At 55.1% G+C, this 130,936-nt stretch overlaps 5 protein-coding genes across 16 annotated transcripts; 1 reads left to right on the forward strand and 4 right to left on the reverse strand.

Moving 5' to 3' along the window:
* Positions 1 to 2,784: 2,784 nt before the first annotated feature.
* Positions 2,785 to 19,791, reverse strand: RRP8 (ribosomal RNA processing 8). 10 transcript variants are annotated; one of them, XM_075140570.1, is made up of 18 exons: positions 19,586 to 19,789; positions 19,311 to 19,497; positions 18,701 to 19,169; positions 18,464 to 18,593; positions 17,978 to 18,084; positions 17,713 to 17,809; positions 13,544 to 13,669; positions 9,986 to 10,288; positions 8,632 to 8,714; positions 8,069 to 8,207; positions 7,439 to 7,573; positions 7,216 to 7,339; positions 6,911 to 7,047; positions 5,251 to 5,364; positions 4,559 to 4,740; positions 4,049 to 4,274; positions 3,468 to 3,678; positions 2,785 to 3,288 (listed from the first exon to the last, which is right to left on the reverse strand). In XM_075140570.1, exons 1-18 carry the CDS (start codon positions 19,682 to 19,684, stop codon positions 3,020 to 3,022), a joined length of 3,138 nt encoding a protein of 1,045 aa, XP_074996671.1. In that variant the 5' UTR covers positions 19,685 to 19,789; the 3' UTR covers positions 2,785 to 3,019. The 10 variants fall into 10 exon arrangements, with proteins under 10 accessions (XP_074996671.1, XP_074996670.1, XP_074996672.1 ...); XM_075140569.1 differs by having other exon boundaries at positions 13,499 to 13,669; positions 19,586 to 19,788; XM_075140572.1 differs by lacking the exon at positions 2,785 to 3,288 and having other exon boundaries at positions 3,468 to 3,909; positions 13,499 to 13,669; positions 19,586 to 19,791.
* A 238-nt stretch (positions 19,792 to 20,029) lies between these two features.
* ILK (integrin linked kinase) lies at positions 20,030 to 27,882 on the forward strand. Of its 3 annotated transcripts, none has more exons than XM_075140580.1 (13): positions 20,044 to 20,278; positions 22,607 to 22,706; positions 23,982 to 24,147; positions 24,488 to 24,583; positions 24,746 to 24,842; positions 24,954 to 25,037; positions 25,296 to 25,381; positions 25,712 to 25,821; positions 26,067 to 26,194; positions 26,467 to 26,588; positions 26,675 to 26,774; positions 26,864 to 26,994; positions 27,197 to 27,882. In XM_075140580.1, the coding sequence occupies exons 2-13, from the start codon at positions 22,618 to 22,620 to the stop codon at positions 27,344 to 27,346; spliced, it is 1,359 nt and encodes a 452-aa protein (XP_074996681.1). In that variant the 5' UTR covers positions 20,044 to 20,278; positions 22,607 to 22,617; the 3' UTR covers positions 27,347 to 27,882. The 3 variants fall into 3 exon arrangements, with proteins under 3 accessions (XP_074996683.1, XP_074996681.1, XP_074996682.1); XM_075140581.1 differs by lacking the exon at positions 20,044 to 20,278 and adding an exon at positions 20,440 to 20,458; XM_075140582.1 differs by lacking the exon at positions 22,607 to 22,706 and having other exon boundaries at positions 20,030 to 20,278.
* Positions 27,883 to 28,396: 514 nt separating this feature from the next.
* On the reverse strand, positions 28,397 to 30,417 carry TAF10 (TATA-box binding protein associated factor 10). Its single transcript, XM_075140584.1, has 5 exons — positions 30,204 to 30,417; positions 29,656 to 29,813; positions 29,504 to 29,568; positions 29,244 to 29,358; positions 28,397 to 28,570 (listed from the first exon to the last, which is right to left on the reverse strand). Exons 1-5 carry the CDS (start codon positions 30,400 to 30,402, stop codon positions 28,481 to 28,483), a joined length of 627 nt encoding a protein of 208 aa, XP_074996685.1. The 5' UTR covers positions 30,403 to 30,417; the 3' UTR covers positions 28,397 to 28,480.
* A 132-nt stretch (positions 30,418 to 30,549) lies between these two features.
* TPP1 (tripeptidyl peptidase 1) lies at positions 30,550 to 37,225 on the reverse strand. Its single transcript, XM_075140579.1, has 13 exons — positions 37,170 to 37,225; positions 36,838 to 36,927; positions 36,629 to 36,768; positions 36,397 to 36,547; positions 35,678 to 35,799; positions 34,438 to 34,637; positions 33,993 to 34,191; positions 32,626 to 32,814; positions 32,321 to 32,393; positions 31,888 to 32,008; positions 31,556 to 31,714; positions 31,345 to 31,482; positions 30,550 to 30,773 (listed from the first exon to the last, which is right to left on the reverse strand). Exons 1-13 carry the CDS (start codon positions 37,178 to 37,180, stop codon positions 30,633 to 30,635), a joined length of 1,734 nt encoding a protein of 577 aa, XP_074996680.1. The 5' UTR covers positions 37,181 to 37,225; the 3' UTR covers positions 30,550 to 30,632.
* Positions 37,226 to 64,584: 27,359 nt separating this feature from the next.
* DCHS1 (dachsous cadherin-related 1) lies at positions 64,585 to 115,048 on the reverse strand. Its single transcript, XM_075140694.1, has 20 exons — positions 113,321 to 115,048; positions 93,855 to 94,043; positions 93,527 to 93,758; positions 92,264 to 92,500; positions 90,895 to 91,914; positions 90,500 to 90,687; positions 85,502 to 85,598; positions 85,164 to 85,321; positions 82,260 to 83,094; positions 81,705 to 81,944; positions 81,107 to 81,232; positions 80,600 to 80,809; positions 79,122 to 79,985; positions 78,514 to 78,627; positions 73,506 to 73,717; positions 73,176 to 73,330; positions 71,715 to 71,845; positions 70,921 to 71,207; positions 69,910 to 70,048; positions 64,585 to 69,646 (listed from the first exon to the last, which is right to left on the reverse strand). The coding sequence occupies exons 1-20, from the start codon at positions 115,046 to 115,048 to the stop codon at positions 67,032 to 67,034; spliced, it is 9,777 nt and encodes a 3,258-aa protein (XP_074996795.1). The 3' UTR covers positions 64,585 to 67,031.
* Positions 115,049 to 130,936: the final 15,888 nt, after the last annotated feature.

A 130,936-nucleotide genomic window follows, 5' to 3' on the forward strand; every position in this document is an offset into this window, starting at 1 on the left:
TGAGTCGGCTTGCTGGTTTGTGATAGCTGAGAGCCCCTGGGCCTTTCTGCATTCCACAGGCACTAGGACAGTGTTTGTGTGTTTGAGAGGCTTTTGGGGGCGTGCTGGCAAGTTAAAACTTCTCACCTATCTCTGTCTTTATTGGCCCTATAGAATCAGGGATTGTTGGCTGGAGGGAACTGAGCAGAAGGGGCAAACTCTGGGTGGTGCACAGTATGTATATGAAATGGTCTGATGGGTAAATTTTCTGGATAGTAATGCTCTGCGTAAAGGTAGAGATGACTGCTGTACAGACACATCTGAAACAACAGCAGGCCCAGGAAGGCTTCCTCTCCATGCCAGGCGGCCATATGTGGCTCGGTTCATACCTCCCCAGCAGCTGCTATTGTAGTGGCTTGGAGAAATGGTGGGTGAAGCAAGCCTACTGTCATGGCTTCCATGGAGGTTGACCCAGCATGTGCACCCATAGGCTACCGCTCAAACTGCTCAGGGGATGGTCTCAGGGGACGGTCTCAGGGGACGGTCTCAGGGGACGGTGCAGGGGACACCAGGACTGCTGGGGCCTGAGGGGTTCACCTTTCTCAATGGGGGAAAAGTATTTTTGCTCACGACTTGGAAGAGCTTCAAACGAGGTTCAAAGCGGGGAAAGGGATAAAATGAGGCTTACTGGTAATAAGCTATGGGGTGGCATGGCAATGTTTGAAGGATGGTGTGCTAGCGAGGGCTTTCACTCTGCTCCATGATGTGCTGAGTACATTACTGTGTTGCTGCAGCTGGGTGGGGGACCATCATGGGCTTCTGGTGGTACAGTCACCTGGGGCCATGGCACAACCCATCCCTGCACACCTTCCCTGCCTGGGGGAGAGGCAGGACCAACAGCCTGCACCCTGCAGCACCCATGCGCCATCACCATCTTCTGCGAGGCACCCTGGACGTGACGGCGCTCCTGTTGCACACGCACAGCCAGCCGCTGAGCCAGCACACGCGCCAGGGCACAGCGGGGCGCTCCTGGTGCTGGGCACCGTGCTGTCACACACTGCTAACGGTGAGCCCCGAGCACTGACAGCGGCACTGCTCCCCTGGCCTGAGCCCCACACTGCTGCAGGCTGCCCCCATGCAGTCTCACGGCTGCTCTCCCAGCTTCACCACCATGCAGCAGCACACAGCATGAACTGTGCCTTCAGGGGCTGGGAAGAGCGGGCCCAAGATGCTACAAACCAGTTGGGCTGATGACAGTCCCTTCTTCATTCAGGGTCAATTCTTTATGGAGGCTGTATTCTGGACGGAGACGCAGCAGCAGCGCAGAGCCTGGCTCAGCAGTGCCTGGACACTGCAGCCCAGCTCCTCTTTGAATCCTGGAGCCTCCTGATCCCTCTCCGGGGCTGCCTCAACACGGGTAAGAACGAGCACTTACCTAGGGAAGCCAGGCAGCACGTGTATTTGGCGAAAGGGAAGGCTGGGAAAACATACGCTCCCCTAGCACCAACGGCCCTTCACGGCAGCAACAGTGAGCCGTCCTCTGCAGCCCAGCAGAGACACCCTCCTCCAGAGCGGTCCAGGGCTTGCAGGAAGAGCTGCTGGCAGCCCAGAGCTGCGCCATGCTCTCCCATCTCCTCCATTCCCAGCACGCCTGGCAGCCCCCCCCGTCCCTGGTCAGCCAGCAAGCAGCCCCAAGGCTTCTAGCAGAACGGGGCCTTGCGCTGCTATCGGGGCTGCAGCAGGACCTACAGACACAAGGACAGGAGGCAGAAGCCATCTCCCACGTGGACAATCTTGGCCCAAGCCCTGACCCTTGCATCAGCTCCTGCTGGAGGAGCATGGAAGTTTCCTGGCTCCGCTGCACCAAGCGGAAAAGGCCCTCGAGTGACTGCAGGATGGCCTGAGGGAGGGGGGCCTGCCAATCACCCTGCTGCTCTGCTGTCGTGCGAGCACTACAGCAAGGAGCAAGGACGCCTGCCACGGCTGTGGCTGCACTGTACCCCGTAGGGCCATGGGTCCCACGGAAGCAGCTGGAAACGCTGCAGCCGCTGCCAGCTGGTATACACCTTCCTGGGTGCAATGGCAGGGCAGCCTGTGCTGCCTTCCCACCTCTCTGCCTTCCAGCACCCACACCATCTCCCGCTGGCACTGCTTCGGGGGGGGATCACAAGAGCTGGGCCAGTACCAGCTGAGCCAGCAGGCAGTGCTACCCTCCCCAGCACGGACATACCTCCCGCTGCAGCAGAGCTCAGGCCCTGTCTCATCTCCCTGCGGTCCACTTCCAGGTGCTGCCCAGCTGGTTTCTGCCTGCTGCACCATGTCTCACTCTGCCCAGCCCTGTCTGCTTCCCTCTGGCTGGATCAGAGCAGTGCAGAAGAAAAAAACATGTCTGCTCACAGCACTGCTCCCTCACAGGCACGGTATTGGGGCTACATCTTTGTGAGCCTACATGCCTGGCTAGACATCAGGCTGTGCTACCTGTGGTACTGCCCTGCAAGATCTCCCCAACGCTGTGTGCTCAGTGCCTCATGCACATTGCAAGCCTGCTACCATGCCCAAAACAAAGAAGCTGAAGTCCACAGACTATGGGACTCCAGGCAGAAGCACTCCACCAGACGAGGGCATGTGTGTGCAGGAAAAGAGCTGGTCTCCGAGGTCAGTGACTCTAAGCAAAGCCTGTACCCTCCCTACTTCTGCCTGGAATCAAACAGGATGGGCTGCAGCCACCAACTGCTCCCCCAGAAGAGACAAGCTCCAGGAAGGAAGGGCTCAGGGAACAGCAGGGGTGGAGAAGCAGGCCCCAGGTACAGAAATAAATCGATATATTAGTGTACAAAACATGCTGCTTCCTCTGTACAGTGCCCCAGCCGGGTGCAGGCTCCTCACAGGGAGTTCACACATATATAAATAAGGCCCAGACAGCTGCAAACAGTATTTACAGCCCGCGGGGGGCTAGCGCTTGCTCTGGGGCCAGCCCCACCAAGACCAGCTGCTACGCCCAGCCCGCAGGATCCTCCATCCCAGCCTGGACTGGCCAGGTTCATTTCAGGTCCACATCAAAGTCCAGCACCAGGAGCTTGGTCTCCTCTGTGCCATTGCGGCTGCCCACCGCACACACAAGTTTGGTGTTGGAGGCACGGATGCGCCACACTACGCCGCCACTGCCCCCACTCTCCAGTGCAACCAGGTTGCGCACAAACTCGCCCGTCTTGAGGTCCCAGAGCTTGACGGTACCATCATCTGAGCTGGTCACCACAAACTTGGAGCTGAACTGTAGGCAGGTCACGGCACTCTGGTGCTTGCTGGGCCCTGGAAGCAGAGGGTACCCGTTAGTCCTCCTGCACTCCCACCTCCAACCCCAGGCTCTTCAGGAGCACCCACTGCTGGGCAACATCTGCCCTGCCCCTGCCATGTCTGGCAGCTAGGAGCAACATGACTCCTCTCCAACACTCCTAGTGAGGGGAGCTGTTCCATCCTCCTGCACTCACCCTGCAGTGTTTGCAGGCACTGGCCCGTCTTGATGTCCCAGATCTTGACTGTGGAGTCAGCATTGCCAGATACAAGGATGTTGTCACGTAACTCCATGCCACTTGTGAGCGACTGGTGCCCCATGAGGGTGTGTAGGCAGTTTCCACTCTCAACGTCCCACACTCGAATCGACGTGTCCAGAGAGCCACTCACGATGTGTGTCCCATCAAACTGCCCAGAAAGAGACAGATCAGCACGGCCTGCCCAGAGAGGGAAGGAGTGTTCTTTGCAGTCTGGTGTCAGAGACTTGGGGCACAGCAGATTAAGTGATGTGCTCACAAACTCTTTGGCTAATCAGGGTGCACATATGTTTGGCAGCATCTTCCCTCCAGGAAACAGACACTGTGTTCCTGCAGTGCATGCGTGTGTGGGGGTCAGGGTGGAGGGGAGAGAATGTCTCACCTGCAGGGAACAGACATGGCCTGTGTGTCCCTGCAGCATGTGCATGGGGTTTGGGAGACAGCTTCTTACTTGCCGAAACAGGCACGGCTTGTGTCCCCGCAGCACATGAGCAGAAGGGAAGGGGGAGCTGGGGTATTACCTGCAAGGAGTAGACACGGTTCGTGTGTCCCTGCAGCGTGTGAGTGCAGCTCTCGCTTTCAGGGTCCCACACTTTCACTGTGTAGTCGTATGCACCGCTCACCACCTTGTGCCCATCGTACTGCACACAGCGCACGGCAGCCACGTGCCCCATCAGCACGTGCAGACATTGCCCAGTCTCGATGTCCCAGAGGCGCAGAGTGGCATCCCGTGAGCCACTCACAACCCTGTGGGCAAGGGTGCGCTTGGAGCCTGATTGTGTCAACTTTGGACCTCACTCAACTGAGATAACCCCGGACACATGAGCTTCCCCAAGGAGTAGCCCCAGCCTATCCTCCCCAGGGATACCTCTTCCCACACAGCATCTTTCAGCCCAAGCCCTGACCACCTCTGCACTTTCGCCTGCCCTATATCCCACACCACAGACTGGCCCAGGCCCCTAATGCTTCTACACCTCTACCTGCCCCATTCCAGAGACCAGACCAGGCCCCGAACACCATCATGCCCATACCTGTTCCCATGCAAGTGCATGCAGCGCACTGTGGATGTGTGCCCATACAGCGTGTGCACGCATTCGCCTGTGTCTGCGTTCCACACTTTGAGTGTCCGGTCCGTGGAGCCGCTGATGACAATGCTGTCCCTCATCTGGGAAGACCACACACCCCCTGTGTGGCCAACCAGTGTCTGCACACACTGCAAAGAACAAGATGCGAGACACTGGTTTAGGAAAGGCTGAACAACACAGCAAAAAGGAAAAGCAAAGCGTAGGACTTCCTCCAGGCAAGGGATTGGTAAGGCGCTTCAGGTCAGCAATCCACCTCCCTGCAGACAGACTCAGGCCCCCACCACAGAGTCTTCTCCGTGATAATGATCACTTACTGTTCTAAACCCAGGCAAGTTTCTTGCCCTTCCTGAATCTGCAGGAGGGTGGTCCACACTTGCTGACTGCCAGTGATAACACATGTGGCCAAGTCTTGCTCATTTGTTACTGCACCAACAGACTTGTAGCTTAAGACAGCTCTTCCCACTGCTCCTACAGCCACAGGATCTATCAAATCCTCTCCCCAGCTACACTTTGCGGGAGACAAGACAAACCCACCTAAAAGACCACTATGCCTCTCACACCTCCACCCATTCCTGCAGCAATGACTCTCGGCGTACCAGCAGAGCACCCCTATGACATGACTATGGACAACAGCTCACCTCCCCAGTGACAGCTGACCACACTTTGAGCGTATTGTCATCTGAGCCACTGACTATCCGGTTGCCACAAAACTGCAGGCAGGTAATGACATGGTCATCGTGTCCCTTCAGCACCTGCACGGAGAACATGAGTAAGGAGGGAGGTGAGGGCAGCTCAGAGCCCCAGAGCCTGCGGAACCTTGGGCCTCGAAAGCAGCCTCTGAGAAGGGTGGGGAAGCAGTAAGTGCTGAGGGGAGGAAGAACAGAGGAGTCCCTGTAAAGCCTGCCACCTCCCTGCCACTTCTCTGCGGAGCAGCAGCTACAGTAGGAGCCAGGGGGGGCATTTGGCGGCTACGGCTGGGAGACAGTGGGCTACCCGGGGACTCCAAAACATGGATGGACCCTCTTGGCTATTAAGGCCACACAAGCTATTGAGCTCAGAGCTGACGTTCTGTCCTAGATCAAAAACTGGTGGCCATCAGCCAGAGCACATTTAGGACCACCAGCTCCATTTTCCGCACGGTGGAAGGCAAGCAGCGCACAAACAGCTGTGCACCAGCCGCCACCTCCCCAACACAGTGATGCGGAAAGAGGGCAGCAAAGGCAGGCAAAGACCGAGCAACATCCACAGGCAGGCAGAGATCAGGCAGGTTAGACAGGACCCCAGGGAAAGAGGAGGCACATCAGACAGACCTGGCCAAGCCACGGGCAGGGGCAGCATGAGAGCTGTGAAAACAAGCCCAGAGCTGCCCTTTGCAGGGAATGTATTAAACTTCCCCTCAGGCAGGAGAAGGTACAGGGTGGACATCCCTGCGGGCAGTGCCCTGGAGAGCTCTGCTCACGGCAGGCACAGAGACCAGCGTGTTGGGGTCTCAGGAAAGGGCTGTCTGGTGCTGATTTGCTGCAGGGGGGTGCAGTCCCTGCAGCGACAGCACCGTGCAGAGCACTGCTGCTTACCTGGGGTGCCACTGAGGCAGGGGCTTGGAGCAGGGAACACCGGGGGCTCGGAAAAAGTCTCTGGAGGTGGAGAGCAGCAGGACTGAGACTGTTGCTTGAGAGACTGAGGGAAGGGGTGGCTGGGGCTCTGCTCTCCCTGCCTCCTGGACGGGGACGAGGGGCAGGCAGGGATCTTGGCTGGAGGCAACACCCAAGTGTTCCGGAACCTTGTACCAGGGACAAGGCTTGGCTGAGCCTCAGAAGGATGCCTGATTGCCAAGATTGGCTACAGCCCTGCCACAAGTGCTCAGAGAAGGGGTGAAGGGATGGAAACCCTGTTCTCTGGGGTCCAGGGTGACCCTTTTTCTGCTGGCAGAATTGTACCATCCACTGTGGTGATCCCCGAGATCAGCTGTACTGCAGCCAGAGCACACGGGAAAGCTCCAAGCAAGCTGTGCTGTGGATCTGCTCTCTACAGGCAGGGACAGGAGTTGCAGGAAGCTGGCAAGACCTACAGCTTCAAGGACCTTTAAATTCAAGTATTTCCGGGTGAATGCCTCTGGCCTGTGCCTCCTGAAGACAGGCCAGACTTGTGAATCTTTTCCTGAGGCACTTTGAAAATTCTTAGTGTTGTTCTCATCCTGTTGGTCATGGATATTTTTCTGCTACTTCCTTCCTGTACCAGCTTCCTACACTTCAAAGCTCTAGAGTCTGGTCCTCAGCAAGGACTCCCAGAAGCACCCACCTTGGGGGCTTTAAGCTCCCCGCTGCGCCAATTCATGTCAATTTTGTGCTGCCGCATGAAGGCAAATTTCCAGGGACTGTACATGAATCCAGGACTCAGCAGGCGCCGCTTCCGCAGGTTCAAGGGTTCCTCAATGCCTGCAGGAGGAAAACACAGCGGGATGCCTCCTAGTACACAGGTGGTCCATGCCTTCATCCCCTTAGCCTGGGGAGCTAAGATGATACGTATCTGTGGGAGCTGTGGGCTACCCTGCTGCAGATCCCAGCCACAATGTGCCACATGCCATATGGAGGAGGGGTCTTTACCTTCTTCGCGGCATTTCTCTCTCCAAAGCAGGTTATCTTCAGCCAAGACCCTCCAGTAGCGACAGGTCTGGGCAGCACGGAGCAAGTCCCGAGGCTCCAGGAATGAGAGGACATAGAGTGCCAGCTGCAGGAGTGGAAGTCGAGTCACAAGGGCACAGTGGGCTCCCGTGGCTGGTAACTGGTGTCCAGCACCAGGGCCAGCCTGTCCCTTGCCTCAACTCACCTCCTTGGGCAGCAGGGAAATGAAGTCTCTTTGGAACTGGGGTTCAATGACCTGCATCATGTACTTGATTTGGGAGGGCTCGCAGCGATCAATGAGCTCATCCAGAGCGAGCAGCTTCTCTGGGCCACTCCACCGCTGAGGACAGGGACATCAGTCATGATGCCTGCACACTCGGCAGGCCCTCACAGGCTCCCCTGTGGCTCTGTGCAGTGCCTATGCCCCCACCCTAACCCTAGAAGAGAGACCAACCAGCATGGGCAAGCCAGGCTAACTGGGCCTCTGGAGCTGGCCAGGGCTCTGCTACCTAAATCCCAAGATAGAGAGGAGCCACAGGGACAGGGCTGGGAGCTCCACGAGTCACATAAAATGGAACACAGGCGCCTGTGTTCCAGATGGACAAAGCAACACTGCTCCAGGACAAAGGGGAGCAAGAGGGGGGCTAACACCACTTCTGTGCTCCTTTACCTGAGGCAAAAACTCACTAAAAATCCACTGTGGGACCCAAACACCTGCCTGTGGTGGCTTTCATGCAGACAGGGCTTGGCTTGGCTCCCCTCCTCCCTGCCCGTCAAACTCAAAGCCTCTTGGTGCCCTCCAAGGTGAGCCCTTTGGCAAGGCTCCCGAGCTTACCTGGAAGGTGCGGAGCCAGTCCTGCAGCTCGGGAGGAGGGGCAACTGAGGGGATGCGGCGGCGCCGTGCCTGGCCTGCTTTGGCGTTGCGCAGGTCCCCAAAGGTGGTGGTGGGACTGGGCATGCAGGGACCCAGTGTCCTGGACCACAGCCGGCGAGAGACCAAAGCAAAGGTGAGACATGCCAATGCTACTCTAGACCACACTGCACAAAGGGTTCTCAGAACAGAGGTCCCCATAAACCACCAGCTATGAGCCTTCCGCCAAGCTAACCCCCTTCCCATCACTTCCGCTAGGACCACAGCTACGCATACAGTTCCCTTAGCCCAGCCTGCTCTACAGAATGACAGAATCACAGACTGGTTGAGGCCAGAGGCACCTCCGGAGGTCATCTGGTCCAACCCTCTGCTCAAGCAGGACCTCCCAGATGGCTTTTGTATCTCTCCAAGGATGGAGACTCCACAACCTCAGCAGGACACCCAGATGACCGAGGGATGGGACTGGTAGAAGGAGGTCCTCCCACCCCCCAGGTCAACTCGCTCAGCACGCAGAGTGCTCATCTTACCTGCTGTACTCAGAGCCCTTGCACAGCTTTTTACCAGGGGAAAGGGCCCTGCCATCCAGGCCATTCTCTGACTTCCGTTTCATCTGCAAGGAGAAGGCAAGTTAAAGCAGGCTGGAGCAGAGCTTTCTGCGCACATTTTGGGTCAGATTTTCTGCCAAAAGTGACAGAGTAGGAGACCCAGCCTAGCAAGTCTTCTGAGTCCACGCTCATGTTGGGGATCTGCAGAGGGAAGCTGAGGACCACCTGAGCTCCAGATCTGGCAGAGGAGTTAACTTCTGTGGGAGAAATGGAACTTGGGTCCTTCCAAGGGGAATATCAGACCTGATGGGGAAAAGTCAGCAAAACAGCTGCACAGGGACAAAAACAGTGGCTGAGAAAACCTATTGATACATCTGCTTGACCGTTCTCTAGGCACAGCTCAACACAGAGCAGGCAGACCTGCAGCCTGAGCAAGGAACTTGGCATGCTGAAGTCTCCTGGCAGACCAGCCTTACAGCCAGGCCCTAGAGCTGTGCAGCATACCTCACTACAATGACAGCTACAGGGACGTGTGGCAGACCATACCCTGACATGGTTGCATCAAAGGCAATCTACATCCTTCTAACTCCGTACAAGAGGCGCAGGGTTAACAGGAAACGTGAGAGAGTGGGATGGCTACCAGGCAGTGCTGGCAGCCACCAGAAGGTGAGCATGGGGCTCCCCCAACACAGGTAGGAAGCTGGGAGCTTTTTCCCACCAGTAACTGACCCGGGCACCAGCTGCAGCCCTGCACACAGGGCTGGCCAGGGCTTCTCACCACAACGCCCACATCCCACAGAAACGTCCCTGAGGCCTTTGCCTGACCCCCCCAGCAGACCCCTGGAGCCGCAATTCAGGCTCTGCACTACGAGACAGGGACCCCAGCGCAGAGCAGGGTGGCTCCCCTAGGAGGATGGGCATGGCTGGGGACTGCCAGCAGCACTCGGACAGACGGGGACAGTGCGTCCTTCCCCCGGCCCCAACAGCCAGGCAGGCCGACGACTGCTGAGCGCTATCTGCACCGCGGAGCTCCCAGCCCAGCCAGCACCCAGCTGACAGCCCCGAGCTCCCCAGCTGTGTCCTGGGGGTCTGCAGCGGCAATGACAACCAGACACATAGCCCATGCAGCAGGAGCTTGAAGTGCTATGGCAGCCCACAGCCCACTCTGGCACCACTGCCATGGCAAGCAGTGGGTGCCTGTAGGCCATCAGCTACCAGGACGGGACCACAGACAACATGCCAGTGTCAGCTCCTGCCGGGGAGCCACCAACCGCACGGGCAGCCCTGCTCTTTGGGGCAAAGCCCTTGCCTGGGGCTGCCCTCCCAGGAGGGTTACCTTGGGCCGCACGTGACGGAGGAGCCCACCATCCTCTGTCCGCTGCAGGTAGTCTATCCAGCGCTCTCCAATGGTGTAATAGAAGTAGACGTTGCTGCCATCCTCCCCTTCCTCGCTGTAGCAGCTCCCCTCTTCCTCTTCTTCCTCCTCCTCCTCCTCCTGCTCCCCGCAGACTGTGGAGCTGACTGGCTCCTGCACCCCTCGCCCACTGGAGCCGTCAGCCTCTGGTCCTGACCCCGGGCTCCCTTTCCCAGAGCGCTCCGGCTCCCAGGGGCCCGAAACATCCTCCTCCTCAGCCACCACCTACAATACAGGGAGAGGCAGGGTCAGGTCTGTCTGCTCCAGCTCTGCGCCCCAGCTCTCAGGGTGCCCTGGGGCCCGGGCTGGGGGAGGGTCAGGTCTGTCTGCTGCAGCTCTGCACCCCAGCTCTCAGGGTGCCCTGGGGCCCGGGCTGGGGGACACGCTGGGGAGCTGGGGGGGCTGCCAGTCAGAGCAATGGCCCAAGGAATACAAGGGCTTCCCTCTGCAGTACGAAAGAGGGGCTGATGAGCTAAGCAGAGCCAAAGACGGGAAGAGGGGAGCAGACTACTGAGCTAAGGTGCTCTCTGGAGTCACGGGGCAGGTTCGGCCAAGTACGATCTGGAGACAGGTCACTTCCCAGCCCCACAGGGAAGCACAGATGCAACGTGACCAAATAACATGGCAGCCGGCAACTCTGCGACTGAGCAGAAAACACAAACACTGCAGGAGCATCAGGAACAATACCAAACCCGCCAGCACCAGCTCCACCTCTGCACAGTGAGCCATCTCCCCTGCAGCTGGGAACAGCCCTCTGCCCTTCATTTGTCAAAGCAGGGAGCAGAGCCGCTGCACGTGTCGGCTGCCGTGCCTGGGCAGGACCCTGGCATCAGAAAGGAGGAGCATGCTGCATTGCAGCCTTCTGCATGGTGCGGCGGTCCCTTCACCCTCCAGCCAATCTGACCAGGAGCAACGATTACTCGAGAGGTGGCGAGTAGTGTGTGCCTGTCTAACGCCACCTGTACCTTTCCTCCCCACAGAAAGCAGCACTGTGAGTAACACCGCGCAAAAAAAAAAAAAAAAAAAAAAAAAAAAAAAAAAGCAGAAGCATTCACTTGGAGGAAACAGAACAACGTCCCTGTATCACATGGGAATGACGAACTGTTTTTCAATACACCAATAAAACACCTCAATCAGCTGCCCAGGATAACTTGCACCTAAGAGTCCTAGAGAGCAGTACAGGAGATCACTGGCCCACAGCAGTTATTTTTGGTAAATCTTGGAATTTAGGAGAAATTGCAAAGACCAGGAGAGTGTGAAAGTTGTGCCAAAACTGAGAAAGGCAGGAGAAAAACGAGTCTTTACATAGCCTGACATTTGGCAATAGAGAGGCCAGTGCAGGATTCAAGTAAAAGATAAATGACAGGGACATGCTTTGTACCAGCTGATGAGACTTTATGAAAATAGGTCTTTTCAAATAAAGTCGAGTTTATTCCTTGAAGTGTTACATTTGGTTAAAAAAAGCAATTACATAAACCACATTGATGAGACGTACTCATACACTTCCAAGCGTTTGACCAGGGCACAGCCTTCTGATGAAAACACTGGCATGCCACAGCCTCTAAAGGGTTGTTGGATGAGATGGCTTAGATCAAGAAAGAGCAGTGAATGGATCTCAAAATGTACCTGTTAGTGGGAAACTGCAGATTTTCTGCTGACAGGCCTAGTGCAGACGCGTAAGGAGGTGTGTGGAAAACCACAGTAGTCAGTATTTGTTTTATTCATAATATGGAAGTAGATAAAATCTTTGCTGATTACATTTTAAGACTGACACTTGGGTAGGTAGCAAGGACAGGACAGTCACACAGTGTGATCTGCATCACTTGGTAAACTTGGGCTCACCCAAATTAAATGCATTTCAATACACCCAGAGGCAATGTTCTCCATCTATAGACAAGGAGAGCAGGGCCAGCTGGGCACTGGGGACTGCACATCCTGTAAAGCAGTAACTGAAAAGGATCGAGGGGTAGCACTCAGCACAAGCTTCAGGTTCAAAAATCTGATGCAGGAAAGCAGTACTACCCCCTATGCTGCCCTACACATTTGAGTTCTGCAATGCCCAATCCACATTTTTAAATGGAATGCTTAAAACTTGAAGATATTGCTCAATCTCCTCCCCCAAATGATTCAAAATCTAGAGAAAATATTTTGTAGAAGAAAAGAAATGGAGAGATGATTTGGTCACAACACAAAAATACACCTGGGGAAGGAAAACTCCTGCTGCTTTATAGGGCTCCTACCAAGCACTGCAATATTTATTGCAGTTAGGGCTAGGTTTATTTACATTTAGAAATTAGGTCTCAGTGCACATGTGCTTAAGTGCCTAGCCCTGGACAGATTCCCCAGATTAGAGGCAGGTCACTTCTTCACACCACCCAGTTAGACTGGACCCAGTTTGGCAGGTGGGCTTGGAACGGGGTTGGACTCTCAGGCGGAGAGGCAGTGGCCAGATGAGAAGGCACGACACAAGAGCCCATCTGGACACACCTCTTCAGGAGGGAGCACTGAACCCAGGGTTCTCAAGCACTTCCTCTGGCATCTAGAATTGGGGGTCACATCTAGGTCTTGGATGATAACAAACCTCGGGACGATGCTCCTGGGGCAGCACGGGGGCAGAACAATGGCTGACATTTCCCAGGCAGTAAAACACCTTCCAACAACCATCCTCCCCTGCCCGCACCGCACACTCGAGAGCTTGGCGAGTGAATTTCCTCAGCCCCACAGACAGCACTGCAGGCAGACGCACTCCTGAAGAAGTCCCCAGAGCCGAGCTGGGTGCGTGCCAGCCCAAGCAGGCAGCGCACTGGCCACCGTTCTCTGCAGCCAAGGCAGACAACAGGGTAGAGAGCTTGGCAAGAGACATGGACTCCGGCCTCCTCAGCTGTCGGTCCAGGGAAAGAATCTCTCTCCACACCCAGTTCTGGTCTCCAGCGACGAACAATTAGTGGAACTTAACAACTGTCTGCAGGAGACCTACAGATGGCTAGCTGCTCTGGGGCAGGGGAAGCAGCAGGAAGCCACGAGTGTCCTCTGGGGTCAGAGCATTGTTTCCATGCTGGGGCAGGCACCACAGGGGCCAGCGCAGCTCCCGGCAAGGCTCAGGTGGCCACTGCAGCCTCTGGCAGGACACCACAAAGCCAGCTGGGCCCAGAGTATCTCAGCCTCCCCATCAGGATGCTCCCTGAAGCAAACTGCCACCTTACAGGGAGACTGCGGACAGACCACTTGGCTGTTTGAAAGGGCGCAGCATTCCTTGGGCATCCCTGTTCCAGTGCCCAAAGCAGATATGTTTCCTCTCCTGTAAACCTCCTCTGTCCCTCTACCAGCTACCACCTTTCCCAGCGCGAGACCCCCCCCTCCCTAATTCCTGCACTGTTGGAGGGAGGATCACCTCCATACCAGGTAGGCAGGGGAACCCCACCTTTCTTTTCCTACCTGAGGCACAGGACCTTTACTGTCCCCCTGCAGACCAGGGCTCACCCTCGCGGCTTCCTCACTGCTTGGCCTCCTCCTGCAAGTCATCCGCTGACTGTTCAGCTCCAAGATGCGGGTGGTGATGCCTTTGACATGGAGAAGATCATCGAGTGAATTGAAGCCCTTCAGTTCCTGTGAGAAGAGAAGTAAGATTCGATATGGAGCTGAGAAACCCAGGGACCAGCCCCAAAGCAGGACCAGGCTTACTCACACCCTCCTCAGACAGGCTCTCCTTCCTGGCCGGTCCAGACCTACCAGCTTGCATCTCACTTACAACCACCAGCTCCCTTTAGGCCTTCAGGGGAAAGAGGGTCGGGGTGACACTTTTGTACTTCAAATCCTCGCTACAGCTCCCATCCAAGGTAAGGGACGTCTTCTGCCCAAAACAACCACTCCCATGTAATCCCTCCTGTTTCCACAAACTTTCCCTGCCCTGAGCAACAACTGCAATGCCTGCAAGGAACAGGCAACAGCACCAGAGCTGCTACTAACAATGGGAGTAGCGGCCCAAAAGCAAAGGCTAAAAGCTGAGAAAGGGGAATCGTGCCTTCCAGCTGACTAGTACCAAGACTGGGACCATTTCCTGGCCCACACAGTCAATCTCCCTTGTCTGCAGCTCCAGGGAATGGAAACAGCCCCTGCCTCGTGCCCGGCACCCACAGACACACACAAGTGTGTGTGCAAGGCACCCACCATCCTGCAAAACACCAGGTCAAGGACTGCCCAGCCCTGCACTCAGAACCACGGGTTACCACCGATCATACCCACACGCCATACGGACTCTGAGCAGCTTCTGCCACAAACCTAAAGGGCCTAAACCCAAGAGGGAGGGCCTGGCTGTTACCAAGGCGGCAGGATCCCAGGGTGGAAAACATCCACCCTTTCCGGCTAAGACAGACGTCAGGGCCAAGACAAGGTTCCAATCATCCTTTCAAATTCATCATGCATCATTTTAAAGCACTTCTGCTGCTTCTCCCCTGTAAACGGTTTTACCCAAAAGCACAACTCTAGTGATAAACCCCATTTCTGTAAATCCATCCTCACCTGTTCTCATACCAGCAGTCCTTTTGTTTAAACAGCTCTTGCTCTTCCGCCTCCATGGTGTTTACATTCCTGCTGTATTTATAGCTGGTGACCCTGCCCCTCTCAGCCTCCTTTCCAGGCCAAAAAAAGTCAAGCTCTTCTAGTCTTGCCTTGTCAAGCCAGCCTCCCCTTTCCCCGATTTCTCCTGCCTCACTCCTCTGCCTGCTTCAACACAGATGCCGTATTCCAGCCACAATCTCGCCACTTCTTCATGGCATTAATGGCAAAAAGGTGGCATTAATCTTCCTGCCTCTGCTAAAAGCACCACGGCAGATACAGCCTAAGATCACGCTTACCTTTCTCATGGCTGTGTCACACTGGTAGCTCAGTCATCCTGAGAGTGACTACCACACGCAGGCTTTTCTCCTACTCTGTCATTTCTAAATGACAGAGGTAAAGAGTCAACCAAGGGGGAGCGGCAGGATTTCCAGCCCATCGTGACCACGCCAGGCAGGCTTCTACCCCTTCCTGTTCCTGCCCGTTCCACCCAGGAACTCATTTTTTTCTGCTCTCAGCATGCGACGTCATCTGCCACCAGCTCCTGGGGCTCTGCCCCGAATCCCAGAAACAAGGAAACTGCAGAACTGGGCTGCTCTGCCTGCAGAAGCGCAGAGCTCTCCCCAAGGAGAACGCTGACCCAGCCTGCGCCGGGAGGCACCGTGCCGGGGAGGCACCGTGCCCGCGCTCCGTGGCAGCCTGCAGACCTTGGCACAACCAGCTCTGTACGTGGCATATGCACAACAGGCTCCCTCAGCCCCCTCCCCAGCGGCAGCCCCAGCGAAGCCCCCGCCGGGCCCAGGCGCCCCGGCAACGGCCCCGCCTGCCCGCCCCAGGCACGGCTGCGGACACCGAGGGAAAACTGCGCTGCCGCTCGCCCCGCTGCCGGTCACACCCGCCCCGCCCCGGCCGCACGACCCCGCCCAGGGCCGGCAGGTCAGGGGAGACAGTCGGTTGCCCCAGGACCGGGCCGTGCTCGAGCAGGGCGGCTTCGCCTGGCGCCCTGTACCGGCACCTCCTACCCCGGCTCCGCTCCCCCGCGGCAGCACGGCCGAGGCGCTCCGCTCCCCGCAGCCTCCCCCGCGGCCGCTTTCCGGGACAGCTCCCCGCAGACCACCGCGCCCCGCGGTCCCCGCCGCCCCCGCCCAGGCCCGACCGCTGCGGGGCCCGGCCGCTTGGCAGCAGCGGCCGCCCCCGCCCGCACCTCTCTCTTCCGCACGATGCCGCGGGCGCGGCGGCGGCCAATGCCGCTGAGCGCGCCCTCGAGCTCGGCCACGCCAGCGCGGTTGATGTCCAGCTTCCCCCCGCCGGGGCCCGGGCCGCCCGGCCCCGACATCCCCCGGCAGGAAACGCCACCGCCGCCGCTGCGCAGGCCCCGCGCACACTGCGCAGGCGCAGCGACGCCCCGCCCACTCACTCCGCCCAGAACGCCAAGGCCGTGCGGAAACAGCAGCTTTATTGGGAACTGCGCCTGCGCAGGGCGGGGGCGGGCCGCGCAGCCCCGCCTCGCCGGCCCCGCCCTCAGCGGCGCTTGTAAAGGCAGGGCCGCAGGCGCAGGCCGGGCGCAGGGCGGCGGCGAGGGGGGCCGGTCTTGGCGAACTCCAGCAGGTGGAAGAAGGCGCTGGAGAGGTCCTGGGGCAGCGCCCAGCGCCTCAGCGCCCGGGCCCCGCACCGCGCCCGGGCCCCGCACCGCGGGACACCAACCCCCCTCACCACCTCCCCATGGGCTCTGGGACCCCCAGCCCCATGTTGCGTCCCCATGGGCCTCCAACCCCATGCCGTGACCCCGCGAACCCTGGGACCCCCAGCCCCGCACTGCATCCCCGGGACCCCCAGTTCCACGGGGGCCTACAAGCCCATGCCACGTCCCTGCGGGCCCTGGGACACCCAACTCCGCGCCGCCTCCCCGCAGGCCCTGGGGCCCCCAACCCCGCACCACATCCCCAGGATCCCCAGCCCCATGCCACGTCCCTGCGGGCCTCCAATCCAATGCAGCATCACCCCGGGCCTCAGGACTCCCAGCGCCACGCCACGTCCCCAGGACCCCCAGCCCCACACCATGTCCCCGTGGTCCCTGGAACCCCCAGCCCCACGCCGCATCCCCAGGACCCCCAATCGCACACCAGGTCCCTGTGGGCCCCAGGACCCCCAGCCCAGGCCGCGTCCCCAGGACCCCCAACCCAGGCTGCACCCCGCAGGACCCCAACCCCCCTCACCACCTCCCTGCAGCCCCAGGCCCCCCCCCCCACCCAGACCCCACACCGCGTCCCCGCAGGCCCCGGGACCCCCAGCCCCGCACTGAATCCCCGGGACCCCCAGCTCCACGAGGGCCTCCAACCCCATGCCACGTCCCTGTGGGCCTTGGGACCACCAGCCTGCTCCCGGATTCCAACACCACCTTCTACAGGCCCCACACCACTTCCCCAGAGTGCCCTGGATTCCCCCTTCCCCATCCCAGACCCCAGGACCACAACCCCTGCGTGCCCTCTTACCCCCAGACCCTGGTCCAGATCCCAGCACCACATCCCCTGTGTGCTCAGTCCCCCATATCCCCCAGACCCCAGCACCATGACCCTGGTCCCCCTAACCCCCATACCCCCATCCTAGACCCCCACACTACAACCTCTGTGGGTCCCAGGTGCCCCAGACCCCAGCACCACAGCCCCCACAGGCCCCAGGTCCCTCAAACCTCCTCCCAGACCTCAGCACCACAGCCCCTGCGTGCTTTGGGTCCGCCCCTACTCCCACATGCTGTCACTAACCCTGGGCCTGCTCCCCGCCAGCACCAGGCTGGGCCCCAGGTCCCCCCTACCACCATACTCCATCCCAGACCACAGCCCCTACAGGCTCCGAGTCCCCCAGACCTCCTCTCAGACCCCAGCACCGCAGGCCCTGGATCCCCCAAACCCCCCATACGTTCTCACCACCCCCAGGCCCGCTCCCCACCAGCACCAGGCTGAGCCGCGCTGCCCTGCTGCCGCAGCAGGAAGGCTGGTCTCTGGCTGCCAGGGACTGTGGGCTCCTTCTCGGGGCTTCCTGGTCCCCAAATGCCCAGTGCACCCAACACCCAGTACAGGGCACACCTGAAGACACACCTTGGAGACACTTTTGAAGCCGAGCTGAGCCATGGCGTTCACGAAGGCTCGGATGTCCTCAAACCGGCTGGCCACCTCAGCCACCATCAGGGTACCCCTGTGGAACCCCCCAGCCCCGAGTAGTGGCGGCACAGGCACCTCCTGGGGCACAGCCCAGCACCTCGGCTCCTCACTGCCCGCCCGAAGGCCAGTCCGTGCCTCCCAGGCTCACCCTGGTGCCTCCTGCCCCTCACCAGCCCGGCACAGCACGCACGTCTCTGCCTACCCCTGCTTCAGCACACGGTTGGCCTCTTCCAGGATCTCCTGCAGGTTGGTGCCCATCAGCGCCAGGCAGAACACCGCAATGTCCACTGACTCGGCCGCCAAAGGCACCTGGCAGACACCAACCGGGACGCCCGCCCCAGGAGGAGGATGGTGATGGGGCAGCCCTTCCGCGCTTTGCCGCTCCCCGGGCTCTTGGATTCAACCGAGCCTCTTCTCTGGGGAGCCCGCAGACAGAGGTGCCCCGGTTTTCCAGACAGAGGTGTGCTCCCTCTTGCACACGGGACCCTCAGGATCCCTGACCACCCTCTCCTGTGCCCCACGATTGCCAGCCCAGCCCATGCCCCTGCAACCTGCCAGGCAGCGTCAAGCCCACCCCGCCAGCCCCCACCAACACCCTGGTGGGTGCTGTGCAAGCGTTGCTGATGCGTCGCCGTCCTCCCTTGCCCCGTCTCCTCCTCGCACCACGTGTGCCGCCCGTCCCCCCTACCTTGGCCATGTCGCAGACGGTGACCAGTGGGCTGAGAGGTACCAGGTCGAAGGAGTGAACCTTGTTCTTGATGCTGCTCGCAATCTTGCAGTCACCGCACCCAAAATCCGCCACCACCAGCGAGGCTGGCCTGGGGGGGGTGGAGCAGGGGCTGAGAATGCCCCTTGCCCCACCATCTCAGCCTCGGAGGCAGCCCTGGGCCCGGCTCTCCAGCGCTCCCTAGTTCGGCCCACTCACCGCCGCCGCAGGTAGCGGACGATGCGATGCACAGGGTTCTCCGGCCAGCGCCCCACTTGCTGAGCAAAGCCGCGGTGGTAGATTTCGAATGCTTCGGGGTCGTTCTGGAAGAGCTGTGCCGCTTCCCGGCTGGTGGACGTGTAGAGCTGCTGGTTGATGTACCGGAACCGGGCGGCCAGGAGCCGCTCCTCCATCCGCGCACGCAGGGCCGCCGACCGTCCCGAGGGAGCCGTTTCCAAGCTGGGCAGCTCCGGGGCGCCCGGTCCCGCGCCTGCCTGCCCATGCGCGCCCTGCTGCCCTCCAGGTCCCGCCCGGAGTTCCCTCTTCTGCCGCCGCTGATTCTTCTGCTCGTTCCCCCGCTGCCTCCGGCTCAGCCTCTGCACCGGCTCCCCGGCCGCACGTCCCGGCCCCAGCGCACCGGGTTCCGCGCTCGGCCGGGACCGCTCCTCCAGCAGCTCAGCCGACACGTCTGGGGGGACCGAGAAGGCAGTCAGGGCGACAGTGGGCGGCTCCCGGCCCCCTGCCAGGGCCCCCCGGCAGGCCCGGCCTGCCTCCGGCGCCTCGGGAGCTGCCGCCGCCGAGCGGGGCGGAGCGGGGCGGGGGGTGGTACCTCTCTCCGGGCACTGCTCGCTCTGCTGCGGCTCCCGCTCCGCCTGGGGCTCCCCGGAGCCGGCCGGGCGCCACTCCGCCGCCGCCCGGCGCCTGGCGGCCCGCCTCCGCTCCCCGGGCCGCTTCAGCGCGGGCTCGCCGTCCCCCGGCAACCGCCGGCGCCGCTTCCCCGCCGCTGCCGCGGGGGCCTGCGGAGGGCAGGAGGCCGGTCACCTCCCCCTCGCCCGGGGACCAGGCCGGCCCAGCCCGCCGCGGCCCCGTGCGCGCACCCCTTACCGGCCGGCCCGGGCCCTCGGGGGCGTCGCGGGGCCCCGGCCGAGCCCCGGCCCGGGCGGGGCCCTCCGCCCCGTCGTTCCACTCCTCCTCCGCGAACATGGCCCGGTGGCCGCGGGGCCTGCCTGGACCAGGAACAGGAACGGCGGCCCTCGGCCCGGCCCCGCCACCGTTACCCACGTGTGCCCCGCCGGGCCAGCCGCGCGGAGGGCCCAGAGCGGTCACGGCAGCACCCGCGAAAACACCGCCCCCCTGCGGCCCGGAGGTCGAGCAGCCCGGCTGCGCGGGGCGGTACCGCGGACGCCCCGCCCCCAGCCCCTTTCGCTCCGCCCCCCTGCCCGTCTCGCCCCGCGCCCCTGCCCGATTCGCCCCGCCCCAGCCCGGTTCGCCCCGCCCCCAGCGCCGTGCGCCCCGCCCCAGCTCGGTGCGACCCGGCCGGTGCCGCCCGCCCCCCTGCCCAGGGTGCGTGCCCGACCTCGCCGCGCATGGCACCGCCCACGCTGCGGCCTGCCGCTGCCCGGTGCCCGGTGCCCACGCGCCGCTACGCCCCGTGCCCGTGACGCGGAGCCCGGAGCCCGGAGCCGGTGCGGCGCGGCGGGCGGCCGGCAGAGGGCGCTGGAGGTGGCCGGTCCGGGGTGGAGCCCACGCGCTGCCCCGCGTCTGCCGAGCCGCCGCCCTGCGCCGCCGCCGGAGCCGGTAAGGGCGGCCGGGCCGCGCCGGGCTGGGCCGCGCCGACTGCGGCTGGAGGCCGGGGCGGGCCGTGTCGGGTCCGGCCCGGGAGGAAGCAGGGCCGGGGCTGCGGGTTGGCTCGGACAGGGCCGGGCCGGGGTCAGGCTGAGCCGGGACTGGCTCGGCGTCGGGCTGGGGCAGGTGGGGGTCGGGCCAGCAGGCGATGGGGGTAGGACAGCTCCAGTCCGGGCTGGGGCTGGTCCAGGCTGGGGCGGATCGGGGTGGGTGTGGGCTGCAATTGGGGATGGGGTCGGCCCGGGTCCGGACAGGCTGGGAACAGGGTCAGGGTTGGGGTAGGCAGGGCTGGGGCTGGGGTTCGTGCAGGCTGGGCCGGGCCTGGGTGTGGCTGGGTTGGGACGGGGCTGGAGCTGGGCAGGGGCTGGCCCTGGCCTTGGGCTGGGCGGTGGGCAGGGGATGGGGCTGGGGCCTGGCAGGGCATGAAACAAAAAAGGGGGATTGGGGGGGGCTGGGCCATGCTGGGTGAGGGGCAGGGGCTGACTGAGGACAGGCAGGGACCCGCAGGGCTGCCCCGGGGCTCCTGTGCCGCTGGCTGGTGTGGGGTCAGTGCCGCTGGGATGGGACAGGGCAGGCTGGGGCCCACGGCTGGGTCGAGCCCTGGGGTCCGCGGGGCAGGATGGGGCTGGGGCTGTGCTCGAAGGGGTTGGGGGGGCTGTGGGGAAGAGTGGGGCCCTTGCAGCTGGTCTTGGGTTGGGGCTGATGAGGAATGAGGGGGGTGGCACGGGGTGGCTTGGATCTCCACATCACGGCCCCATGACCTGAGTGGTGGGGAAAGGGGCCACAGGGGCTCAGCAGGGCCGAGGTGGCCACTTGGCAATGGGGGAGTAGAGAGCCCCTCATTTCAGGCAGGGCAAGGGCTGGGGGAAGCCTGGCAGCCCAGCTGGGACCAAGGCAGGGGCTGGTGCGGTGACAGACAGGAGCACGGCAGCCCTGGGCCGAGCAGGGGTAACGGCTGGTGGAGGAGAGGTGGCGGTGACAGCGGGATGCAAGTCCCACAGGGCTGAGATGGGCATGGGGTGTCACTGGGGTGCCCATTCCCTGATCGTATCCCAGATGGGTGGGTGAAAAATCCAGTCTGGGGGGAGTGCCATCAGCCCTGGGGCTCTGGGGCTGGCAGGACCTGCAGGACGTCGGGTCGGGGCACAGCACTGGCTACTTGCAGCTCGCGGGCAGGCAGGGCTGCTCTGTCCTCTGCTACTGGTGAGCTGGGAGCGGGGCTGCCCTGGAAGTTCCAGAGCCCGTTCTGGTGCCTGTGAGGCCCCTTCGAAGGTCCAGGCTGTGAGGCCGGTCTCCTGCGTCACTCGCCCCACGTAGCTGCCTGGAGCATGCGACACAGGCAGAGCGGCTGTCCTGGGGGGCCAGCTGCCGGGTGCAGGGTGCATGTCGGGGCCTGACCTGCCTGCACAGAGCGGGTGGGGGTCCCACTGCAGCTGGGTGAGTGCCAGGCCCTGCGGAGGCCCTGTGGGGCTCCAGGTTTAAGCCCTCACGGGTGTATGTCAGGGGCATTGTGCTTTGTCTCTCCCTGCACCTGCATCATGGGACTCGCTGAGGGCAGCCGCACATCCCTGCTTGATGCCGCAGACCCCCAGGCAGGAAAGTATCTGCCAGGCACGTCCCCGCGCTGCTGGGGAGCTTGAGGCAGTGTAGCCCTGGGTCTCAGTGAGGCTGCTGTTGTCAAGGGGTTAAAAATGGAACCAGGATGCGTGCTCTTTGCCTGGCTTTGGGCTGGGGTGTCTGTTGATTAGAGTGGAGAGAGGGGGAGCTTGTGGACCTTTGGGGTCCCAGTTTCTTGAGCGTGATGCTGCGGCAAGTTCAGCCGAGCCTGGATCCGAGCTGGGGATCGGGAGGGTCTGTGGAGCTATGGGATCCCTGCAGGGTGGTGCTGGACCTCCTCCAGCTCCCGACCCCCTCCTGGGAGATGTGGGTACCTGGGTCTGTCTGGGCCCTCTAGATAAGCCTGTGGATGCCAAATCTGCTTCCTGCGAGCTGCTGCAGGCACCCGTGATGCTGGAGTCAGTCGTGAACTTCCCCTTCAGCTGCGAGTCCAGCTCTGTCCCCAGCCTTCAGCAGTCCCCGCGGTTTTCCGCAGGGCTGACGAGGAGGGGGCGCGAGGCTCCTGTCCTTACTCCCCCAGGGAGACGCCCCAGCTGAGGGGCTGCCAAGAGCAGAGGAGCTGTGGGAGGCGATGTCCAGGTCCCAGGGCTGCGTGTGGGAAAGGGGGGCAGGGAGTCCAGCTCCATAGCGGAGCCCCGTGTCCTTACACACCCCTCCTCACAGCAAGAGCCAGGATGGACGACATCTTCACGCAGTGCCGAGAGGGCAACGCGGTGGCCGTGCGCCTCTGGCTGGACAACACCGAGAACGACCTCAACCAGGGGTGAGCAGGAGGGACCTGGCCCGAGCTGGACCCCCCCCAGGGTGCTGTCCCTGGCTCAGCTGCACGACAAGCCGAGGGCGCTGGACTGGGGCCGAGGGCGCTGGACCAGGGCCGGGGCTCGTTTCCGCTCTGCTCCGTGTCCTGGAGAGGGGGTGGGATTCAGCTCCTCCCCGCCGGGAGGAAGTTACCGCATCGCTGAGGCATGAAGGCTGCACATCCTCCAGCCGCTTCCTCGGCTGCCTCTGCTCCCGACCACGGGATGGGACGTGTCTCGGCCAGGGATTGGGCTGGAGGTGCTGGAGAGAATCTCCCAGTCCCCAGGGTGGCTGGTGTGTCTGGGTGGCCGCTTCCCCTGTCCCCCTGTCCTGGGAGCACTGCAGCCGACGAGGGGAACCGCCCTGGGGCCAGAACCTGCATGGGGCTGACCTGCACCCTGCCCCAGATCTCTCCTCCTCGCAGCACGTTCCCTGCTCCAGGAACTTCCGCGGGATCGCGCGGTGCAACATGCTGCCCGCCTGCCTTTCAGGAGCAGCGCTTAGGCCAGGCGCAAGGTTTAGAGCAGACGTCTCCGTTGCCTGTGGGCAGGCACAGCCTTCTGCCCGCACAGCAAATATCCCTTGTCAGGCGACTGCAGCGTCTTTGCTGAACTCATTCTGGGCAAAGGGGCTTCCTTTGGCCATGTCTTTCAGTCCCTCCCGGGAGTCCCAGTCACACAGAGCTGTCCCAGTCCCACGGGTCGTCCTGAGGGACTAGGGGCCCGCTGGCACTCCTAGGGGGCATTTTGGTCCCGGGTGCCTGTGCCAGAGTACTCCCCGCCTGCAGGGGCGGTGCAGAAGGGTGGGGGGCAGACGGGGTCTGCGGTGCCGGGGAGGTGGAGGGGAGCTGGGGATGCAGTGGCCCCCGCCTGCCAGGCCCTAATCTCCTTTTAAGGCCCGGCTGGTCTCCTCCTCCCTTACTTGGCCAGGCACCGCCAGAGCCAAGGGGGGATGGGGGAGGGGATCTAGCTCTTGCCAGTGTCTCGGTGATTCAGCCCTGGAGAAGATGGGATTTGGCCAGGGCCTCCGGGGCCCTCGTGGGGATAGGAGAGAGCGGGAGAGCTGCTCAGCCTGTCCCCTTCACCTCCATGGCCTGTGTGCAGGCTTGCAGAGCGATACCTGCCTGGCTGCGGTGCTGTTGGCAGCGCCCCGGCCGTGCTTGGCCCTTCTCGCCCCGGGCCAGGAGAGGACGCAGCGGGCAGGCTGCAGCCGCTCAGCATTGTCCCTGCTGCCTCTGCAGGGATGACCACGGCTTCAGCCCCTTGCACTGGGCCTGCCGCGAGGGCCGCTCCAACGTGGTCGACATGCTAATCATGCGGGGAGCACGCATCAACGTCATGAACCGCGGTGACGACACCCCGCTGCACCTGGCTGCTAGCCACGGCCACCGAGACATCGTGCAGAAGGTACCTGCCTCCCACAGCCAGCACCCTGCCCCTTCCCCACTGCCCTCCAGGCACCCAGCTCTGGTACAGCCCTGTGGTGAACTGAGCAGTGCTCTGTGCAGCCCTCTGCCCTGTCCACCCAGGACTTGCTCCCCAGCCATCTGCCAGCTTCCTTGCCATGACCTTACTGCATCCCCACCTTGGCGCCTCTGAGCACCTCCACCCTCCCCACAAAAGCCCTGCATCCAGCCTCAGCCCCCTCCCAACAACAGACCTTGCCAGCACTAAGGCAGCAAATGTGCTGCTGCTGGGGGGAAGGGGACCTGCTCTAGATTTACGGGGATTGTCCTCCTGCTGCCAGCTGATCCAGTTCAAAGCAGACATAAATGCTGTGAACGAGCATGGGAACACGCCTCTGCACTATGCCTGCTTCTGGGGACACGACCAGGTGGCGGAGGTGAGTGGAAGCACTTGCACACAGGCAGGAACCCAGGGTGAGGGAGGTGACTGAGGGGGACATGGGGAGGGAGAGGAGGGACGAGGCAGGAGGCTGGGTGTGTATGAAGAGGCTGAGGAGAGGACAGCAGACTGTGCAGATGCTTGCTTTCTCCTCCCTCAGGACCTGGTGGGCAATGGGGCTTTGGTCAGCATTGCCAACAAATATGGTGAGACGCCCATTGACAAAGCCAAGACACCACTACGAGAGGTCTTGAAAGGTAGGAGGTTCTTGTCCTGGCCCCACAAACTGCCTCTGGCTCCTGCTGCAGCCCCTGTGCTCAGCATCAGCGAGCTCTCTGCTTGTGCTGCCAAACTCCTTGTCCTTCCAGAGCGTGCTGAGAAGCTGGGCCAGAGCCTCACCAAGATCCCCTACAAGGACACCTTCTGGAAGGGCACGACCCGCACGCGTCCCAGTAAGGACAGAGCCTTCCCTAATGGGGATGCCGTTGCAGGGGAGAGCACAGCTCTCCTGCACGGTAGGGCAGGCTTCTGCGGAGGGAGCGGCAGTTTGCACTGCAAACGGCTTGTTTTGGAGTTGGAAATCCCCCCACTGAAGGTGTCTCCTCACGGGACCGAGCATCCCACTGGTACTGCCTCTCTCTGCAGTCCCAGGTGGATGTCAGGAGGAAGGTCCATGCAGCCACGGGCTGCATCTCTTTCTTTTCTTACAGGAAATGGGACTCTCAACAAACTTGCTGGAATAGACTTCAAACAGCTGAGCTTGAGCCAAAAACTCAATGAGAACCAGTCAGGAGAGGTACGTAGGCCTGTTGCCCCTTGGGACGGGGTAACTGCACCCATGAGGACCACTGCTCTCTCCCCAGCCCCTGGCTGGCTGCGGAGTGCAGAACTGGGGCACAACTGCTTGGTGGGTTTCCACGTCCAGGCGTGGGGCCAGCCCACACAGAGAGAAGGCACCTGCCCGGGACTGAAAGGCCAGGGTTCGCTCTCACGCTTTGTCGTAGTCACTCCACGTTGCTGTGGCCCTGTGGGCTCCGTGGGCCCCACAGCCCCGCGCAAGGGGCTGGGAGGTGCTCGGGAACCGTGTGTCCTCTCACAGTGACTGTCTCCACCTGTCTCCCTGCAGTTGTGGAAAGGGCGCTGGCAAGGCAATGACATCATCATCAAAATGCTGAAAATCCGGGACTGGACAACTCGGAAGAGCCGAGACTTCAATGAGGAATACCCAAAGCTGCGGTGAGTGCTGACATCCTTCCCCAAGGCAGCCATGGCTCTCAAGGGCAGGCATTATCTCCAGAGGAGTACGAGATGGGCAGGAGCCAGCCAGGTCTGCAGGGTCAGGTGGTAGTGCTCCAGAGCAGTGCCCAGAGACGCGAGGAGGCCGTGGAGGATGGCATGCCGGCAGCGGTGCAAAGGGCAGGGAAGTGATGAGGGGGTGTGGGCAGCACCCACTGTTCTCAGGCCTGTCACTTCTCTTGCAGGATTTTTTCTCACCCCAACGTGCTACCGGTGCTGGGCGCCTGCCAGTCCCCCCCAGCGCCCCACCCCATTGTCATCAGCCACTGGATGCCCTACGGCTCCCTCTACAATGTGTTACATGAGGGGACAAGTGAGTGCTGGTGGGGGTGACAGAGCTGGGGGCAGAGGCTAGTCTCCCCATCCTCAAGAAGTTGCTTCTCCATGTGTTCAGGGGGTGGCAGGGGGCCCCTGCAACACCGGGGTGGGCCCGGGGTGAGCCCGGGGTGAGCTCAGGCTTGAGTCTGCACACCTTCCTCACACCTTGCGTGTGGTGCGTCTGCCAACACCACCTCGTCCCACGTGCACTGCAAGTGACACGGCACCCTCCCCACACTTACCCTCATGCTGCCTCCCTCCCTGCAGACTTTGTGGTGGACCAGATGCAGGCAGTGAAATTCGCCTTTGACATTGCGCGGGGCATGGCCTTCCTGCACACATTAGAGCCCCTCATTCCACGCCACCACCTCAACAGCCGCAGCATCATGGTGAGTGTCAGTGTCACATGGCCCAGCCCTTCCTTCTGCAGACTGGGGCAGGGCAGGTTCCCTTCTGACCACCTCTCTCTCCCCAGATCGACGAGGACATGACAGCACGGATCAGCATGGCTGACGTGAAGTTCTCCTTCCAGTGCCCAGGGAGGATGTATGCGCCAGCCTGGGTGGCACCAGAAGGTGAGCACTCGGTAGCCGGGCCCCTCCTGCTGCTTGGCCCCTTCCTCGCCCTCAGCCCCATTCAGCCCGCCGTGCTGGATTCCCTACAGCCTTGCAGAAGAAGCCAGAGGAAATTAACAGGCGCTCGGCTGACATGTGGAGCTTTGCGGTGCTGCTGTGGGAGCTGGTGACCCGCGAGGTGCCGTTTGCAGACTTGTCCAACATGGAGATAGGCATGAAGGTGAGGAGAGGACTGGGCAAAATGCATCAGTCCAGACCAGATCAGCCAGGGCATAATGGGGCCTGAGCAGCCAGCAGGGAGGGGAGGCAAGGCCCACTGAAGGAGAGCCCACTGTCACTCCTCCCAGAGGTATGGGCTGTGCCTGTCGAAGGCAGGGCTGGGTCCAGATTTCTGATCCTGTCCTGCTCTCCCGTGCTCCCAGGTGGCACTAGAAGGGCTACGTCCAACCATCCCCCCTGGCATATCCCCACACATCTGCAAGCTGATGAAGATCTGCATGAACGAGGACCCAGCCAAGCGCCCCAAGTTTGACATGATCGTGCCCATCCTGGAGAAGATGCAGGAGAAGTAGCGAGGGGGGTGCCTCCCAGCCAGCTGACGCTGCCATGCTTCCCTCCCCGCCAACCCCAAGTGCCTTCTTTAACCCCAGAGCCAAGGGGGAGCAGGGAATGCCCCCTCACCCTGAGCCAGCCACGGACACACGGTACAGACAATGCTGCCTTCTCTGGAGCTGCTCTGCAGGCTTCAGACACTGTAGCACCAGATCTCTGGCAGCACCTCCATCCTCCCTGGCAGCTACGGGCAGAGACTGAGTGGGAGGCCTGGCCCACCATACTGAGCATGGCTGGGCTCCGCTACCTGGGAGGCTGGGATGGGGCTGTGGAGCCACCCTGTCGTCCTTGTCCCCAGGCCCAGAGCCGCTCACCCACTTAACAGTCTCACATTAGGCAATGCCCAGTCCTGGTGCTCTTCCCTACTAAGGACAGCGGGGTGAAGCTTGCCTGTTGTGCCCAGCACCACCCCAGCTTCGCGCTTCACTCTTTATCATTTCCATCCAGGCCATGTGGAAAAGCCGCCAGCATCCGAAATAAACATTTGTTATGAAAACTGGCTGCTGGTGGAAGGCTGCATACGTGCACAGGGCGTTGCCCACAGAAAGGGGATGGACACGGGGGGCTGCCCAACAGTCCGCAGAGTCCTAAGCTCTGGATCTGCACCTGTACCAACCCTCCTCCAGTGCCTGGAGCAAGGAAGGCAGGTGGGCTAATGGCACCCACCTCTTTTGAGACAAGGGCCCAGGCTGTCTGCAGCGCTGTCTGTGCAGGCCCCCGCGCATTCCTCTTGAGAGCCAACAGGTACACTTGGGAGGAAAAAATGGAAGAGGGTTGGGCCGTCCTATTCCCACTACACCCACCTTCCTTCAGCTTCTTGAGGCAGGGCTAAGTCCTCCTGGGAACGGCAGAAGGCGCAACTATAATCCACCAGTTGCAAGCCCTGCAACCGACCCCTCTCCGCAATGGCCTTTCAAAGGCACAGGACCAACTTCTGTTCGTGTAGGGAAAGGGCTTGTGTGCTGTTTTACTTGTAGGCAGGGCATTAGCACATGGGCAGGAGACAGGAATGCCTTTCCACAAAAAAAACTAGCCAGCTGTTTAATGGCACAGAAGCGACCCTAAAAAAGTTCCCAGTGACAATCCCTCAGTCTTTATGTGAAATAATGTGGCTTTTTCACATTGATGCCATATTCTGCAAGTGCTGGTGTCAGGTCTTCCATGGTCAGCGTGTACTTCTTATCCTGAAGGGACAAGGAGTAGTGTCAGTCACAGCAAGGACTATCTAAGCTGCCAGCCTTTCCTCAAAACCTTGTGGGTTTAGGATTTTTCCCCTACAAGCTGTGGTGACCTGCATGTGCACAATTCCCAGAAGCAGCTGCAGACCAGCACTTGGGGCATTAATCAGCTCTTAAGTACTGCACGTTTTGTTTGCTCTGTGCCCTCAGCTGCTCAACGGACAGAAAGACGCTGAGCATTAGTCAATGCTATAAAGATAAATTACATCGCCCTCATAAGGCCCCCGAACCACAAACAGATGATGACTGGGAGAATTCCCAGAAACTATGGCTACATGCTTGCTCCCCGTTTATGTCTTTCCCCAAGCATGTGAGTTTTGGTCGCTGTCAGAGGGAAGACACAGGGCGAGATGGCCTTCGGTCTGATGAGGTGCAGCTACTCACACGTTCCTGTGAAGCCATCAAAGCATATTCCACTGCCCACCTCATTTTCCCGCCAGCATCCCTTTTCCACCAGCACAGTCCCAGCTTATTAGTAAGCGTGTTGACCCTTCAGGAGCGCAACAGGTTTATGACTTTCTACAACCCACATCCCCGCATTCAATGGCAGCAAGTTTAGCTTGCTACAGCCCTAGGAGAGGACGCTTCCCCTCAACCAGCCATTCTGTCCTTCTCTCACCTTGCTCTTATTGCGGGAGCTGCCTGAGGCTGTTCCCTTCATCTTGCAGTGCTGCAGCGCATCATTGGCAATGTCAGAAATAAACTTCTGTGCGGCCAAAGAGATCAAACGAATGCTACCCAGCAGACAAAGAGAAGGGATAATTTCAGACAGACAGCACAGAGCACCACTGGGACCAAGGAATTTCTGTCAGGACCCTGGCTATCAGACCCCGTATGGGGTCCTTGAGACCACACTCTACCACACCTGCTGCCACTTACATGCGTGGATCAGAGGCCTCGAATCCTGCTCTGTTGAGGTAATACCCCGTGACAGCATCTGGGATCTGTACAAGAGAGAAGTTGGAGGAACTCTGCTTCCCGGTGACAGCCTGTCACCTGCGTGCAGCCTGCCCCCAGCGCGTCCCGTGTACCGTAGGCGTGTAATCCTCCAGCTGCATGAGGAAGTCCACCAGCGGTGTTGTGGAGACCACCGGCTTCACGTCCCCGTTGGCCGCACTGGGTGGCACGTAGACCCCATTGGACATAGCCCCTTCGGGGGGAGCTGCAGCCACCGCTGCGGAGATGGGCACTGCGGGCACAGGGCACTCAATGGGCGGTTCTCCCCCAGAGCAGCACCAGCCCCGCACCCGCCGGGACCCCAGCTCCTCACGGGCTGGCACCCAGAACCCCCGCGCCCCCGGGCACCCACGGACCATGCTGACGGACAGGCTCGCTGCCCGAGCTCGGGGCGTGCTCACAGGCCGCGCCCCCGCGGGAACCCCCTGTGCGTGGGTCCTGTCCCCCGCGGCCCCCCACTCGCGGACCCCGCACCTCGCCACCCTCGCGTTCCCGGACCCCCAGGTGCCCGCGGCCCCGCTCCGCCGCCCCCGGCCGGGCCCCGCCCAGCCCCCGGCGCTCCCCCGGCTCCGAGCGCCCCGTACCCCGGCCCTTCCGGCCCGCCCCCCGGCCCCGCGCTCACCGGGCCCCCTCCCGCCAGCCGCGCCGCCCTCGGCTCCGCGCGCCGCACCGCCCACCGCGCCCGGGGGCGCCCCGGGAACGCCGCTGCCACCGGCGGCCGGGCTGGGCTTGTTGTCGGCGGCGGGGGCGGGCGCGGGGGCGGGCGGCGCCGGAGCGGCCGGGGCCGCAGGCGCGGGGTCGGCTTCGGCGCTGCCGCTCATCGCCCGCCGCCGCGCGACACCGGGCGCCGCCTCCCCCGCGCCTGCGCACGGCGCGCCGCCCCATTGGCCCACTCGCGCCGCCCCACCCCCGCGCAGCCCCCAGCGCGCCCCCCGGCGGCGCCGCGCGGCACAAACACAGACGGGAGGGGCGGGGCCCCACAGCTTTATTGGCACCGGCGCCTCCCGGAACGGCGCCGGCACGCGGCGGCCCCGCCCCCGCCCCCCGCGGGTCAGGACCCGAGCAGCGCCCGCAGGAGGCGGGGGAAGTTGGGGGTGCCCCAGCCGGTGACGGGGTCCCAGGCGGGGCCGGCGCAGAAGCCCTGTCCCTGCACGGTCCCGTCCAGGCAGGAGAGGTGGCAGCCCTGCGTGACCTGCGGGGACAGGCCTCAACACGGTCGGGCCGGCCTCACCGCGGGGACCGGCGCCCGGCCCGCGGGGAACAGGCTCCCGCTGCCCACAGCCCCTGGGAGGACCCGAGGACGCCCCCAACGGCCGGGGGGGGAACACGACCCACCCGCAGCCCACGGTGGGAGAGGAACCCCCAGGAACACGCCCCGCTGGGGGATGTGGGAACCCCCGGGACACCCCCCGGGGCAAGGGCCGCTCCCTCCCCAGGCAGCAACGGATCCACCTCAGGGCACGCGCCCCTGTGCAGCACAGGGAGCCCCCCGAACACCTCCAGCAGCGCAAGGGGACCCCGCCCCACGTAGCCCTCGGGAAGGCCGTGGAGACCCCCCCAGGGCACACCTCCGGCGGGAAGGCAGCATCCCCGACCCGCCCCCCTGCAGGACGCTGTCGGCCCTGCCCTGCTCCCAGCACGGCCTCGGGAGCAGGAGACCCAGGCTTCCCCACCAGCACCCACTGCCACCAGCCCAGCCGCTCCGGGGCACCCAGGACAGGCGCCCTGGCCCCATGGCAGCCCCGGCCCCCTGCCCGGCTCACGTCGTAGAGTGCAGCATCGTGCCCCTGCTCCTGCAGCTGGTAGAGCGCAGGGTTGAGGAAGCCCAGGGGTGCGAGCCCTCGCCGCAGGCGCCGGTCGTTGATGAGTGCCACCATGCCCCCCACCACGGGCGTGGACGCCTGCCGGAGACACGAGCGCCTCAGCACCGGGCAGCTCAGCCACTGCAGACCGGTGCAAGGCTGTCCTCCTTACCGACGTCCCCGACACCCAGGGCAGCGGGATGCGGTTTGTCACCACCCAGTAGTTGTCAGAGAGGGCAGACAGGTCAGGGTAGGCACGGCCACTGCTGTTGTAGTAGGAACTCGGAGGCAGCTTCGAGGCCGAGTGCAAGAAACGCCCGACTGCAGCAGCCTGGGGAGAGCACAAGGTAAGGAGCAGGGGAAGTGGGACCCTGCCCCTGCTCACCTCCACCCCTCCTTCCCCTGGCCTGCAGCCCAGCCCCTGGGTCACCCTCGCCAAGCGCCACAAAGCCCTGCGGCCCCAGCCGCAGTCCCCGGGTCTGGCAGAGCAGGCACCTTCCTCACCTGGTAATCGGGCATGGGGAAGACGTTGCTGAAGCCGCCCCCACTAATGTAGTCCGTCACCTCTGCAGTCACCAGGAAGGGGTTCTTGAAGGACGTTCCGCCCACAGTGGTGACGTAGGGACTGGGGGGACAGGTGGGCACTGCAGGTGGGCAGGCGACTTGCTGGGGGCCTCAGCGGCATCCCACATACCAACCCCCTCCCGAGGAGCTGCACAGGTCCCCCCAGCTCCGAGGTCTGCCAGCGACCCCAAGCACGCTGGTGGGGCTGACCCTCAGGAGTCCCCAAAAGGGGCTCAAAACCAGCTCAAGGCAGCAGCTGGCCACGGGCTGGGGCTTGAAGTGCCAGCAGCAGCTTTCAGCTGGCCTCAGCTGTGGGCGAGCTGCAGCAGCCAGCTCTGTGCAGAGCCTCACGTCTCCACAGGACCCCATCTACCTTGAGGCTGGAAAGCTGGGCCGGAAAGTGTGGTTCCCACCAGGCAGCCTTCTGCACCCAGCACCATCGTCACCTGCCAACAGAGACGGACGGGGTAATCCGGCAGCATCCGAGCTGCCCTCATCCACCAAATGCTCCCAGGAGCAACCTGGGGGAAGGGCTGTTTCCACCTCCCAGGCTGGGATTCCCAGACAGGGGATCCTGGCTGCCCAGAGGCAGAGTCCCCGTTCAGTGTTCGGCACGGAGGTTCCCCGCTGTGCTGGGACCCTCAGACGCACCCACACCATACCAGCAACAGCACCCACCTGAGGCAAACAGGATGGTCAAGCCCCGGGCAGCTGCCTTCATGAACTCCGTGTTTACACGCTCCATGTAGGCTAGTGACAGGCTGTCCTCATCATCCCCATAGCTCACAGAGTGCACCCAAGGCAGCGATGACATGTTGCTGAGCAGCAGCAGCCAGGCCAGGAAGGGCTCCTGGCTCTCGTGCCTCCCTGCAGGGACAAAGGCAGAGCAGATTCAGCTCCTCCTAGGACACCAGGCTCAAGGAAAGTGGGGGATAGCATAGGGGGGGACCATGCCTCAGCACCACTAGCAGCAGGAGTTGAAGGTCTTCCAGCTCCTGCCCTGCCTACAGAGAGCAGATCCACAGCACAACTGCTTTGGAGCTTTCAGGGATTGCCACGGTGGATGGCACCAGGCTCCAGCTCTGCCAGCATCTGTCACAGGGCTGTACCCACCCTTGACATCCAGGCAGTCATACAGCCCTTCCGAGACTCAGCCAAGCCTTGGCCCCTTTACCCTTAACGGTGGGTCCCAGAGCAGTTTGATGCACGTTCCACCTCTATCCGCCAAGGTCCCTTCCCGCCCTTCATCCCTCTCCATGAGGTGGGGAGAGCAGAGCCCCAGCCACCCCTTCTCACTCTCAGTTGTTTATGTAACTGCCTGTCTCTGCACCCTTTCCATGGAGGTGGAAGTTAATGCAGAGCTGTGCCTGCCTTCACCATCAGGAAGACAGAGCTGGTAGTCCTAAGGGCACTCCGTCTCCTGTTCAGCCAGTTTCTGATCTGGGACAGATCACGCTTTGTACTACAGCACCGTAGCCATGTTTGTGCAGGCTGTTTTGCAATTTTTCTCAAATTGCCTTACTCTCCTTTATTCGCTTTACTGCTATATTCATGGGTGAGAGATCAGCTTCAACCCCAAAGAAGCAGGAAAAAAATAAAAAGACACAGTTGCTGCACTCTCCCTCCGTGGAAAGGCAGCAGAGCAGGGTGACTGCTTTACATTGTGTAGTCGAGGCGTGGAAGTCCCTGTTACAGGATACTCTGGAAGCCAAAAGTTCACATTGGTTCAAAAGCAACTACACAAATCAATGGAAGATGATTTCCCTACGAGCTATTAAAACCCAGCATCAGCTCCAACTTTGGAAGCCCACAAGGTACATGCCCACAGTAGCTGGGAAAGCATTCTGGGGATGTACCACAGCCAGCGTGCCAATCGTGTATGCCTCTCCAGGCGTTCCCCTTTGACAGATACCAGATAGACTCAGTACAGCCGTTTTCTATGCAGAGAGCAAATGTTTCCCTTAACAGCAGGCAGGTGTGTTGGTGCTACGGCAAGTGGGATGCATGGAAGCAGTCACAGGGCAATGCTGGAGGGGGATCAGTACCTGCATTGCTGAAGACCCACGTGGAGATGTTGGCACCTGTGCTCATGATGTATTCCACGTCCAGACTGGCCTCCAGCCCAGCCTTGCCCTTGCCCTGGTGCCCAACCACTTGGTCAACCTGAGAGCGGTGGCCAAAGCTACTGCCAAAGAGCTGCATAAACTCAGCCACGTCAGCCTGGTGGAAATACTGTTCCAAGAACTGGGGGAACAAGGAGCGGACAAGTTTTTTTCTCGTTTTCTCTTGAAAAAACAAGGTAAGTTTTTTCTCTTGATTTAGAAAGTCGGCCCAGCATGGATCTGTGAAATGCTAACCCACCGGGTGCTCCCACCAGCTGCTGAGGAATCCCCACAGCTGTCCTGGGACCACCAGAGCAGCAAAATGCTGGAGCAGCACCAACGTGTGGAATTCCCATTCCCTCCGACCTGGACCAGCTCCACCAGTTACCTGGGCACAGGCCTGGCTGTTGTTCGGCACTAGCCCGATGTCTCCTCCTGTCATGTTGTATCTCTTACGAATGATGGAAGGCATCACGCCCAGGTGGAAAGCCGCTCTCCCTCCATAGTGCTGCCTTGACTCCGTTTCCTTCTTGGCCCAGGCTCTGCTGATCACCTTTCTCTCCGCAGGGAACCGGTGCAGACCACCCACTGGTGTGCAAGCAAGCAGGAAAAGCAGCAGCTGTTAGGGCTCAGAACTCCGGGAGGACAGTATTATCATAGAATCATAGAATCATTAAGGTTGGAAAAGACCTTTAAGATCATCAAGACCAACCGTCAACCCAACACTACCATGCCCACTAAACCATGTCCCTAAGCGCCTCATTTACACGTCTTTTAAATACTTCCAGGGATGGTGACTCAACCACTTCCAAGTTCCAAGGCCTGACCACTCAGCAAAGAAATTTCTCCTAATGTCCAATCTAAACCTCCCTTGGTGCAACCTGGGCTCCTTGGCCCCTTGGCTCCCCTTCACCATCCTCACTCAGGCTTCATGTCCGAGAAGGCTGGCCTGCAGCAGGGCTCAGGGGAGCCGATCCCCTGCAGCACCTGCCCTGAGTGCTGCATAGGAGGTGGGGAAGTGCTCCCTCAACTTCCTCGCCAGTCCCCACAGGTTCTCCCAGGCTGCACAGCTCAGGCTCCCCACTGCCAGGCCACTACCGCAGCTTGGCACCCCTCTGCTCTTCTTGTGGAACGGCTGCGGGAGCCCACACAAAAGGGACTCACAGGAGGGAGTTTTCCTACCTCAGAAGCAGCCGCACGTCCACAGAGACAGGCTGCACCTGAACTCTCCGCACTGAGCATCCAGGCCCGAGAGCACCAGTAAGAAACACTTTGGGTGCTGCCTGTCCACATCACAGAATCACAGACTGCTTTAGGTTAGAAGGGACCTTTAAAGGTCCTCTAGTCCAACCCCTCTGCCATGGGCAGGGACATCTTCAACCAGACCAGGTTGCTCAGAGCTCTGTCCAACCTGACCTTGAATGTGTCCAGGGATGGAGCATCTACATCCTATGGACAAAGCTCCTCATGGGGGCCTAGGGGCAGCTGGGACCACGGCTGGAGGGCCTGCCACACTGTCCTCTGGGACACCGAGATGGCCAGTCCTGGCTGCTCAATGTTTAATGTCCCACCCGCACCCCAGGCAGTGAGAGCTCCGGGCAGCCTCAGCTCCTCCGCGTAGGACGTACCAAAGTCAACGTGCTCAGCCAGCTCCTCGGGGACAGCATAGGGGAGTGGGGAGCGCACAACGCTGCGCTGGCCCTTCACGTAGCGGTGGAACTCAGTCCCTGGCAGGAGGCACTCTGCCGTGCTGCAATACAGAGACAGCCACTGTGCGAGGATTCGCGCTGCCAGGACAGCCGTTGGTGCGCCTGTCCAGCAGCGTGCCCGTTCTCTGCCCTGCCTCCCGCACCCTTTCCACCCTGCTTGCTGCTAGGACGAGTCAGGGATGAGCTCCCACCAGCACAGCTGACCTTGTAAAGCAAAGAGCACCTTCCATACCTTAGCAATTCCCATCACCAAACCGAACCAGAGCTCTGACGCTGTAGGGTCCCCTGCAACTCTATCCCCAGTCCTCCACTGGGGACTCTGTGGCCCCACAGAAGGCAAGAGGAGGTGTGGGGCTGGCCCAAGCACCTAACGGATATGCATGCCTTGTTTCCAGTACTCCAGATCACCAGCTATGACTCCCCCCAGCACCAGGATTGGGCACACAGGCAGCCAGCTCTTGGCTGCGGAGCCCTCACAGCCCAGGCAGAAATGCGGCTCAGCCCCCTGTCACCCATCCCGCACTGCAAAGCCCTGGGGAAGGGGAAGTCGCAGCAGGCAGGGACAGGGTCTGGCTTCTCCTGTCTTTGTGGGAATGGCACGGCCACCACAGCGGGGCCTAACCCCACCCAGGGCTCACCTCGCTGGCATGTGGCACTCCAGGAAATCAAGGGTGGTAACACTCCTGCAGTTCTCAATGCCATGGCCTTGCAGCCACTTCAGCACTGCCATGAGTGTGGCTGGAGACGGCTGGACAAGGTCCCGCACCTGCTCCAGGGACAGGTACCGGCCTGTGGGGCACAGAGAGGGTCAGAGCACCCTGCCTGCAGGGCCTGATGGGGCCCAGCAGGGCTCAGGCACACAGTCATTACCGTATCGCGGCGAATGGGGGTCTGAGACGGCAGCGACGAGCTGGGCAAGGCGCCCCATGCCTCGCTGCCGGAGGGCAAAGGTCAGCTGCAATTCGTGGCCGGGGTTCACACGGCCGGCATGGGTCCAGCCAGGGGGCACGCTGCGGGCAGGCTGTGAGCAGCAGGCAGGCACCCGCGCCCCGTCCTGTCCCACCGACCCCGGCACCTACCGGAATGGCTGGTCCCACTCCAGGGCCAGGCCCGCGGCACAGCTCCAGGCGGCTGCACACAGCGCCAGCACGGCGGGGACCCCCCAACACCTGCAACAGGCAGTCAGGGGAGAGCAGGCACCGGTGCGGCCCCGGGGCCACGGGCCGCACCAGCGGAAACCCGGGGACTGCCAGGTGCCTGCCTGTCCTCCCGAGCCCCCATCACCCCCGGCCGGGGAGCCCCGCCTGACCACCCCGAGCCCCCGTCACCCCCGGCCGGGGAGCCCGGCCTGACCCCCCCCGAGCCCCCGGACCCCCCCCGAGCCCCCGGCCCCCCGCCCCGTCCCCGTTACCCCCGCGCCATCCCGCTGCCTCCCGCCGCAGCGCCCCGATCACGTGTGGGGGCGCATGAGTCCCAGTCACGTGAAGAGGCCGAAGCCGCGGTCACGTGGTGGGCAGGGCCCTGTACCCGCCAGTCGCGGCGGACCGGGCGCCGCAGTCTCTCGGGGCCGCAGGCCGTGGCCGGGAGCACCGGACCGGGACCGGGACCGGGACCGGGACCGGGACCGGGACCGGGACCGGGACCATTACCATTACCATTACCGTGGCCGAGAGCTCCGGGACCGGTGGCAGCCCATCCTCCCGGCGACTCGCCAGCGGGGCCGTGCCGCCAGGTCCGGGGCGGGCTCCGGTCACGGGCCCGGCGGGCAGGGCTGCTTGCCGGAGGCCCGGAGAGGCTGCCCGGGCACAACACCAGCCACCTCCCGGCGCGGTCCCGTCCGTGCTGCTCCGCCTCGATCTTCCCCCTCCTTCAACTCTACAGGCTTGGGGAAGAGTGGCTGGAAAGCTGCCCAGAGGAAAAGGACCTGGGGGTGCTGGTTGACAGCCGACTAAACATGAGCCGGCAGCGTGCCCAGGTGGCCAAGAAGTCTGATGGGGAGCGGCTGAGGGAACTGGGACTGTTTAGTCTGGAGAAGAGGAGGCTGAGGGGAGACCTCATCGCGCTCTACAACTACCTGAAAGGAGGTTGTAGTGAGGTGGGGGTTGGTCTCTTCTCCCAAGTAACTAGCAATAGGACGAGAGGAAATGGCCTCAAATTGCACCAAGGAAGGTTTAGATAGGACATTAGGAAAAATTTCTGTACTGTAAGAGTGGTCAGGCCTTGGAACAGGCTGCCCAGGGAAGTGGTTGAGTCACCATCCCTCGAGCATTTAAAAGATGTGTAGATGAGGCACTTAGGGACGTGGTTTAGTAGGCATGGTGGTGTTGGGTTGATGGTTGGACTTTGATGATCTTGGAGGTCTTTTCTAACCTTAATGATTCTATGATTCTCTCCCGGCCACCGCCCAGAGCATGGCGGAACCGTTACCGCAGCAGCCCGGTGGGATGACCCGGACAGGAGATGAGCCGTGGCTGCTGCCCTGTGTCGAGGGGCCATGCAGGGGTCCTGGGCTGGGGGGCAGGGGTCCATGCAGGGCTGGTGGTCCCGTGCGGGTCCTGAGCTGGGGGGGCAGGGGTCCCATGCGGGACTGGGCTGAGGAGTCCAGGCTGGGGAAGGGCAGGGGTCCTGCCCAGTACCCCCAACAGGGATGGGATGTTTGTTGGGGGCAAGCAGGCCCTGGCAAGGGAGGGATGCTTGGGAGCAGCAGGGCCTGCAGAGAGAGGGTAGGGCTGGAGTTCCCCATTCAATGAGGCTGGCACCTCGCTCCGCGGGGTGGCTGCAGGGAAGTGACTGGAAGGTCTGAGCTTCCCTTGGGGCCTGCTCCTCTGTGCCTACCCCGGTCTTGGGGCAGAAAGCGGTACGAGCAGGCTGCAGCCCAGGGCGTGAGTGCCCAGGCTCTGTGCGCCGAGGCTGGGCATCACCAGTGAGCCTAGCAAGAGCCAGGAGGCGTGGGGTTGGTGGCAGAGCACGCCTGCATACCCTGCATGTCCAGGGCTGCCATTGCCTGGCCCTGCTGGCGTTCACACCTGGGGCGGCATGCAAGGACGTGGGGAAGCTGTGGGCACTGGGTGTCTTGGTCAGTCAGGAGCACGGGGGGACAGGGGTGTGGGGGAGGCTCAGGAGACTATGAGCACGTCTTCTTGCTTGGTCGTGGGAGTGGGCTGTGAGGTGGTGATGTTGTCCCTCAAACAGTGTTCGTTACCCAGTGTGCAATGAGCCAATCTCACACACAGAGCCAAGATATTTGTTTATTCCATGTCTGTGCAGAGGTGGGTGCTAGATGGTAACTCCACAAAGCTAGCACACCAAAATACAAAACAAGTCCTTATTTATATCTTAAAATCAGCTAACCGCCACCCATTCTACAAACAGATTGGTTGTTATAATTTTCTCATTACCATTTTGCTTTGTCATTCTCACCATTAACTTAGTGAGTGAGGGGATTAATGTGGTAGGGGGAGATTTCAGCAGTGGATGTGTGGTTTTCGTATTATAACTAGGATAGGCTAACTTAAGACGTGATCTTTGAGGAACTTGGCTCAATTTTTACAGTTTGAAAGGAACTTCATTTATCTCAAGTTCATGCCTACTGGTTCATGACCATCCGTTCCTTTCTTGTTCTAAAAATCAATTTATCAATATGTTATATTGTCCTGGTTCCGGCTGGGACAGGGTTAACTTTCTTCCCAGTAGCTTGGGGGGTGTGCTGTGTTTTGGGTTTGGTGTGAAAGGAGCGTTGATGGCCCATTGATGCTTTGGCTGTTGCTGGGTGATGCTTGCTCCGGGAGGGGGGAGCACAGCCGGGGTGGTGGACCCAGCTGGCCAATGGGGTATTCTATACCATGTGACATCATGCTCAGTATAAAAACCAGGTGTGTGGGGGGGGCTCGCCCCCCGTTCGTGACACGCGGTCGGCGAGCAGCTCCGTTGTGCATTGCCTGCTTTGTGTATTCTGTTATCGTTGTTGTTCTCATTGTTATTATTACTGTTCTACTTAGTTTTATTTCAATTATTAAACTGTTTTTATCTCAACCCGGGAGCTTTCCTACTTGTGCCCTCCCGATTCTCTCCCCCATCCCACCAGAGGGGGGGGTGATCGAGTGGCTGCGTGGGGTTTATTTTTGCTGGCTGGGATTAAACCACAACATATATTATAACAATTCCCATGTTATTTTAATTAATTATTTACAAGATTCAGCAGCTTTCCGATGTAACCATACTACATTCCCCCCTTTGGCACTATAAAAGAGGAACTTCACAACAGTCAGTTACTCTTGTATCAGTCTCATTCTTTCATAACTTGATCTTCCAATAGTGGAATAGCATTTTCAAAAACGCTGTGTGATTACATAAATGCATACAAAAATTATCACAACATTCAACAAGACAATTAACAGCTGCTTTACCCACAAACTAAGATCAGAATCCAAGAGGTTAACCATTTGAATGCTTCTTCATACCTGTAAGAAGTATCTTTTTGTATTTCATGTAGCACTGTCCTGGTTTCGGCTGGGATAGCGTTAAATTTCTTCCTAGTGCTGTGTTTTGGATTTAGTATGAGGAGAATGTTGATAACACACTGATGTTTGCAGTTGTTGCTAAGGGCCCTCCTAGTCCAAGGACAGCTCCCGTGCCTACTGACTGAGCTAGGTGCACAAGATGGGAGGGAACGTAATCAGGACAGCCAGCCCAGCTGGCTAATGGGGTATTCCATACCATGTGACGTCATGCTCAGTATATGAAAGGTAGGCGTAAGCTAGGAAGTATCCACGCCTTATTCTATAGCATTTATGTCATGCTTAGGTCTTACATTTTTTTTAATACATTTCAATTAACTACCACTATCTTTCTTTTTATATATACACATATATATATATATGCACGCACAGATATCATTCCCTTAGTGTATGGACTATCCCTCTAAAATGTCCATTGAGTTCATTTAGTCCATGACTTTGAGCTCCATGTGTCATAAGTCTTTCAGGGCAGGAGAGATGGTGTGTGGTGTTGGGCTGTTGCATCCTGAAGCCAGTTCTCATTTCAGTATTGCTGCGCTCGTCCAGTTCTATCATCGTTGCACTTTGCTTGGTTTCATCGGAGTTAGTTCATTCTTCATTAATCTGGGTGATTTTCACTGCTATACCATTGATAGCAACCATAGAAATAATGATATACAATATCATATAACAATCAACATCATAAAATTCAGTTCATTGGCTATTTTCACCCAAAATCAAATCCCCTTGAGGTACACACCAGACTTCCCCATCCTTTCGCATTACCCACCAAGTGCACCCAGGTCCTTGAGCAAAAGCAATCCCACGAATGGGTTTTCCCTTGCCAGAGGCAGGAGTAACCCAGACCGTCTTCCCCAGCATACTTCTTATGTGCACAACAGGGACTTTATCTCCATCTACAGTACGTAAAAGTTTTGATTGGGCAGGGCCAGCTCGATTGGCAGATCCCCTGGTATTGACTAACCAGGTGGTCTTTGCTAAATGTGTGTCCCAATGCTTGAATGTCCCACCACCCATTGCCCTCAGCATAGTCTTTAGCAGCCCGTTGTATCGTTCAATTTTCCCGGAGGCTGGTGCATGGTAGGGGATGTGATAGACCCACTCAATGCCATGCTCTTTGGCCCAGATGTCTATGAGAGTGTTTCGGAAGTGAGTCCCGTTGTCTGACTCAGTTCTTTCTGGAGTGCCATGTTGCCATAGGACTTGTTTTTCAAGGCCCATGATGGTGTTCCGGGCAGTGGCATGGGGCACAGGATATGTTTCCAGCCATCTGGTGGTTGCTTCCACCATGGTGAGCACATAGCGCTTACCGTGTCGGGTTTGTGGGAGTGTGATATAATCAATCTGCCAAGCCTCCCCATATTTATATTTCAATGATAGCCCTCCATACCAAAGAGGCTTTACTCGCTTGGCTTGCTTGATTGCAGCGCATGTTTCACATTCATGGATAACCTGTGCAATAGCATCCATGGTCAAGTCCACCCCTCGATCACGAGCCCATCTGTATGTTGCATCTCTTCCTTGATGACCTGAGGCATCATGGGCCCACCGAGCTATAAATAATTCACCCTTATGTTGCCAGTCCAGATCTACCTGAGCCACTTCAATCTTAGCAGCCTGATCTACCTGCTGGTTATTTTGATGTTCTTCAGTGGCCCAACTCTTGGGTACGTGAGCATCTATGTGACGTACTTTTACAACCAGGTTCTCTACTCGGGCAGCAATATCTTGCCACAATGCGGCAGCCCAGATGGGTTTACCTCTGCGCTGCCAGTTGTTCTGCTTCCACTGCTGCAAACATCCCCACAGGGCATTTGCCACCATCCATGAGTCAGTATAAAGATAAAGTACTGGCCATTTTTCTCGTTCAGCAATGTCCAAGGCCAGCTGGATGGCTTTCACCTCTGCAAACTGGCTCAATTCACCTTCTCCTTCAGCAGTCTCTGCGACCTGGCGTATAGGATTCCATACAGCAGCTTTCCATCTCCGATGTTTTCCCACAAGGCGACAGGACCCATCAGTGAACAGGGCATATTGCTACTCATTTTCTGGTAGTTTGTTATACAGTGGGGCCTCTTCAGCAAGCGTCACCTCCTCCTCTGTGGATATGCCAAAATCTTTGCCTTCTGGCCAGTTCGTGATCACCTCCAAGATTCCTGGGCGACTGGGGTTTCCTATTGGGGCCCGTTGTGTGATCAGTGCGACCCACTTACTCCATGTAGCATCGGTTGCATGATGTGTAGAGGGGACCCTCCCTTTGAACATCCAGCCCAGCACCAGCAGTCGGGGTGCCAGGAGGAGCTGTGCTTCAGTACCAACCACTTCTGAAGCAGCTTGAATCCCTTCATATGCTGCCAATATCTCCTTCTCAGTTGGAGTGTAGCGGGCCTCGGATCCTCTGTATCCCCGACTCCAGAACCCTAATGGTCGACCTCGAGTCTCCCCTGGTGCTTTCTGCCAGAGGCTCCAGGTAGGGCCATTCTCCCCGGCTGCGGTGTAGAGCACATTCTTTACATCTTGTCCTGCCCGGACTGGCCCAAGGGCTACTGCCTGAACTATCTCCCGTTTAATTTGTTCAAAGGCTTGTTGTTGCTCAGGGCCCCATTTGAAGTCGTTCTTCTTCCTGGTCACGTGATAGAGAGGGCTTACGATCTGACTGTAATTTGGAATATGCATTCTCCAAAAGCCCACAACGCCTAAGAAAGCTTGTGTTTCCTCTTTGCTAGTTGGTGGGGACATGGCTGTTATTTTGTTGATCACATCCATTGGGATCTGACGATGTCCATCTTGCCATTTTATTCCTAAAAACTGAATCTCCTGTGCAGGTCCCTTGACCTTACTTTGGTTTATGGCAAAACCGGCCTTCAGAAGGATTTGGACTATTCTCTCCCCTTTCTCAAAAACTTGTTTCGCTGTGTTGCCCCATACAATGATGTCATCAATATATTGCAGGTGTTCCAGATCCTCACCCTGTTCTAGTGTGGTGTGGATCAGTCCATGGCAAATGGTAGGGCTGTGTTTCCACCCCTGGGGCAGTCGGTTCCAGGTGTACTGGACCCCCCTCCAAGTGAAAGCAAACTGTGGCCTGCACTCTGCCGCCAAAGGGATTGAGTAGAATGCACTAGCGATGTCAGTTGTGGCGTACCACTTGGCTGCCTTTGACTCCAGTTCGTATTGGAGTTCTAGCATGTCCGGCATGGCAGCACTCAGTGGCGGCGTGACTTCGTTCAGGCCACGATAGTCTACTGTTAGTCTCCACTCTCCATTGGACTTTCGCACTGGCCATATGGGACTGTTAAAGGGTGAGTGAGTCTTGCTGATCACTCCTTGGCTCTCCAGTTGACCAATCAGCTCATGGATGGGAACCAGGGAGGCTCGGTTGTGTCGTGGTTTAACCTGGCAGGCAGCCAAATACCATGCAGCCGCTCACTCACTCCCCCCCACCCCCAGCGGGACGGGGAGAGAATCGGAAGGGTAAGAGTGAGAAAAACTCGTGGGTTGAGATAAAGACAGTTTAATAGAACAGAAAAGGGAAAATAATAATGATAATGATAGAATATACAAAATGAGTGATGCACAATGCAATTGCTCACCACCCGTGCTGACCGATAACCAAGTAGCAATCGGTACTTCCTGGATCACGCCTACCCTTCATATACTGAGCATGACGTCACATGGTATGGAATACCCCATTAGCCAGCTGGGCTGGCTGTCCTGATTATGTTCCCTCCGATCTTGTGTACCTAGCTCAGTCAGTAGGCACGGGAGCTGTTCTTGGACTAGGAGGGCACTTAGCAACAACTGCAAACATCAGTGTGTTATCAACATTCTCCTCGTACTAAATCCAAAACACAGCACTAGGAAGAGATTTAACCCTATCCCAGCCGAAACCAGGACAGTATCCACCCCTTATTCCATACCATTTACGTCGTGCTTAGGTCTCACATCTTTTTTTAATACATTTCAACTAACCACCACTATCTTTCTTTATATATACACACATATATATATATGCACGCACAGATATCATTCCCTTGGTCTATGGACTATCCCTCTAAAATGTCCACTGTGTTCATTTAGTCCATGACTTTGGGCTCCATCTGTTATAACAGTCTTTCAGGGCTGAAGAGATGGTGTGTGGTGTTGGGCTGTTGCATCCTGAAGACAGTTCTCATTTTGGTACTGCTGCGCTCGTCCAGTTCTATCATCGTTGCACTTCGCTCGGTTTCATCGGAGTTAGTTCATTCTTCACTAATCTGGGTGATTTTCACTGCTATACCACTGCTATATCATAGAAATAATGATATACAATATCATGTAACAGTTGACATCAAAATTCAGTTCATTGGCTATTTTCACCCAAAATCAAATCCCCTTGAGGTACACACCAGACTTCCCCATCCTTTCGCATTACCCACCAAGTGCACCCAGGTCCTTGAGCAAAAGCAATCCCACGAATGGGTTTTCCCTTGCCAAAGGCAGGAGTAACCCAGACTGTTTTCTCCAGCATATTTCTCATATGCACGACAGGGACTTTATCCCCCTCTACAGTACGTAAGAGTCTTGACTGGGCAGGGCCAGCTCGATTGGCAGATGCCCTGGTATTAACTAACCAGGTGGTCTTTGCTAATTGTGTGTCCCAATGCTTGAATGTCCCACCACCCATTGCTCTCAGCGTAGTCTTTAGCAGTCCATTGTATCGTTCGATTTTCCCGGAGGCTGGTGCATGGTAGGGGATGTGATATACCCACTCAATGCCATGCTCTTTGGCCCAGGTGTCTATGAGAGTGTTTCGGAAGTGAGTCCTGTTGTCTGACTCAATTCTTTCTGGGGTGCCATGTCGCCACAGGACTTGTTTTTCAAGGCCCATGATGGTGTTCCGGGCAGTGGCATGGGGCACAGGGTATGTTTCCAGCCTTCCGGTGGTTGCTTCCACCATGGTGAGCACATAGCGCTTACCGTGTCGGGTTTGTGGGAGTGTGATATAATCAATCTGCCAGGCCTCCCCATATTTATATTTCAACCATCATCCTCCATACCAAAGAGGCTTTACTCGCTTGGCTTGTTTGATTGCAGCGCATGTTTCACATTCATGGATAACCTGTGCAATAGCATCCATGGTTAAGTCCACCCCTCGATCACGAGCCCATCTATATGTTGCATCTCTTCTTTGATGGCCTGACGCGTCATGGGCCCACCGAGCGATAAATAATTCACCCTTATGTTGCCAGTCCAAATCCACCTGGGCCACTTCAATCTTAGCAGCCTGGTCCACCTGCTGGTTATTTTGATGTTCCTCAGTGGCCCAACTCTTGGGTACGTGAGCATCTACGTGATGTACTTTTACAGTCAGGTTCTCTACCCGGGCAGCAATATCTTGCCACAGTGCGGCAGCCCAGATGGGTTTACCTCTGCGCTGCCAGTTGTTCTGCTTCCACTGCTGCAAACATCCCCACAGGGCATTTGCCACCATCCATGAGTCAGTATAAAGATAAAGTACTGGCCATTTTTCTCGTTCAGCAATGTCCAAGGCCAGCTGGATGGCTTTCACCTCTGCAAACTGGCTCGATTCACCTTCTCCTTCAGCAGTCTCTGCGACCTGGCGTATAGGATTCCATACAGCAGCTTTCCATCTCCGATGTTTTCCCACAAGGCGACAGGACCCATCAGTGAACAGGGCATATTGCTTCTCATTTTCTGGTAGTTTATTATACAGTGGGGCTTCTTCAGCACGTGTCACCTCCTCCTCTGGGGATATGCCAAAATCTTTGCCTTCTGGCCAGTTCGTGATCACCTCCAAGATTCCTGGGTGCCTGGGGTTTCCTATTGGGGCCCGTTGTGTGATCAGTGTGACCCACTTACTCCACGTAGCATCAGTTGCATGATGTGTAGAGGGGACGCTCCCTTTGAACATCCAGCCCAGCACCAGCAGTCGGGGTGCCAGGAGGAGCTGTGCTTCAGTACCAACCACTTCCGAAGCAGCTCGAACCCCTTCATATGCTGCCAATATCTCCTTCTCAGTTGGAGTGTAGTGGGCCTCGGATCCTCTGTATCCCCGACTCCAGAACCCTAAGGGTCGACCTCGAGTCTCCCCTGGTGCTTTCTGCCAGAGGCTCCAAGTAGGACCATTCTCCCCGGCTGCGGTGTAGAGCACATTCTTTACATCTTGTCCTGCCCGGACTGGCCCAAGGGCTACTGCCTGAACTATCTCCCGTTTAATTTGTTCAAAGGCTTGTTGTTGCTCAGGGCCCCATTTGAAGTCGTTCTTCTTCCTGGTCACGTGATAGAGAGGGCTTACGATCTGACTGTAATTTGGAATATGCATTCTCCAAAAACCCACCACGCCTAAGAAAGCTTGTGTTTCCTTTTTGCTAGTTGGTGGGGACATGGCTGTTATTTTGTTGATCACATCCATTGGGATCTGACGATGTCCATCTTGCCATTCTATTCCTAAAAACTGGATCTCCTGTGCAGGTCCCTTGACCTTACTCTGTTTTATGGCAAAACCGGCTTTCAGAAGGATTTGAATTATTTTCTTCCCTTTCTCAAAAACGTCTTCTGCTGTGTTGCCCCATACGATGATGTCATCAATGTATTGCAGGTGTTCCAGATCCTCACCCTGTTCCAGTGCGGTGTGGATCAGTCCATGGCAAATGGTAGGGCTGTGTTTCCACCCCTGGGGCAGTCGGTTCCAGGTGTACTGGACCCCCCTCCAAGTGAAAGCAAACTGTGGCCTGCACTCTGCAGCCAAAGGGATTGAGAAGAATGCATTAGCGATATCAATGGTGGCGTACCACTTGGCTGCCTTTGACTCCAGTTCGTATTGGAGTTCTAGCATGTCCGGCATGGCAGCACTCAGTGGCGGCGTGACTTCGTTCAGGCCACGATAGTCTACTGTTAGTCTCCACTCTCCATTGGACTTTCGCACTGGCCATATGGGACTGTTAAAGGGTGAGTGAGTCTTGCTGATCACTCCTTGGCTCTCCAGTTGACCAATCAGCTCATGGATGAGAACCAGGGAGTCTCAGTTGGTGCGATATTGCCGCCGGTGCGCTGTTGTGGTAGCGATTGGTACCTGCTGTTCTTCAACCCTCAGCAACCCCACAGCAGAAGGGTCCTCTGAGGGCAAGGTAGACAGCTGTTTAATTTCCTCTGTCTCCAGGGCAGCTATGTCAAAAGCCCACTGGTACCCTTTGGGGTCCTTGAAATACCCTCTCCTGAGGTAGTCTATGCCAAGGATGCACGGAGCCTCTGGGCCAGTCACAATGGGATGCTTCTGCCACTCATCCTCGGTTAGGCTCACTTCGGCCTCCAATACAGCTAACTCTTGGGATCCCCCTGTCACTCCAGAAATACAAATGGGTTCTGCCCCTTTATAGCTTGATGGCATCAGGGTACCCTGTGCACCGGTGTCTACGAGAGCCTTATACTCCTGTGGGTCTGATGTGCCAGGCCATCGAATCCACACAGTCCAGTAAACCCGGTTGTCCCTTTCCTCCACCTGGCTGGAGGCAGGGCCCCTCTAGTTCTGGTCATAGTATTAGTTTCTCACTTCTTGCAAACGCGAGTCCAGAATTTCTTCATTACAATCCAAAGTAAGATCAGCCCTTCTACTCTGTCTGGGGAACTGTTCACTGGAAACTGGACCGTCGTGAGACAGGTTTTTCCTGAAACTGGAGCAGTATTTTTCCTGAGAGAACCCCCTTGCGTGATTGTTTTTCCTTGCAACTCTCATACCCGTGCCTCTAGGATGAAGGTAGGTTTTCCATCCCACTGCCTCATGTCCTCTCCGTGGTCACGCAGGTAAAACCACAGGGTGCCCTGTGGTGTGTACCTTCTGTATCCTCTCTCTTGAGCAGAAGAACACTGACTCCTAATGGCTGAGATAGTGGTCCGTACAGGTGGAGAATAGGACATACCATCTTCGAGTTGCTGGACCTTCCGGGACAGCTTCTCCACAACCGAGACAAGGGAGGAGGAGACAGTTTCTTCGAAATCCTGGAGTCTGCTAACCACGTCATCCACCGTTGGTGCTTCTTCCTCTGTCCAGCACAGTACTGCCAATGAACTGGCATGCAACGCTGGTGTGCTCCATGCCAACTTCTGCCACGTGGGTCGCGTGCACTGGACGTCATCTGGATCTTTGGGTGTTTGGTCGTTGTCCAGGTCACTATAAACCACCTCCAGTACGGCTAATTCTCTTAGGTACTGGATACCTCTCTCCATAGTGGTCCATTTGCCTAGGCGATATATAACATCTTCCTTGAAGGGATACCTTTCCTTCACGCTTGACAGCAGTCGCCTCCAGAGGCTGAGGGCCTGTGTCCCTTTTCCAATTGCTTTGTCAACGCCCCCTTCCCTAGCGAGGGATCCTAGCTGTTTGGCTTCCTTCCCCTCTAATTCCAGGCTACTGGCCCCATTATCCCAGCATTGGAGCAGCCAGGTAACAATGTGCTCACCTGGACGACGGCTGAAATCTCTCTGCATATCTCACAACTCACCCAGGGATAGGGATCGGGTGGTTTCCGTCTCGTTTATGAGTTCTTCCTCTTCCTCCTGCCCTCCTCATGATGGCCCTGCTTTTCCATCATCCCTTTCTAAACAACCTGACTTCTGCTTACAAGATTTCTTCTTCTGTACAGGGGCGACAGATACCAGCAAGGGTTGGTCCTCTGGTTCAGCCGCAGTGCCCGTCGCAGGGGTTGGAGTAGTTGCAGTGCTCGTTGCGGGGGTTGGAGTAGCCGCAGTGCCTGTCATCAGTGTTTTGTCATCAGATCCGGAGACCTTCTCTCCCCCTTGAGGGTTCTGAATAGTGTTGAACAGGGCTCAGTAGGCATGGGCCGGGCCCCAGCACATTGCAGTGATCTGTGTTTCTCTGGAATTGCCAGGATGACAGCATGCTTTCTCCAAATATTTTACTAGTTTCTCAGGATTCTGCACTTGTTCAGGGGTGAAATTCCAAAACACTGGAGGTGACCCTGTCCTAGGCACTTACCCATGCTATCCCAGACACCCTGCCACTCATAACTATCCAGCCTCGGGGCAGATCTCTGGGTGGTATTCTTAAATAGTTGTTTAACCTTAAACAAGGCCTGAAATACATTCAGGAGACATAGCAATAGAAACATGCTGGTTTGAACATCCCAAGGATATTCAAATCCTCAAGAGCTGTTGTAATCAGCCTGGAGGAGAAGGGGAAGGTAAAGGAAGCTGTCTCCCCCGTAAATTGGCTCTCTGAGGAGAAGGGGTAAAAAGTGTAATTATTAATAGTTTCCAAAAGATAGCTCCCGAAGAACAAGAATGATGGCAGTGCCGAGTACAGTCTCCTGATCAATAATTTTATCATAACATAAACCAGTGTCACACAGTATAGCAAAGCGATGACCTTAATCCATTTCCCAGAGATGACAAACCCCACATAAATACCGACAAACAGCAGTATATACAGCCAGTAGGGTGCTACATACCAAAACTCCAAGAACAGATCCAACAACTCTGAGAGCAAATAAACCAACATTGTGACAAGCGACTACTAAACCAATATAATGAATACTTATAACAAATTTGTTTTAACACGTTCGGGTCAGATGTGTTGTTATCTCAAGCCTTCGTGCCCCACGTTGGGCACCAAAAAGGACTGTCGTGGTTTAACCTGACAGGCAGCCAAATACCACGCAGCTGCTCACTCACTCCCCCCCAGTGGGATGGGGAGAGAATTGGAAGGGTAAAAGTGAGAAAAACTTGTGGGTTGAGGTAAAGACAGTTTAATAGAACAGAAAAGGGATAATAATAATAATAATAATAATGATAGAATATACAAAATGAGTGATGCACAATGCAATTGCTCACCACCCGCGCTGACCGATAACCAAGTAGCAATCAGTACTTCCTGGATCACGCCTACCGTTCATATACTGAGCATGACATCACATGGTATGGAATACCCCATTAGCCAGCTGGGCTGGCTGTCCTGATTATGTTCCCTCCGATCTTGTATACCTAGCTCAGTCAGTAGGCACGGGAGCTGTCCTTGGACTAGGAGGGCACTTAGCAACAACTGCAAACATCAGTGTGTTATCAACATTCTCCTCATACTAAATCCAAAACACAGCACTAGGAAGAAATTTAACCCTATCCCAGCTGAAACCAGGACAAGCACTTTTGGTTGTTTCCAGATCTCTTCCAAATCAGTGGAAATCCTACCACTTTGATCTACATCTACACAACAACTGGTGTTCAGGACTGTACACACTCCTCCCTGGGATGTTAATACCATATTTAGGGCCATTCTATCTTGTAGAGTTATTTCTCCTAGTTCTGATACTTCTTCGTGTAGAGCCTTTATGGCATCATAAGTCTCATTTCCAATCTTTTCTATTATAGCAGAGATGTTTACGATTGCTTTTTCTAATTCACTAACTTCCAACCACGGAACAAACCATCATGCGAAAGAATGAAATCCCGTTGGCCTAGTTACTAAAGGATTGTTTACATTTCTTTTATTTCTTTGCAAATAAGTACGTAGCCACATTTTGGTTTCCAATTTTTCAATTATTGTAATATTTGGGACTACTGCTCCTAATGTACAAATCCCTGACCAATTAGGTGGTAAGGCCTTACGAGCTTTATCCCCACAAATCCAATACCATCCCTTTCCTTTGGGCACAGGCCACTCGTATGGGGTTGAACCCAAGTTCATCAGATTCAGAATATTATTACCACTGGAATAGTTTCCTACAAGAACAGTTGTTCCCAAACAAACATTTTTTCTATTCCTCTGGGGGGAATGTATCTTTGTACACAAGTACCATAGTTCTGCCCCAAGGTTGGAACTTCGACTGTTGATTCTTGGTCCTGCAGATCTTGTGATCACACGCTGCCAAATGCAGTGTTCACCCAGAATGTGTTCCAGGATACATTTGAGGGTAAGGGTATTCCTATCAATGGTTCCCCTTTCTTAGCATGTTCAGGGAAATGTGTACAGATCCAACAATATGATTTGTTAGCGATTTGGATGGTTTTCTATAACAGATGGAAGTGCAAACTCTTTTCCCATGGATTTCCTGATCTTTTACAAATAATCTCCACTAGGAACCAACAGAGGGATATCGTCCCCTTTGGTTCTCACATTTTTAGTTTTAACAAGATCAGTAGGACAAATAATATACAATACCACAAAGTTAATCCTTCAGCACAATGTAGATCAAGATATCTCTACGTGCAATTCATACATGCGATAATTTTAGCTTTAGTTCTTCAGTTCTTTCAGAAATCCACAGTTGTGGTGATGCTTTTTTACACAGGTATAATGTATCCACAAGTTTATACCCTTTACCTTTACTGCAGTGTAAGTGGTAAGTAGAACTAAATATGGTCCTTTCCACTTTTCCTTTAAAGATTCATCCTTCCAAGTGCGGATATAGACTTTCTCTCCAGGTTGGAATTCATGTACCAGTGAATCTAGAGGCAAGGAAGCTCGTTGATTAAGATACTTTTGTAAGGAAGATAGAGTCTGTGACAAGGACAATAAATAATTTGTTATCACCTCTCCTCCTTTTACATGCATTTGGTCTCCTTTTCCTACAACCAAAGTAGTAGGGTATGGTTTCCAATATAATATTTCCAAGGGACTCACTTCTCTGACTCTAGGAATAATTTGAATCCTCATTAATGCTATGGGTAATACAGCTACCCACTTCATTGGTGTTTCTTGACATGATTTTGAAATTTGTCTTTTTAGAGTCTGATTCATTCTTTCCACTTTTCCACTTGACTGGGGTCTCCAAGGCGTATGTAAATCCCATTGTATCTGCAGAAATTCAGTTACTCCTTGAGCTATTTCTGCTATAAAGTGAGGCCTATTATCTGAGGATATCCCTTCTGGTATACCAAACCTTGGAATCACTTCCTTGAGCAGAACTCTACTTCTCTAGCCTTGTTGGTACGACACGGGAAAGCTTCAGGCCACCCAGAGAAAGTATCTACCAAAACTAAGAGATACTTAAACTGGTTACCTTTTGGCAACTCAGAAAAGTCTATTTGCCAGTACTCCCCGGGGGAGTGACCTTCTTTCACCTTTCAGACTGGAGGTTTCTTTTGAAATTCTGAATTGTTTGCACAACACTGTTGACATTGTTGTACGATTCTGTCAGCTAATTCTTGCATTCTAGGTCCTGTGGCATATCTTTTGACACTCATGACCAAAACATCTGCTCCCATATGGGACTCATTGTGGGTTTTCTTCAACATTTCTCTTACTATTGCAGTGGTAATTAAAATTTGTCCACTTCCAGTTACCCACCAACCTTCTTTTGACTTTGTACACTTTAAATATTTAGCAAGTTTATTTTCTTTTTCTGAATATGTAGGAGGTTCCCACCGAATCTTTCTTGGAGGGATTAACACTCCCATCAGTTGTCCTGCCATTGCAACTGTTTTTGCTATTTCATCTACTTTTCGATTTCTTTTAACTACTTCTCTTTGTCCTTTCTGGTGGGCTTTGCAATGTATAATTGTAACTTCTTTTGGACAGCTTGTAACAATTTCAAAATTTCTGATCCATATTTTATAAGAATTCCTTGTGAAGACAATAGTCCACGTTCTTTCCAAATGGCTTCATGCGCATGGACTACTCCAAATGCATATTTAGAATCTGTATAAATATTTATTTTCTTGTTTACCACAGCATACCCAGCTTTTCGCTCTCCGTTGACCATAAAGCTACTCTAATCTGTAAAAAGTTCAATTTCTGGATCCATTAGTGATGCATCCTTTAAGTCAAGTCGGCTAGAGTATACTTGTTCCATCACATGCAAACAATCATGTTTCAGTTCTCCTCTTTCATCTATCAATATTAAAGTGGCGGGATTCAAAGTTGAAGACACTTTCAAAGTTACATCATCCTGTTCAATCAGTACCACTTGATATTGAGCCAATCGACTAGGAGAAATCCAGTGATGCGCCTTTTGTTCGAGGACGGCAACCATTGCATGTGGTACAAAAACTGTAGCAGGTTGTCCTAAAGTTAATTTCCGAGCTTCTTTAACTAATAGCACCACCGCAGCTACTGCTCTCAGGCATGCTGGCCATCCTTTACTTACTTCATCCAGCTGTTTGGAAAAATAGGCTACTGGCCTTTTCCAGTCTCCCAAAGTCTGGGTCAGGACTCCCAACGCCACATGTTGCCTTTCATGTACGTAGAGTATAAAAGGCTTAGTCAAGTCCGGTAGACCCAGAGCAGGGGCTCTCATCAACTCAGTTTTAATGGAATCAAATCCTTTTCGGCACTCTGGTGTCCATTCCAGAGTCCTTTAATAGCAGCATATAATGGTTTGGCAATTAGACTGAAATCTGGTAGCCACAGCCTGCACCGTCCGGCCATTCCTAAAAACCCTCGCAATTCCTTTTTGATCGGGGGGGAGCTATTCGACAAATAGCTTATTTTCCTTCTGCTCCCAATTCTCTTTTTCCTGAAAAATTATAATTCCTAAGTACGTTCAACAAAGTGATGGAAGGATTGTTACCTGGCCAGTCTTCCAGTTCTCTAGCAAGTACATTACCAAACCGTGTCGGGCTGTTCTTGAATCCTTGTAGTAACACAGTCCAGCAAAACTGTATTTTCCTCCTGGTGGTAGGGCTCTCCCATTCGAAGGCAAATATCTTCTGACTTTCCTCCTCCAAGGAGATGCAAAAGAATGCAGCCTTCAAGTCCAGCACTGTAAAATACACTCTATTTTCTGGAATCGCCAACAGCAAGGTATAAGGATTTGCCACTACTGGATGTACATCAACAGTGATTTTATTAATTTCCCTTAAACTTTGTACTAACCGTTACTTTTGAGTTTGGGGTTTCTTAACTGGTAAGATGGGAGTATTACATTCTGATTGGCACTCCTGCAGCAGACCAAATTGCATAAAAGTGTGGATTAACGATTCTAAGCCCACTCTGGCTTCTAATTTCATAGCATACTGTCTTTTCCTTACCAGCTGAGCTCCCAGTTTCAACTCTGTTTTTACTGAAGTGGCATTCTTGGCTCATCCTGATTTCTTAGAAGCCCATACTAGGGGTATCACCGTGTCCAGGATTTCTTCTGGGATCTGAATCCTCTCCTCTCCTTTCTCAGTCAGCAGACACAATTGGGCCTTCCATGCAGTCTCCTTAGGCACATGTAGCTAAATAGACTTATCAGAGAATGTTAGTTGAGCCTTTAATTTACACGACAAGTCACGTCCCAATGAGGGTAGAGGGCATTCTGGCATGTATAGAAATTCATGAGTCAATGTGGTGTTTCCAATTGTACATTCCATAGGTTTTAAAAATCGCCTAAGGGCTCGTTTTCCTGTGACCCCAACAACTGGCATGGAAGTTTTACTTAGGGGTCCTTTACAACTAGTTACTACAGAGTGTGTTGCTCCACTATCTACTAAGAAATCTATAACTTCATTCCCCAGCTTTACTGGAACCAGGGAATCAGCTGGAGAGATCTTAATACTTTCCCCAGGTCCTCTTCATTCAGAGTCAGAGGTTTCCAACATAATCAGATTAACATCTAGCTCTTGCCAGATCTCTTCATAGATTCAACAAACAATTTTTCCTTCTGTGGACATTCGTTTTTCCAATGTCCCTCTTTCTTACAGAAGACACACTGGTTAGGGCCCAAAGGGGCACGGCTTGGGGAATTCTGTCCTCGCCCTACCCTGTTCCGTTCATTTCCTCCTCTTCCTCTGCCTCGACCTCTACTTCTCCCTCTGCCTGAATTTCCAGCGATTGCAGCTGCTAGCAATGAGTCTTGTTACTTTATTCCTTTTTGTTTTTCCTTAAGTCTTTCTCTCTTTTCTCTTTCTCATCTCTATTATTGTATATCTTGTATGCTATTTCAATTAATTGTGATGCAGATATTTCCCCAGCTCCATCTACTCGCTGCAGTTTCTTTCTAAAATCAGAGGCCGACTGTCCTATAAATAACATATTAAACATTTTTCTGTTAACTTCATCCTCCGGATCTAAATCCGTCCATCTACAAGCAGTTTCACATAATCTTTCATAAAAGGCCGAGGGATCCTCCTCCAATCCCTGCCTTATTTCATATAACTTTGAAACATTTTTAGGCTTTGGTACTCCATGCTGGACCCCATACAGAATCAATTGCTGGTATTGTTTTAATATTGCTTTCCCAGCTCTATCATTCAATCCGAGGCAGGTTCTGGTTTTGGTACATAATTATCTACATTTTCACCTTCATTTCTCCTCCTTTTTACTGGACCCCCCTTGGGGACCAACATTTGCACGTCTTCAGCCTCCCACAATCCTTAACACATTTCTTTCCTTTTTCATATCTCTCACAACAATTCTTTTTCTTTCCTTTTCCATTAACATTTTCTGTTAACACATATATCCCATTAGCATCATTCATCAACAATTTAAATTTCTTGTGAGTTACATGATCATTTCTCAAAGTGAAAAACAAATCAACATATACAACTTCATCCCATTTCCCATCTGACAGCAAAATAACATCAGTTATAATTTAGTATTATAACTTACGGATCCATTTTCTGGCCAGACCTCACCATGGTCCCATTTATGATACGGTCACCATTGGTTACAATAAATTATCAATCTATTTTTCCTTAGGGGATCCCCTCCAAACTTATTCCAATTTTACAGGATGCATCCTAAAGGAGAGCATAGGGGTACCTCACTGGAAGCAGCCATACCCATATTACGCCTAATATTTTTTCCAAGAATTCCTTGGCTTCATACACTTGGCACTGACCCACTGTCGGTAAAGGTGAAATCTTACCATGCACCCAGCACCAACCCACTGTTGGCAAAGGCAAGATTTTATTGCACACCCAGCTCCGACCCACTGTTGGTAAAGGTAAGACTTTACCACACGTCTACATGAGAAGCCGTTACTTAAGCTCCAGTGCGGGCCTTTTTTTCTAGGCGTGTCTTATGCAGAGCAACCCCAAAAAGTGGCTACTTACCCCTGCAGTCCCTTGCCTCCTTGCAAATATCTCATATTGTGACGTTGCACCGTTGCGTTGCCTGTCGCCCATCAGTGGAGAGGAACCGGCGGAGTCCCCGATCAAGAGGTCGGTGCACGCTGGAGTCCTACCCGGTCCCATCTCCCGTCCGGAACGGCAGGACAATACGGGCAAGGCTAGAACGGCAGTCCCACCTGGATCGCCAAAACCGTTGTCCCTCGAGGGGTTCATTACCTGCTGTGCAATGAGCCAATCCCACACACAGAGCCGAGATACTTGTTTATTCCATGTCTGCGGAGAGATGGGTGCTGGGTGGTAACTCTACAAAGCTAGCACACCAAAATACAAAACAAGTCCTTATTTATATCTTAAAATGAGCTAACTGCCACCCATTCTACAAACAGATTGGTTGTTATAATTTTCTCATTACCATTTTGCTTTGTCATTCTCACCATTAACTTAGTGAGTGAGGGGATTAATGTGGTAGGGGGAGATTTCAGCAGTGGAGGTGTGGTTTTCGTATTATAACTAGGATAGGTTAACTTAGGACATGATCTTTGAGGAACTTGGCACAATTTTTACAGTTTGAAAGGCACTTCATTTATCTCAAGTTCATGCCTACTGGTTCATACCATCCGTTCCTTTCTTGTTCTAAAAATCAATTTATCAATATGTTATATTATAACAATTCCCATGTTATTTTAATTAACTATTTACAAGATTCAGCAGCTTTCCCATGTTACCATGCTACAGTGATGGGCCATGCAGCAGGAGTCATGTCCACACCGCGCTGTCCAGCGACTCATGCAGGCTGCTGTCCAGCTGGCACTGTCACTGGCAGCCACTTGGCTCCCACAGCTGCTGAGCTGCAGCTCTCTGCTTCCTGTGCTTGTTTTCTTGGATATTTGTTCCCACACTAGGAGCTCTCGTAATTAGGATCACAAAAGTGGTATTATGATACTTGCAGATCTCAGGGTTGTGGAAGGTTCAAGCAATTTTTGCAAAGGAGCTCTGGAAATGGTGCCTCAGATGCCACAGAGCTTGTCCCCCTGCCTGCGAGCCCAAGGGCAGTACTGGAGGGGGTGTTTCGGAGGTGTGGTGAGGCAGAGGGTGCTGTGACCCCATCTGCCCCAGGCCAGTTTGGCTCAGCTAGCCTAGTCCTTGTCCCAGCCCTGGTCACGAGCGCAGGTCATACTGTGGCTCCAGCAGTTCCCAGTTGCTTTCCTGCATCTGCAGAGCAGAGTCCAAGCCAGGAAGAGTCGGACAATGGGAAAACCACCTGCCTGGCCCAGGCTGCCATGTCTCCCATGCCAGAGCCGCACCGTGGCCCTCCAGAGCAGCAGCTGCCGGGGGGAGAGAGGCCCAGAGGATCTCTCTTCCCTCAGCAGCAGCACAAGGCATCACTAAAGAAGTCGGCTAATGCTTAGATTGTTGCAGGATCCTCTCCTAGGAAAGGCCAGGGCTGTAGCAGTCCTGCTGTTCTCCTTCCTGCTTTTAGCCCTGCTGTGCAGGCAGTGCTTTTCCAGCTGCGCCATGTGTGCAGCTGAGAGGTGGAGATGCCACGTGCCCAGGCAGGCAGTGTCTGCTGCAGACCTTTGGCCCTGCTCCCTTTGGGTGAAGGGAGGCAGCCAGGAGACCCAGTGGGCCTTAACCAGCTTCTTTCCTGTTCACAGACCACCACTCAGCATCTCATTGATGCTGGGACCTCAGCCCGCTTTCCTCAGGCTCACCCAAGCCCCTGTCTGGTCTCCGAGGTACTTCCCCTGTCACCTTAAGGCTAGTTCTTGTGTCTTCTAGGGGCCCACTGCTCCATCCCCATTCCTTGCAGGACGCCAGCACTCCTCTGTGGGTGCTACCCATAGCGTGAGTGTCTGTGCGAAGCCCTAGGGCACTTCTGGTCCCTGCAATTGGAAGCACATGTAGAGTTTCCATGCATGCAGCGCTGTGTGGTTTGCAATAGCTGGAGCTGGTTGCCTGCCCGAAGCTGTGCAGTTGCACCCTGCAGGTCCGGGGGGTGGGCAAGCAGGGGAGCTGCGTGGGGGAGACTGTGACCAGGGAACACAGGGGAAAGGGCTGGGCATGGTGGGTGCAGGGCAGCCATTAGAGGTTGGGGACATGGGGCCCAGTGCAGCAGAGAAGGTTTAGAGGGGACAGCCCAGCATCCCCTCACACCCAGCCAAGCCCTGTCATAGAATCATAGAATCATTAAGGTTGGAAAAGACCTCTAGGATCATTGTGTCCAACCGTCAACCCAACACACCATGCCCACTACACCATGTCCCTAAGCACCTCATCTACACGTCTTTTAAATACTTCCAGGGTCGGTGACTCAACCACTTCCCTGGGCAGCCTGTTCCAAGGCCTGACCACTCTTTCAGTAAAGAAATTTCTCCTAATGTCCAGTCTAAACCTCCCTTGGCGCAACTTGAGGCCATTTCCTCTCGTCCTATCGCTAGTTACTTGGCAGAAGAGACCAACACCCACCTCGCTACAGCCTCCTTTCAGGGAGTTGTAGAGCGCAATGAGGTCTCCCCTCAGCCTCCTCTTCTCCAGACTGAACACCCCCAGTTCCCTCAGCCGCTCCCCATCAGACTTGTGCTCCAGGCCCTTCACCAGCTTCGTTGCCCTCCTCTGGACACGCTCCAGCACCTCCATGTCCTTCTTGTAGTGAGGGGCCCAAAACTGAACACAGGATTCGAGGTGCGGCCTCACCAGTGCCAAGTACAGGGGCACGATCACCTCCCTGCTCCTGCTGGCCACACTATTTCTGATACAGGCCAGGATGCCGTTGGCCTTCTTGGCCACCTGGGCACACTGCCGGCTCATGTTCAGCCGGCTGTCAACCAGCACCCCCAGGTCCTTTTCCTCTGGGCAGCTTTCCAGCCACTCTTGCCCAAGCCTGTAGCGTTGCCTGGGGTTGTTGTGGCCAAAGTGCAGGAGCCGGCACTTGGCCTTGTTGAACCTCATACATGGCCTCGGCCCATCAATCCAGCCTGTCCAGGTCCCTCTGCAGAGCCTTCCTACCCTCCAGCAGATCAACACTCCCACCCAGCCTGGTGTCGTCTGCAAACTTACTGAGGGAGCACTCGATCCCCTCGTCCAGATCATTGCTAAAGATATTGAACAGGACCGGCCCCAAAACTGAGACCTGGGGAACACCGCTCGTGACCGGCTGCCAACTGGATTTAACTCCGTTCACTACAACTCTCTGGGCTCGGCCGTCCAGCCAGTTTTTTATCCAGCGAAGAGTGCACCTGTCTAGGCCGTGAGCCGCCAGCTTCTCTAGGAGAATGCCGTGGGAGACAGTGTCAAAGGCTTTACTGAAGTCCAGGTAGACCACATCCACAGCCTTTCCCTCATCCACTAGGCGGGTCACCTGGTCATAGAAGGAGATCAGGTTGGTCAAGCACGACCTGCCTTCCATGAACCCGTGCTGGCTGGGCCTGATCCCCTGGTTGTCCCGGACATGGCTCGTGAGCACCCTCAAAACGAACTGCTCCATGATCTTCCCCGGCACCAAGGTCAGGCTGACCACCCTCTAGTTCCCCGGATCCTCCTTCTGGCCCTTCTTATAGATGGGCGTCACATTGGCAAGCCTCCAGTCATCCGGGACCTCCCCAGTTAACCAGGACTGCTGGTAAATGATGGAGAGCGGCTCGGCAAGCTCCTCCACCAGCTCCCTCAGCACCCTTAGGTGGATCCCATCCGGACCCATAGACTTGTGAGTGTCCAGGTGGCGTAGCAGGTCGTTAATTGCTTCCTCTTGGATTACGGGGGGTTTATCCTGCCCGCCGTCCCTGTCTTCCAGCTCAGGGGGCTGAGTACCCTGAGGATAACTGCTCTGACTATTAAAGACTGAGGCAAAGAAGGTGTTAAGTACCTCAGCCTTATCCTCATCCTTGGTGGCAACGTTTCCCCCCGCATCCTGTTTTCATTAATATGCTTGTAAAAGCATTTTTTGTTGTCTCTCATGACAGTGGCCAGGCTGAGTTCTAGCTGGGCTTTTGCCTTTCTAATTTCCTCTCTGCACGACCTAACGAGATCCCTGTACTCTTCTTGAGTTGCCTGCCCCTTCTTCCAAAGGTGATAAACTCTCCTTTTTTTCCTGAGTCCCAGCCAGAGCTCCCCATTCAGCCAGGCCGGTCGTCTTCCCCACTTGTTCTTCTTACGGCACATGGGGACAGCCCGCTCCTGCGCCTTTAAGGCTTCCTTCTTGAAGAATGTCCAGCCTTCCTGGACCCCTTTGCCCTTCAGGACTGTCTCCCAAGGGACCCTCTCGACCAGTGTCCTGAGCAGGCCAAAGTCTGCCCTCCGGCAGTCCATGGTAGCGGTTTTGCTGGCCCCCTTCCTTACTTCACCAAGTATTGAGAATTCTATCATTTCATGGTCGCTAAGCCCAAGCTGGCCTCCGACCACCACATCTCCCACCAGTCCTTCTCTGTTTGTGAACAGCAGGTCAAGCGAGGCACCTCCCCTAGTGGCCTCACTTACCATCTGTGTCAGGAAGTTATCTTCCACACACTCCAGGAACCTCCTTGACTGTTTCCTCTCTGCCCTGTGGTATTTCCAGCAGACGTCCAGAAAGTTGAAGTCTCCCACAAGAACAAGGGCTAGCGATTGTGAGACTTCTGCCAGCCTCTGGTAGAATATTTCGTCTGCCTCCTCGTCCTGGCTAGGTGGTCTATAACAGACTCGCAGCAGTATATCTGCCTTGTTGGCCTTCCCCCTCATCCTTACCCACAAGCACTCGACCTCGTCATCACTATCATTGAGCTCTAGACAGTCGAAGCACTCCCTAACACACAGGGCTACCCCACCACCTCTCCTTCCTCACCTGTCCCTTCTGAAGAGCTTATAGCCATCCATTGCAGCACTCCAGTTGTGAGACTCATCCCACCATGTTTCCGTGATGGCGACTAAGTCATAGCTACCCCGCTGCACAATGGCTTCCAGCTCCTCCTGTTTGCCGCCCATGCTGCGTGGATTGGTGTAGATGCACTTGAGCTGGGCTGCCGATTTCTCCCCTGACATTGGCGTGCTGTCCCTAGGCTCTTCTCTAGTGAGCCTGGTTTTATCCCCTTCCCCCTTCGAATCTAGTTTAAAGCCCTCTCGATGAGCCCCGCCAACTCATACGCGAGAATCCTTTTCCCCCTGCGAGACAGCTGAACTCTGTCCGTCGCCAGCAGGCCCGGTGCCGTGTAAACCTCCCTGTGGTCAAAGAAGCCAAAATTCTGCCGATGGCACCAGCCCCTAAGCCATGTGTTTATTCGATGAGTTTTCCTGTTCCCTTCAGTATTCCTTCCCGCCACTAAAGGGATCGAGGAAAACACTACCTGTGCTCCTGATCCTCCCACCAGTCACCCCAGTGCCCTGAAGTCCCTTTTGATCCCTTCAGGACTTCTCTCTGCAACCTCCTCACTGCCAGCCTGTCCCCCCAGCCTTGTTGGTGGGAAGAGCTTTCTGTTGTGCCACAGGAAGGCTCCTGAACCACGTGGAGGTAGTTGCCTGTCAGGGCTGGGCGTCACCTGTCCTATGTGTTGAAGCATGGGTCTGCCCAGCTGGAAGTGGCCTTGGGTGCTGCCCCTTCCCGGGACCCTGTGAGGAAACAAAGACTCGGGATGTGCAGGGAGGTATGTGGGGCCCTGACGGTACCAGAATGAGCACCTGCAGGGCAAAGCGCAGTCCCTGCACCCAGGCCACATCTGGCTGTTCCTAGTCTGCTGCACTGTGCTCCAGCTGTGCAGCCCTTGCTGCTTCCTTGTCCCACACCCGGGCACGCAGCCCTTCCCGTGTCCCAGCCCTCACCCTGTCCCACCACGTATGGGGTGGCCCACCTTCCCACTCCTGATTCCCTGCTGCCCTAGACCCAGCCAGCCACCCTAGATGTGCGGCACTGACCCAGCAGCTACAGCTGCAGCCTGGAGGGACTCGCCGCTGCTCAGCCTTGATGTACATTGGCTGGGGGCCCGGAGTGCTGGGCAGCGTGCGCTGCCAGAGAGCTGCAGCCCACCCAGCTGTCCAGCTGGTTACAGCTTTGGGCAGGACTTTAAGTGGGATGAGATTTGCAGGAGATTATTTGCTGGATCTGTCTGGCCAGCAAAGATTAGGTTGCCCTGACAGAGCTAATTACTGTCACAAGCATCTGCTGCTAGTCTGACTAGCTGGTCTGCAGCAGGTGGGGGACAAGAGATTCTGAGCATCCAGTGAAGCTGCCAAGGTGTCCTGGGTGGAGCTCTGCTTGCTCCAAGTATGCTTGAGTGCTGTTCCTGCAGATGGAGGCAAGTGTGCCCCCTCCTCTGGACAGTTGGGATTACCCGAGGTCAGGCAATGCCAGGGGAGAACACTAACATCAAGGTCCTTCCTGCTGGCCAAAGACCCCTTTAGTCTCAGTGACAGAGCAGCGAGCATGCCCGGCATGCACTGGCATTGCTGTTGCTACCGGTCAGGGAGCTGGAAGGTGTTAGGTTATGTGATAAAGTAGCACAGAGAAACAGTAGCAGGCAGAGGAACCCCAATAGCCCAGTCAGAGAAGAGGACACCCTTCCCCAGCTCTGCCCAGGCTGTCACTGGCTCATGATCAACCCCATGGTCTGAGAGTGGCACCCATCAGAATGAGTGAATGGGAGCTGCTCTCCCAGTCATGCCACAGACTGAAGGGCACTGCCTAGGAGTATGTGACACGTTATGAGAGGCAAAATGCAGAGCATTTTAGGATTGCGCAAGACTTATTATGGGATGTTTAGCAGAGGAACTAAAAGGTGAGGAAAGACAGGGATCAAGGTGGTTTGGAGCAGAACAAAAAATGGGAAAACAGGGAAAAAGGGATAAAAGTGGCTGGTCACATGTAAATGGATTGACGGTCAGTACATTTGTCCGGCCATGTCCTGCATCTGATGACTGCACAGCCTGTCCTGTCTTCAACTCAATTTCTAACTATTTTCCTGGGTCAGGGGGCTCTATTCTGTGTGCATGTGTGTGCGTCAGATGTGTGTGGAGTCCGATCACAGGTTGCAGGGCCAGTGTGCCGATGGTGCCAGCAACCGGAGAGAGTGAGTGTAAGTGCGTGAGTGAGCGTGCCATTGCTAGCAAATAGCAATCCGGACTAGGCAGGGAGCATGTGAAGTGGCCTGGGAGGGAGGGGAGTGAGTGTGTGTTTGTGTGTGTGGCAGGACCACAGGGGAGAAGGCTGCCAGAGGGATCGGCGGAGTCCTAGCCAACTGCCAGAGAGACCAAGTGTGGAGATCAACTGAGAACCTCTTGTGTGTTTCTGTGTCTTAGGCAACAGGAGGTGAGGAGATCCAAAGGCAAGCTATTGGGTAGACTGATTTTCTAAGCCCACTTGCCCACAGGGATCCACAGCATGTGTGTCTCTGTGTGTATTGATGTCTGTAATGGGGGGGTCTGTGGCAGCTGGAGTGGGGCTGTGGCCTCAGGGACTCGTACATCTAGGTGTCAGCAGCTGGGGAGACTGGGAATCTGGGGGCACCTACTAGGTAGACTGTGTGTCTAAGCCCAGATACTGGAGAGCTCCACATTGTACACGTATATTCCCACTAACAGTCCTTCATCAGCCAGTGAGGGGAGCAGGATGAGGCTGTTGGTTCTGTTTGTGTCTGTCCATGTTGCTCTGTATGGCCAGCTTTGTGCACACATGCAGACGTGTCTTGTATGCCTGTGTTTGTGTGTGTGCCTGTCAGGAAGACGCGCTCAAGCTCACTACTGGTTAGACCTGGGGCCATGGCACTGTGGCATCCTCACTTGCTGGATTTGGCAGCCTCTCATAGAAGGGACTTGTATGATGTAGTCATGCATGTGGGTGCCAGTAGCCTGGCCAGGGCAACAGTCAAGCCAGGGCTGCGAGTGCAGCGATGCCAGGATGTATGCAGCCACGCCATGCACCACTGAAGGAGTCAGGGGCATCCAGGCCAGGCCCACAGTGCTGTGCTCAGGCTGAAATACCTGTGCCTCATGTGCTGGTCTGACCTGTTGCTAAGGCCAGGAGGCAGGCAGCTGTGACCAGGCAGCAGGGCTGCCTGGAGCTGGCAGTGTCTGGCCCAGGGGCCAGAAGCGGCCACAGCACAGCCCACATGCCCCAGCTAGTCCCAGCTCTCCTACCCAAGGAGCTGCCCAGAGTGAAGTACAGGGTAACAGGTCCTACCCGGGTGCCTGTAGCCCATGGCACATTGCCGGCAGCCAAGCCACGTGCTGAGCCCCACCGTGCCTCAGGTCTGTCTCCCACCTGCCAGCCCTGCTCGTGCTTCTCCCCAGCACCTGGCGGGGCCATGGTGCCAGCACAACGTGAGCCGAGAGCAGCAGTGATGATGTCCATCTCTGTACAAACAAGTGTGGTTTATTAAGGCATTTCTTTGAGAAGTTGGCACTTGGGTCCAGGCTGTGCTGGAACGGCCCAGTGTGCAGGCCGATGAGCAGCGCCCAATACATGCAGCTCAGCGAGACACAATACAAAAGGTACAAACAGAGTAGAAAACAGGAATCATAGTACAATGTGTAAAAATAAATAACTGGAGGCTCGGCTCCTGGCTGGGCTCAGCAGCCCATGGCTGTGCTCCCCTCGCCCCCAGGGGCTGCCGTGTGTCTGACCCTTCTGTGTGGCATGCAGGGGGGTGACTTGTCCATGTCCCCTGTCCCAAACATGCAGGGGGGAGCAGGGCAGCTTGGCCACCCTGGCCTGTACAGGGCTCAAGGGAGCACACGGCACCCTCGGCGTGCTCCCCACAGTGCCCGTGAGCTGGACAGCCTGGCCAGGAGAGAAGGGATGAGGAGTGCCCGCCTCAGGAGCCTCCACGGGCTGTCCCTGTGCTGAGTGAGGCAGAACCCATCCTCCCCTCCCAGAGCCGCCTTGGGTCTGCTGTGGTTCCCAGGCAGTGCAAGCATGGCCCTGCAGCCCTCTTGGTGCCACCATTGCTGCTGCAGATCCTTGCCTGTGTCTCTGCTCTGTGCCCAGGACAGCTCCCAGGGCTGCCGGCACCAGGGACCCACTCACATGTGCGTTGTGAGGACCAAGGTGCAGCACTGTGCCTGTGGTGTGGGGACACCCACAGTGCAGGCTGGGCTGGGACCTGTGGCACACAGGGGGAAGTTTAGGGCTGAGACAATGACAGAGATGGGGCTGCAGCCACAGATCGTTCTTAGTGGGAAATGGGGAGGCAGTGGGCAAAAGTGATGGGTTTTGGCTGCTGTGATAAAACATTTGGGGCTGGGGTTGCAGCCCTGGTGCTGACATGTTTCAGGCTGAGGCTACAGAGTGGGTCTAGGAGAAGTGCTTGCTCCACCATGAGTGGCCATGGGCTGCAGGGGAGCACTGGGTGGGGGCTGACCCCAGTGTGAGCATGACACCAGCTGGGAGGCCAGCTGTGTGAGTGGTGCTGGAGTGAGGATGGGGACCAGCCCCATTGAAGTGTGGCTCTTTCCCATTCTCACATGACATGAAGGAGCAGTGCAGAGCACCCCCGGCACAGAGGGCTGAGGGTTCTGGCACCTATCCACATTTTGGAGGTGTCCCTGGTGGCCCACGCTGTCCTGGTGCACACCTTGCACTGCAGGGCGCTGGGGGAGGCCAGCTGCCCAGTGTCCCACTCTGTGGCTGTAAGATAACATGCTGGCTGCCACCATGCCAGCTTCAGGCCATGTGGCTTTTTGGGGTACCCCCTCCCACCTGCTCCCCTGCAGCTGCAGGCTGGCCACCAGGCCTGGGGCAGATGGAGTGGGGGGAGGTCACTGGCTTGTGTCACTGGTGGCCACATCGCTGCCTTTCCTGGGGCCAGGCCGTCTCAGGGTCAGCTCTGCTGCAGCTTTCATGCTGCTGCTCCTGCCAGCTCCGCTGCAGCGCCTGCCCAGTGCCTGGGCAGTGTCTGTGTCTGGTGCCCCTGCCAGCCTCCAGCCCAGAGAGGCCTTTGGAGCAGCTTCTCCAGGAATGGGGCTCCCATGCTGAGCAGGGCACCCACCTCCCAGCCCAGGGAGGAACAGGGCTCTCCAGCAGCTCTGGGAAGGAGATCCCTTAAAAGGGTCATATGCAGTGGTGGGAGGTGGAAGGGTTCGAGGCATCCCAAAGGATCCCCTTTCCCCCCACCAGCCATGGATAGGCAAGCGGAAAGCAGGCACTGCCCTCTCCTCCCACTCCAGCTTGGGTCTCCCCTCGCTATTGGGAAGCAGGTTCAGCCATCTCTGTCCCCACAGGCAGCATGGGGAGACCGGCAGGCTGCTGTGGCTGTGCCTGCTGAGCAGTGCATCCCTGCCCTGGGAGCATTCCTCCCCAGCCCTGTGTGCTCCTGTGGGGAAGGGGCCAGCGGGGATGGCTCAGCGTCCTGCTGCACCCAGGCTGCTGCATGGCTTGGGTAAGTGGCCGGGGAAGGGCAGGGTCTGCAGTCTGCAGTACCCGGGCCCAGCAGAGCAGGGAGCACCTCTCTGCTCCCAGCCTCTCTCACAGCATAGAGTACCACGAAGCACCATCCTGCCAGGCACCGATCTGAGACACCATGAGCAGTACAAGGAACCATTGCCCTGGGGTGCTGGCACTAGGATCAGCGGTCCATAGGGCAGCAAAACCAGCACTGAATCTGCCAGACCACAGGGAGTGACAGGAGCCAGCAGCCCCAAAGGACACAGGAACCCACAGCCCATAGAGGCCCCAGGCCAGGCAAGGTGCTGGGAGAGCAGGATTAGCACCCATGCAGAGCAGGAGCGGCTTGGCCCCGCTCCTGACCCCACGGCTGCGGGGTGGGGCGGAGGAGTCCATGGGCCCAGGTCTAAATCCTGAGCTCGGCCTCCTCGGGGGGCTCCAGTGAGTGCTCGGCACTGATGGTGGAGGCAGAAGGCCCCTGTGAGATGCCAAAGGGCGAGACCACGGGGGAGCGGGCAGCCAGTGGGGACAGCGAGGGGGAGAAGCTGGGCGACATGGCAGAGGACGAGATGGAGCCCTCGTGGCTGATGGGCGAGCGGCGCAGGGAGGACGGGTGCGGGAAGGTCCTGCCCGCCGGCGGCTTGGGGGGCACAGACTTGGCACCCGGGTGGGCCACTGAGGTGATGAGGGGTGGGGGGTCGATGCGGGGCTTGGGCTCTGCCTTGGGCTTGGTTGGGAAGGGTTTGCGCAGGGAGCTCTCATCCTTGAGGCGGGCAATCTCTGTGAAGACGCTGGCCAGCGGCTGGAACTGGGGGCACCAGTTCAGCAGGTAATCCCAGTTGTAGCTGCCGCGGAGCTCCTCATCACTGGCCACGATGGCGGTGAGCGAGCCCTCCACGGAGGGCTTGCCATCCTCTGGGAAGGCATAGTCCTGGGGCTGGGAGGAGACGCTCAGGCCACAGCGCACGCCGAGGAAGGCGCTGCCTCCCCCATCCTCGCGGTACAGCTGCGGGGGCGGCCCCGGCAGCAGCAGCCCAGAGCCCTTCTTGCTCTTGAACCACTGGGTGCTCTCCAGGGCAGCCGGCTCGCAGGAGATGTCGGAGAGCTGGTCGGCGTCTTGCTGGATGCCAGAGTCAGGGCCGCGGGCGGAGATGTGCTCCTGCATGGAGGCCGTGATGCTGGCCACGCGTGGGTACTCGTTGATCATCCGGATCTCATCATCCTCAGCAGCTTCGGCGGAGCCTCGGCCGCTGGAGTGTGAGGGGTCCAGTGAGCCGCCCCGCGTGTAAGGCCCTGCCGGCTCGCCCCCATACCCCGGCAGGGCCTGGTGGTAAATATGCTCGCCCCCGGGAAGCGCCGGCTCCTCACGGCCGAGCTTCTGCAGGGAGCCACTCTGCACGCGGCCCAGCGGCCCATCCCCCTCCGGCTTCTCGCGGCCCTGGCGGTGACGAGAGCGGACCAGTGCCAGCACAATGGCCACAGCAGCCAGCACCACCACAACTCCCAGCGAGGCCGCCACAGCCACCAGCAGCAGGTTGAGGTCTGGAGCCAGGCCGAAGGAGGTGTGCGTGACGTCAATGGTGACCTGCGCAGAGGCCGAGCGGGAGGCAGGCAGGGGACTGCGCGCCTGCACCTCCAGGATCATCTCGCGTGGCTCCCTCTTGGCGCGCCCAGCCCCGGCCTGGGGCTGGCTGTCCACACGCAGGTAGATGGTGCCTGTAGTTTGGTTGATGGCAAAGTACGGTGAGGGCTTTGCCAGGGAGTACAGTACAACGCCATCAGCCCCTTCATCCTCATCTGTTGCCAGCACCCGCCCGATGCTCTGCCCTTTGTGGGCGCCCTCAGGGACCTCGAAGTTAAAGGAGGGGCTCAGGAAGATGGGATCATATTCATCCTCCCCTGTCACCAGCACCCGCACAGTCACCGTGGCAGAGGCGTTACCAGCATCAGTGGCCCTGACTAGGAGCTGGAAGGCTTTGGCTCGTTCATAGTCAAAGGTAAGTCGGGAGCGCAGCTCCCCAGAGCTGCTGTTGACAGTGAAGGCATCCCGGCCCTCCGCCATGCCAGGCTCCCCCACTGGCTGCTCCAGCACTGTGTACCGCAGTTCCCCGAAGACACCGGTGTCTGCGTCGACGGCACGCAGCGTGGTGACCAGTGTGCCAGGAGGCAGGTTCTCCCGCATGCTGGCACTCAGCACCTCCACCGGGAAGTACGGCTTGTTATCGTTGACGTCCTTCACCTCGATGGCTACAGGTACCAGTGCAAAGTGCCCGCCTGGCACATCTGTGGCCTGCACCACGAGTGCGTGCAGTGCCTGGGCCTCCCGGTCCAAGGGCCGTGCCAGGCACAGGGCCCCCGTACTCTCGTGAAGCTGGAAGAGCCCATGCTGGTCACCTGAGCTGATGGTGTAGTGAACGTGGCCGCGGGGCCCCGAGTCAGCATCGTGGGCCACCACGCGCAGCAGCTCTGTGCCAGGGGGTGCACTCTCACTCACCGCGGTGCGGTACTCGGCTCGGGTGAACACAGGCGGGTTGTCGTTGACATCCTGCACAGTGATGAGCACAGGCACTGTGGTGCTGCGCTGCGGCAGGCCCCGGTCTGAGGCCGCCACAGTGAGGTTGTAGACTGGGATGGCCTCAAAGTCTAAGGGCTCCACAAGAACCAAGGCACCCTGTGTGCGGAGATGCCCCCCTGCCCAGGCCACCCGGCTCTCCACCTGGAAGGCGTTGCCGCCATTGCCACTGACGATGGTGTAGTCGAAGCCAGCATTCTCCCGGGAGAGGTCGGCGTCACCTGCCTCTAGTGTCAGCACGGTGGTTCCTGGGCGCAGGTCCTCGGGGACACTGGCATTATAGCGTGGCACCTGGAAGCTAGGGCTGTGGTCATTCACATCCAGCACCTGGAGCTGCACTGTGGCCCAGGATGAGAGGCTGGGAGAGCCACGGTCACGGGCCTCCACCACCAGGTCCAGGGTGGGCTGGCTGGCGTTGAATTCCACCCGTCGGATAGCGAAGAGGGTCCCTGTGAGGGCACAAAGCCAGAGTCAGCACAGGGGCCAACAGGGAGCCAGGAAGGGTGTTAGGGTTATCAGCTGGAGGAACAGGCATCCGGGACGCTGCGGTGGGAGCGCTTGATGGCCACACCACCATGTCTGCCTCACTGGCCACCCCAGACAGTGATCTGGTGAGGGACAGAGCCTGGGCCAGCTTGGGGGCACCTCCCTCTGCAGGCACTGTCAGAGCAACCCACAAGATGGGCCCCATACAGCAGCCAGCCCCACGCACCATTGCTGGAGTCAATGGCGATGTCAGGGCTGGGCACGGCCAGGTGGAAGGTGACATCCCCGTTGCTCCCTGAGTCTGGGTCGGTTGCGCTTACAGTGAGAATGATGCTGCCTGCAGGCGTGTGCTCCGGCAACGTCACCTGGAAGAGGAGGAAGCCCCAGTCAGCGCCAGGTCCCCCATGTGGGTGCCTGTTCCCCCTTGCCTGGAGCTAGCCAGCAGGGCTGGGAGAAGGTCTGGGGCTGGCCAGGGCAGCAATAGCCAAGGTGGCCCAGCTCATCGCTGGCCAGGACCTTCCCCACCTCTGCAGCAGGGCCATGGCTGGCACACTGAGGGGACCTGTCCCACGTGCACAGCACCTAGCTTTGTTAGTGTGACTCCCAACCAGCTTCAGCATCCAGTTCCTGATCCTTTTCTCTGCTTTGCTCTGCTATTCTGAAGAACTCTTCAATAGCTGATATTTTCTCCAGAAAAGGTATTTTACACAAATCAAAACAGCTCTTGTCTTTTTGGTGTGCCAAACAGCACATACAAACAGACAGTTTCATTGGTCTGTGCTCTCACAACCTTCAGGCATTTCTGTGGCTTCCCAGCTTCTTGCATCTCTGCTCCAGAGATGCAGCACATTGCACGAATCAGCTTTCGTCAGTGATCTGCCTATGGGGGCCCAGGCCAGGTCTCGCCAGAAACACTTGTCCAGGTTGTGACCTATCTCCCACCACTTCTGGCCTTCCCACCTATTCCAGCATGTACTGTCTGCATGCAGCTGTGCAGGCCCACAGTTGCTGATCCCAGTGCTACGTGCCCGGTTTCAGCCTCCTGTCCACGCCACAGTGACAGCCCAAGGGGTGTCAGGATGTGGATGGGAGCCCAGGAAGAGAGGGGCCAGGATGGGCTCAGACCCATCCTCAAGGGGATCTCTGTGCCTCGTAAGGCCAGGTGAGCCAGGCAGGAGCAGCAGAGTGGCTCGTGCAGGATGGCCCACACAGCCTGGCACCCGTGTGTGCACAGTACCTGATAGAAGCCCTGGCTGAAAGTTGGTGCGTTGTCATTCACGTCCTCCACAACGACAGTGAGGTTGGCCTCAGTCTCATGGCGGGTGTCAGAGGCACGCAGGGTGAGGGTGTAGTGGTTGCGCTGTTCATAGTCCAGTGGTCCTGTCAGGGCAATGCGTCCCCCATACCGCAACACACTGAACGTGCCCATGGCATCACCATCCAGCATAAGCGTGTAGGAGAGTGTGGGGCCCGAGTCCACATCATTCCCGGTCAGCTGGGCTATCTGGGTGCCCAGCAGCGTGTCTGTGGAGAGGCGAGGCATGAGCAAGCAGCCCCATCTCCTTGGAGAAGACCTGGCTCACATGGTGGGAAACCAGCTCGGTTCAGAGCCTGAGCACCGGGGACAAGGGGGAGATGCTGGGAGTGAAGGGCAAGGTTTTGGGAGCTAGGCAGGGCAGGTCAAGGCTGGCACAGGGCACAGAGGCCGAGGACAGAGAGCAGGCAGGGCAGGTATCTGCAGCCACAGAGCCTACAGTGCAGGCAGGGGCCAGGGAAGAGTTGGGAATTCAGGTGGTTCCCTCAGGACACAGCTGCAGCACAGGGGCTGTACAACCCCCAGTCCCAGGTTGTCACAGACAGGGCAGTGCCGAAGAGCTCAGTGGGAGCTCACCAGTGGGTCAGCACAAGCCAGCCTTGGGCAAGGGAAAGGACAGGCCTCTCTGGAGGCTTCTCCCCAACTCACAGATGTCCATTGCGCCTCAGCTCTTGCCATCAGTGACACATTACCTCATGGGGCTGAACTGCACTTACTCTCTGGGACCCGCACCTCCCAGGGAAACGGGATGGTGGGGCTATTGTCATTGATGTCCATCACCACAACGGTCAGCGTGGCAGATCCCACTAGAGGCGGCATCCCTCTGTCCATTGCCGTTACCACCAAACTGTGGGCAAGCACAAGGGCACAGCACAAGGTTCATAGACATGGCCATATGTGTGAGGTAGCAATGCATGTATGCATAGCATCTGGAACATGTCGGGGGGGTACTGCATGTGTGCACAGCGTTGGAGTGTGTACATGTGGTAGTGGAACTGTGCAAAGCATCTGGAGTGTCTGGGGCAATGGATATGCGCAGAGCATCTGGAGTGCATGTGTGGGGCAGTGGATGTGTGTACATCGAGAGTATGGTGGGGCAGGGCAGCAGATGGATGCACATCTGAGGTGCGTGTTTGGAGGGCAGTGGGTTTGTGTCCAGCACCTGGAACAATTGAGCAGGCAGTGAATGTGGGCACAAGTGTTTGGAGCATGTGGTGGGCAGTGGATTCATGCACAGCCCTGGCATGGGCACATGCAACAAAAGATGCATGCGTGGTTGGAGGCTTTTGCAAGGGGAGGTAGTGGATGCACCCATAGCATTTTCAGTGTGTGCAAGGAGCAGGTGTCTGGAACGTGTACAGGAGATGATGCAGGCAGAGCATGTTGTGGGGTGCAGGGAGACAGGCATTTGGAGCATATCCAGGTGTTGGGGAATGCATGGAGCCTCTTTGTGGAATGGTGATGGGTATGCGAATGCAATGAATGTCCTAGGCCTCCCCATGCCTGGGAAGAGGGGAAAGAGACATGTAGCCATTGGAGCATGCATTTGGGGGAGAGAACATAGTCTGGGTGGGGTGGCAGAAGTTGTTCCTTGCATCTGAACCATGCATGTGTAAAAGGGTAGGGGAAGACTTAAATTCATTGTGTGTAGTGTTTGCCATTATCTCATATACATGTGGCTAGACTGGCTGGACAATGTCTAGAGTGTGTGCACATTGTGAGGAGCGCAGAGGACCTGGGCTGAATGCAAGAGGACTTGCAAAAGGGTTCAGGGCAGTGCTTGGAGCATGTGTGGCAGGGCAGAAGGGTGCAATGTGTGGGAATGGGAAGGGACTGAGCATATGTGGTCTGGATTAAGCAGGCAGGAAAGGGAACGGATGCAGCCACTGAAAAGAGTCCACTGCCCCCCTCACAATGTTCTCAGATTTGCTGAGACCAGACTGAACAGAGCACCGGCTCATCTCATGGCCATCTGTCATGCCTTCGATACCATTTGCTCCCCATGTTAACACTAAGCCTAGGTTCCTGCTGTTTGGCAAAAACATTTTACAGACAGGGCTAAGACAGCTTTGGGCGGCACCAGGTATCCTCTTGGTATCCTCCGCAGCCTTGGGGATGCCACTCCACAGCTATGCCACCCTCAGATCTGCGGCACAAGTTAGTCTGGCTCCACTCACCGCGTCTGGGACCAGATCTCCCTGTCCAGGATGGCAGCAGTAGTGATAGTGCCAGTCTGAGGATTGATGTGGTACAAGCCTGTCATTGGCAGGGACTGGTTGATGGCATAAGTCACCTGCCCATTCGCTCCCTGATCCAGGTCATCTGCCAGGACCTGCAAAGCCACATGAGAGATTCAGCAGTGCAATTGTGGAGCCCTGCAAACCACAGCCCTCCATGGCTAGACCTATCCGTAGGCCCCAGGCCCATGGCACAGGCCCCCACCCTCTCAGCCCAGCAGAGAGGCAGGCCAGGGTCCCAGATGTCCCTGTTTGTGCCCCCAGTGATACCTGGATGACTGGTGAGTCATAGCTCTGTGACTCCCAGATGAACGCCACGTAGTTCTGCAGCTGGAAGCGTGGCAAGTTGTCATTCACATCTTGCAGGTTAAGGTTTATGGCCATAAAGCCGAAGGAAGCTGCTGTCTCTGCCTGGACCACAAGGCGCAGCCGGGGGCTGGCCTCGAAATCCAGGCTGCTGGAGTCCTGAACTGAGATGGCACCTGGGAGCAGGGAAACAGCAGGATGGGGTGGGTGAAGAGGGGGTGAGTGATGCACCAGCACATCCATCCGTCATCTTCTCTTTTGTTCTCTTGCATTCAGTCCATCCCTCTGCTCATCCATCCATTCTCAAATAGACAGAACAAACACACTGAGGTCTTCTGAGCCCTCTCCAAACTGACAGCCTTCTCAACAGTCCCAGTGAACTGCCCTGGATGATAAATCCTGCACCTTGCTCAGGACAGACAGCTTCCACTTACATTAGAGCATGCAATAGTCTTCCCACTATGGAGACACCATCTGAGGTATGGCCACTTTGAAAAAGAACTGCCCTATGTCAAGCCCCATACTGCTACACAAGCTCATCAAGCTCCAAGCCAAAGTCACCTAACTGCAGCTATTAGTCCAGGTCAAATCCTTACAAAGACACTGTAGGAACTGCCAGCAGTTCTGCTAGGGGTCTGAGGACAAACATACATTCTTATCCTCCTGAGCAACTCTGCACCTGGGCTTTCATAATGACAAGGTATTGCTGTCCCACCCAAGGTGCAGGGCATCCAAAGAGATATACTAAAATGACTGGCAGCATTCCTACAGGCATGCATTCAAATGTAATGAGGAGGAACTGTGCTCCTGTGGCTGAATTCCTGCCTTGGGGAGTCCTGTAGAGCCTCATTTTCTCTGCAGCCTATTTCAGCATCTATATGCAACCACCAGGTGAACTGGTCAGCAATAGGGATGCAGTATCAGGCATCTAGAAGAGCTAGGTGGCCTTAGACAAGCTTAGCTCCTGCATAAAAGCTCCGCTGCCAGCTTTGCATGGTAACATGAGTTCCAATGCACAAAGCTGAAACCAGGCCATACATCCAGGAATGGAAAGCACAGCTACCAGCATGGCGGCCTGGTTTGGAGAACGGCTGGGTCCTCACCTCCTGCAACACAAGGGCTGGGAGCCGGCTGTGCTCCCTTGCCCTTCTGGCACCATTTGGCTGCCAGAGCAGGCCCTGCCCCCAGGGCTGGCTTGGCCCAGAAAAAATACACAGAAAGCAGTCAGCAGCAGTCCGCTTTCTGAAGGGTTGTTCCTGCCTGGGACAGAAGCAGCAGAGCCTGAGGTGCCACAGTATGGGGCTGAGGATGCTCCTGTGACATTCCCCTGCTCTGGTCTTGTCCACAGCAGGCACTTTAGTATGCTCTCCAATGCAAAGCTCTCACACAGCTCCTGTGGACATCACCTCTGGTCCTCCCTAGAGAGGAGATAAGCCTGGGGATGGCTGAGGACAGTCATGGACTGGTGCCCATGCACTGGCCCATCGTCACAGCAGAGCTGAAGGACAGGGACCCAGTGTAACACTGCTTGGCAGCTGGCACAGGGCAGGAGAGCAGCACTGTGCCAGCCCCTCTTGACCTCCCTCACTGTGGTGCTCCAGCACCCCGTATCTGGTTGCAGCATGCAGCCCTTTGCCCTGGGAGAAAGCAGGGCAGTGTCTCACAGACAGACAAACGGGACTCAAGGAGCGACATGTTTTAAAAATCCTGTATTCTGGGCACTTTGCCCAAGGGAAATGTTTCCTCATTGAGATGAAGTGGTATTGCCACAGCAACTGAGGTGCAACCGAGGTGCAACCAGGACACGTCCAGAGTGTTCTGGCACCCATGGCTCGAGCAGAGACAAGATGAAGGAATGCAAAGGGAAGGGATCACGGGGGGGGGATGTGATTCTGTGACCCCATCAGGCCTTGCTGCAGCACAGCATGGCAGCTTGCCATGCAGACCAGTGTCACAGCCACACATGGTGTAGCAGAGCCCTGCTTATACTACCCAGGACAGCAGGGACAGGGGACCTCTCTGCATGACTGACCTCACAGGTCTCAGCCTTCCACACCGGGGAGCATGGTCCCTGTGTGCAGGGTCTGCCTGCAGACCTGGGTGGAAAAGCGAGGAGGAGGAGAAGGGCTCTGTGAGGTCTGTTCCAGCTGTGTTGTCGGCACAGGGTTTCATTTGTGAGCTGCTGCAGTGTTGCAGTGCTGCACCAGGTCTGCTCAGGAGCAGACCACTGGGCAGATGTGAGCAGTTGCTTTTCTTGCACAGCCTGGCTCTGAATTGGACAGACGGGACAAGACACGGCTCTGGCAACCCCATGGGCAGCCTGGGAGTCACCTGGGGTTGCTTTCACCCCCAGGCTATAACGGCAGCCATGCAGGTTTTGGCTGAGAGACCTGGGTACACATAAGAGCATGGTGACTGCTGGCTCAGAGACCTGGGTGCTGGTTCAGGGACCAGACAGAATTGGCCAGGGTGCCATCCTGTCAGCCCCTCCTTCATCGACATAGCAGCTTTCACCCAGCTCCATAGCTATGAAATGCTTACTTCTGAATGGCGGCTTCAGACAGACACACTCCTACGGCAGCGTGCGAAGGCTGCTCCTTCACAGGCAACAATCCCTGGGCCTGAGAGCATGCAGGGGAGCCTGGGCACAGCAGCTCTCCACAGTCAAAGACCTCTGTGAGCCTGACTGGGGTTGTAGTACACCTGCCCATTGACTCTGGGTTTCAGGAACTGCAGAGCGCCAACTCCTGAGCTCAGTTTGGGGTTGGGGGTTACTCTGGGTGCTGGCATGCACCAGGTGACAGAGGAATTGCGGTCAGGCTGTGCACATGGCTTTGTGCAAGGTGGCATCAGGCCCTCTGGGACAGCCAGGGTGCAGGCAGTCCTATGGGGGCAGCTCAGCATGGTGCTGGCTGGCTGCCATGATGCAAGGCTGCAGCAGGAAACCTGCAGCTGCAGCTCAGGTTCCTCAGGACTCAGTGGGGCCATGCCCCAATGGGGGTTGGGACCCCCTTCATGAGCTGGTCTGGCCTCTCCACAGTGCTCTCAGTGCCCATGCTGTGGCTTGCTTGCAGCAGCAGCACAGTGCAGTGTGCTGAGGAGCCTGTATGGCAGCTGAGGGGATGCGTGGTGACACTAGGCTGCCATGGGCACTGTGATTTCAGATGGGTACTTATGCATGGCTCAGCATTTCCTGCCATGCCCACGGGTGACTTGCAGTGGCCAGTACTTAATCATGGTGCCAACAGATTGCATGCTGTGCCATACCATGGGTGGCTCACAAGGACCTGCACAGTGGCCATGGGCTGCAGAGGGCACAAGCACAATGTCAGAAAGATCTCTGTCAGCCTGGGATCCTGTCCCAAACCCAATCATCTAGCAGGCACAAGAGAACAGGGTTTTAACAAGAAGCTCCAGCTTGACATCTGGGCTCTGAGGACTCACTTTCTCATATCACAGAATCATAGAATAGTTTGGGTTGGAAGGGACCTTTAAAGGTCATCTAGTCCAACGCCCCCTGCCGTGAGTAGGGACATCTTCAACTAGATCAGGTTGCTCAGAGCCCCGTCCAACCTGACCTTGAATGTTTCCAGGGATGGGGCATCTACCACCTCTCTGGGCAACCTGTGTCAGTGTTTCACCACCCTCATTGTAAAAAATTTCTTCCTTATATCTAGTCTGAATCTACCCTCTTTTAGTTTAAAAACATTCCCCCTTGTCCTGTCACAACAGGCCCTGCTAAAAAGTCTATCCACATCTTTCTTATAAGCCCCCTTTAAGTACTGATAGGCCACAATAAGGTCTCCCCAAAGTCTTCTCTTCTCCAGGCTGAACAACCCCAATTCTCTCAGACTTTCTTCATAGCAGAGCTGTTCCATCCCCCTGATCATTTTTGTGTCCCTCCTCTGGACCCATCCCAACAGGTCCATGTCTTTCTTGTGCTGAGGGCTGCAGTACTGCAGGTGGGATCTCACCGGAGCAGAGCAGAGGGGCAGAATCACCTCCCTCGACCTGCTAGGCACGTTGCTTTGGATGCAGCCCAGGATACGGTTGGCCTTCTGGTGAGCGCGCATTGCCAGCTCACATCCAGCTTTTTGTCCACCAGTAGCCCCAAGTCCTTCTTGGCAGGGCTGCTCTCAATCTCTTCAACCCCCAGCCTGTATCGATACTGGGAGATACCCAGTCTCTTCCAAACTACAGAGCAACCACCAACCAAGGCACCCTTCACCCTACCTTCAGCCAAGCTTTCCCTGATGCCAAGGGATGTGCGGCCCTCAAAGGCTGTCCTTTGAAGCATGTGGTGCAAACAATGCCAGCTTACCTAGTGTCACTAGGCAACACCCTCCAACCTGCCTCACTGCTCTGCCTGGGTTATCAGCCACTCACAAGCACCATTGGTATGTTCAGCACCTGCTGACGGCTCAGGGCACAGTCTGGTGCAGAGGGAGGGCTCCCTTAGAATGCCCACTGGACAGTGAGTAGCTCCCCATTTATTGTCACTTTTGGGACTGCACAGAGACAGCCATGAATCCACAGCAGTGCTGCAGTCACAGCAGCTTCACGCACACCAGAGAATAAAGTGCAGCAATTCAGGTGCCTGGCTCTGAGGCCCCAACATGGGATGTGTCATTTGGTTGAACTTGCCGTCTAAGGCAGGGGATGCACCCAGACTGCATCTTAGTAATGGTCTTGGCCTCTGCTAACTCCTGCACTGGGCCTAGGAGTTTTTGGGGAAAGGTCCAGTTAGGAGGGACCAAAATTGTGCTGGGAGCTGTGCTAGCAACCTCTGGACAATGACAGGTTAGTGTCCACATCCAAATACTAACACTATTTAATTTTACTTGTATAGAGGTGTAGACTGTGCTCCTGTGCCTTTGGGGGGGGCTCTGAGCCTTGTGATAGCTGAGCAGGCATTGGCAGAGCATAGGTGGCCTCCCACTTGCTGCTTCCCCAGGTGGTCTTGGTGCTGTACCTGAACTGGGCTGGATAAGGAAAGCATTCTTCTCGTTGCCGCTGACGATGCTGTACGTGATGCGCCCAGAAGAGCCCCCCGTGTGCGTAGCCTGGATGCTTGCCACGGCAGTGCCTGGAAGAGAGTGAAACAGTGTGAAGGGGCAGCAGAGTCTTGGGGCAGATGGCAGAGAGGGTCAGGGTGGTGTGTGGGCCGCACATGCTGTACCACAGGAACACAGCTCTGCCTGAGTATACTGCTGCCAGAGGAAGCAAGATCTAATGGTAACTTTGGGCTGGGAGCCAGGATTCGTGGAGCCTGTCCATGGCCCCTCTATGGTCTCACTGTGACCCCTGGAGACCTTCCAGGAGCAACTGGGCACCTGTGACTACCTAGAGTGATCTGAACACCCTGAAGCAAACCCAAAGGGATGACCACCCTGAACAGCCTGGACACCAGTCAGACCCTGCAGTCCCTTGGGTCTACCCAAAGCATAATGGGGCTTCCCAAGGCCCCGCAGTGCTCCCTGGTTTGAGTTTCCCACAGCTTTGTCAGGCCAGCACCCACCTCCCCTCCTGTCCTGTCCCATTTCATTCCAGTACTGGCTGGTCACTCTGCCCAGCTGATACCTGGGGCAGCATTTTCTGGCAGGGCCACATCACTGGTGCTCCGGGGAAAGCGCAGCCCCCTGTAGGGCTCTTCCTGCAAATGTATCACCACCACACCAGTAGAGGAGAGTGCTGGTTGCCCCAGGTCTGTGGCCAGGATGAAGAGTGTCCGCTGGCGCTGGCTGAGCAATCCCAAGGGCTGCAGCAGTTGGATATCCCCTGTGTAGGAGTTGATTGCGAAGGCAGAGTTGGGGGTGGCAAGGCGATAGAGGATGGAGGCATTGGCACCTGCATCCCTGTCCTCTGCCCTCATGGTGGCCACGACCTGCTTGAGTGGTGTGTGGTGGGACAAGTTGACAGTGAGTGGGCTGTGCAGGAAGGCAGGGGCGTGGTCATTGACATCTCGCACCGTGACCGTGACACGCACAGCTGCGCTCTTGGGCTCCCACGGTGCTGAGTCCACAGCCTTGGCCAGGAAGCTGTAACTGGGGTGGCGTTCCCGGTCCAGCGCCTGGGCACTTCTGATGCGCCCACTCTGCGGCTCGACCTGGAACATGCCAAGTGACTCATTGCCCAGGTAGTAAGAGACCTGCCCATTGGTGCCCTCGTCAGGGTCCTCAGCCACCAGCTGCAGCACCAGGGCACCAACAGGCAAGTCCTCTGGCACCTCCACCACATAGGTGGCCTGAGCAAAACCAGGTGCGTTGTCATTTAGGTCCAACACCCGCACATTCACTGACATGATGGCACTGCGCGGGGGGATTCCGTGGTCTTGCACCACTACTGTGAGGCTGTAGGAAGCAACCTGCTCCCGGTCAAGAGCACGTGCAGTGGAGAGGACACCGGAGACTGGGTCTAGGCTGAAATCCTGCCCAGGATCTCCATCTGGAAAAGAAGAGAGGGAACAAGACAGCATGACTATAACTGGTACAAGGAAGGACCTGCCCTATGCTGCCCAGAGAGGACAGCATGAAGTCCATCCCGGTGTGGCCTGGCAGGAAGGGTGGAGTGAGCTGTTCTCTGTAAGGCCCCAGGGGGATTGAACTTCCTTGGTCCAGCTCTGTGTGTATGTGTGTGTGTGTGTGTCTGTGTGTGTAAGAACTGGCTCCAACAGCTTACAGGCCAGTGTTGCTGCCACAAGGAGCCCCCAGATAATGCATGGCATGATAACAGCAAAGAGATCTCACTTAGCAACCTGTAAATTCAACAGGTCAGAGCAGCCAAGAGAGGTATGGAACTAGTCCAAGCCTGAGGAACCAGACAAGAGCCTGGGGAATGAGGAAGTGCAGCTTGTCCAGATCTTGGGGTGCTCTTTACTGGGGGCAGACAAACTAGAGGGCTAAGAGGTGGCAGCAGCTACATGTGGTTTGGAGCAGGAAACAACTGAAGTGGAACAGGAACTGCCACAGGTGATGCTTCCCAGAGCCACGGGCAACCCAGCGTGAACAGCCTTTACCTACTGCCGAGAAAGAAGCTACAGAGCTCCCTGTGCACCTCACCTGCCACGTGGTATTCCAAGCGCCCATTCTCGCCTCCATCAGGATCGGTGGCCCGCAGGGTGTATAGTGCCACACGGCTTTGGTTCTCAGGGACCTCCACAGAGCAGGACTCACTCTCTAGGTGTGGTGCATGGTCATTCTCGTCCCCTACTGTTATCCGCACAGTTGCCTTGGAGAGGTTGGGGGGCAGGCCACCATCCTGTGCATAGACTGCAGGAACACCACAAGAGCACTGCAGGCTACCCTGCTGACTGGGAGCTACTATCAAGGCTGTCATACGCAAATGCCCAGACAATCACAGGGACAGCCAGGCATGGGATCACTGGCATTCCTGCATGCTCAAACCACCCCACAACCCTGCGTGCCCCACAAACCTCTATCACTTCCCATGGCCTGCCCCCCCTGCAATACTGCCCTACCCCAGCAGTGGGGAGCATGCATCTGCCTCCCCTGTGCTCCCTACCCCCACATCTGCTGCACCCCTCTCATGCACCGGCACAGCCCTACCCATCAGCACGTGTTGCTCCTGCTCCTCACGGTCCAGGCCATGTGTGGTGACAATAAGCCCCGTCTGTGGGTGGATGAAGAACGGCCCCCCAGAGAGACCCCCATAGGACACCTGCCCATTGGCACCTGCAGGGAGGAACATGGTTTGAGGGCAGCCCAGCAGCAACCCCAGCAGCCTCTCATTTGGCTCACAGCCCTGCACCTCCCTCCTCCCAGGCTTCCCACCCAGGGGTCACACAGGCTGTGGGAGAGGATGATCTCACTCCCTGGCAAGTAAAGCTGGAGCAGAGATATGTGGTGGAAGGAAGTCCCAGCCCAGCCCAGCTTGTGGAAGGGAAGATAGGCCGAGGAACCTCCAAGGAACAAAGGCCACTGTCTTGGGGAGCAGAGGGAATCACAGCCCCTGTTCTCATTCTCAGCTTCTCCCAGGATTCGGCCCATCTCTCATCTCCAGGCCAGGTGACAATCCTTTCCTCCATGGTCAGCCAGGCTCTCCAAACCAGGTGGGAGGGAGCAGAGTTCACCCAGTCCTGAGTGCTGCATCTCCAGAAGGGCCCCTGACCAAACTGAGCAGCTCACCCTCGCCCTGCATCCTCACCCAGGTCCCGGTCTGTGGCCAGCACCTGCAGCACAGGGGTGCCAGCTGGCAAGTTCTCCATGATGTGTGCTTCATACTCAGGTTTCTCAAAAGTGGGAGCCTCATCGTTGACATCCAGCACCAGCACGGACAGTAGCTGTGTGGCAGAGCGGCGTGGGAAACCGTGATCCATGGCCACCACAGTCAGGTTGTGCTGCACCACCTCCTCCCGGTTCAGAGCCCGCACAATGGAGAGCGCGCCTGCAGACACAGGGAGAGGGGCGAGCTGGGACCGCATGGCACCAGGGCCGACTGTTCCCAGGACAGAGCTATCACAAGGCTGCAGGCTCTGGGGTGAGCCAGGGACAGCCAGGTCTCAAGAGAGACAGCAGTATCATGCCAACCAGGTGCTATGCTTGGGGCTCTCCGCACCCCACAAGCCTCCCTCCTCCAGGTTCCCCAGCCCACGCCCTCCTCCTGTGCACCATGCTACATCCCCATGTATCCCTGCACCCTCTTCAGCCCCCGCGTTCCGAGTGTCCCTGCCGCCCACCCTGCATCCTCCTGGGCTCTCACCAGTGCTGGGGTTAAGGTGGAAGCGGCCGTCACTGTTGCCTGCTCGCAATGAGTAGCTCACACGCCCGTTCTCTCCCAGATCATTGTCCTGGGCCACCACATGCAGTGCCACAAACCCTGTTGGCTGGTCCTCCATGACGCTGACAGCAGCAGGTGAGAGGAACACGGGTGCGTTGTCATTCTCATCAGTCACAAACACACGGGCTGTGACAGCTGCCGAGCGGCGCTGGCTGACGTTGCGGGCCTGGTCTGTGGCCTCCACCACCAAGAGGAAGGAGGCAGCAGCCTCCCGGTCAAGACCCTGGTGAAGGGTCAGCAGCCCCGAGCGGCTGTCAAGCTGGAAGGGAGCCTCAGGGGGCTCCTGGTGCAGCAAGGCATAGCGCACCTGGCTGTTGGGACCCACACCATCCCCGTCCAGTGCCTGGAAGGTGAAGATGGACGAGCCAGCCTGGGCATTCTCGGGCACCACGATGGTGATGGGATCTTCAGGGAAGGTGGGCGCCTGGTCATTGCAGTCCTGCACATGGATCTGTACCAGCACCAGTCGGCTGGAGGGATAGCCGTGCTGCGTATCCTCAGCACTCACCTGGAGCACGTGCCGTGCCCCAGCTTCATAGTCCAACTCCCGGGCAGCGTAAATCTCCCCTGTCACACTGTCAACCACAAAGGTGCCATCCCCACCGCCTCCTACCACTGTGTAGGTCAGCTGTCCTCGCGCAGGGGCATCTGGGGGTGCCACTGAGCCGATCACAGACCCTGGCTTGACCCCCTCGAGAGGGTGCAGCGTCAGCACAGTGGCATCAGGCCGTGGCAGCACCCGGGAGGACGGCAGTACCTGTGAGGAGAGGCAGCAGTGAGGGGCACGCGCCAGGATGCTGTGTGCCAGGAGGTCCTATCGGGGAGCCAGTGGAGAGAGGGACATGGGGCCTGCAGAGGGCAGGTGTCGGGAGGCAAGGTCTCAGCTCTTGTGGCCTAACAGATGAATAGCAACCTGAAAAACATACTGAGAATAAGTGCGGGTTTGACAGGGTGAAAGACGAGCTTCACCTGGGGAGCTAGGGTAGGTAAGGACAGACAGAGCCGCTGACTGGGCAGAGAAGGCTCAGGGGGGATCTTATCAAAGTATATCAATGCCTGCAGGGAGGGTGCAAAGAGGGCAGAGCCAGGCTCTTCCCAGTGGTGCCTAGTGCCCGGACCAGAGGCTGTGGGCACAAGCTGAAACACAGGAGGTTCCCTCTGAACATCAGGAAACACTTTTCACTGTGAGGGTGAACAAGCACTGGCACAGATTGCCCAGAGAGGTGGTGGAGTCTCCATGCTTGGAGACAGTCAAAAGCCACCTGGACATGGTCCTGGGCAACTGACTCTAGATGGCCCTGCTTGAGCAGGGTGATTGGACAAGATGACCTCCAGAGGTGCCTTTCCACCTCAACAATTCCGCAAGCCTGTGATTCTGTGATTGTGTTACATACTGCAAAGGCAACAGACACCAGCAGAAACAATTCTGCAAAACATCAGAGTGGGCAAGAAAAGAGGTAACACTCATCCAGATGAGAGGCACAGAGAAGAAAGATAATCCAGTATGACCCAAAGATAAATAAATACTATCACTACTTTTATTAAACATACTGAAGTTAATTTGGGGATGAGGTGCACCTGTGGATGGGAGAGAGGATGCATGAAAAGCAATAGTGTTATCTGAAGGGAAAACGTGTTGAAGAACTCAGCGCACTCATGTCAAGGAGCTGGGGAAAAAGAGAATACAGCAAAACTGTCAGCCCAGAGGGGTATCAAAACTAGCGACTGTCAAGCAAATAGCTACATTATAGGGATGCAAACAAGCACTTCAGGGACAACCAGCCTGCCAGCCTGGCCTCAACACTCTGAAGGTTGTAGAACAACTCTAATGAAAAGAACAGTTACAGACATGGCATAAAAAGGAAATTATATAAAACGTATTGTGGAATGGCTAAAGGCAGATGTGTCTGGTGCTTGTCTCCTCAAAGTCAAAGGAAATGCAGTGTATCTAACTTGTCTGGGTTTTAGCTGGGCTCTGATGCAGTAGCACATGGGAGATCACTCATTAAACTGGGGATAGGCACAGTACCAGTATGGCTGTGTGATGGAAAGGACTATAAGATCGACTGGCTCAAGGAGAGTGATCAGCAGGCCTTTGCAGAGATGGCTTTTGGTGCTGACATTTACTTTTGATAGGTTCAAGGGCAAAAGAAAGCTGAGTATGTTATGAACTTGCTGACGATGTTAGAGGGCACTGCCAGCACAGAGAAGCAGCAGAATATCAAACAAGGAGAGTCAAATGGCCTTGGGAACTGCAAGAACAGGGACAGGAATATGTGAAATGGTGTACTGTGAAAGTGCCTTGACTAGAGGGAAACCGGAGTCTCTGCTGTAAAAGGAAGCTCATTACTAACAACAGAGAAAGGACATGGCTCTCTGGGCCAATACATCAGACAGTGAGTGCCAAAGTTACACAGACCTGAAGAATGCCCTGCCTGTCAGGAACACTGTTTTCAGTAGGTGGTGGGAAGAATTAATCTCTCTGTGCAGGGGACCTCTAAGGTCTTCTCTGCAACAGCATATTTAGGACAGGGATGGCTGTCCAAGTCTGGAAAAGACAGAACTTCTTACTATTAATGCTGTTGACCACTTTACAAATGAGAACATGCACAGTGGCAGATAGACCCATCCCTTCCCGTCCCAGGTTCTCCACACAGATTTTATGGCTGGATCAACAGCTGAGCAAGGGCAGAGAGTGCCCTGGGATGAAGGCGGTGGAGGGTGACAAGGTGGGGAGGAAGGCTGCCAAGTAGCTGGATGGTGTCCTCCAAGGGGCAAGCGAGGGGTAGATGGTGCAGGGACAAGGGGAGCTGGGATGCTGGATACCTGAATGCGAATGATTGCTGACGTACTGCGAGGCACCGTGCCCCGGTCACTGGCTGTCACAGTGAAGATGTACTCAGCACGATCAGACCGGCGTAGAACTGTGGCAGTCCGCAACTCTCCAGTAGCCATGTGCAGTGTGAAACGCTCTGCCCAGGCTCCTGCAGAAAGAAGGTGAAATGCTGCAGGGAGACGCAGAGAGGAAGGAGGGCAGGGGGCAGGTAGGGATGGAGGAGGGAGTGCGGTGTGGCAGGGCTTGGGCAGCAGGCACCCATCTGCCCACAAGGGTGATGGCTGCAAGGTAGAGAGCAGCATCAATTAGTCAGTTCTGCAGCTCATACCTATCAGTGAGTAGATGATGGTCCCATTCTCACCCTCGTCGGGGTCCTTGGCCTGCAGGGAGGCGACTAGAAGTCCCGATGGCTTCTCTTCCAGCACCTGCAGCACAGCCCAGGGAGCAGCTGAGTGGCACAGGACACCCTTCAGACTACCACCACAAACCCCCGAGCATGGCACAGGATCTGCACCTTCCTACACCAGTCCTGCACCTCACCCAAGGCACAGACCCCCTGGCAAGACCCACAGGCTGTGCCTGAGGCCAGACAACATGGAAAGGTCTGCAGCAAAGCTGGCAAAGGGAGTTTCTGCCTTGGCAGCCCTCCTCCCATTCTGCCCTGTTTAACAACCAGCTTAGCAGTGTTGGGGCATGCTGCAGCAGTGAGCTGCAGGGTGATGGGAGGACACTATTTCACCCATGTTACACCCAAAACCTCTACAGCTAGGAAAATCCAGGGCTCCACAACAGTCCCAGTTCTTGCAGCCCCTAACAGACCCCTTCAGCTGCAAATGCAAAGGTGTGAGCACTGACAGGCTCAGAGCCCAGTCACCGTGTCAACAGAAGGTGATGTTCAGTTCCCACCAGCCAGCCCAGGGAGGTTTGCAATTTCTGGAAATGCAGCTGGCAGTTCTTCCTGGGCTCGGACACCTGGACTCTTAGGGCTTTTCCCTTCTCTCCTCTGTTCCTAGTTAGCACTGCTGACTGCCGGTCTGTAGGCACTTAAGACCATTTTATGCCAGTGCATCACAGTACCATCAAGACATTAATTATGCACGTGCTCAGCTAACCCCACATTCTGAGGTGAGTTACCAGCTTCCTGACAGAGACCACATGTAACAGCATTGCATGCAAGCACCTTTCCTGGATAGTTATAGAAATGGACGCATCCCCATGACTGCCCCTCACCACCTATCAGTTTTTGGGAGTACCCTCAGCAAACAACCCATGCCTGCTGGCAGACCTGTCTCTCCTCCAGCACCTACCCAAACCTCACTGGTAGAGCAGGTTCCCCAGCTGGCACAAACTCTGCAGTCCCTTCCACACCAGAAGACATCAAATTCACATCCTGAGGCTACAGACCTCAAATTCACATCCTATCAGCACATGCCACAACACAAATCATCCTCACAGATCCGGCTGTGCTAGGTGATCTCTGTGTGGTACCACTTTAATGCATTTATGAAAAAGCCAAGTGGAATCCAAGCAAGAATCCAAGGAAAGAGGCTGCAAGCTCCTGAGAGGAGGCAAGTGTCAATGCTGTTGCACGAGCTGCTGGCACCACGCTGGTGGCGCTCAGGAGGGGAGACCAGAGGAGCTGGACTTGTTTAGCCAGGCCAAGCAGTGATGTGACTGCACTCTGTAAACACTGAGGGGAGAGGGGAGGGAAATTCCAAGGAGAGAGAAGAGCTATTTAAGCAAAAACACAATATTGGCACAAGAACAAATAAGTATAAAGTGGTCAGAAATTAGTTTAGGCTGGAAATTAAGAAATGGTTTCTAACCACCAGATCAAGGAATCTGGAACAGCATTTCACAGCAGTGATGGAGGCAGAAGACCTTCTAAATATAGCTTGGCTGTTTGTGAAAGGGAGTGTCTGCATGGACACCTCTGAGTGGGGCCATGCTTAGGACGCCCCTTCCAACCCCTCTTCTGTAACAGGCTGGGGCAGGGCCTGCCCCCCACGCTGCCACTAACTGCCCTCAACCAGGATACAAGGGGCTCCTGCTTCGCGTGCACGGTCACACTCCTCTTCCACAGGGAATCAAACTGAGGAAAGCAGTGATTCAGCAGAGGAGTTCAATGAGCAGCATCCACACAGGCTCCACATACAAATGCCATTTCAGATTCACAAACAGAGGAATAAACAGCAATAGAAGTGGTCTTGCCTCTGCAAAAACCTCAGCCTTCATAAAATTGCTACCAGGCAGGCTTATGATGTCTGATGTCCACCCTCCAAGAAGGTTGTTACAAATACCAGCTTGGTTCAAAGATCAGAGAGCCATCTTAACTACTGGCACAGCTCTGACAGTGACTGGCAGTGGATATATAGAGAAGATGCAAGAAATAGGGCACGTATGGAATAATCCTCCTGTGAAACCTTCCCAGCTTCCAGCAGTCTGTGGCTAAGTCACTTCCTGAGCCACGGATCATATTTTTGTTCAACAGCCTTTGATGGATTTTTTTCTTTCCATGAATTCATCTAATTTTGAACCCATGCAACTTTTGGCAATGATTTCACAATTTAATTATGTTCTGCATGAAAAAGTACTGCCTTTGTTTATTTTAAACCTGCTGCCTGGTCATTCCTTATGGAGCTGCCTAGGTCTTCTATTGTGAAAAAAGCAGCTTCTAATTTCCCTGTGACTTTCTCTGTGCCATTCACTGCACACCTCTGTTATATTCTTGCAGTTTCTTCCATGCCAAAGAATGTTCAAGTATTTTCTTTCTGCATGGAAACCATTATCTACTGGAGATCACATTAACGTCCTTTTCTGAACTTTTTCTAGCACTACTGCTTATTTAGTGGAATGGAGGCAGGGCAGAGAGTGTGTGCAGAATTTGAGATGCAGGGTAATGATGTTTTCTTTCATTCTCTGTTTCTTTTCTAATAAAACTCAGCATTTGATTTGCCTTTTTGACTGTGGCTGAGCCCTGAGCTGACATTTTCACAAAGCATTCATGGCGATGCCCCAATCTGCTCCCTAAACTTAAGTAGCCAATTCAGAGCCCACCACTGTGTAAGTGAAATTCATTTTTGCTATGTGTATCACTTTCCAGTTAGCAACAGTGAATTTCATCTCCCATCTTCTTTGCTAATTTATCAGAACAACAAGATCCTTCTACAGTTCTTCACAGGGAGCCCTAACCTTTATTACTATGAATAGACCAGTAACATCAAAAACCAATCACCTCTTCTGGAGGATATATGAAAATGCTAAATAGCAAGGATACCAGCAGCAGTCCTAGGCACCCACCAGTGACATCCCCCCTCTGTGAAAACAGACCACTTCTTCCTTCCCTTTGCTCCCTCTCCCCTTTCCTAGCAATCATTCCCTGGGAGGATCCATTACTGCTGCAGTTCCTGCGTGAACACCAGCTGGTCCTGCCAGTGTGTTACCAATGTGGTTGACAAACTCATCTCGCAACCCTACAGTGGGAGATACCCCTCCAGGTGATGCTTAAAGCAAGGTGCTGATACAGAGACATCCCTCTGCTTTGCCTAATGAACAACAATATGAATATTTCACTGAGCAAGTCTGCAATACATCACTGAGCTTTGCATTTATCATTCAGTTTTTACTTTTATCTCCAAGACTTTCTTCTACACCTAAATCATGATTAACAGTGGCCTCTTCCTGTGCTTCACCCTTCTCTACCAGTGTTTGTAGCAGGAGAGCTTCAAACCAAAGTGCCCAAATATTTGTTTAGTTCAAAACTGTCATAGCATTTACCTGCCTTCAGGACTCTAAATCTGTCCCAGCCTTGCTCTGTCTCCTGAAGGATGTGTATGCTTTTGTGGTAGCTTTGTATGAGAAGAGACCTCCCGAGCTCTAGCAGGACACTCCCAACATTTCATGCCCCTAAACACTGGAATCAATTGCTGAGCCTGCTGTGTGAATGTGTAGCGGGTGTCCCCGCACAGGAGATGGGACACTCAGCAGACTGCAGACAGAGAGTGTGAGCAATGCCATTTTGCAGAGCCTGTTCAGCTGCAGTCTCAGCAATGCCACGGCTGGCTGTCCCTGTCCTGCAGGAGTGACTCAAAGGCGAGAGTCTTACTCAGAGAGAGGACAGGACTAGCTTTGCCTTCCTCTGCCTCCACCAGGCCCTGAGAGATGCCTTCATCCAGGCCAAGCCTTGCCAGACAGTTCTGCAAGCAGAGAGTGCCAGCTGGACATGCAAGAAGGCGGCTGGGCAAGGGATGGCTGTGACCTGAAACAGGAAGGGAAAAAGTAATGAACAGGGAAGGGCTGCCTGGAGTTGCAGAGCATCCCCAGGGTCCTGTGCTGATGGCCACCCAGGTGCAGCAGTGACCTGCCAATATAGTCCTGCCTGCTCTGACCTGCCTCTGGTGTGTGTCTCAGGCAGGACCTGTGACAGAGAAAGGCTGCAATCACCGTGATGTTTTAAACCCAGCACAGTGCAAGTGGCTTTGAGCACACTGCCTGAAGTGCAGCAACATGCAGAGCAAGCACATCCTTTTGGTTGCAGGTTCTCCCCACTCTGTGCAGAGGCGATGAGGACAGGGCCTCAATTGCCCATCCTGCTCTGTTGCTGCCAGTGCCACTCGGCCGGCTCCAGCGACCCCTCGCCACACATGCCACTCCACAGGGGCACAGCAGAGCAGATGCAGCCAGCTGGGGGTGGAAGGTTGGTCCTCACCCACTTCTGTTGAGCAGCACAGACATAACTCGGTCTGCAGCACACTCAATGCCCAGGTGACTGCTGCCACCACACAATGCTGAGAGGGAAAGCTGGGCTGGGGCCCATAGCAGATTCTCAGAAAACCCTTGTGAGTGCAAAGTCCAGCTGGGCAGTGCTTTCTTGACCACCCAGAAAGCCGAGTGGCTATACCAAAAGTCCTGAGACCTAGAAGTTAATGGCACCCTGTGCCTCCCTGACCGCAAGTGTTTTACCCCTGGCTCTGCTGGGTCAGATTTAGGACTCCCTTTCGCCTTCCCTCCTTGCAGGCATATGTGAGCCAAGAGCTTCTGCCTGATGGTCAGTCCTATTGGTCTCAGAGCCCTCTGCAGTCCTCACCTGCTCTGTGCACAGGGACGTCTGTATTTCCCAAGGACGTGCCCATCTTACCACATCTTGATCAGATTTACCAGACTGCCCTGGTTACTGCATGGATGCAACTTATGCCTGCTTATCTCCCACCCTGAAACTCTCCTGGGTGCCCCTGCCCACTCCCTTTCCTCCTGCAGAACCACCTGCTCCCAAACCCAGAGGCTATCACACCCCTGCCTCACCAGGGCTCCAGCCTGCTGCCCCTACCTGCACGGGCAGCTCCTGACCACTGGCCACGTGAAGGAAAGCAGGAGCGTTGTCATTCTCATCCAGCACAGTGACATAGATGGTTCCTGTGGCACTGCGGGGTGGTGCTCCCCCATCCTGCACGATCACCAAGAGCTGGTAGCTGGACTGCTGCTCCCGGTCCAGGCTATGCTTGGTGCTGAGCTCTCCTGTGAGGGAGAAGTGGGGACACAGTTCAGCCCAAAAACCTCTTTAGAGAAGGGTCTGTGCTCAGGTTCGTTGCTGGGGAGCCCAGCACCACAGGGGTAGGAAGATGAATATTCTGTTGCGGCACTGGCCTGGCCCGCATCACTTTTGACCTGCCCTGGGCTTTCTCCCCAGCCAGCCCCAGCCTAGGAAGCCAGGAAGTCTCTCACCTGTCTGTGTGTGGATAAGAAAGTTGGGATCGTGCTGGAGCAGGCGGTAGGTGAGCCGGCTGTTCTGCCCAGCATCCCGGTCACTTGCCATCACCCTCCCCACACTGCTACCAGGAGCCTGATTCTCAGGAACAGTGAAGAAGTAACGCTCCTCACTCAGACGAGGGCTGTTGTCGTTCTCATCAGTGATGCTGATCCGTACAGTGCTGGTGCCTGTTTTCCGGGCTTCCCCGCCTGCACCACTGCCTCCTGCCGAGGCCAGCACTGTGAGCACATACAGGTCCCGCGTCTCCCGGTCCAGTGCGCTTTTGACATACAGCCAACCACTCTCAGGCATGATGCCAAAGCTGGCAGCATCCCCATCTGCACGCAAGTGGTAGGTAAGGGTCATGGACTCTGCATCGCGTGCCAGGGCCCGCACCTGCAGGAAGCGGGTGGAGACAGGCACACCTTCCCGCACCTCCACGCGGTAGGTGAGTGTGTCAAAGATGGGTCCGTTGTCGTGCTCGGCTTGCACATGCACCAGCAGCGTGAATGTGGAGCTGAGCTGGGGAATGCCGCTGTCTCGGGCCATGATGGCCAGCCTGTAGGCTGCGCTGGCTTCATATTGCAGGGCCCCGATCAGTCGCACTGCCCCTGATGAGCGCTCCACACTGAAGGTGCCATCACCTCCTGACACCAGCTCAAAATTCACCTGACCGTTGGCACCGCTGTCACGGTCCTCGGCCTGCAAAGTGTACACTGTAGTCCCGGGTTCTGTGGCCTCTGGCAGCAGAATGGAGTCGGAGGGGGCTGGGAACACTGGCACATTGTCATTCACATCTGACACAGAGATTTTCACACGTGTGTTGCTATAGGCAGGAGGTGAACCACTTCGGGCCTGGACATCCAGAATGAGGACTGCCTGGGACTCATGATCAAGATGCAGGCTGGTGCGGAGCTGCCCGGAGGCAGAGTCGATGGTAAAGTAGCCATGAGGATCCCCCGAGGAGATGGAATAAAAGATGTCATCAGCATGACCTGTGGACAAGGAAATGAAGACAGGAAGAATGATTTGTGTACCCAGATCACCTCCTCAGCCCCCTACAGACAGCAGCAGGTTGGGCAGTGCTGTCTGCAGCAGACTCTGGTCGGGAGGTGCACAGTAGCACTGTGTACATGTGCATGTATGCACAGGTGCATGTGCACAAGTGTGTGCACAAGAGCATGCGCTGAATTGAGTGACAATCGCACTGGTGCACATTTGGATGTGCGTACCTCTGTGCGTGCATGGAGCTCCCAGAACAGGATTGCTCTGTAAGGAAGTGTGGTACTGGACCTTCAAGATGATGCCGGGACAGGGAAAGTGATTGCATACAAAAGGCCATACCTGGAGGGTTCTGGGCCCGGACAGCTCCCACGCTGGCACCCTGCAGCACGTCCTCAGGCACTGTGAAGAAGTACTGAGCTTGCTCAAAGACAGGAGGTGAGACTGTGCCCTCCACGATGCTGATATTCACCCGGGCATTTGGCTGTGCCTGTAGGCCCCCACCATCTTGGGCAGAGATCACCAGCTGCACCAGGGTGTTAGCTTTACCACTCAGGGACCATGAAAGGGAGATGACACCTAGGGAAGAAAGCATTTCAGAGGGCACTATGCCTGCACCCCTGCCTGTCATCTGGCATCAAGGGAACAGGCCAAACCATAAGTCTGAAAAGAAAGACCTAAGGGGGCAGCAAACAACGTGCGTCGCAGGGGAGAGCTCACCGTGGAAGAACTGGAGCAAAGAAGAGGAACCCTCCTGGGAAAGTCTCCCCAAATCTTCCTTTCTCAACCTTAAGCCCAGCCCTGAGCTAAGCAGTGGTAAGGGCTGGGGGAAACGAGCCAGAGGGCAGGTCTTGGGAGAGGGAAAGGAGGGACTAGGGCTTCCAATGTGGGGTGCAGGGTGAGGGTCACAGCAGGTGAGATCTAGGCTGTGGGGACACTCTTGGAGGAAATGTAGAAGTGAAGGACTGTCCTCGACAGGTCCTACAGAGGAGGTGGCCCTGTGTTAGGATGGCTGGTAGGCCTGTCTCACCCCAGACACATTCCGGGAACTTGGGGACCAGTGTGGAGAGAGCCCGATGCCTGTGCTGAGCACAGGACACCTTCCTGTCTTGCCCCTTGCATCACACGCCCATGCAGTCATCTCCCCAGCAGAAACTGCTCTTCTTTGGTGGCCAAAGCAAATGTTTTGCAGCCAATGAGAAAGGTGGGACTGAGTGCGACAGAGAGTTATAGGGAAGGAGACTAAACTGAGCAGGGGAGAGAAGGGAACTGGGCAAGGACAAGAAACTAAGCAGGATACAGCCTGATGGGGCAAAGCAGCATGCAGAAGGAAAGGTGCAGTGAGTCAGGAATGGGGAATGAGGGAGAGGAAGGAAGATGAGGAACAGAGCAGGGAGGTCAGAGACTGAGTCTGGGAAGGGGCTGCCAGAGGCTCAAGAAGCCGGGGCAGGGAAGATGTGGCAGGGAGAGGAACAGACATATTCTGGGGGCAGATTGCACTGCTGAGATTGCCAAGCAGTGACCCTCAGGCTGGCTTTTACACCTGCCCGCATCCCACCACTCTGATTGCTGCCTACTCTGGCTGCCCCCTGAGCTCTCTCTCACCTGTGTCCTTGTTGAGGGAGAAGAGAGGGGGTGAATTTCCCAGGACAATGCGGTACGTCACTTTCCCGTGCAGCCCCTCATCCTTGTCGTGGGCAGTAACACGCAGCACAGCTGTACCTGGCATGCTCTGTGTGCTGATACTGGCAGCATACTCCAGCGGGTAAAACACCGGCCGGTTGTCATTTATGTCCTCCAGGAAAACCTTCACATACACCATGGAGTTCAGGCCACCCTGTGGAAGGACCAGGTCAGAGATGGTGCAAAGAGCAGGGGTGACAACAGTGCTGAATCAGCAGCATCGCATCCCCGCAGCCTCTCTGGCACTCACCCCATCAACAGCAGTGATGGTGAAATCATAGGCAGACGTGCCCTCATCACGATCCAGAGGCTGCACAGTGCACAGCTGCCCCGTGTGCTTGTCGATGCTGAACTGCGTGGGGACAACACTGCCGATGCCAGAACCAATGGAGTAGGAAAGGGAGCCAAATGTGCCGCTGTCTGCATCTGTGGCTGTCACCTGGATGAGGGAAGGCAGTACATGAGCAGGGCCAGCATCACAGAGAAGATCACCAGCCAGACCCAGCCCATCACCACCACCACCTCCACAACCCAGTGCTGCCATCTGCTCCATGGCCCACAACGACTACACAGTCCTCAAAGCTGGCCATAGTAAAGCAGACCGGCAGTTACCGCCTCAACCCTGCGATTCTTGCCCCAGACAAGCCACCACTTCCTCTGCAGCCCTCCCTGCAAGAGGACAGGGTCTCCCAGGGGCTCACTGGCTGCAGAAAGTGCCCTGGGCAGTGCTGCAGGCAGCCGCGGGGCAGCCCAGAATCAGCCTATGCTGGCCCGGTCCCTGTGAGGGAACAGAGAGGTGGGGGAGCACAGCATTTCAGACTCACAAGAGCTGCACCATGCTTTCTATGCACAGTGCTGCCACAGGTCCCTGTACCACCAGAGGTGCCTTGTTTCAGGTGATACCTCCCTTCTTGCATCCTGAGGCAACATTCATGACCCAGGCCAACAGACTTGCCCTAGCAAAGGAAAAGGCCATATGGAGAGGGGGTGCAGAAAGGCCAAGCCTCACACAGATGCCAAGGATCTAGCATACCCATTGCACCCAGCTTGATCAGCCAGCCAGAGACAACCCACACTTTTGCAGCAGCTGCCCCTGACCCTCTGTTCCTTCTTTTCTGCAAAGCTGCTTAAGACAAGACAGGAAGAAAAACAGACCCCTTTCACCATGACCCTGGCTCTGTCCTGCTCTCAGAGCTCTGTGCCCAGCAGCCCTGGGCTCTGAGGATGGTGATTGAGGGTGGCATTGCCCTGTGACAGCCACGGCCCTCTGGAGCCTGGGGCACATGAACTGCATTTGCAGTTACAGACACAGCAGGAGGATTAAAACTGCTCCCTGCTTGCAAGGCCTCAGTTCCTCCTTGGGCTCCTTGCAGAGCTCAGGTCAGCAGAAAACAGCTCCTGCCCCGTGACCCCAGCATCACTGCCCATGGCTCATCCACCAGCTGGGAGCTCTGCACAGAGAACAAAGCTAGAGGACGGAGCCAGGAGGGAGGCAGCTGGGCCAGGCCCGGGTGAAGTGGAGTTCAGGCCTCGTCAGCCACAGCTCCTCCCAGCAGCAGCGCTGGGGCCTCGGCTCCCGTGAGCGAGAAGCACAGGAACGTTGCACACGCGCCAAGGAAAGGGCCCAGCTGGGGGCTGCAAACAGCTCTTTCCTTTGGGCAGGGCCCCTAACCTGAACCACTCACCCAATCATCAGAGATGGAGGAACAACAAGAGAGAGTACAGAGAATGGCTGGGCCAGGGAAGAAAAAATAAATCAGGTAGAGGTGGGTCCTCCCTCCCCCCAGACCATATGCTCTGCACCCCAGGGAGGGGAGGCAGCACCTGAGATAGCCCCTTGCCAGTTCTCCTGCCCAGTGATCCACAGCCTGCAAGGAGGGGAGGCAGCACCTGCAACACACCCTCACCAGCTCTCCTGCCCTGCTGCCTGTGGTCTAAGGGGATGCCTGAGGGGAGAAACTGAGAGCACATCGACAATGAGCACCACGTTCCCTGTACAGAGTATTTGCTCCCCAACCCTGCAGAAGCTGCCAGAAGAAGCAACATGAAACAGGATTGCCCTTCCCTGCTCCAGCTGCAGAGCACTCAGAGCCACAGGTGCCAAGACAGCAGACCGGTCAGAAAGCTCTTTGGGAAATTGGACCCACCTGATTCCCCCCTGAGTTCAACATCCTCTCTCCCTCCTGCCCCAGCTCCCATTGCTGTGGAGCTGCTCATTTGAGAGTATAAATCTGACCTCACTGACATTGCTGTAACCTGTATTCAGGTTGCGTGTATTCTGGCTCGATGTTGGACATGGGGTAATAGCCCTGTACCAATACACTTGAGTTCTGTGCCATGCCTGGGTTTTAACTGGTAGTGTTCTCTACCACTGCAGATGGAAATGCACTTGAAACTGATAAGCTGCAACAGTGACTGGAATAGACACTATGTGGCAAATACATGCCACTATGTGGCAAATTACTAACTTCTTTCCTTCAAAAAGAGCTGCTTATCACTCTGAAAGTGCTCTAAAATGCATGTCAGCTGCTTTAATACTCTGTATAGCAACAAGCTCTGCAGCAGAGTAAGTTATTTTCCTTGGGCTCCCCGGGCCAAGGGCTCTGGTGCTTCCAGAACAGCCTCACTTCCCCACCTTAACCATCCGCTGACAGTCACCATCCTAAGAAAGATATCCACAGGGGAAGCTATCTGGAAATGCAGCTTTCTGCCACAGGAGCTGGGTCAGATTTTGGCAATGGGAGAAAGACAAGCTCTCACTATTACGCAGTACAGCACCATCTCCCTGGCTGCTCCTGGTACCCAGAGCCAGGTCCCTGCAAGACTGCCTCATGGAGCCAGTCTGGCATCAGAGGCAAACCTAGCTGTAGAGCCAGGGCAAGGCATCCTCAGAAAAGTTCCCTGTTCACATGTCCAGCATTCCACCTCCCCATCCTGCTGTGGGACTGTCTGTGGACCAACGGACTAACACAAATCCTGCCTGTCCTAGCCCCCACAAGGTCCAAGAGAGACCATGTCACTGCTACACCAGCACTGGTGCAACCACTACTGGAGACTTGTGTCTGGTCCTAGTCTCACTTGGAGCGGTGGTGCTAACCTAGTGCTCAGAGAAAAGCCACAGGAACAACAAAACACCTGAAGGAGCAGCTAACTGTGTCAGCTCAGTGCGAGGCAGCTGGACAGTTTGCTTAGCGTCCCTGCCGCTATGTGGAGAGGGAGTGGGGCTGTGGCTGGCACACCCCCCAGCCCAAGCTCTCCTGCCCACAGGCAGGCAGTGCCTGCAGACCGTGGATGCCCTGTGTGTGCGTTCCGTGGGACGGGGCTGGCCAGCTGCCTATGGCCAGCCCACGCTCAGCAGAGCCTGACACAAGCCCTGAAGACAGCACAGATCCTTGCTGTGGCTAGGGTGATGCCTCCTGGGGACTTCTCTGACAGGCAGCACAAGGTTTGATCAGCTACTAGGTATGGCAGATGCCTCAGTCTAACTGGCATGTGTAGCTGGGACCCATGGCTCCAGACTGCAGAGCACACGCAGTCTGGGACATGGTGCATATTTTTAGCTGTGAGGATAATTAACCACCAAAAGGGCTCATCAAGGCCTGTGGTGAATTCATCACTCCTGGAAATTTTTAAACCAAGTCTGGATATTTTTCTAGGAACTTTGCTAGAAGCTAATGCAGGGCAGCCCCAGGCTCTGTATTTAGCGCCCACCCCAAATCTTGGATCAACAGCTGGATTTACTGTAGCTTCCTTATGAGGCTCCTGATGTTTGCCTGAGAAGTAAGAGGGAAATGGGGTCAAGCTGTCTACGAAACAGCCCAGGAAACACTCCATTCGGGGTTGTGCAAGGCCTGCTGCTTGAATATGTGGGAGCAGGAGTCAGAGCTCTGAGCCTGAATGGCATCCCCACCTCTGACTTCCTTGAACATCCTGCAGGGCCAAGAGTGGCTGTTCCCAGGAGGAGCTATGTGAGAGGAGAAAGGAGAGAAGGAGAAGGCTGCATCTGGGAACAAGACACCTGCATGAGCTTGCAGGGTCAGCATGCAGATACAAGACGTGAACAAAACTGTGGGGTCACCCCATCTGCACAGGACACCTGCACAAGCTCGCAGGATCACCACGGATACTCCAGGCACAATGTGCAGAGGCGGAGTGCGTGCTGTGTTTCTGCCCAAGACTACAGTATGTGCAGCTGCAACCCCATGTGCCAAGAACAGAAGTGTTCACAAAGCGCAAGTGCAGGGAGACTCCCCACATTGGGTGATCATGTTCTGTGCTGTGTCATCGGACAGCAGTGATATAAGAGCCCAGCACTCTCTCCCCATGGTGGGACTCCAGAGGGTGCTCCATGAGGCAGGGAGTGTGGTGACCATGGAGCTCTGACACCAAGAGTCCAGATGTTTCCATTCACAGACCCAGCCAGATCAGCAGTGAGAAGGAAGCCATGGTGAATTTTTCCTATGGTTCGTTACGTTCTCTGTTGAAGACCTACTTCTAATCACTGTTACTACCCCTGAGTAAGGCCCTTGTAAGACTAAGGGGCAGTTGGTCTCAGAAACCCTCTCTGTATTGGTATTAGTGGGTGGACCAGGCAACCCATCCCCTTCCTGGATAAACCAGCTGCATGGTCAGAGTGTTTTTTGATCTGCAGCTTTCCTGTTCTATCCTGTAAGACCCCATTCTCCAAAGGGAAATCCTTTGCCATCAGCAGATAATGGCTGCATGAATGCATCCTGCTACTGCATATGGGATGTGTTTCTGACAGCAGTCAGCTCCTTGGTCTTGAAGAGAGAGGAAAATTGAGACTCAGGGTCCTGCAGAGTATCCTGCTCGAGTCCAGAATGGGGCCAGGTTTTCTGAGCAGCACAGGGCCAGTGCTCCCGCCTGTCTTTCGGCCTTGTTAAGATATGCTTGGCTGCAAGCATGGTATTTCTCTGGAACCTGCTGCAGCTGTGCATGGTACATGGAGCATTACTCTCCCTCCATGCCTCGTCCTCTCATTCTGCCTTCACACAGCCTCACATAGAGCCCACTCAGCCCAGGGCAGCACTGGTGTCTCCCAGCACTGCACATCATGCTAGCCATGGCCAGGTCCGGCCTACCACAGGCTACTACACCTCTCCCATGTCCCACAGCACACCCCATCCCTACCTGCCTCTTGTGCCCCACACAGCTCCATCATGTCCCAGACCCCATACAGATGCTCCCATGGACACTAGGACTGGTGCCTTTCTCTTGTCACTCCCAGTGACACCTCCATCACCTCCCTGTATTGCCAGCTTCCTCCACTGTCCCCTATCCAGGATATCCCCCTGGCCATACAGTGGTGCCCACAGTTCTGCTGTGGCTGTGCAGAGCTGGCACCTGACCATGGGCTGGAGAGCATAGCCTGGGCTTGAGGCACTCAATCTCCCTTCATGTCTGACTTCCCCCTTGTAGGGCAGCAAGCAAGGCAATGCAGCATGGCCTCAACCAGTGAGGGTGTGCTGGCAGTGCCCTGGTTCAGGGCCAGCTGGAGCTGGTTGCTCTCCAGCAGAGCAGGGTTCAACAAAAATGCAAAAATGTGGAATTCCTCTCTTCAGGGCACAGTGATATCGAATTGTATAGATTCAGAAAGCAACTACCCACATTCACAGAGAAAAATCCACTGAAGGCTTTAAACACAAGGACATCAGTGCTGGGCCAGGAAATCCCTGAGTTGAAGCTGGGACAGTGTGCCAAGGAGGCAACAGTACCTGAGGGAAGCCTCTGGATCATAGACTCTGGGTCTCACAAAGAACCTCAATTTCCCAGGCCAACCAGGGGTGACACACAGCTGGATCTGCTGTTCACTAGCAAGGGAGAACTGACTGAGGATGTGATAATCAGTGGTAGCCTTGGCTGTAGTGACCATGAAGTAGTAGTGTTCAGGATCCTAAAGGGAGTGAGGAAGGAGAGTAGCAGAGTACAAATCTTGGACTTCAAGCAAGACTTCAGCTTATACAGGTGTCGTGGTTTAACCCCAGCCGGCCACTGAGCACCATGCAGCCGCTCGCTCACTCCCCCCACAATGGGATGGGGGAGAGAATCAGAAGGGTAAAAGTGAGAAAACTCGTGGCTTGAGATAAAGACAGTTTAATAGGTAAAGCAAAAGCCGCGTGCGCAAGCAAAGCAAAATAAGGAATTCATTCACTACTTCCCATCGGCAGGCAGGTGTTCAACCATCTCCAGGAAAGCAGGACTCCATCATGCATAACGGTTACTTGGGAAGACAAATGCCATCACTCCGAACGTCCCCCCCTCCTTCTTCTTCGCCCAGCCTTATATGCTGAGCATGACGTCATATGGTATGGAATAGCCCATCGGCTAGCTGGGCCAGCCGTCCCGGCCACGCTACCTCCCAGCCCCCCATGCACCTGGCGGGGCATGGGAAGATGAAAAGTCCTTGAATAGCGTAAACAGTACTTATCAACAACTAAAACATCAGTGTGTTATCAACATTATTCTCATGCTATATCCAAAACACAGCACTATACCAGTTAATACGAAGAAAATTAACTCTATCCCAGCTGAAACCAGGACAACAGGGAACTGGTAGGTGGGAGGGATCCCATGGGAGGCAGCTCTGAAGGCCAACGGAGATCAGGAAAGCTGGCAAGCTTCAGGACAGCATACTCCAGGCACAAGAACAGTCCATCCCAGTACTCAGGAAAACAAGGAGACATATCAGCAGATGGCCTTGGCTAAGCAGGGACCTTAGGGCTAAGCTGCAATGCGAAAAGGCAGCATATGGGAGGTGGTCGCAGAGGAGAGGCAAGCTACAAAGAAGAAATTTATAAACATTGCCCACGCGTGTAGAGGTGGTGTCAGAAAGTCAAAGTTCGAGTGGGATTGAGACTTGCAAGGAAAATTGAGGGTGCTAAGAAGAGCCTCTACCACTACATTGGTAGTAAAAGGCTGAATAAGGTCCCATTTCTGAATGCGGTGGGTGATTTAATGACAGCAGACAGAGATGAGACTGAGACACTCAATGCCTCTTTTACCTCAGTCTTCACCAACAAAGTCTCCCAGGCCTCCATGCTTTTTGAAAGGGTTCAGAAAGCTACCAGACAGGGATGAAGACTGAGTCAGGATTTCTTCACTGAACTTGATCCATACGAATCCACGGGATCCAACAGGCTGCAATCAATGGATGCTGACAGAAATGGACTTGCAGGGCTGCTCTTTCAAGTGGTGGAGATCAGGGGAGATCCCTGACAACGGGAGGAAAGCAAATATTGCACCCCACCTTCAAAAAAACCAAAAGGATGATCTGAGGATCTACACGCTTGCCAGCTACACCCAGTTGGTCCCTGGGAGAATCACGGTGCGAGTCCTTTTGGAGTGTGTTTTTGGCCACATGGAGGAGCCTGGGAGGGGAACAGTCAGCACGGATTGACCGTCCTGTTTGCTTTCTGCGATGCAATGATGGGGTCTGTGGTTGAAGGGATGACAGCTGTGGATGACAATTGCCTTGACTTTAAGAAGGATTTTGATACCTTCTTCTACCACCCTGGTATCCAAGACAGGATGTTATGGTTTGGAGGGCTGGACAACTGCGTGGGTCACAAACAGGTTGGAGGGTTGGGCTCAGAGCTGTGTTCTGCCTGGAGGCGGGTGACAAGTGGAGCACTCCAGGGACCAGCCCAGGGACCTCTCCTGCTTAACATCTCCAGCAATGACCCAGTGCAGGCACAGAGTGCATGCTTGCCAAGGTTACAGATGACACCAATCTGGGGAGCGGGAAGCAGCTGACACGCTTGAGGGCAGGATTGCACCCTGAGGGCCTCGGGCAGGCAGGAGGAATGGGCCGACAGGAACCGTGTGAAATTCAGCAAGGACACACGCCAAGTCCCGCTCTGGGAAGCAGAGTACTGCTGCAACAGCACAGGCCGGGACTGCCAGGCTGGGGAAGCAGCTCCGGGGAAAACGTCCTGGGGGCCTGGGTGGGCAGCGAGCAGGACACGAGCCACAGGACACCTTGGCAGCAAGGACAGCCCAGAAGCACCCTGGCATGGGTGAACAGGGGCACAGCCAGGAGGTCGAGGGCAGGGATTGCCCTCCCCTCTACTCAGCCCTTGCTAAACCACACCCAGACACCGCATCTAGTTTTGGGCCCCCAGTACCGGAGAGACCTTGACAACATGTGGCCAGTTCAGGGGCGGGCGCTGAGGAGCTGCTGAGGTACTGGGGCTTGTTCAGCCTCCAGGAGAGAAGGCGGCAGACCTAACAGCAAGCTGCCAGCACCCATGGGGAGCTTAACAAGGAAACGGAGCCAGGCTCTTCACAGTGGTGCACGACAGGAGAACAAGAGACCACAGACATCGGTTGAAATGAGAACTTCAGGCTGGATACAGGGGAAAGTTTTTTCCCTGTGAGGACCGTCCAGTGTTGGAGCAGGTTGCCGAGAGAGATTGTGCAGCCTCTGTCTCTGGAGGTTTTCAAGACGCTGCTGGATGAGGCTGTGAGTAGCCTGGTCTGACCCCAGAGCTGCCCTGGCTTCGAGCAGGGGGTGGACAGAGACCTCCCAAGGTCTCTCCAATCTGAATTACTCTGTGACTCAGTGATCCAGCTGTTGCACCTTTTCCCTAGCACAGGTTATTGGACACTAGTAAAGCAGCTTATTCTGCTATACAGAACTTTGCTCTGCTGTATTAGAGCTGCTCTTTGGCTCCTTGTCCAGCACTCAATGTAGCCCTGTGCTATACAGCCCTTTATCTTGAACATTGTCGGATCCCTATCTCAGGACTCACAACTGTTGCACACTTGGCAGCAGCCCCAGATTTTCTGCAGCAAATCCAGCCAGTCCCAGCAACAATGCTCCCCCTCCTCTTCTTCCAGTCACCCACAGGCTAGTTCACAATTCTTCCTCTGAACCCATGCACTCCTTTCCTGTGCCCATGGGGCTGGGTAAATGCAAGGCGTTTGGGAAGGCTCCAGCAACACAGTCCCCAAATCCCTGTTAACCTTATAGGCAGAGGGCTGCAGGACTAGTTGGGTTTTCCTCAGGTATCTGTGTCCCTACAAAAGGGCAGGAGCCTTGCACCAAGCCAAAGGCATACAGCATCCTATCATCCCTCCACAGGCATATACCACCATGTGGCTCTGCAGTTGCCCCCACTTCTGTTCATAACCCACAGCAGGGGTCACAGCATGCTGAGGTCCAGTAGGGAACAACAACAGGTACAGACTCCCAGGAGGGCTTTCCAACAGAATCTACATCTCCCAGACACATAAACATGCAGTGACACTCCCAAACACTGCAAACAACAGTGATTCAATATATTACATCCTACAAAGCCTCCACTCACCAGTGTCACATAGCAGAATGTACACATGTTCATGTGCTCTGCAGGCTGCTTCTCTCCTGCAACGCTGCCTTGGCTTCATTGACCCCCTGCACTAAGCCTGGGCCCATCTCTAGCACCTCCTGAAATTCTGCCTTGGGTGTTTTCACAGTTCCAGCATGTCCAGGATCCATCTTTCATACAACTCTTTCCACTGCTGGGTCCTAGCAAGGGTAAAGCTTCTTCGTGCTGGCACAAGCTGAGAGTTCCCAGGTGATATGTAGCCAGAGAGAAACTACTCACTGGCGAAGGGAGAAAGAAGCATGAACCAACCCCTTTCCCAAGGGCCATGAGACACCCACTGTATTTGGCTTGAAACAAGTTTATACTAAGGCAAAAGGCAGCAGTGGTCAGCAGGATCCTGTGCCCTTCATTAGTTAATGTTTCAGTCCTAGTTCATACTTGAGTCTTAACACGATAGGTTGGCAATTTTAAGGTCATTTGGAAACAGGTTGTATGCCTGGTTTTTTTTGTTTCCTCCTTACACCAGACAAGGGAAATAAGAAGAAAGTACAAGAGAGAACAAGTGACACACTGTGCAGCAGCACAGACCAAGAGCTGGGCTGCACAGGAAAACCTGATGGAGGGAAATTAAGATTTTGCTTACTAAACAAGTGAAGCAAGAGGAGGGAGAGGCAGGGGGAAGCCAGGGAGGATATGCCACTTCAATATGAGGGGACAGCCTGAACCAGAGGCCAGGATCCTGGTGCTGCTGAAGGAAGCAGACAACCTGGAGATCCAGCTGAAGATCAGGGATTGTAGACTGAGTCCAGGGCCAGAAGCCAACAGCATCTTTAGGGGAAAAGCGGCATTTCACTGCAGACTTTGGAGACAAGATGTTTAATATAGGCAGTTGTTAATCAGTGCTGCAGCCATGCTGCAGAGCAGGATGGGGGAGAGGGGACAAAGGCACTCAAATGCTGACAGCTGCTGAGTGGGCAGTGAGCCCTTACAGACAACCCCAGCAGGATATTTTATACATAGGGCAGCCTCTCCATGTCTACAGAAGTTGCTTGCAACCACTATAAAAAGGCTGAGGATGTTCTCAAGTCTATATGCATGACAAACAGTGATGTGATTAGCCAGATACTGTAAACTCAGATTTAGCAATATCATGACAGTCATGTGAACACTAGTATGTAAAAGGCGTGCTGGCAGGAGAAATGTGCTAACTGAAAAACACACAAAAATGCAAGATGTTAAAATAAAATAGCTACAGTTTGGCACAATCACCATCTGTGTGCCAGGGAGGAGAATTGGGAAAGGCCTAAAGGATGAGAGGCACAGTAAAAGGGATAGGACAGTAAATGCAAAAGTGTACTGCACAGTGTAGTGGTAGCATATGGCTGGGATATGCTACTGTTGTTTTTGCATTAAAAATCATAGAATCTTAGAATAGTTTGGGTTGGAGGGGACCTTTAAAGGTCATCTAATCCAAGCCCTCTGCAATGAGCAGGGACATCTTCAACTAGATCAGGCTGCTGATGTCAAGTCAGGATAAGAAACTGGATGAAAGTAACAGACAAAAATCTATTATTCCTTTCATATAATGGATGCAAATCAAATGGCATATGCCCCTTGGGACCCAAGAATGTGTTAAGGAACTCAGGGGATGAACCTGATGCTGTGTTTTGAAGAGTTTTCTTTGATTGGTGTAGAAGAGGCCACTACCACGGAGGAGCTCAAGGAATACATCTGGGGCATTTTCTGCTGAAATCACCAACTGATCATTGTAATTACATGAAAACGTAGCTGTTTGCATTCAATTCCCAACTGGATTTGAATCTGGCAAGGGATATCAAAGTCAAGAAGAAAGGCTTTTATAAGTGCATAGGTGACAAAAGGAAGGCTAGGGAAAATGAAGGCCCACAGCTGAAGGAGACGGGGGACCTGATGAGACAGGACATGTAAAAGACTGGGGTACTTAATGCCTTCTTTCCCTCAGTCTTTACTAGTAAGACCAGTGTTCAGGAATCCCAGGTCCCAGCGACTGGGGCGAAGGCTGGAGCAAGGAAGATGCACCCTTGGTTGAAGAGGATCAGGTTAGTGAATTCTTAAGCAAACTGGACATACATAAGTCCATGGGCCCTGGTGGGATGCACCCACGAGTGCTAAGGGAGCTGGCAGATATCATTGTGAGGCCACTCTCAATAATCTTTGCTCAATCATAGTGTTTGGGACAAGTGCCTGAAGACAGCAGGAAAGTTAATGTCACTATCTTCAAGAAGAGTAAGCAGGAGGACCCAGGTAACTACAGACCAGTCAGCCTCCCTTTGATCCCTGGGAAGTTGATGGAGCAGCTAATCCTGGAAATCATTTCCATGTACATGAAGGACAAGAAAATCATCAGGAGTAGTTAGCATGGCTTCAGCCAAGGGGAAGTCATGCTTGACCAACTTCATAAACAACTGGCCTGTAGATATTGGAAGGAAAAGCAGTGGATATTGTCTACCTGGACTTTGACACTGTCTCCTATAAGATCCTCATAGACAAGCTGTTGATGAATGGGCTGGATGAGCAGACAGTGAGGTGGATTGAAAACTGGCTGAATGGCTCGGCTCAGAGATGGTGAACAACGGCACAAAGTCTACTTGGAGGCCAGTAGCTAGTGGTGTACCCCAGGGGTCAATACTGGGTCCAGTCCTGTTTAACATCTTCATTAATGATCTAGATGATGGGGCAGAGTGTACCTTCAGCATGTTTATTGATGATACAAAACCGGAAGGCGTGGCTGATAGGCCAGAGGATCGTGCTGCCATCCAGAGGGACCTCGACAGGCTGGAGAAATGGACTGACAAGAACTTCATGAAGTTCAACAAGGGGAAGTGCAAAGTCCTGCACCTGGGGAGGAACAACCCTGTGCAAGAACATATGTTGGGGGCCACCCAGTTGGAAAGCAGCTTGGCAGAAAAGGACCTGGGGGTCCTGGTGGACACCAAATTGAAGATGAGATGGCAATGTGCCCTTGCTGCAAAGGTGGGGAATGGTATCTGGGCTGCATCAGGAGGAGTGTTGCCAGCAGACTGAGGGAGGTGATCCTTCCCCTCTACTCAGCACTGGTGAGGCCACAGCTGGAGTGCTGGGTCCAGTGCTGGGCTCCCCAGTACAGGAGAGAGTCCAGCGAAGGGCCACAAAGATGATGGACTGGAGCATCTCTCCTGTGAGGAGAGGCTGACAGAGCTGGGACTGTTCAGCCTGCAGAAGAGAAGGCTCGGGGGATATCATCCATACATGAAAGAGGACACCAAGAGGATGGAACCAGACTCTTCTCAGTGGTGCCCAGTGCCAGGACCAGAGGCAATGGGCAAAAACTGAAACACAGGAGGTTCCCTCTGAACATCAGGAAGCACTTTTTCACTGTGAGGGTGACCAAGCTCTGGCACAGGTTGCCCAGGGAGGTGGTGGAGTCTCCATGCTTGGAGGTATTGAAAAGCCATCTGGACATGGTCCTGGGCAACCAATTCTGGGTGGCCCTGCTTGAGCAGGGGGGGTTGTACTAGATTATCTCAAGATCTCCCTTCCAAACTCAACTGTTCTGTGATCTCCAGCCAAAGGCCCTCCTGAACCTCCCTGTTCCCCATTCAGCTCCAATCCTTCTGAGAGAGCTGATCTGCTCCACCAGCCCTGCACCACAGCCCTGACAGCATTGTGCAGCAGCATCTGCTACCTGCCCCCTCTTCCCTGCAGGTTTGGTGAGAAGACTTCGCTTGTACCCTGCAGGTACCGTAGCTGGGCAGAAGAGCACCTCCTGGGAGGTGGCCAAAGTAAAGCAGAAGTGGAAGACAAAGAAGAGCAGCAAGATGGCTCGGGGTTACGCAGAAAGAAACCAGAGCACCAGAAGCTCTGACTGCTGTGAGGGAAGGAGGGCAGGTGCTGGGCAGGTGTGCCTCTCACCACTGCATGGAGAATTGGGAGGACAAAGATGGGCATTGAAGCCTTGTTATTTCACGCCTTCCTCCTAGTCCCCCAGCAAGATAGGAGGGAAGAGTGGAGCCAAGGCACCACAAAGCTCTTACGTTCCCCAGAGTCAGGGATGGATGGAGAAGCACAGCCCCACACTGGGATCCTCAGCTGCATCACCTGTAGGAGTCAAGGCTTCTCCTTCGCACAGACCCATCTAGAGGGCAACACCAGAACCCCTCAAACACAGCCACCCCTTGCCCTCCCAGTCTTACTGCCGACCATGTACCTCCTATACAGTCCACAGTGCTGGAAAGGCATGGAGTGCTTCTCAGCAGCTTGGGCCTCCATTCTCTGGCTGTCCTCCCCATCTCTAGTGAGCGCAGTCAGCAGGCAGGGAGCTCATCTGGAGCCCTGCCCTGGCTGGATCTCTGCTACGCACATGTTACGCTGTGGCTTTGGCAAACATCTGGCTCTGGGCTCCCGCCCCTCAGAGTGACGGCTCTTGGTGGGAGAGGAGGGGAGGCTGGCGCCAGTGTGGTCAACGATCCCACGCACGGCTCCTTTTGCCTGAGTGTGTGCCAGGCGTCCTGCCCTCCCCAGCCCTGGCACAGCTGCTGACCAGCTAAAAGCAGCCAGGGAGCGGCCACGGCTGCTATTTCAGGAGCTGTCTCTGGCTCCCGGGCTGCATCTCAGCCTCCAGCACGCTCAGGCCTCGGGGGACTAAGCGGGGTCAGGGTTCGGCCCCAGCGATTGTCCAGCACACGTGGCTGAGGCGAGGGTCAGACCCTGAGGCTGCAGGGAGCCCCACGTCCGGGGGGAGCCCTCTGCACAGCCACAGGCACTGCCTGCTTATGCTGCTGGCTCCCCGCGGCCCAGCAGCTACAGGGCATGGGCAAGGTCTCTGGCTAGCGGTCCCACAGCCACAGCCTAGGCATGGACAGGCGCAGGGCTGCCACAGCCATACACAGCAAGGTATGGAGAACAGGGGCAGCCTATGGCCTCCAGCACTGCTCCGGGATGGGGTAAAGCCCTCAGTTTTGAGGACGAGGGGAAGCAGTTTAATCATAGACATTGGCAGGGAGGTAGGACTGTGGAGGGTGAGGCTGCACAACAGGCTGCAGGAGCCTGAGGGTGAACACCGCCACCGGAGTCCTGGTGCCTCTGAGCATGGGGGCAGAGTAAGGCACAGAAAGACAAGGAGCAAGGCTCACACTCGGGCACCCAGGTGTCCTCTCTGGTGGAGCAGCAGGGAGGCGAAATGGGAGCTACAGCAGGGAGCTACAGGGCACGGGGAGCCCCAGCAGAGCGTGCAGGAGTTCGGGGGCTGAGCAGGGCAGGGAAGCTGGGCCTCTGCAGAGGAAGAGCGCTCAAGGTGGGGGGCTTGAGTGGGGCAGCAACAGTGCAGGGTGGGAAGTGATAGGGTCTGGCCATGGCCTCCTGGGGGGCACTGATGCCAAGAAGGACTCCAAACCAGGGTGTTGGGCTGGGTTTTGGCTATGCAGAGCTCAGGCAGGGAGTGCTCACAGAGCAGGTCTACACAGCGAGATGGGACACGGCTGGGCAAGACATGGAGGTGAAACTGGGGCTCAGGGCAGCACGAGATTGAGCACGCCAAGCAGGGTGACCCTGGGGAATGAGCAGAGATGGGGAGCAGGAAGAGGCTGGAGTGTCCCAAGGGCCATGTAGGTGAGGGAGAGCACTGCTAGTGAGAGCTGCCCTGGGGGCAAAACAGCGAGGGTCCCTGGGGGGGAGCAGGCAACAGCAGCTGGCAGCAACCAAGGGGTGTGGAGAGAAGAAGAGGGAGCAGAGGCTGGGGCGGAGGGAGATGGGGGGAAAGGCATGCTGGCAGGCTGGCACTCTGGGAGGGGAGGTGCAGGGACTGGCACTTTGGAGGGCAGCATGCACAGGTATGGGGCTGTGGGGGACATGGAGGAGCGGGGGTGTGAGCGAGGACTGTGGGAGGAAGGGGAGTTATAAGGGGCCTGGGGCTGAAGCAGAGGTGAGGGAAAAGGGGCAGCTGTGAAGGGGCTGGTGATCGGCATAGAGGAAGGAGGGAGCTATGTGAGGGGGCTGGGGGGAGGAGCAGAGCATGGGGGGAGAGGAGCGTGAGGGGCTGGGGCCTCTCGACTGCAGTGGAAAAGCTGCTGCAGCTCCAGGGGAAATGCTACTTGAATTAATCATGGCGCTGGCTGCTGTGCCAAGCCCAGGAGGAGGCTGCTGGCAGCGCAAGGAAATAACTTTCACAGGAATTTGGAACAAATGCAGCTCTTCTGGCAGTAACAACAGCACTCACCTCCCCCACAACCTCCCCATGTACCAGCATCTCCCCCACGGTCCTCACTCCTTGTGTGCCCCCAGACTCTCCCACATTACAGCCTGCTCTCCCAGAAGCATGATGCACTCCCTCCCCTCACACTGCTCCCCAGCAAGCTCACAGGCGTCTCCCCATCTTGCCTCAGGAAGCTTGCCTTCTTGTTTCTGAGAATGGGGAGGCCTGTTTTATGTCGTGCAAAGGTCTGAAAATAGGTTAATGCTAAATCCCTTGTCCCAAGAAAATGAATGCATGTAGTAAAGTCCTCCCCACCTCTCCACACTCTCTTTGGCAGCAAAGTCGGTGAGCATTAGTCCTCTTGCTCTTCCAGTCCCCATGCACGGCTACTCCCTGTGTCCTCTCACAGCTGCCCCCTTCAGTAGCATAACCGATGCATCAGAATTAACCTTCACGACTCTCTTTCAGTAGTACAGTATATGTGGCCCGGTCTAGCCTACAGCACTTCATGCAGGTCTTCCAACCTGGGGCACAGTCCAAGAGTCTGTCCCAGTGCTGTGCATGCAGCACAGCCAGTCCCACAGAATCACAAATCAGTACTCAAACTTCAAAACTCATCAGACTTGTCCTCAAAACTGCAAGATAAGACTATACATTAGGTGTGTTGCTGGTCAGCTTTTGATTTCTGATGTTCTTGTTCCCCACCAATTGTGTGTATGAATGCAAAGGAAATATGTTAACCCTGGTTCCAAAATCATTAATTTTGGATCTATGCAAGAATCAATAATCCACCATCTCATCTCATTCACATTTCTGTCAAATCAGCCTGTGCTCACAACACGGGGTTTACACAGCTCTCTGTGCTTTATGCTGGCTGCCAGAGGACAGACAATACTTGATTTAGCATGAAAAGTTAGAAAGGCCCAGAAAGACAATATCTGACCATGCATGCAGCTTGCTGGTACAAAGTCAAATGTTTAAAACAAATTTAAGCCAGCAGGGTGAATTTATACCAGAACAGTGCTTCATATCATGTAACCCTAGCATTTGAATGCAGTCTGATGAGCCCTAAAGCTTCTGTATTATCAACTCATGGCCACAGAGAGAAACAGAGACAACCAGTCAGTGACTATCCCTTGCTCTATTTTCTGCTGGTGTCATGTTCACTGATTCCCTGGGCTCCTTCTCCACTGGTGTTTCTCTCTCATCTCAGACTTGAACTGTGAGTTTGCTATTTCCTTTGCTTAGTGCTCATGCAGAGTCTGCTACTGTGGGACCTGGCCCATGATAAACACAAGTAATAAATAAAGAAGATGTTATGAGATCCTTTTTCTTTCTCGGGAGCTCAAGCCAGCAACCTGCTCTGCTCGTCTCTGTTTGTACACCAAACAGAAAGACCGACCTGGCAGAGAGGATGGGCTGTGCAAGGGAGCAGGAGACCTGCAGCCATTCTTCAAGTCTCCTCTGGTCACTCACATGGACTCCCCACTTCCCCATCATTCTGTCCTGCCCACGGAGCGCAGACGTCACCATCTGTAAATAGACCTGGTCCTCCCAGGGGTTTTGCTTAGAAACGTGGCAGTCTGATGGAGAATCGAACCCATGCAGTTCTGTGCTGACCTTGGAGGCTGTCCTGTGTCCTACACATCATGCTGGCAGGGCCTGCGCGTGGCCTAAGCTCTCATGACCATTATCCGGGGCTGGACCAAATCCAGACCTTGACAGAGACCCTTTAGCCTCTCAAGGCAGGATGAGTCCTGATCCCTAGAAGCCATGGACAGATGGAGTCAAGCAGGAGGAACTGCACACAGGAGCTGTGGGGCACCACACCTGACATGGCGACCCCACGGGACACGGTGTTGGCTGCTGGCCACTGTGGACCCTGACAGCACCTCTGAAGCCCTCCTGTTCAGGGCAACAGGAGTGCCACGGCTGAGGGGCGGCCACACCGGGCAGCTCTGCTCTGAGACTTGGGCTCCCTGCCCCAGCTCTACCCAGCTCCCCGACCTGGCTCACTCCTGCTGCGGCCCAGTGCCGAGCCGGCAGCCTGGCCAGCCTCCTTTCCCATCCTCTCACGTTTCCCGGCTCAGAGGAAGCAGCAGCAGATGTGTGAGCTGTTTGCTTTGTGCTGAGGCCACGTGGGAGTTACCTGCGCTCAGCCCAGACGCGCCGTTTCCAAATGAAACATGAGGGTCGAGCCAAGACCATCGAAATCTGGCCAAACCCTCAGTCGCTGCCGGCCGCTGGGCCAGCACCTTCCCCTGCGCAGTACGGAGCCGGGCTGGCCCCTGCGCTACACCGGCCTCACCATGGCCAGGCAGCCACGCGCTGGACCAGCTCTCTGTGCCATCCCCGTGGCCCCGCACTGCCCCAGCTCCTCCACAGGTCCCACTTTCCCTCCTGTCTGTCCCCACACTCGCAGTCAGGAGCCCAGCCGCCATCTCCAATTGCATTTCCAGAACGCCTTCCCACACGGCAAGCGGCACTGAGCAGGAAGGCACGGAGAAGGAGAGAGAGGGGGGCCTCCCTTCAGGGGCTGCCACAGCTGAGACATCCCTGCACATGCCTGGGGCCTCCATGCTCACCCAGGGACACATGGGTCCTCCACTCCAACCCTGTCCCTGAACCCACCCCCCCCCTTGACCCCTTCCCCATCTCTGTCCCCAGCCCTGGTCCTGTCCCTGTCCCCCATCCCCACCCACCTGGGACAATGTGATGTGTTGCCCTGCACAGACCAAACCCAAATTTTCCCCCACCCAAATCTTCCTCCTCATCTCCCACCCACTTCTTCTGCCCTGACTTCCCCCTCAATCCCTGACCCATCCCCTATCCCCCCAGATCTGACCCATCCTGAACTTGCCCCTGCCCCATGTCCCTTCTCTATTCTACACCTGGCCCTTGCTCCCACCCAATTCCTCCTTCCCCCCACACTCTCCCCCACACACCTACCCCCCGACCCCTGCACTCACCCACCCAAAAGCCCCTCTCCAGCACTCCCACCCCATACCGTCAGTGCCCTGCAATCACACATGACCCACATGCTCATATCCGCCATGCCCCAGCAGTGCACCCACAGCACACTCATAGACCAGTTTTTCTCGCCAGCTCCACTTCCTCCTCCAGGCCCATCTGGAGGCCCTTTTCGCTGGCCAGGTCGCAGGACCTCCTCCTGCCTTGTCTCATGGGCTCCAGAATTCCTGTTCCCTCTAGCCCCCTCCTTCTGGCCCCATGGGCAACTGCTTACCACCTCGTGGCCCCAGCCAGATATCCCAGCGCCCCACGACTCAGCAAAGAAGTGCCCCAAACTTCACAGGTGCTTGTCCTGATGGACAGTCTGGATGCTGCCTTGGCTGGCAGTGCCTCGCTGCATTACCGCACCAGTTCCCCACTGTCAGCCCCAAGCCCCACACCTCCCCATCCTGCCTCAGATGGGATTGCATGACCCGTCTCCAGCAACCAGGGCTCCAGAGCTGTGATTGAAACAGCAAATGCAGGGAATGCAAAATATACAAAACACAAATGGTATTACTGGCACATCTCGGGGTCCGCAGAACCTGTCAGAGGAGCAGCACCTCCCCAGGCCTCACCTGTGATCTCTACACGAAGGCTGATGCAGCACGTGTCTCTCAGCTCAAATCCCACAGGTGTTGTTCCCAAGGTAATATAACAATACCAATTGTGCATAATTAATGCTAATGTCCACAACCAGCCTTACAAACACGGATGAACTTAGGCTAATGACCACACAGCGGGGAGAGAAGTTAGCAGCTTGGCTACAAGCAGCTTCCCAGAGGTCTTACCCATGTTCCTGAGCACCATTTTGAGTGTCCTGGCCTGCAAGGCAGCTCCACACTTGCGCAAGCAAGGCCTGGCATGGTGGGCCCCAATCCTAGCCGAGGTCAACACTGTGCTTTGCACAAAGGACATCCTCGAGGTGTGCTCATAGGATCAGTGACAACACCCAGTACTCGCCTGCAGAAAGAGTGTAACAGTGCTCTGCCCCATTTCCGACTCACACTGAGCAGGGGGATCTCTGTTCTAGCATTCCTGCTGCAACTGTTGCCCACCTAAGCCATGACAACTGCACCAAACAGCCTTCAGTGGCAGGTCTCCCATCCCAAGCCTCGCACAGCCCTGGCCGTGCCCTCCTCAAGCCCAGCTCCTGACAGTTGTACCTACCTGTAAGAAGCAGGTCCCAACAGGGGTGTTCTCCTTCAGGGACACATTGTAGAAATTACTCCTGAACACTGGCTCATTGTCATTGACATCCTGCAGGGCCACATGCACCACAGCTGAAGAAGAGAGGGCAGGGCTTCCCCTGTCTGTAGCCAGCACAGTCAGCTGAGGCTGAGGATCCTTCTCATAATCCAGTGGGGCAGCAGTGGTGATGATACCTGTGGCAGGGTCAATGGCAAACCAGCTGGAGTGGGTGTCACGGCCATGCACAATACTGTACTGCACCTCCCCATTGGGACCCTGGTCCTTGTCACGAGCTGTCACCTGCAGGACAAAGCTGCCCGGGTACACAACCTCAGGGATGCTTTGTTTGTACTCCTGCTGGTCGAAGAGTGGAGGGTTGTCATTGATATCCATCACTCGCAGCACAAAGGCTGATTCTGCCCGGAGTGGTGGTGTTCCTGAGTCCGTAGCTGTCACCCGCAAATCATAGGAGTCTCTTTCTTCCCGATCCAGAAGCTGGTCCACACAGATCAGGTAGATGATGTTGTCCTTGGTAGTGAGGGCAAACTTGCCATCCCCTCCCTCCAGCGTGACATTGACATTGGAGTACTCGCCATAGTCTGGGTCGGAAACAGAGATGCGTGCCACATACTGGCCAGGCTGGGCTCCCTCAGAGATCTGAGGGGAGCCGTCTTCGCTCAGGAAGATAATGGTCATGGTGGGCTGGTTGTCATTGTAGTCACGCACATGAATAGTGACAAAGGCTGTGGTGACCTCGGGATGGACAGCCTTATCCCTTGCCTGCACCACCAGCTCATGCACCTTCCTTACTTCATAGTCCAGGCCCTTGTTGAGCTTGATGACTCCAGTCCGGGAGTCAATGGTGAAGTACTGGTCAGGATCGCTCTGCCGCCGGTTGATCTCATAAATCACATCCCCATTGTCACCTTCATCTGCGTCAGAGGCAAAGACCTGCAGGATGCTGCTGCCAGGTTTCAAATTCTCTGAGATGAGAGTATGATAGCGGCTCTGGTTGAAGCTAGGAGCATTGTCATTGATGTCCTGGATGGACACATCCAGCGTCATCTGGGTACTCCGGGGAGGAGAGCCACCATCATAGGCTTCCAACAGCAGCGAGTATGATGAACGGTTCTCACGATCCAAGACGTTGCTGACCACCAGGTCCAAATACAGGACCCCATTGGGTCCTCGACGTGTTTCCAGGCGGAAGGCCTGCCCCACATTCTCTCCCTTAATCACATAGCCTTGCGTATTGAGTAGGCCACTGTCAGCATCAAAGGCTGGGTCCAAGGGAAATCTGCTGCCAATGGGTGTGTGCTCTGGGATCTGGAAGGTGCTATGTTGTTTGGGAAAGGCTGGAGCATGGTCATTGATGTCATTCACTTGGATGTTCACTTCTACTGTGATGCCCTCCGGGGTAACAGCAATGAAGCTGTAGCGGTCCCGAGTCTCTCGGTCCAGGACACGAGCTGTTTTGATGATACCGGTGTTCTCATCTATCCCCAAGTCAGTGGTAACACCGCTGCCCTCCTGTGCTGAGATGAAATACATGTAGGCACTAGTTCCAGGGGGCAGGCCAGCACTGATGTCCCCAATGATGGTGCCAGCTGGCTGCTCCTCATCTATTTGTAGATCCAGGGTGCCCAGGACAGCAGAGCCACTCCCTGCTCTCAGGCCCCCAAGAATTAGCAGCTCCAGCAGAAGCATGGCTGACCCCTTCATCTGCTCCATTGCTAGTGACCCGCAGAGCAGAGGGTGGCTCGATCTCCTTTGCAGTGTGCGCTTTAATCCTGCATGGAATTCAGACCAGAGGATGCTGGTTAAGAGGGAGCAGAAAAGGAAAGACAGGAAAAAAAACATGGAGAGGGAAGGCCTGCCACATACCTGCTGCCCGATTGCTCTGTATCACCTATCCCTCACAAGGAGCAAAGGTAAAAATGTGTCAGAGCGGAGGGTGCCCAGAATGAAGGCCTGGGACAGCACCTAGAGTCAGCCAAGCAGGTCACACCTGACCGTCTGCAGAGGTTAGCAGCTAGTACCCTATCACATAGGCTATCCTAAGCAGTCAAGCATTCTTCCCAACCACCCGCTCTCCTGGCAACACTGGAGCCATCTGCCCTAGAGCACAGTGTTCCTGTGCCTTTAACAGCTGAATGCTTCCTGTGAGGCTGAAAGAGGCTGTCTGCAAGATGACAGAGATTTTTGGACAAACAGCAGCCTAGCACCTCTCCACCCTGAAAAAACCTGGTCTCAACTTGGGAGAGAGCTCAACAAGTGACCATGTTGAGCTACCCCCCCAGCCCCCAGTAGCATGCCTTTCAGGACCACAGGGATATAGGTGCCAAAAACCCCATGAAGTGCAAATCTGGTGTCCCTGGGAGGGAGCAGCAGAACTGGAGTGGGCTTACATCCAGTGAACTATAAATCAGAATGGCTGTATTGCAAAGGATGTACCCACAGCTGGGAATGCCCAGGATAAAATCAGACAGGGCCCATTGTTTGGCCTGGCACAGAGATCTGTGGATGCCCCAAGCTGGTACCATGGAGGGTGGTGGCAGTACAGTAGGAACGCAACAACTCCCTCTGAACTGCCAGCTGCTCTGGCTCCTTCCCGATCCCACACCCTCCACTGCTCACTACTCCTCCTTTGTCTCCTTCTCACTGCTCCTTTTTCATTCTGGCTCCTTCACTCCATTTCCCCCTGCCGTAGCTTCATTTCACTGCAGCAGTGGGGGAGGGACAAGCAGGGAGGAGCAGCTCCCTGCAGCAACACCACTACTGGACACGCTGGACATGCTCCCCGTACCCAAAGGCTGTCAGCCCCCCAGGGCTCTGCCCACCCTCCCTGTGAATAGCCAGAGAAACTCAGCAGTCAAGGAGCTTGTGAAGAACACCAGCCCCAGTGCTGCTTTCAGCCCCCGGTAAACGAGGCTTAGTGGTCTGCAGGGATGGCGGCAGCATGAGCTCACACTTGGACTCTCTTGAAAGCATTTGCTGCTGGTCCCAAAACCACACTCAGGAGCTGCTCATGTCAGATGCAGGACAGCAGGAACCTCCCTGTCTTGGGGGATGGAGGTGGGTGACATTGCCTAGTTTGGGGACTAAGAATGTCAGCCCTTGATCTAAAGAACCCTACAGCAGTGTTAACCCTTCCCAGGGGACGTAGGATGATTATTCCTGGGTCCTCTTTCCCACCTCGGGTCAGCTGTTTAGACTGGTTTTCCCTGTGGAAATCCTGGGTTAGTGACAGAAAGAAAAATATTAAGAAGTGTTTTCTACATATAAAGAAGAGTTTGTTTACTTCAGTGGCTTCCAGTGTCTGAGGTCCATGGCAAGTAAATCCCCACACTTTTCTTGCACCTAGCAAGTATGAATCCTCATTATCTCTCAGGAGCAGAAGTCAAAAGAAGTTACTTTTATCCCTGTGGACTGCTAGCTGGGGATCTGCACTAACTCAGTGGTCCTAGACAAGTCTCTCTCTCTGTTGGAGCTAGTTAAATTTCCCCAGCTGGAGGGGTAACTACATACATCCAGAACATGCAGTGCTGGGGGAATGGGGTCCAAGTTTGCTTCTGTGATGAAACTGCGACCCAGCTGCTTAGATCATGGGAAGGTACAGGGCAGAGGGTTTAAAGCCTTGGCAGGAGGTTAGACAAAAACTAAATAAAAAGGAGAGTAGAAAAACAGGTAGAGGGACAAGGCTCCCTGGGGCAATCTCAGTGGCTGAGGACAGGATGAAACTGAAAGGTCTTGGTTAGGGCCTGGAACAGATCAGGGCACAGACATGGGGAAAAAAACAACCTGGTTTGATTAGTGATGTGGCTCTTGAGAAGCAGAAGGGAGTGCAGCAAGGCTTTGTGGGCTGCTGGTGGGGAGGAGAGAAAAGTTGAAAAGCAAATCTGGGGAGTGTGAAGAGCAGTTGAGAGCACTGGGGCAACCAGGAAACAGAAATTAGGGTCCTTGGGGTGGGGAACTGGTGATGAAAGTCTGTGTAAACTTCTCCCTTTCCATCCTCCCTGGGTACAAGTGGGTAGTTTCAGAGCCTAGCTACCTCTTGGGTAAGAGATGCAACTGCCAGGTTGCCAGACTGCACCAGTCCAGGATGGGCAGAAGGCCATCCATGGTACTAGCAGCCCTCTGTTCCTATGAAGTTTGCAGGCTTGGGTCATAGAGAAAGACAGCAGTGACCTCAGTGGATGCAGAGTCACCAAATCTGAACAGCTGCTTCCAATTAGCAGATAGCTCAGCGCTAGGGGCTGGCTTGCCTGGTCCAGGCCCAGCCTGTGTAATGTGAGCCAGACTGCCCTGCTCCCTCTCTGTCCCTCCCACCATCGGGCACTGAATTCCCTAGTAAAAAATGGCAGCAGAAGCCTCTGAAGAAACTGCTAGCATGAGAATCTGTCCAGAGAGGTGTGTGGGGTCCAGAGCCCTAGTAAGATTGACAGGAAGGGCAGCTAAAATGGAGTGAGCTACAATACACATAAGCATCTCCAAGCCTAGGGCTGATAGGCCAGGACACCAGGAGAGTCCAGCCTACACTTACCAGATAATTCACATTAGAAAAAAAAGATACGGAATTACAGAGGCACCACTGTATGCATCCCTGCCTACCTGCCAGTGGCACCTCGCATCTCATGTCAGCCATGAGGAAGGGGAAGTAGGCCCACACCGGCCCCAGCAGAGAAGCTGGAAAGACGGCACCCACTGTGCATGCCACAAACAGATGTCAGAGTGCTTGCTGTGCAAAAGCTCCATCAAAGCTGCAGATGCTGCTGATGCCATACCCAAAGTCTCACATGAGAGGCCATGACTCATGTAATGATGTTTTTGAGACTCCAGTCCAGATGAGGAAGGATTCAGAAGCCTGTTTAATCTTTGCTGAGCACCAGTCACTGACCTGGAATATGTTTTTGTCTTCTACATTCACACAGATCTCTCTCTCAAGAGTTTCAGATTATCTGCCCTCAGAATCAGACACAGCCCAGGCTTGCCTGCAGTGCAGCTTTAGGCTTACAACTCACTTTCAACCTCTACTTAGTCTGCCACTACCTACAGTCATCTTCCATGCCTCCTGGCCTGCCTACCACCTCCCGCCTGGCCCTTCAGGACCAGCACCCTGTCACTCACTCCCAGCTCAGCCACACAGCCTCATTTCCCTCTGATATCAGCTCTGAGCAGGGACCAGCAGTGGTGACTCTGGTGACCATCTCATGAGGATGCTGTCAAGCTCCACTGCATCCCTCTGCATCCCATTTCTGTGCCACACCAGAGCTTCCTGCAGGCCGTCCTGTCTCTGAAAACACTTCCCCCGCAAAGGAAGCTCTGATAAAATTTCCTCACGCATTAACCAGTTCCCACAATCCCGGCCCACATGCATCTCGGCACTGACCTGGCTTCCTGCCATACTGCATGCCCTTCGCAGAGGTGCTGCAGGGACTTCTCTGCTCTCTGTCCACTGGTGCCCCCAGGCTCTCAGGGCTCTCTCTCTCTCAGAGCTCCTGGGCAGCCCGGGCCCCCTGGCTCTTGGGGCTCCCCGCCCCGCGTGGGGCTTCCCAGCCGTCGGGCCCACTGCCTGCCGGTGCTCCCTGTCCCCGTGCACAGCCCCGTTCCCGGGCGCTCCCGAGCCTCCCGCTCAGCGCAGTCTCCGTGCCGGAGCTCTGCCAGCCCCAGTCCCCGCTCCGCTCGGGCCCGCAGCCCCCGCCCAGCGCCTCCGCGGCTCCTCCGCCGCGACCGCTGAGCGCCCGCCCCGCGGCGGGTCTGCCCCTGAGGCGGCACCCGCGGCGCCGGTCCCGCGCCCGCACCGTCCCGCTCGGCCGCTGCCAGCGCCGGCCCCGCTGCCGTCGCGCCGCGGGCAAGGCCGGTCCGGCCGCGGATCCGTGGTGCTGCGCCGCCGCGGGCGCGCCCCCTCCCCCGCCCCCCCCGCCCCATTGTCTGCGCAGCGGAGGCAGAACAAAGAGCCCGGTCCCGGTCCCGGTCCCGGTCCCGGTCCCGGTCCCGCCCGGCCTGGCCCGGCCCGGCCCGCCGTGCGGCGATGCCGACGTGCGGAGCAGCGGGCGAGGGCGGCAGGGCAGCAGGAGCGGGTCGGTCCCCGGCGCTGGCACTTACACCGTGCGTCCCGTGCTCACATCCCGCAGGATCCGGCCCCGCCAAGACGTCCCGCAGCCGCTCCGGTACCCCGGTGCTCCGGTGCCGCGCTCGCTTCGGTACTGCGTGCCGTTCCGGTGCCCCCAGCGCTCCGGTGCCCTCCTGTGCGGCGGCCGCCCCGGTGTTTCGGTGTGCCGGCCTCCCGGTGCCGCGGCCGCCCCGGTGCCGCGGTCGCTCCGCGGAGCGCTCGGCGGCAGGCGGCGGGTCGGCGCTGGCTCGGCGCGGAGGCTCCTGCTGAAACCCGACCCAGCGCCGCCCTCAGCCCCCCGCTCCCCCCACCGCCCCCATCCCCGCCCCGCCACCGGAGCGCGCCAGCAGAGCGCGGCCCCGGAGCGGCCCCGGGCGGGGGTACGGGGCGATGGGACGGCGTGGCGGGGCACGGGGCACGAAGGGGGCGGGGGGCAGCGTCGGGGAGACGGAGGGGGAGCGAGGGCTGGAGCCGGGGTAAAGAGGGGTGGGGAGGAAGCAATGGGCGCCGGGAGCCCGGGGAATGGGAAGGGGTAGGCAGGAGTAAGAGGCAGGGCAGTGGTGGGACGGACAGGGTAAGGAGAGGGCTGGGCAGGAGATGGAGAGAGGCTGTGGGTGACACTGGGGGCATGTGGGGACACGATCGCAGAGGCACAGCCCATGCTCTGCTCTCTACCACAGTTCCTTCCTAAGCACAGAGCCCAGAGTCGAAGTGCCTGTAACCTGCCAACACCTTGACTCACATCAGGGCTTCTAATGTCCAGGCTGGAAGGTACTCATCTGTGGTGAGTGGGGCCCCACCAATCTATAGTAAGAGACAAACCAAGACTCTGGTGAGTGACTGTCTAGGCTTCACCTGTGGCTGGCTCCCTGGTGCAGCTTGGCCACTCAGACTGTTTTTCTGTGCTCCAGACAGGTCAGGTCACAGCAGTATTGGTGCGTCTGGGGCCACTCAGCCTCCAGGCCAATAATCACTACTGGGCCTTCTTTTATTTCTTAGTAGAGAAACTGCCTTTGACTACTAGCTGTGACAGTCCATTGCTAAGATCATGTGCTATAAAGGCCGCAGCTCAGTCTGCTTCATCAGGAAAATGTCTAAGTTCTTCCACCAGTGACAATCAATTCCAATAGAGAATAGAATCATAGAATGGTTTTGGTTGGAAGGGACCTTAAAGATAATCTAGTTCCAACCCCGCACCATGGGCAGGGACACCTTCCACTAGAATATGGACCACCAGACTAATTTCATAGAGAAGGAATCCTTCAAGATTTGCATCCCTTCCTGAATACCACATAGGTTGAGCTGGATTTAGAAATAAAAAGTAACTCTGGATTACTTTTACTGATCTAAAGGTACCCTGGAGAAACCAAATCCTTTTGACCCTGAACAGCACATCTTACAATTCTTATCATAAATTCACCAAGCTATAATATATTCAGTTTATTTCCTCCTACATCTATCTTCAGAAGGTCACAGGAATGCAGGAAAAAAGTTCAGAAGGGAGGAGTGAGGATGATAAAGGTCCAAATCAGCTTCAATGCATGGAACAATTTAGTCTCCATTCTGGAAAGGAGACAAATGAGGGAAATGGGGAAAAGGACAATGAAATAATGAGTGGTCTGTGGAGGGTGATTTTGTTCTGCTCTGTGGAGCTGATTTTGTTCACTGTGTCTTCCAATATAAAAAAGGAATGAAATGAGGCTAACAGAAGCCAAGATCAAAACAAACAAAAGAAGGTGGTACTTTATGTGAGGGGCTGTGGGCCTGTGGAACTTCTTGCCATAGAATGCTGTGGATGCTTGAAATGTACATCGTCCCAAGAACTGCCTGGATTAGTTCACAGAAGAGAAATCCTTTGAGGGTTCCTGAATAGAGGAAACCACCTCCAGCTCATGAAGTCATGTGAGTCACAAAGAGTTGGGTCTCCCAATGAGATGGTCCTTATGATCTTGTGTCTGTTCCAGTTTTAACAACAACATTTCAGCCTTGATTTAGCTATCGTGTCTTTATTTCTCTTTCTTTTTGTCTACAATTGTTTTTTCTTACATTACCTTATTCCCTCCCAGATATTTTCAGAAACAGCAGTAAGCTTATTGTTCAGCATCTCTTCTTCTAAATGAAAGAAACCTCGTGCTCTTACTCGTATGATCAGCTATCCATTGCTGTTATCCTAGTTGCTCTTCCATACAAATGTCTTCTAGTTTAAAGTAATGTCTCTGTAATACAGCAGCTCATAATTCCTGCTGTGGTCTGAAGAAATGTCATCTGCACCTTATAGAAAGGCATTTAAGGGAAGGCTTCCTTTCTCTAGTGGAAATGTCTTGCTTCCTGTACTTAGGGATGACATTTGCTTTTTCATAATTGCATCATCTTACTATCTTATATGTGACTCACATACAGGTATTCTTCCTCTTCTGTGGTTTCTAACTAGGGTCATTTCCAGCTTCTGACTAAATTTTTTCTAATACATTGCTAAGACTAAGATCCACAATGCCACAAGGCAGTTACTCTCCATGGTTTCTAATACCTTGGTATTTGTGGCAACATGTTTATTGATATGGGTTCAAATGCATTAACTTTTACTTTTTGATAGATTAATCAAATACATGGGGCTGATGGTGCTGAAAGATGGTGTTGATGTGATCACAAGGCTGCTGTCCATGATATACAAAAAAATTGTGCCTTTGGAGAGGTCCTTGATGACTGGAAATAAGCTAATAGAGCTGGCAGATCTTTAACGATACTTTCCATAAAGCGCAAGAGCTCTTGATCCCCATGTGTAAGAAATCAGGAAAGGAAGGCAAGAGACCGGCATGGCTGAGTAAAGACTAAAGGGCAAGAAGGAAATGGATACGTATCCAGGGAAATGCACAGGCAGTGGAAGAAGGGACAGGTATCCTGGAAAGAGTGTAAGGACCTTGCCCGGTTGTGTAGGGGTGGGGTCAGGAAGGCCAAGGTGCAGCTGGAAGTGAACTTGGCAAGGGAGGCAAAGAATAATAAGAAGGGCTTCTATAGGTGCGTCTGCCAGAAAAGGAAGGTCAAAGAGAGTGTACCCCCGCGATGAACACGACTGGCAAACTGGTAACAGACGAGGAGAAGGCTGAGGCACTCAGCCTGTTTCAGACGACACCAAGTTGGGCGGGAGTGTTGATCTGCTCGAGGGTAGGAAGGCTCTGCAGAGGGACCTGGACAGGCTGGATCGATGGGCTGAGGCCAACTGTATGAGATGCAACAAAGCTAAGTGCCATGTCCTGCACTCAGGTCATAACAACCCCATGCAATGTTATAGGCTTGGGGAGGAGTGGCTGGAAAGCTGCCGGCAGAAAAGGACCTGGGAGTGTTGGTCGACAGCCGGCTGAACATGAGCCGGCAGTGTGCCCAGGTGGCCAAGAAGGCCAACAGCATCCTGGCTTGTATCAGATATAGTGTGGCCAGCAGGAGTAGGGAAGGGATTGTCCCCCTGTACTCGGGCAGTGGTGAGGCCGCACCTCGAATACTGTGTTCAGTTTTGGGCCCCTCACTACAAGAAGGACATTGAGGTGCTGGAGTGTGTCCAGAGAAGGGCAATGAAGCTGCTGAAGGGTCTGGAGAACAAGTCTTGTGAGGAGCCGGCTGAGGGAACTGGGGTTGTTTAGTCTGGAGAAAGGGAGGCTGAGGGGAGACCTTATCGCTCTCTACAGCTACCTGAAAGGAGGTTGTAGCAAGGTGGGTGTCGATCTCTTCTCCCAAGTAACAAGTGATAGGACGAGAGGAAACGGCCTCAAGTTACACCAGGGGAGGTTTAGATTGGATATTAGGAAAAATTTCTTCACTGAAAGGGTTGTCAAGCCTTGGAACAGGATGCCCAGGGAAGTGGTTGAATCACCATCCCTGGAGGTATTTAAAAGACGTGTAGGTGTGGTGCTTACAGACATGGTTTAGTGGTGGAGTTGGCAGTGTTAGGTTTATGGTTGGACTCAATGATCTTAAAGTTCTTTTCCAACCTAAACAATTCTATGATTCTATGATTCTTTGATTCTACTCAACAACTTTTTTGCCTCAGTCTTCACTGGCAATCTCTTTTCCCACACCTCTCAAGTGGATGGACTGCAAGGCAGGGACTGGGGGAGCAAAGTCCCTTCCACTGTAAGAGAAGATCAGGTTCAAGACCACCTGAGGAACCTGAACATGCATAAGTCTATGGGACCTGATGAGATGCATCCCAGAGTCCTGAGGGAATTGGCTGATGTAGTGGCCAAGCCACTGTCTATGATATTTGAAAAGGCATGGCTGTTAGGTGAAGTCTCAGGTGACTGGAATAAGGGAAACATTGCACCCATTTTTAAAAAGGGCAGAAAGGAGGACCCTAGGAACTACCAACCTGTCAGCCTCACCTCTGTGCCTGGGAAGATCATGGAACAGATCCTCCTAGAAGCTATGCTAAGGCACATGGAGGACAAGGAGGTGATTCGAGACAGCCAGCATGGCTTTACCAAGGCCAAGTCTTGCCTGACCAACTTAGTGGTCTTCTATGATGGAGTGGCTACATCAGTGGACAAGGGAAGAGCTATGGATGTCATCTATCTGGACTTCTGCAAGGCCTTTGACATGGTCCCCCACAATATCCTTCTCTCTAAATTGGAGAGATACGGATTTGATGGATGGATATTCAGTGGATAAGGAATTGGCTGGATGGCTGCATCCTGAGAGTAGTGGTCAACAGCTCAATGCCAGATCAGTGACGAGTGGTGTCCCTCATGGGTCTGTATTAGGACCAGTACAGTTTAATATCTTCATCAATGACATAGTGGGATCGAGTGCACCCGCAGCAAATTTTCAAATGACACCAAGCTGAGTGGTGTGGTTGACACGCCTGAGGGACAGGATGCCGTTCAGAGGGACCCGGACAAGCTCGAGAAGTGGGCCCATGTGAACCTTATGAGGTTCAACAAGGCCAAGTGCAAGGTCCTGCACCTAGGTCGGGGTAACCCCCAGTATCAATACAGGCTGGGGGATGAAAGGATTGAGAGCAGCCCTGTGGAGAAGGACTTGGGGGTACTGGTGGATGAAAAACGGGACATGAGCCAGCAATGTGCACTCGCAGCCCAGAATTGTATCCTGGGCTACATCAAAAGAAGGGTAGCCAGCAGGTTGAGGGAGGTGATTCTTCCCCTCTTCTCTGCTCTGGTGAGACCCCACCTGGAGTACTGCGTCCAGCTCTGGAGTCCTGAGCACAGAAAAGACACAGATCTGTTAGAGCGGGTCCAGAGGAGGGCCACAAAAATGATCAGGCTTGGAACACCTCCCCTATGAGGACAGGCTGAAACAGAGTTGGGGTTGTTCAGCCAGGAGAAGAGAAGGTTCCAGGGAGACTTTACTGTGGCCTTTCAGTACTTAAAGGGGGCTTATAAGAAAGATGGGGACAGACTTTTTAGTAGGGACTGTAGTGATAGGACAAGGGGGAATGGTTTTAAACTAAAGGAGAGTAGATTCAGACTAGATATAAGGAAGAATTTTTTTACAATGAGGGTGGTGAAACACTGTAACAGGTTGCCCAGAGAGGTGGTAGATGCCCCATCCCTGGAAACATTCAAGCACAGGTTGGATGGGGCTTTGAGCAACCTGATCTAGTGGAAGATGTCCCTGCCCACGGCAGGGATGACCTTTAAAGGTCCCTTCCAGCCCAAACCATTCTATGATTCTATGATTCTAACATTACACTCACCTTTAAGAAAGGCAGGGAGGAACTCAGAGAACCATCAGTTCGTCAGGGTCATCTTTGTACCCAGAAAACTCATGGGCCACATTCTCTCAGAATCCATTTCCGAACGTATGGAGAACAAGGAGGCAACCAGGAACAGTCAGCATAGATTTAGCAAGCGCAAATGGTGCCTGACCAGCCTGATTAACTTCTCTGACAAAATGACTGGCTATATGGATGAAGGGAAAGCAGTGGATGCAAAGTGCCTTGACAGCCTTGACAGTGGCTTCCGTAGAATTTTCATTTATAACCTGAGGAAGTATGGGCTGAATGAATGAACCATTAGCTGGGCTGAAAACTGGCTGCACCTCTGGGCTTAAAGGGTAGTGATCAATGACTCAATATGGGGTCGGTGCCTGGCAGCCAACAAAGTACACCAAGCATTGATTTGGAAGCCAACATTGTTCAGTATCTTCATTAATGTTCTGTGATGACACAGAGTGCATGTTTGCAGATGACACCAGGAGGGGAGGCTGTTATGTTGCACAGGACTTTGATCCAGAGAGATGTCTAGAAACTCAAACAATTGGATCAGCAGAACCCTCATGAAGTTCAATAAGGAGAAGTACAAAGTTCTGCACTTGAAGCAGAATAACCCCATAATCGGTACAGGTTGGGAACCAACTGGCTGAGTTGCAGTCCTGCTGAAAAGAACGTGGAGGTAGGCATGGACACCGTATTAAGAGTCAATAGTATGCTCTCATTGCAATTAAGGCAAACAACTTACTGCACTACATTAGGAGAAGGGTGAGCAGATCAAGGGAAATAATTATCCCCCTCGACTTGGGAGGTGGTGAAGCCACACCTGGAATCCTATGTACATTTTTGGTTCCCACTGTTCATGAGGGATATGGAAAAACTGTAGGAGATAGGTAGAGGCCTGGCACATACAATGGATTTACAAAGAGAGACTGAAGAAGCTAGGCTTGCTCAGTCTGGTGATGAGTAGGCTAAGGGGCTTTTTAATGGCATCCTACTGCTACTTGAAGAACAAGTTAAAAAGATGATGGAACCAAATGCTTCTTTGTAGTAGCAGGCAATAGAACAATAAACAATGGCCACAATTACAGTTTGGGAGATTCAGAGTGAACATTAGGGAAAGTTTTTTCACCAGGAGGGTAGTATAGCACTGGAAAAAGCTACTCACAGAGGCTGTGAATCTCTGCCCCTAGCAAGTTTTCAAGACTCATCTGACCTAGTATTGTTGACAGTCTGTCTTCAAATGAGAGGTTGGACTATGCATTTCTGGACACCCCTTTTAACCATGAAGGACTGTCAACTATGAATCTATGAATTTAATTCCATTTCTGTTATGCTATTCTTTAATAATAGCTTTTTGCTTTTATGATGTTCTGGTCACCCTCTATACTCATAACGCCTCTTTACTTTATGTCACTGATCAACCTTATCAGTATACTGGTTTTTTTTTTGCTGAGATCTTTACTGAAAAAAATTAAATAGATTAGCTCCAAAACTGATCCTTGAAAAGACCGTGCATTTCCTCAAGCATAAAACTTCTGATTTACTAGTAAACCTTTTTTTTGCCAGTCTTCCACATCTTACAGTTTTCCTATTAATTTCTGTCTTCTCCGTTTGTATAAATAATTTCTCATGTGTTACTGTAGCACTGCAGTTCAGATAGTCTGATCAACCTTTTTTCCTGGCCCCAAAAAATTAACTTTTAAAGAAAGTTGTCTGATGTGCTAGTCTGACATGATTTGGCAAACTTGCTGCATTTGATCACATTTGCCATTTATTGTCGTGTTTTCAAATTATAATTTTCCTTCAGCATCTGCTTTGAATCCTTTATACTACTGCAAGCAATCTGCATTTTCCTAGATCATTCACTTCAGTCTTCCTTTCTTTAGTATCTGTGATGTTTGTTATTCGTCAGCCCCATGGCATTACCCCAGATCATGAAACAACCCTCCTCTCAGACTCGCAACTTGTACACAAGTGCTGCCTCTACTTAGAGATGGAAATGAGTAGATTCCTTTTGGTCTCCTAGTAAATTCTAATTTACGATATGTTCTTGGAGCCCCTTCACAAGAGAGGGGAGAACAGATCCATATATCATATGCTTGGACATTCAGAGAGATCTTGGACAGTTTTTCTGACATGCAAGTGTCTTTGGAGCTGTATGTAGACTGGTAGAAAAATGTAAGTCAACCTATGCCTTGTAAGAGCAACTAAGGCACAGAAACAAGAGCAGAAATATGCTATTCAACTATTCAGGGCCAAAGGTTACTGGTAGTAGTAAAGGTTGGGACAGGACTGCAAGGCTCCCAGCTGTGTCATGCCTTTTGATAGAATTATTAAAGATATGGAGACCAAAGTATGGAGAAGGGAGCAAAATTTGAAGATGACTGAGTTCTTTGGATTAATCAGTGCTTTGGTGAACTTCAGAAATTGAAATAACATAGGAGCTGGTGCAACGTGGCAAACTGGACTCAGTAGTGAGCAAAGCATAGCTCAGAAAACAGGCTCTCTGCATGCTTTGTGTTTCCCTATACCTACAGGCAAATACTGCAATGTAATGAGATGTCGTGGTATCTCTCATGCTGCTATTCTGCCACCATAATGACCCTGATCCTGGAGTCGTGCACATCCCCACCCAGACTGGACTTTGCATGTTCCCACCCTCATCCATAGCAGGTGGGAAGTGGTCTGGCAGTTTAGCACCTTCCTGCTAGATGGCATCTTGCTCCTGAACCGGATAGGAGCGATCTGGCAGGTAGCCCAGCAGGACTAAGTTGCTCAGAGGCTTCCACTCTTGCAGGATGGAGTCTGGCTCAAAAGTCCCAAACAGGAAATTCTTCTAGGATGTGCTTAGGCTCTGATTCCCGGATGTTCACAGCAAGCCAAGGCTTCCTGCATTCAGAAGGAGGTTAAAAATAAAAGAAGGCAGGCACCTGCTAGGAACCTACATGGCCGGGGCCAGGGGAGAGAGGGAAGGAGGGAAGTGAGGGGACAGCCCTCCGTAAGACAGGAGTAAGCTTTTTTGGGTGAGATCCCATTTGGAATGCTCTTGAAATCCCTGAAATATATATAGAGAGTTGCAAGATCATTTCACCTAGCAAGCGGAGCTGGCACCTCAGCTTTGCAGCTCTATATTCACAGCCTGGTCAAAAGGAAATGCTACTACTGCACTGCTGCTGGATGTAACCTGACTAGATAGCTGTGAACCTTACAGTGGAAGAGTTCTTCTGCATCTCCTGCTTGTCTAGATGGATGCGAAGCTCCTGTCACATAAAGTTCTTGCAACAGGCATATTTCTGTGCCATAGGGTTTGTTCATGAGCAGCCTGGAGCCCTGAATGTAAGGTCCTCTCCCTGGGCTGCATGTGATGGATGGTTTTAGGGTAGAGCAGGTAGAGTTCATGGCTTCTGTTAATTTGTTTATGAGAATGTTTACAATCTTGGAAATTTGGTGAAGCTCTGGCAGTGTTGGAAGCAGCTGGATTGAGCAGTGGTCTTAACATCACACTAATGCTACATCATGCTTGAAGGAAGGATGCCCAGCAATCACCTCCCCTTGCTTCCCATCTTTCTCAATGGTAGCCTAGTAAGGACTCCCACAGCCTATTTTCCAGGGCTCTACCTAGAACAGTCCTAAATACCCTGAACACTTGACCCTCAACCTTGCTTCCTTTTTCAGAGAAATTCTCTAGCACAGCAAAACTTGTGAAATAGTTGGGTTTAGCTCCTTGCTACCTCCTTGTCTTGAACTTACACTATACCATGCATCTTGCAGTCTGGGAGTTCCACTGCTCATCATTTCATCTGTCCCAGCCCTGGACTTGTTCTTAATTTTGCCAGTTCCTTGCATTCCCAACTAGCAGCTCTCTTGTAATTCAGCTTGGGACTTCTCAAACAGCTCATTTGGTATTATTTTAAGTTATAGCAGCATCTAAAGGTTAAGACTTCAAGTGCAGCAATAAGACAATTCATGCCCAGAGGACAAAATAATCAAAAGTGAAGACAATTAGGTAGATACAACAAAGAGCAAGGAAGGATAAGGCTACAAGTGAGATAGCAGTTATATTCTTTGCAGGTACTTTCTAAACAGCATAGCATAGGCAGATATTAAACGGTAGGAAAAAAATCTAGGGCTGTCAGCTGCTTCATTCCCATACCTCAAAGACGGTTCAGTTGAACCCAGAAGCCCCTGTCATGCTCAGCAGATGTGCACCTAACTAGTTCTTAAATTCCTCCCATAACGAAGACTTCATAAACCTGCCAGTCAATCTATTCAGTGCTAAATTTTCCTTGCTATTATTTAAACCCATTATTTCTCGTACTATCTGTCATGAACACTGGAAATAGATTGTTCTCTCTGCAACTGTCTTTTACAAATCAAGGCGTTTATCATATCTTCTCACTCTTCTTTAAGCTAAACTGCCCCAGATTATTTAACCTTTCCATATTATATTTTCTCAACCTCTGATCATCTCCTCTGGACTTTCTCAGATTTGTCTACATTCTCTGAAGTGCACTAAGATTGGACACAGTACTGTGGCTAAGGGCCTTATCACAGCAAGGCAGAGCCAGAAATATTACTTCATGCATCCTGCAAGTCATATTCCTGTTTATACCACCTCATACGGTGTTATTTTGTTTTTGCAACAACATGCCCTGAACTGATTCATATTCATCCTACAGGTCACTATAAACTAAACACGGAGAACTACTGTATAGACTGTTGTTTCTTAGTCTCTATCTGTACAGCTTATTACTCCTGCCAAGCAGATAATCTTCCTACCAAGGAATAATAATAATTTTAATATTTCTATCAATGTTGTTTAGTATCTTGACTAATAATCTGCAAGGAAGTATGGACTGACTAAACAGAAGCACACAGAACAATAAGGAAATTACATTACTGCAGCTTTAGTGATGTAAATTTAATGTTCAATATTTATAAAGACTGTAGAAAACTCAAAGCGATCAGAGAAGAGTTGTAAGAATGAGTCAAGATCTGTAGAACAAGTTTCCACATGGAGAGCTTCAGAAAGATTAAAAAAATAGGTGATTTCAAAGGATCTGTAAGAAAGAAAATTTTTAATTGTGTGTAATGTTTCAATCTAGCAAATGAAGGCAGAACAGGAGCAATGGGGCAGAACTGCAGTTATACAAACTAAAAGTAAAGAGCAACAGTTCAATGGAAGGAGGAATGAATCACTATAATAACTAAGAAAATGGCATAACAGATTCCTAGCAGTCAAGGTTGTCCATCTTCAACTGGACAGGATGCTGGGCCATCTTGTCCAGATCGTGCTTTTGCCAAGAAAGGTTGGATCAGATGATTCTTCAGGTCCTGGTATTCTATGGTATTCTGGTATTCTATGATTCTATGATCTTTCTCAAGAGATGTGCTAGCTCAGCAAAAGTAACAGGGTTTGAAAGAGGAGTCTCTCCCTGAGGTTCTGTGAGCTTTGTGATTCACAGCTTTGTGAAGTCACAGTGTCACCCAGTCCTAGTGTCTGAACTGCCCTCTGAATCTGTGTTGCTTGCCCCATTAAACTCTTCCCAAAGAGATGGCTGAACTGTGTCAAACCAAGGAATGATTTTTATGATGAGAAAAGGGAATGAGAGAATGATGAGAAGGAAACCATCTAATACATTTTAGTCTGTAAGCTAAGACAAAACTGAAATCAACATTTCCAAAGAGGGGAGTTGACTGAGCTGAGCCCTGTGCTACTGACGGCTCTACTTCCCGTCCTGGCTTCTTCCATCCTCCTCTT

The sequence above is a fragment of the Calonectris borealis genome, chromosome 1, assembly GCF_964195595.1.
Source record: "Calonectris borealis chromosome 1, bCalBor7.hap1.2, whole genome shotgun sequence".
NCBI classification, from domain to species: Eukaryota; Metazoa; Chordata; class Aves; order Procellariiformes; family Procellariidae; genus Calonectris; species Calonectris borealis.

Coding starts and splice junctions, on each gene's coding strand:
- TPP1 (XM_075140579.1), bottom strand. Junction 36,548..36,628: donor CCCCCATTCGCCGCGATACG/GTAATGACTGTG, acceptor TGTGCCCCACAG/GCCGGTACCTGTCCCTGGAG. Junction 30,774..31,344: donor ACGATGCTGCACTCTACGAC/GTGAGCCGGGCA, acceptor CTGTCCCCGCAG/GTCACGCAGGGCTGCCACCT.
- ILK (XM_075140580.1), top strand. CDS start 22,618: ATGGACGACATCTTCACGCAGTGCCGAGAGGGCAACGCGGTGGCCGTG. Junction 25,038..25,295: donor CACGACCCGCACGCGTCCCA/GTAAGGACAGAG, acceptor CTTTTCTTACAG/GAAATGGGACTCTCAACAAA. Junction 25,822..26,066: donor GAGGAATACCCAAAGCTGCG/GTGAGTGCTGAC, acceptor CTTCTCTTGCAG/GATTTTTTCTCACCCCAACG.
- TAF10 (XM_075140584.1), bottom strand. CDS start 30,402: ATGAGCGGCAGCGCCGAAGCCGACCCCGCGCCTGCGGCCCCGGCCGCT. Junction 29,569..29,655: donor TGGAGGATTACACGCCTACG/GTACACGGGACG, acceptor TCTCTTGTACAG/ATCCCAGATGCTGTCACGGG. Junction 29,359..29,503: donor GAGGCCTCTGATCCACGCAT/GTAAGTGGCAGC, acceptor TCTGCTGGGTAG/CATTCGTTTGATCTCTTTGG.
- RRP8 (XM_075140569.1), bottom strand. CDS start 19,684: ATGTTCGCGGAGGAGGAGTGGAACGACGGGGCGGAGGGCCCCGCCCGG. Junction 17,810..17,977: donor AACCGTGTGCTGAAGCAGGG/GTAGGCAGAGAC, acceptor GGGGTTCCACAG/GGGTACCCTGATGGTGGCTG. Junction 3,289..3,467: donor GTGCCTGCAAACACTGCAGG/GTGAGTGCAGGA, acceptor CTCTGCTTCCAG/GGCCCAGCAAGCACCAGAGT.
- DCHS1 (XM_075140694.1), bottom strand. CDS start 115,048: ATGCTTCTGCTGGAGCTGCTAATTCTTGGGGGCCTGAGAGCAGGGAGT. Junction 94,044..113,320: donor TTGGGACCTGCTTCTTACAG/GTAGGTACAACT, acceptor TCCCTCATCCAG/GTGACAGCCACAGATGCAGA. Junction 69,647..69,909: donor CGCCATTGACTCCAGCAATG/GTGCGTGGGGCT, acceptor GTGCCCTCACAG/GGACCCTCTTCGCTATCCGA.